This window comes from Engystomops pustulosus, chromosome 6 (genome assembly GCF_040894005.1).
Source record: "Engystomops pustulosus chromosome 6, aEngPut4.maternal, whole genome shotgun sequence".
Classification (NCBI taxonomy): Eukaryota; Metazoa; Chordata; class Amphibia; order Anura; family Leptodactylidae; genus Engystomops; species Engystomops pustulosus.
In genome coordinates this window covers 89,915,039-90,059,217 of record NC_092416.1, presented here as the reverse complement: position 1 = coordinate 90,059,217, position 144,179 = coordinate 89,915,039, and the positions used below count along the sequence as shown (strand labels likewise).

The 144,179-nt window shown below is 42.5% G+C and overlaps 3 protein-coding genes and 1 long non-coding RNA gene across 5 annotated transcripts in view; 2 read left to right on the top strand and 2 right to left on the bottom strand.

Moving 5' to 3' along the window:
- Nucleotides 1–42,315: 42,315 nt before the first annotated feature.
- On the bottom strand, nucleotides 42,316–67,695 carry LOC140065806 (insulin-like growth factor 3.L). Its single transcript, XM_072113370.1, has 4 exons — nucleotides 67,497–67,695; nucleotides 56,868–57,042; nucleotides 43,781–43,909; nucleotides 42,316–42,799 (listed from the first exon to the last, which is right to left on the bottom strand). Exons 1-4 carry the CDS (start codon nucleotides 67,584–67,586, stop codon nucleotides 42,786–42,788), a joined length of 408 nt encoding a protein of 135 aa, XP_071969471.1. The 5' UTR covers nucleotides 67,587–67,695; the 3' UTR covers nucleotides 42,316–42,785.
- Nucleotides 67,696–78,555: 10,860 nt separating this feature from the next.
- On the bottom strand, nucleotides 78,556–82,200 carry LOC140063985 (uncharacterized). Its single transcript, XR_011847676.1, has 3 exons — nucleotides 81,963–82,200; nucleotides 81,519–81,714; nucleotides 78,556–78,774 (listed from the first exon to the last, which is right to left on the bottom strand). It is a non-coding gene; the product is annotated as an uncharacterized lncRNA (long non-coding RNA).
- Nucleotides 82,201–105,615: 23,415 nt separating this feature from the next.
- On the top strand, nucleotides 105,616–134,306 carry BCL2L12 (BCL2 like 12). The gene is made up of 7 exons (XM_072110337.1): nucleotides 105,616–105,802; nucleotides 123,105–123,288; nucleotides 124,368–124,975; nucleotides 127,132–127,260; nucleotides 129,294–129,403; nucleotides 129,952–130,221; nucleotides 133,657–134,306. Exons 2-7 carry the CDS (start codon nucleotides 123,119–123,121, stop codon nucleotides 133,702–133,704), a joined length of 1,335 nt encoding a protein of 444 aa, XP_071966438.1. The 5' UTR covers nucleotides 105,616–105,802; nucleotides 123,105–123,118; the 3' UTR covers nucleotides 133,705–134,306.
- Nucleotides 134,307–138,807: 4,501 nt separating this feature from the next.
- PRMT1 (protein arginine methyltransferase 1) overlaps nucleotides 138,808–144,179 on the top strand; it is an 8,089-nt gene continuing 2,717 nt past the window's right edge. The window contains exons 1-8 of one of the 2 annotated variants that reach the window (XM_072110336.1): nucleotides 138,820–138,964; nucleotides 140,345–140,398; nucleotides 141,167–141,268; nucleotides 141,357–141,512; nucleotides 143,016–143,079; nucleotides 143,167–143,309; nucleotides 143,665–143,752; nucleotides 144,160–144,179. The exon at nucleotides 144,160–144,179 is cut by the window's right edge and continues 96 nt beyond it. In XM_072110336.1, coding sequence (XP_071966437.1) covers nucleotides 138,935–138,964; nucleotides 140,345–140,398; nucleotides 141,167–141,268; nucleotides 141,357–141,512; nucleotides 143,016–143,079; nucleotides 143,167–143,309; nucleotides 143,665–143,752; nucleotides 144,160–144,179 — 657 coding nt within the window. In that variant the 5' untranslated portion in view covers nucleotides 138,820–138,934. Of the gene's footprint in view, nucleotides 138,965–140,344; nucleotides 140,399–141,166; nucleotides 141,269–141,356; nucleotides 141,513–143,015; nucleotides 143,080–143,166; nucleotides 143,310–143,664; nucleotides 143,753–144,159 lie in introns of both variants that reach the window. The other variant, XM_072110335.1, reaches the window with a different exon arrangement.

Genomic DNA, 144,179 nt, shown 5'->3' with positions numbered 1-144,179 from the left:
CTGCAGACTCAGCAACACAAAAATTTTAACTTCCTCGATTTCAGATTTATTAACAAATGAACACTGTTCCCTAGAGATCACTATTACGCCCACAGATTAGCCAATATATTAAAACCACTTGCACAATATAGTCACTGTAACCCCACTGCAGCCAATAACGTGCAAATGCTCCCACTGTATTCAACATAGTAACAGTAGCATCACAATAGCTGATACAATAAAGGTACCCACCACAGTAGAAAATATATTAACAGTATCTTCACAGTAGCCCATTGAGCAACTATGCCCCACAGTATCCAATATAGTCATAGGGCCCCACTGTAGTCAATATTTTCATAGGGCTCCCACAGCAAGCATAAAGTCACACTGTCCTCACAATGGCCTGTAGAGTAACTGGGACCCCACTATAGCCACTACAGTAACAGGGCTGTCACTAGAAAATATACTCATAGGGCTCCAATATACTCACAGGGCATCTACAACAGCCAATATAGCAACAGGGCCCCTTGCAGCCATAGTCACAGGGTTCCCACCCTTGCAAAAACATTAACTTTCCCCTCTAGTACCCAATATAGTAATGGTGCCTCAGGAAAAAAAAGACAATACCTACATTATTGTTCTTTTTGTTTCAGAATTATATTTATTTTTCATTTGCCATACAGAACACTTCCCTAATGTTTGTTACTAGACTCCTGCTGAAGTGTCCGTGCAGCATCCAACCACGCTAAAACATCGCTTCATTGTTATTACGTATTTGCACAGTTAATCCTCTGGTGACTCTAGGTCCCATTTTCATTATATCCCATTATATCTACTTTATGGCAGCCATTATAATAGGCAGGTAAGGAAGAAAAGATGTACCTACACACATTGAAGTTTCAGTCCAAAGGAAAATCCCATAGCACTGCTGCCAAATACATACAGTACATCACCGCCATCTAGTGGCCAGATTCTGAATAGCAGATAACCTTTTATAGAAGATGTAGAAATGTTAATGATTAATTCCAAAGTTCCAGGCAGACCCTGGCCAAGATGCAGACCAAAGACAGACTTTTTGGTTCCCTAGGATGGCCAAAGAATTCCCCCACCTTCTTTCCCCAGCAAATAAATCTGTTCTTAATGATACCATCATAGGTAGTAAAAAAGTTAAAGGGAATCTTTTTCAAAGGGATCCAAGCACGGGCATTATGAAATACAATTAGGCTCCTTACGATAACTATCTATATCTCTGAGATATCACTCTGTTCCGCCAGACATCATCTCAGGTTCTCAAGGCAATAAATAATAATACAGACCCCAGAGCAGACCATTAATATAGTGCTCAGAGCAAAAACGGAAAAATGGAGATCCCTGAGCTAGGTGCCCGTAATAGGACCCAGAGCACAGCTCCAACCAGAGCAGAGTAGCAGAAGATTACTTGTAACATGTATTTCTTGCTCCCCAGGGTCCTGCACCACTAAGCCCTGTCTTCAGCGATGGAATGGCTCATTGGCTTGCTATTCCTCCAATGAGCTACCTAGATGGGATAGCAGTCATAGCAACTACTATGGGGCCCACAGTGTCGTAGGGCAAACTGACCTGGCACACTAAAGAATGGACCATGTGCACCATTATACACATAATGCTGCACATTGTACAAAACAATGGGGCACATTTACTAATAAACTACATGCATTTGCTGTGTAGTCATCTCAGACTGGTTTCTTGAACATGACAATGAGTTCACTGTACTCAAATGGCCTCCACAGTCACCAGATCTCAATCCAATAGAGGATCTTTGGGATGTGGTGGAACAATAGATTCGCATCATGGATGAGCAGTCGACAAATCTGCGGCCACTGTGTAATGCCATCATGTCAATATGGACCAAAATCTCTGAGGAATGCTTCCAGCACCTTGTTGAATCTATGCCACGAAGAATTGAGGCAGTTCTGAAGGCAAAAGAACTAGCATGGTGTACCTAATAAAGTGGCCGGTGAGTGTACATGTGCTTGGTTTACAAAACCTGATCCTAGTGGTATCCAAAATTTGTAGACAGAAGAGCAGCACTCCCTGGTATTCAAAATTTATTCACAAGTGGAAAATACAGTGCAACGTTTCGGCTGGCTCAATGCAGCCATCTTCAAGCAATGTGAACAAGGTTACATGCCGGGTTTAAATAGCCCCGCAGGATGTGACATCATCAATGGTCATGTGATACAAACATTCAATGTAAACAACAGAAGTGCATAATGCAAATCTAAATAACACCATAATATTGTGTAAAATACATCAGATTCAAGTGTACAGTGTACATGTGTACAATGGTGTACAAGTATGTGGAGGAGACATTCCCCATGTTGCGCTCAAAATAACTACTAAGCTCATGTTCAGTGGTTGCCGGGCAACCCGTCACAACGGGTATAGTAACGATCAGCTCGGCATGGCTGCGTCTAATATCCTCCACTAATCCGGGCCATACCTGTCTGCAGTGGTGACTCTTGATGGAAAAGGCACCGTAGGTCGATCATGACCAGAACGCAGCTCGAGGGTCAAGCCGCGGGACACCTTGTCCGTAGTGTCGGCGCAAACTCCGTAGTGTCACTGCAAGTATCGCGAGACCAACTCTCATGTCAGGGGGGCCATCTTTGTGTGGGGAAAGCGCAGTATGTGCCAGTAAGCTAGGGGGACACTGTTCGGGGGGTATCCAAAGTTGTGTCTGGGTACAGTGAGTGTACAGGTCAATTATGGGTAGGCTTGTGTCTCCCAGGACAGTAAGTCCGGTGCAGGTAGGACCCGGGCATTGTGCGCTTGGACTACCAAGGGCGTTACCATGGCTACCGCATGGAGGCACATCTGGCTACCCGGACCAAATACATTGTACCGTATGCACAGGATCCCTCCAAGTTTAGAACATGGGCAAAAGACAAAAGAAAAATAGTAACATACGCATAGTCCAATATATATACAACGGGCGTTTTTCTGGTGAGTGTCTCTCCGTATGGTGCAGGGAGTGATCTAGGTAAGAAAAAAGAAAAGAAGTATTAGTCAATTGACAATATAAGAAAAGGTTATACAGCCTTACTCTAGGAGGACAGTAATGCATATATTGGGCAGAAAACAATAGGGCAAACTTAGTTCAGGGTGTTCAGTTTAAAATCGACATTTAACCCTACTGTTTGTAGTGAGCTGAGTTTTTGAATCCATTCGGTCTCACGTCGTTTCAACAACTTCTGTTGGTCACCTCCTCTCCTCGGAGGTGGGACAAAATCAATAATACAAAACCGTAATTGGTGTAACTTGTGGCCAAATTCAGAGAAGTGGCGAGGAACCGGTAAGTCTAATTTAGATGTATTGATCGAAGATCGATGGTTATTCAATCTTATTCTACACTCGGTAGTCGTCTCACCTACATAGATCCTAGGGCATGGACATGTTAATACATATATTACATAGTCAGATCTACATGTGAGATGATGTTTGATTCGATATGTCACATTGAACATTGGATTGGTGAACGAATCCCCCTTTAGTATATAACTGCAGTTTTCACAATTCATACATGGATAGCATCCCTGTTTCAGCATGGTTGGAAGATGAGGTTTCTTAAGCAATGGACCAATGTCACTCTTAACCAATTGGTCTCAAGTTTTTTGGACGATTGTAAGAGAACAATGGGGTAGATTTAAATTCCTTGACGGTACCATGATAGCGTGATAGAATAGACCAGTGTTTTCGTATCACCGTGGCAATAGATCCACTGTGGCCACCAAATGTGGACACAAAGGGTATTCTATTGGATTCCTGCTGAACCTTTACCCTTGGTGTAAGTAATGTGTGTTTGTCCACAGTTTTGACTCTATCCCTAGTCCTAGAGACTAACTTTTTGGGGTAAAATCTAGATATAAATTTATTTGACATCTCCATGAGTCTTTCGTCTACCTTTATTGGGTCATCAACGATCCTGTGGACCCGGATCATTTGGCTATAGGGAAGAGAGTCAACTATTCTTTTGGAATGTGCGCTGTCATACCGCAAAAGATTGTTGCAGTCTGTTTTTTTCACATATAGATCTGTCTTCAATCTATTGCCTTCCACGTACACCGTGGTGTCTAAAAATTGGATATCCATCAGGGAAAAAGGTTTTGTGAATTTGATGTCGGGATCCATCAGGTTAAGAGTATCAACAAAGGTATTAAAGTTGTCCACACTGCCAGTCCAGATCAGGAATACGTCGTCTATATAGCGCCACCACCTTAACACATTTAAGAAGGATGGTAACACATATATCGACGACTCCTTCAGATCTGCCATAAAAGTATTGGCATATGTGGGGGCCATATTGTCCCCCATAGCTGTCCCGCGTAGCTGGAAGTAGTAGTCGTCACCAAATAGAAAATAGTTGCATGTCAATATAATTTCTAGTAAATTAAGAATAAATTCCTGGCAATCCATAGAAAAATCAGTGGACTCCAAGACCTTTTTGATACATGAAATGCCTCGCTCGTGATTAATGCTGGTGTATAGACTTGTCACATCTAGGGAGGCCAGAACAGCATTGGAGGGGACCTCAATGTTATGTATTTTGTTCAGGAAATCAGACGTTTCTCGAATGTAGGACTTAGCAGTAGTAACGAAATTGCACAGTATTTTGTCTACAAACGTTGCAGCAGGTGACAGTAAGGAGTTTCGGCCGGACACGATTGGTCTGCCTGGGGGCTCTGTTAGATTTTTGTGAATTTTTTGGCAAACAATAAAGTCCCGGGGTAACCGGTTTTTCGAGAAGTAAAAACTTATGGGTGGCTTTATCTATGGTGTCCATAGCAAAGGCATTATCCACTAAAATCCTTAATCTTTTTGAGATCCAAGGGAGGGGGTTCTCTGACAACTTACAATATACCGCCCTATCCGAGAGTTGGCTTGAAATTTCACCCAGGTATTTATCACGGTCCATAATCACAATGGCGCCGCCTTGGTCGGCGGGTTTTACTATCAACCTATTATCATTAATCAGTTCAGTCAGTGCAAGTCTAGCTTTTCGAGAAAGATTATTACGGACCCCTACGTCATGGATCATTTTTAATGTTGTATCATCTTGCTTAACTAGCGATATAAATGTTTCTACTGCACAAGAATTAATAAAAGGCATGAACTCACTTTTGTTGGAAAGGCCTAGATTTTTAAGACATAATTCAGGTAAAGTGGCATTAGTACTCAAAGAGCTTGGGGGAACCTGCTGTTGGGAAAACCAAACCTTTAATTTAATCAATCAAAAAAAATGGGCTAATTCAGCCTCACATTTCAACCAATCTACCTTATCAGTAGGACAAAACGATAGTCCCTTACTTAGCAGTTCCATTTGTGAAGTAGATAGTAAAACAGAGGATATATTTACCGCTAAGTCCTTGCTGAGAGGATTTATTTCTTCTGTGCGGTCGTCTTCTGTATTCTGCCGCTCCTGGTCATGGGGCTGTTCGATAGTGAGGTGTTTCCTGTGGCGCCTGCCGCCTCGCTGGATCTTTCTCCTCCTCCCTTCAGGTGGGATTCGGCTGTCTCTAAAAAAGAAGGGGAACTCCTTGTTGTGCCAATTTTCCCAGTAGGGTGCTGCGGTTGTTGTCTTGAACCCCTCTTAGGTCCTCTCTGGTTAGACTGTCTCTTGTCATTCTTGTCATCAGCTTGCCAATTATATACCTTGCCCAATTTATAATCTTCACAGTCCCTACACCATTTGTGTCTTTTGGTTTCCTCCTGCTCTTGCTTAAATCTGGAAAAAGACTTGGCATGCTTTTTCTTTAAATGTAGTGAACTCAGTACTGTCCATGATTTGTTGGAGTTGAGTTTCATATGCTGATATTTTCTGAGTAGTCCCGGTGATTTCCTTCTGAAGAAAGTCGATGTTCAGCAAAATGATGTAAAACGCATACTTATTCGTCAGGCCCTCAAAGGTTTGACAGAACTCTGCGTTATTATAGGAGAGGAGGTGACCGACAGAAGTTGTTGAAACGACGTGAGACCGAATGGATTCATAAACTCAGCTCACTACAACCAGTAGGGTTAAATGTCGATTTTAATCTGAACACCCTGAACTAAGTTTGCCCTATTGTTTTCTGCCCAATATATGCATTACTGTCCTCCTAGAGTAAGGCTGTATAACCTTTTCTTATATTGTCAATTGACTAATACTTCTTTTCTTTTTTCTTACCTAGATCACTCCCTGCACCATACGGAGAGACACTCACCAGAAAAACCCCGTTGTATATATGTTGGACTATGCGTATGTTACTATTTTTCTTTTGTCTTTTGGCCATGTTCTAAAGGTTGACCATTTTTTGGGGTGTACGCTAAACTTGGAGGGATCCTGAGAGTTGGTCTCGCGATACTTGCAGTGACACTACGAAGTTAGCGCCGACACTACGGACAAGGTGTCCCGCGGCTTGACCCTCGAGCTGCGTTCTGGTCATGATCGACCTACGGTGCCTTCTCCATCAAGAGTCATCACTGCAGACAGGTATGGCCCGGATTAGTGGAGGATATTAGACGCAGCCGTACCGAGCTGATCGTTATTATACCCGTTGTGACGGGTTGCCCGGCAACCACTGAACATGAGCTTAGTAGTTATTTTGAGTGCAACATGGTGAATGTCTCCTCCAAATACTTGTACACTATTGTACACTTGAATCTGATGTATTTTACACAATGTTATGGTGTTATTTAGATTTGCATTATGCACTTCTGTTGTTTACATTGAATGTTTGTATCACATGACCATTGATGATGTCACATCCTGCGGGGCTATTTAAACCCGGCATGTAACCTTGTTCACATTGCTTGAAGATGGCTGCATTGAGCCAGCCGAAACGTTGCACTGTATTTTCCACTTGTGAATAAATTTTGAATACCAAGGAGTGCTGCTCTTCTGTCTACAAATTTTGGATATCCGCTGGGGTTTTTGAGTCGAATCCCTGGAGCCTGCACCCACACGAGATTACAATCCTTTTGTCTTACTGTGCCGCCTGTATCTGTATGCTGATCCTGGTGGTAGATGTTCTTAAAACGCCTTAAAACGCTGTAAGTACGAAAACTAGCACAAGGTGCCACATTAACACCAATAACTTGCAAGTATCTAAAAGTGTCCTCTAATTATGATCATTTACATTTTTATTCTATGCTTTAGAATATATACAATTTATGAAATAAGCTTACAATACTGCTATTTTACTTATGTTAGGATATAGTTATAGGACTATGGATGATGTGTATATACTGTATGTGTGATAATGTAATGCATACTATTTGCTTATTTAATGTGTATATACTGTATGTGTGTATAAGATGTGTTTTATACTCTATGAATAATGTATAAATTCATATATGAGTGCATAAAAGTGTGCGCATGAGTGTATAAAAGTATGTATGTGTGTAAGAGTGTATGTGAGTTTATGAGTGTAGAACTTTAAGTGTATATATCAAGATAGATATAAAGTGTGTCATTGTATAAGCATGTGTGAGTATAGCCCTATTCAGAGGTCTGCCATCGGACCAAGCTTTTCCTGGTTTAGAGATTTTTATCTGGGGCTCAAACCCCCCCTATTGCAAGGTGACTTTCGTATTAAACCTTTCATGGCTCCCCGGTATCGGGATAAGAGCAGGAACTAAGACTCACCAGACTCTTAGAAAATGCAGAATCTGCAATCTTTATTAACAGGAAGCCACATATATAAAACACGGAAGAGCAGTTTCATAGGGGCGGGAAAAGGTGATAAAATACTGCAATGCTATAGGCCATATTGAATATCTCCCCATAAATTTACTTTCCCAAAACATGTAGATAAACTTTACATATTATTTGTCACACCAAGCACTCACTCCAGGGAGACAGAATGCTTTTACACTACTAAAAGTCCTTGTGTTAGCTATGTATAAGTCACAACATGGCTTTCACACAGAGAAGCTCCAGAGAGGAGCGAGGACACAGTAATTTCCAAACAGTTCTGACAAAATGAAGTTTGTCAGCCGTGTCATGATTCAGTGGTCAACTTGATTCAAGATGGCGCCTGTAGAGGAATACAGGCAGTCCCCGAGTTACGTACAAGATAGGGTCCAGAGGTTTGTTCTTAAGTTGAATTTGTATGTAAGTCGAAACTGTATATTTTATAATTGTAGATCCATACAAAAAAATTTTTGGCCTCAGTAACAATTGGAGTTTAAACATTTTTTGCTGTAATGGGACCAAGGATTATCAATACAGCTGCATTACAGACACCTTACAGCTTATTATTGCAGCCTGGGACTATAGTAAAGCATTCAGAGAGCTTCACCAGAGGTCAGAGGGGTCTGTCTGTAACTATGGGTTGTCTGTAAGTTGGGTGTCCTTAAGTAGGGGACCGTCTGTATATCTCTTTAACTGGTTACACCCCTGTGCACAGATTCCAAATAAGAAGACTGTCACTTCTAACTTTTGTTCCAGACACCCAGGGAAACTAAGCTGCGATGCTAAGTAGAATGGATCAGGACCAGGGGCAGAGAGGAGCTCTCGTTAGCGCTGTTTCATAGTGACAGAGTGCTGGTACAATTTTTTAGGCTCCCCACATTCCTTTTCTGTGAATGTACCCTGCAGCAGCTGAACTGTGGCTAGAGCGGGCTGCTTCAGACATGTACCCATCAAAGTATGTTGATGGTGGTTTGGGTGACCACAGGGCCGGTGTTATGGGTAGGCAAAGTGGGCATTCACACCCCCTCCCAGTGAAAGAATCTCTTCTTCCAAATGTATCTAAAATTATGTTTCTAGGTGCAATGGATCCAGAGATATTCTGGTTTAAAGTGAGAATTTCAGGTGCGCCGGAATTTTAACAGTTAATATCTCCATTTTTCTGACACTCAGAAGCACACTTTTAGATTCATATATAGAAGAGAAGACTCTCTTCTCGCATAGGAAAAAAGAAGAGCGATTCTATGTATGACAGAGCCAGAGATATAGCCCTCTGTATTGTACCCAGACCCCCCCCCCAGATTCTTAGCTGGCAGCTACAGGGAGAATTTGCTGCGCACAGGAGCTGCTGCACCTCGCAGATAATGGAAATATTCACTGTGTATGTTACTGCACTTTGATAAGGAATAATATCAACTAATATTCATGTTTTTAACCCTTTCCTGTCCAGAACTATCTAAGAACACTCTTGCTCTCTTATTTCCTTTTATTTTGTGATAGATTTTTTAAAGCTATATGTAACACCAAAAACACACACGTGTTCTAGAATAAAGTTTTTATTGCACACCATTCTCCATTATTTACACCTATGTTATGATGTTCTCACTCAAATTCTTATGAATCGTGGAGGGTTCTGTTATTGTGCGGCTAAGATGAGATTGTTATCTCATTAGATTGGTTTATGGCTATAAAGTATAGTTATTTGGGTAACATTGTATGAGGGAGCATGCAATGTTAGATCTGTGTGATTTGTGCGATAACCTCTACTTCGATGTGAGTTTTATGTAAAAATGTACGTTAACAAGGCTTTTTCAATGCACTTTTTGTTTAGTAATTTGTGTTTGTCACAATGTTACAAGAAGGGGGTCAAATGTTAATTGCCAAATGCATCGCCTGGTTGTCTGCTTTCAAATATATATATAGGTTTTACTGGTGCCTTTTACTTTTTAATCTGTTTTATTGATATATTTTGAAGGTTGTGACTGTCTTAAAATTTCTAGCTGAAAAGCAGTTATTTCAGTTTTAGTGATATTGTGATGATTTTTTCATGTGAACATATCAATACGAGGCATTTGTGAACTCTACACATGTCCATCTATTACATTAAGGAGATGTGAAGGTAAATATTTTCTGTTTGGAGCACATTTTTTGCCATCAAATTAAAATTTTAAGTATTTTTTATAAAATGTTTCAGTTTGAGTCAAAATTGCATGAAGGCGCCTATGTCTTTACACTCTTTAATGCAATTTTGAAAATGGGGCAAGTGTCTGCTTTCAGAAAATATGTGGTTTGCTGTGGTTTACTTTAATTATTTTTGCTGTAATTTCGATTTTATTTGTAAACCTCTGGTCAATAACGCGACAAAATATACAGAAATGTCTTGCAGTGAAAGGGTTAATACCCTTTGGTTGAATTCCCGGGCGAAGATGCTATCATCTATCTCCTATCTATATATCTATCTGTCTAGTTATTTATCTCCTATAATCTGACCATTTACATATCTCGCTTTTTCTCGCTTAATCAATCAATCTTCTATTTCTCTACTACTGTATTTATCTCTTATATCTATCTACTGTATATATCAAAAGGAAAGTCCAGGCAGCACATGGTAATCAAGCAGCTGTGGGTGCAAGCTATGTAGAGCTGGGTCAAAGCTCCTCCATAGGTAAAAAATTAGAAAATAATCAGCACTCCATGGAGTACTGCTTTATTTTTTTACTGTATATATCATCTACTTTATAGTTCTGCATCTAGAAATCTCTATCATCTTTTCTATTTATCTTCTGTCATAATAATTATAATTAATAGTTCCTTTATTTATTTAGAGCACACGGATTACACATCACTGCACTTGGCTTGCCAGATCAGTCCCTATCCCCATGGGCTCACAATCCATTCAATCTACCAGTAAGTTTTGGAGTGTGCGAGGAAACCGGAGGACCCGGAGGAGACCCACACAAACACATAGAGAACATACAAAGTCTTTGCAGATGTTGACCAGCGCTGCAAGGCTGTAGTGCTAGCCACATATAAATGTAGTGCTATCTCCAATAAAATTCTCCCATATTACAGATTGTTTTACCATACTAAATGGAGCCTCTTGCTGACTGTGACTGGTCATAAAATGGTTTTATTTTCTGGCCCCACTTTTAGTTTTGCCCAGGGCCCCACTTTGTCTAGAACCAGCCTTGGGTGACCATAGGCTACCCTGCAGCCTGGGGCCCTGGGCTGCTGCCCATGCCACCTCTTTTATAATCCACCATTGGTCTGCATTGGTCTCCACCATTTGAAAAATCCATCTAAATCTGTAAAATCTGCAGAGGGTATAACAGAACAAGAAGACAGTGGTAATGTTGGAAGTAGTATTTAGCTTCTTCTAGTCAGAGAACTGGGAACAATGTCAGTTCAATGCACAATATTTGCTGTGGCTATTTTTATCTAAAACAAAGTGTGCTATGTGAGCGGTTTCACGATTAAAAGGAATCTTTGTACCATGCTGAGCAAATAGAACAGAGCAGGTATAAAAGTTTTCTCTGAATACCATATATCAGGCTTCAGAGTCACGGTCAACAGGTTTAAACCCACTGGGGGACATTTATCATGGGCTCTACATCAGAAAACTAGCTTAGAAGCCAATCGTAATGCCTTGGGTACCATTGTTATTGTTATCCCCTCTACGCCAGCTGCATGCCAAGGTGGTGTGAAGTGTGGTTTCCGGCCTACCCGCCATATACATCCAGATGCCTTAGTCTCCTGATATATCTGGAAGGGTGGGTATTTCATAATATTCTGGCATATATTTTCCCCTTGATTCTGAATTTCAAATCATGTAATATGATAAGCTAGACCTAAAGGGGACCATTTTACCATCATTTTCAGCACCAAACAGCATCATCAGGTACAGTAATATATTTTTAACATTTTCTGCCTTGCGGGCGACCTGGGTTCCATTCCAGATTAATACAGCTGTGCACTTATTCACACAGCTGTGAAAAAAGGACCTGTGCCATCGGTTTTTTTTTTTTACTTGAAGGTATATGGTTGCACTAAATGCAATATTTGTTAAAATATCAATCCCCTAGTACAATCCCCTAGATCATTTTTAACCCCTTACTTTACACTTTTACTCAGTTTTATTGTTGTTTTATCGCGTATCGATTTGGCAAGCTCTGTGCAGTGCTCCATAATCTGTAGGCGCTATATAAATAAAGAATTATTTAATTTTTTATCACTCCCTAGGCTTGTCCATGTAAAATTCCAGAGTGTGGGTGGGAACTCTCTAAGCAGAAGCTTCATGATCCCTCTAGTGCTGCGAGATTCTGTATGCTGACAATATGCTTAGGTTATTAGGGTCCAGGTTTATATGCACTTTCATTTAGCTTCTGAACATTTACTAGTATCTGACACATAGAAAGAGAGATGAGACAGATCAGAGATGAATATTTATACACATGACATTTTCAGCACTGCTACATCAGACCCTTAACAAACACTGTCAGCTCTGCTATCTCAGCTATTACATACAGGGGCTCATTTACTAAGGGTTACGGTGCACACTTTAGTCGGAGTGTGCACCTTTTTAGGGGCTAAAATGGCTTGCACAGGTTTAAGAATTGTGTGTGCTGGAATTGTGGAATATGCGACCCTTTTTGTGGCGCAGCTTTGCTGGCTCTCATGCGACACAAATTAGGGGGCGTGCCGTCAGACAGTTCAACTGATTCGGACTGAGAGCTGTATTTGAATTTCTGATTGTGTCGCAAGCCTATGTTTAAAATGCTCCACAAAAAAGATGGTGACTCTCTAAGTAAATGTGCCCCACACTGTCAGCCCTGCTGTGCCTCCCTCCCTTGATTAAAGGCCTCTGATTTAGGGGCAAACGAAATTGTAACCAGGGCTGATAAAGACAGGTTGGAATTATATCTATGAATATTGTTGTTAACAATAACAGTGAATTAGAGAATCTTGTCTTTGTAGGAAAATGCCTATAATGAATGGACTGTTTCCTTTAAAAGTAGAGCATGTCCTAACCTGAGCCTGGACCGCGGGACTTGTGAATAAACGGATTGCTAGGATATACTCTAACACTCTTCTTCTGACAAGGAAGTTAAATGCAGAGCTTCATGGAAAAACAAAATAAATATTGTATTGTTGCACAGGGAAAAGAAGCAATCTGCTCCATTACATTGATGTGAGAGGACAGAAGCCATGAGCTTTTCCTTGAGGAGTGATCAAAAGGTTTTAAGTCCTGTGTCTTGATTGGTAAGGATAAAGGTCACATGAACATGACTTTTCGTTTCAATAATTTTTATTGGGTTTTTTCAAATAAACATTTAACCAAACATACAAACAATATGATGAATAGTTGTAAATTACATTATTCACCAAAGTACTGTTACAGATACAGGGCCAGCTTCGGGTTCTAGTAGGCCACCCTCCAGTAGCCGCAGGGGGTACTCCACATAGCCACATTGCCCCCCTACCCCGCGTAGCCACAATGCCTCCCCTACCCCTGTCTACACTGCACCCCCAACACCTGTGGACACACTGCACCCCTCCCCCTGTGGACACAAATTCCCCCCTCCCCCTGTACACTCATTGCCCCCCCTACCCCTGTACACACACTGCCCCTTCCTCCTGTGGACACACTGCGGCTACCCCCCCCCCCCTGCGGAAAAACTGCTCCCCTCCCCCTGTGGACACACTGCCCCCCCCCTCCAGCTACACTGCCCCCCTCCAGCTACACTGTCCCCCTCCAGCTACACTAGAAAAAACTCCCCTTTCCTCGTTCCCCCGGAGCAGCACCTGTATCCACCTTCTTTCTTTGGTATGTGCATGCTGTACACGCCGGCTCTGAAGCCGTGACATGAAATCATTATGTGCGCCGGCTTCAGAGCCGTCGCATTCAGTGCTGAGCGCCGCTTTGATGGAACGAGGAAAGGTGAGTTTTGGATTTTGCTTCTATGCTGTGCTGTAGCGACCTACAGCACCCTGGGGCCCCCGGCACTTGCCCGGGTTAGCCAGGTGCTGGCGCCAGGCCTGTACAGGATTACATACCACCTTTTACACCAAGATTATTCCATACATTCCATAATGTTTATAATGGAGATAGTGGTTATCCATAACTAGTCTATGCTGTAACTGGAAGAAGGCTTGGTAAATTATGCACCTTGGCACTGTTTACTCAGTATATACATCAATGCTTGACCATTTTAGCATTATGAACAATAATATTCTCAATGACTCTCACTGGTGATCTGCAGCAACATATAAGTTAGTCTTAGGGGATGTTCTTTTATGTAGAGACATACATGAACACTGTTGTAGGTAAATCTTTATCCATTAATGTGTTACTATTAGTTCACTGGAAGGATGTGACTACCATGGGACCCATATGCATGGGATTGGTTGGTTTCTGAGGAGGCGATAGGCCAAGCACATTTCATAATTGTACATAGTATTGGGTTATCCATTACCTAGACGATTTGGCAGAATACTATTAAATGTTCTATGTCACTTTGCAGATTATTTTGCGTTCCTTTGTCAGCCGAGAAGACTGAAGGCCCTGCTCAACGCATGTCTTTCCTGGGTATTTTGATTGACTCAACGAGCATGACCCTCAGCCTTCCAGCGGATAAATTGTCTTGCCTCTCTAGTGATATTGATTTTTGCCTGTTGTCAGAGAAAGTGACTTTACAGCATTTATAGTCGGTTTAGGGCCAACTGGCTTTCGCAGGCACAATATTCCCCATGGGCAGGGTGTTTTCTAGAAGACTATCCCTTGGTACAGCTGGAACATCCAAGCCATATCACCATATTCGTCTGACAGCTGTTTTGAAGGATGATTTGAAGGTCTGTAGGTCCTTCTTGATGCAATATAGTGGGGTCTCGGCTTTCCTGGAGCCGGAAATTGACAATTCTGACTTGCAATTGTATACGGACGCGACAGGATCAGTGGGCTATGGTGCCATATACGGCATGAGGTGGTCAGCAGAACACTGGCTGTCACGCTGGTCCCTAGATCGGCTGACAAAAAATTTGACGTTACTGGAGTTATTCCCTATAGTTTTTGCTGTTGAGCAGTGGGGCCGTGATATGCAGAATAAGAGGATCCGTTTTTGGTCAGATAATGAAAGCACGGTTCAGGCTCTAAACAGAATCACGTCCAGTTCATTACAGGTTTTGGCGCTGCTGAGGCATCTGGTCCAGCGTTGCCTGCAACTCAACATCGTTTTCAGGGCCAAGCATGTGGCGGGTGAACTTAACTCTGTAGCTGATGTGTTGTCTTGCTTTCAGCTCCAGCATTTCAGCTCCAGCGCTCAGCCCGTGAGCCCTCTCCATGCACCTGCACCCGGCATGTGACCTAATATTACGTCACATGTCGGTAAGGGTTTAAGGAGGTCTCTGCTGTCATTTCATTAAGGTGGCCTCTACGGACATTTCATTAAATGGACGACTGCAGACATTTCATTAAGGGGGTCTCTGCTGACATTTCATTAAGGGGGCGTTTGCAGACATTTTATTAAGGTGCTCTTAGGGACATTTCAATAAAGGTTATTCCCATCAGGGCATTTACATTTAATTAAATTCATTTGCCATATGTAAACATTTCTTCAATTGGATGTTAATAAAAAGAATGTTCCTGTGTGAAGATAATTTCCTATAAATGTAGTCATATGGTCCTTTAGAAACGAGATAGCTTCCTCGGATACGACCACATCACACTCTGGCAGCGGTGGCCAGACATGAGCTATTGAGCCCTACCGGACCACCAGGATTCAGCGTTCATTACCACAGGACGGCTGAGGGACATGCAGTAACTCCCGGACATTTTATTTACAAAAACTTTTTGTTTCTTTGTGCAATCTCTCCAGCAGAGGTGGCCGTATCCAAGGAAGCTATCTCGTTTCTAAGGGACAACATGACTACATTTATGAGAAATTATCTTCACACGGGAACATTTTTTTTTATAACATCCAATTGAAGAAATGTTTATATATGGCAGATTAATGAAACTGAATGTGAGTGCCCAGACGAGAATACCCCTTTTTTTTTTCATTATGAGTCTGCTGACATTTCATTAAGGGGCTCTCTGTTTACATTTATTAACCCCTTAACGCCAAAGCCACATTTCACCTTCCTGACATGGCCCATTTTTTCAAATCTGCACTGGTAGTATGTTTTGCATTTATTTATGAGAAAATCCGATATTTGGTGAAAATTTGAAAAAAATTCTTGATTTTCGAACTTCAAAATGTTCTACTTTTTCCATACATAGTCATAACCGCAAAAATACTTAATAACTAACATTCACCAAATGTCTTCTTTATGTGGACATGGTTTTTTATACATACTCTTATTTTTGTAGGATGTTATGGGCCTTTCAACGTTAGGTGCGATTTTTCACATTTTCATTAAAAAAAACTAAATCCTGCTATTGAGGGAGCTGCTCAGGTTTCAAATCACTTTGAGTGACCTAAATAAAAGTAAAACCCCATAAACTACCCCGTTATAGAAACTACACCCCTCAACGTACGTAAAACAAATTTTATGAAGTTTGTTAACCCTTTAATTGTTTTACAGGGGTTAAATTGATTGCAATTTTGAATTTTTTTTGGCTAAATGAATGTGTTTTTTTGAAAAAATGTACAAATTCTCAGTGGATAAAATACCAAAATGCTCCACTAAATTTCCCTCCCGCATATAACAATACCCTATATGTGGTGGTAACCTGCTGTATGTGTGAAAAGAAAATTGTCAATTTTGATTTACTTTCTTTTCGTATTTTTTGGTGGTCGTACACTAAAAATACTATATTATCTTCATTCTATAGGTCACTACGATTACGGTAATACCTCATTTATATAGTTTCATTTATTTTTACAATTTTACGTGTTGAGTTGTTCTTTTCAGTGGTACCATTTTGGCGCACATAACTTTTTTGATCACTTTTTAGAACATTTTTGTGTAGAGATTTTATGAAAAATTTTTGGCGAGTTTTTCGGGTTTTGTTTTTACGGCGTTCACTGAGTGGGTCCAATAATGTTTCTGAGTTATTGTACGGATTGTAACGTGGCGATGCTAAATATGTGGGGGGGGGGTTTCGGCGATGTTGTGGTTTTTTCACTTTATTGCATGTGTATAGGCAGGGCCGGCTCCAGGTTTTAGTGGGCCCCTGGGCGACAGAGCCCTAGTGGGCCCCCCTTCAGTAGTAACACTGCCTCCCCCTCCCCCTGCATGGACACATTCCCCCCTCCTGTATACACACTGCTACCCTCTCCCCCTGTATACACACTGCCCCCCCCTCCTGTATACACACTGCCACCCTCTCCCCCTGTATACACACTGCCCCCTCCCCCTGTCTACACACTGCCCTCCATCCTCCTGTATACACACTGCCCCCCTCTCCCCCTGTATACACACTGCCACCCTCTCCCCCTGTATACACACTGCCCCCTCCCCCTGTATACACACTGCCCTCCCTCCTCCTGTATACACACTGCCCTCCCTCCTCCTGTATACACACTGCCCCCCTCTCCCCCTGCATACACACTGCCCCCCTCTCCCCCTGTATACACACTGCCCCCTCCTCCTGTATACACACTGCCCCCCCTCCTCCTGTATATACACTGCTACCCTCTCCCCCTGTATACACACTGCCCCCCTCCTGTATACATACAGCCCCCCCTCCTGTATACACACTGCCCCCCCTCCTCCTGTATACACACTGCCCCCCTCTCCCCCTGTATACACACTGCCCCCCTCTCCCCCTGTATACACACTGCCCCCTCCTCCTGTATACACACTGCCCCCCCTCCTCCTGTATATACACTGCTACCCTCTCCCCCTGTATACACACTGCCCCCCTCCTGTATACACACAGCCCCCCCTCCTCCTCCTCCTGTATACACACAGCCCCCCATGTCTCCCCCCTCACCTCACTGATGCAGGTCTCTCTCTGTTGTCACTGCTTTCCTCGGCAGGTCATGTGACCATGACGTCATCGCAGGTCCTTCAGTCTCCGATGCAGCAGCTCCTGCCGGGGAAAGCAGTGAGTGCCTGCAAATGCTCTCATAGGGATCTGTGTCCAGAAGACACAGATCGCTATGAGAGCCGCCCGACACTGCTACAATTGATCTAGGGGCCCGAGTGGGCCCCTCCAGTACCCCGGGGCCCCGGCACTTGCCCGGGTTAGCCGGGTGCTGGCGCCGGGCCTGTGTATAGGGAATATTTGTGTTTAGGGGACTTTAACTTTATTTAATTAATTATTTTTATTATTATCATTTCTTTAAGGGGCTTATGCGGTGCCAGAAGCATGACGTAATAGTACTGCATTTTGCAGGAACGCACCTCCCGCAATGCAGTACTATTACGCAGACATTTCATTAAGGGGCTTATGCGGACATTTCATTAAGGGGGAGTCTGCTGACGTTTCATTAAGGGGTCTCTACAGACATTTTATTAAATTTCTTTAAGGGGGGCTCTGTGGAGATTTCACTACGGGGGTCTCTGCTGACATTTCATTACTGATAGGAAACATGGAGATCTTGTACCTCACTATTCTGTGCAGGAGACATCTGTATTCACTGTTCTGTACACTTCCAGCTCTGCTACATTCACTGACACATGACCTCTTCCCCTGTGAGCAGGGAGCAGAAGCTCCTCCCCTCTCATGACACTGTCTGAGAAACATAATGTAAGCAACATACGGTCTCATAGGGCTTATCACTACATGGTGAGGAAGCAGCTTTTACAACGATGAGGTAATCTGAGGGCTATATGAAAGAAACTACTGAATATAGGTAACAAAGAAAGTTGTCAAAGTTGTTTTACATCCCAAGAGCTATTGATTTGTGAAAAAAAAACTTTACAGTTACTCTTTAAGGGGGCTGCTGTGAGCATTTCTTTATTAAGAGCTGCTGGAGTAAGGGAGGCTGCTGGACACAACATATAAGGTTTATAAGGAGTGTGGTTCTATAAGTAGATTTTTGTGTACTGTGCGGGACGGGGTGGCAGTGGGAGTTTAGGTATATGGGGGACCAGATCCAAAGTTTGCACCAGGACCCAGTGGAGTCTTGTTATGCCACTTTTTCAGTATTTTTCAGTTTTCGGTATACTCAGGTCGGCTTATACGCAAGTATCTACAGTAAGTAATTCTTGAGTATATCATACTGTTTCTGATGGTGGTATAAAATGGCCTTGGAGGGGGATAAAATGGCCTAGCCAACTTAAACCCCGGATATAATCTGGGCTGAGGGTATATGTCTGTTATACTGGGACACGCTCAGTTGCTGAGCTGACGGCCACTGTACATGTAAATCCAGCATTATTCATAGGTTAAAGCATGAAAGGAACTTCACAGCAAATTTGTTTTTCTTTTCAAAATGAATAATGCAGTTGCGAATAGTATTGCTTAACTCCTTATAGTCACTGTATGATCTTATCTCCTTATTTATAACAAATTTTAGGTGAGAGGTGCAGGGTCTTTTCTAGGAGAGGTCATACCTTCGGGAGCATCCTGTTTGTCCTAAAGGATAACAAAACCACGTAGTTGGTTACATAATCAGGGATTTTTTAGGTGTGGTTCAAGACAGTGCCGGACTTGCACCTTTATCACACCTACTAAATCCTTCCCAAACACCTTGGTTGACAGAGTTTTCAACATCTTACCTGCAATAATGATAACGTTGTTTATGTGGTTCAATGGAATGTAAAAGTATTTACATCCACAAGAGGAGGGGACATTAGGGAGTTACTTTCAGACCAGGAGGCCTCTTGGATTATGATTTGTATACTATGTCACTCTCAGGCATGAATGTTAGGAATTCATTAATGTTACACTATCATTGACTCATCTATAGTTGTCATTGAATTTTGTAAGTATTCTGCCATCTGATGTCTCCATATGTTTACAGTTCTTATGGTTCTCACAGTAGTAGGCACATTTTTATGATTTCTGTATGTTGTTTTTAAATTATTTTATATCTGTTTATTTCATGCTTATATCTTTTGCTTCATGTTGGTTGACACATTGCATGAGGTCTGGTTACAATACAACAGAAAGTTTTCTTTCACTTACCTCATAGCGATTTCAGTGATCATGCAGCATTTTTTCTGTTGTTTCGGGGTTTCCTCACATGATTTGGTCACCATGGAGACGTTGTAACCAGATGACAGGCCTAGATACACACCCTATTTGGGGGTGGGATATGGCCGTTGAGCGATGTTCACAGCTGTTGGCGTCTGAAACGCGTTGGATTATCTGATGTATGTGTCCATGATTTTAATATGAAGACAACAAAGACAACGTTTTTTTATTAAAACACCTGTACTTGGTGGATTCGAGCTGGAACGTTTGACTACATGCTATTTACATTTACAGAATCATACATTAATACCTTAACCTATTAATGCTGTGTCCCATACATGTATGACACAGAGCTGCTAACAGTGTATGAAGAGTTGAAGCTTGCTGCATATTGCAGCAAACACCCACAGCTAATACACGTGATCACATATTAGGCGATGGGAAGGTCAAAGCTCCTCTGCAATACAAATAGAAGGTAGAGAAGTAGTAGGGTAAGAACGCTGTTTAACTGTGCACAGACGGCACACACTTTATGCAGTAGCTCCTGCGTGTCTGCATAATTGTCTAGGAAGCTTTGCATTACCAAGGTGAGAACATATGAAAAGCATGATTTGGACTTCAAGGGGCTGATAATGAACTTTGTTCAAAACTGCCACAGAGTATATGGTAATGTAATGATGTCACTCATGATGTAATTTCCTGTGGACATAAATATCCACCTTGTAACACATGTTTGTATGCTGGCTATGGATATAATGGCTCTATGGATGAGCTGAAACGTTGCACCTTATTTTGCCATGGGTGAATAAAGATCACCTTTATACTTACCGGAGTGCTGCCTCATTGCATTTTTTTGGATATGCAAAGCATGAGATGTTTTTCAACCTGGCATGCAAGTCAAGATTCTTAACTATACTCAGGACAACAAAATAACACATTCCCTAATTCACTTTTATTTAAAAAAAAAATACAGTATTTCACAGATATAATTCCAACCTATCTGTCCTGGTGTACACAATTTTGGTTTCCCTGGGATCTGTTAATTTTCTAACTTTAGGGTTGGGAAGACATATTGTCCTCCTGTATGATGCTGCCCTTAGCTTCTCTCTGTAGCAGCCTCCACCTTTGCATTCCAAGACGTGCTTACACAGAGAGACTTCCTGACGGCAAGCAGCGAGAGGAGATTAAAGCTACAAGCTACAGACAGATAAGGTATTTATCCAGGGGAGGGGCCGGGAGGCACAGCAGATCTGACATTGTATGTTGTGGCTGAGATGTAGCAGTGCTGAGAATGTAATTGTGTGTTATATGCATTTCATGGATCTCATCATCTCTCATCTCTGATCTGTCTCATCTCTCTTTCTATATGTCAGAAACTAGTAAATGTTCAGAAACTAAATGGAAATGTCTAGAAACCTGAACTCTGATAAACTTACCACATTGTCAGCACACAATATCTCACACAGCACTAAAGAGATCATAATGGGGGTCATTTACTAATGGCCCGATTCGCGTTTTCCCGACGTGTTACCCGAATATTTCCGATTTGCGCCGATTGTACCTGAATTGCCCCGGGATTTTGGCGCACGCGATCGGATTGTGGCGCATCGGCGCCGGCATGCGCGCGACGGAAATCGGGGGGACGTGGCCGAACGAAAACCCGACGTATTCGGAAAAACCGCCGCATTTAAAAACCGAAAAAGTGTCGCTCGGGAAGCGCTTACCTTCACCTGGTCCGAGTTGGTGCATTCCGGGGTGTTGAGATGATTTTCAGCGCAGCAGCGCCATCTGGTGGACGGCGGAGGAACTATCTTCATAAATCCCGGCCGGACCCGAATCCTGTGCAGAGAATGCGCCGCTGGATCGCGAATGGGCCGGGTAAGTAAATGTGCCCCATTGTGTCTCCTTAGAGAGATCCTTGCCCACACTCTGCAATTTTACACTGACCATCAGAGTAACAGAGCTAAAACAGCAATAAAACTGAGTAAAATTGTAAAGTAAGGGGTTAAAAATTATCTTTATTGTGTAAACATCACAAGGGTATCGAAATTTGAGATTTTCCTTTCATGGGCAAACCCCTTTACGTTTCAGTGGGATGGGAACAGTTTCGGCTTTTGTAAAAGGTTTGTTTTTTTTGCAAAGTTTCAGTTTTTCCATAAGACTTCTGTTTTTTATTAAAAGTTTATTTTATGAATAGTTTAGGTTGATCCAGGAAGTTCCTCTAGGGATCAGGAAGGAATCTTTCCCTACTTTGGGTAGTGGAGGTGAAATTTAGAATGGTCAAATTTTGTCATTACACTTTTATTTAGCCCTAAAATTTACACATTTCCAAAAGATAAAAGGAGAAAACCCATCAGAGATGCCCTACATGTAGCCATTACTTGTTTTATGGAGGCACAGCAAGGCGCAGAAGGGAAGAAGCGCCCTGCAGCTGCCAGGATTTTTGTTTCCTCATTATTGGGGCCATGTGCATTTTTTGGGGGGCGGGATGAGATGCTTTTTCCAGTGTTAGCATTTTGGGGATGAAATCCCCTATAGTTGAAAATTTATTAACTTTTTTTGGAGGTAAGGAGTAGAAAAGCATCAATTCTGTACTGGATGTTTTACTTTTTTTTGGTGTTCCCCGTATAGCCTAATAATCATGTTATCTTTATTCCTTTATTTTATGGGTCGATATGATTACTTATATATTTTATATATATTATATATTATTTTTTCTTATGTTTTACTAAATTTGCCAAATAAAACCCTAATGTGGGGAAAAATCTATCTTTTTTGCATCGCCGTCTTCCAAGTGGCATAACATTGTTACTTTTTTTGCTACAGAGCTGGTTGATAGCTTGTTTTTTGCAGGACATATGGTACTTTGTAACAGTATCATTCTAGAGTACATATCGTTTTTGATCACTTTTTATTGCATTTTTTGTGGGATTACATTTTTTAACAGTTTTTTTTTACAGCATTTATCGTTCAGGTTCAATAATTTACTTTCATTCTACGGGTTGTTACGGATGCGGGTATACTATATATTTGGTTTTTGTGCAGGAGCGATCGGCGCCCCCCGAAGATGGCACGGGGTAGGGGGCATATTTTGGTGGAATTGACACTTCTTGAGCTTGGCATATAGGCGATTGACCCTTAGGTGCCTGAGAACTTGTCGTACATGAACTTGATGGGACTCAATGTCAGCATATATATAGTCCAGTTAGACCAGGTAGACCACGACACAGCTATTTAGCAGGTCTCTGAAAATGTAATTACTGAACTCCTGGAATATGGCTGGTCAGGTACTCGAAATGTCTGTCACAAGTTTTGAAGGCAGTCTTCCAGTCATTGCTTTTGCGGATGAGATTATAGGCACCACATATTGGCGGTCGAAGAGTTCGGTGATCAGAGGCAGTGGGTACACCTGACCTTGTGGAGGGTTCTATAGTTCTACTGGACAGTCGTAGGGTTAGTGTGCTGGTAGAGAAGACATCAGCAAAGTCCATATATGAAGCGGGGGGATCCACCAGCGGTTTGGAGGACATGGGAGGAGTCGTGGTGGAGACAGGATGAAGTGTCACTAGACAGCGTGACTGGTATTCATGTCCCCAACAAAGGACTTCCCAAGTTTGCCAGTTGAGCACAGGAGCATGAGGCTGTAACCACGGAAGACCCAGGAGAACAGAAGACGTAGACCGGAGTAACACATAGAACGACAGTCTCTTTGTGCCACTTGCAAACATAGAGGCTCGCAGAGAATCTGCCCACTGACGGACGAGATGACCAGCAGCTTATCAAGACGGACCATAGGAAGATGATGCTGGGAGACCAGAGAAGCATCCAAGAAGTTTCCTGCAGAGCCAGAATCCAGGAAAGCAGAAACTTTAAACTTGCTACCTGTCCCAGAACGGAGTAAGACAGGTATGTTCAAACATGGAGAAGCTTTGCTCTGACCTAGGGACACTTCTACCAGAAACCCTAGCTGCATGCATTTCCAGGACGCTGTGGATGGAGTGTACAAGTTCCGAGAAAGTGCACCAGACTGGCACAATAGAGACACAGATTCTCCTGTCGTTGTCTGTAGCACTCTTGGGTGACTAAGCTGGTTAAGCTGCTGGATCTGCATGAGAACCTGCTGAGCCTACTGAGATCGGCTACTCCAAGCAGAGGTACCTTGGTGGGATCCATGGCCGGATCTTACTGTCAGGGTCAGTGGTGGTGGACCCACTGAACAACCGCGAGTGATGATGTAAGCCGATACCTGGGAGAAAAGTTTAAGTGGCACGTGGTATTCACCAAAGCAGGTTGGACTTGCTGGGGCAAGATACCACCAGGCCGCTCCACAGGCGGGACTTTGCTCTCGGTAGTGGCCAAGGTGAGGTACAAAAACGGTAGGCGGAATCAGAGTCAAAGTCAGGCCAGAGGTCAGAACAGGCAGCACAGGGTTGTTGTTGGGGAAGTAGCAAAAGGTCAAGACAGGCGGCAGATATTCGAGGTCAAGAACGGAAGCAGAGGTCACAAAAGATAATCTTAAGAGTCTCAGAACAAGCTTTCGCTCAGGCATCAAGGTACAAAGATCCAGCAGGTAAAAGGAAGGGGCAGAGCTATATAGCAAGGCAGCGGCCGGCCAGCCCAATTAGGGGGCAAGGACATGCGCACCGAATCACAGAAGATGTTGCTGGAGCGAGGACGGTGGAAGTCTAGCTGCAGACCGCGCCTCTGCACCCCCACACAGAGGCACACAGGTCCCAGGAGCACCAATGACAACATGCCGCCTCCTCCGCTCGAGGACCTCCTCTCTGACAGTGGAGAGGATGACAATGGACAGATACCAGGACTAATATCTTGGCAAAAGTGGGGGCTAGAGAGAAAATTCAAACTACTACATGTGTGAGGTGGCAAAAGGTCCTCTTTTAAGCGAATTTGTAGCCCAAAACTATAGAATAGGCGATGAGATGTTTTATATTAGAGGTAAAGCCAGAAGAGCACTGCACTTTCTGAGTGCTGCGCCTGCAGTGAGCAAGAACAGTTGCTGCAATATGGATGATCAACTATCTTGTGGAAAGGTCACTTACAGTTTTGGGTCATACCTGAGTAAAAAACATATATTTCATACTTTTACAGCAGCCAGTGCAAAAAGTACAGCAAACCAGAACACCTATACAACGTTTTTAAAACCATCAATGCTTGCACAATGGACTTCTGGGTTACATAACAAGAAAATCCTTTGGCTAGAAGAGACGATACAGTTGCACATTGTGGGGTCATACAGGGTCTCGTATCCAGAGAAATGTTAGTTATAAGACTTGCCAAAACAATTTTGCAATCTGTTGTGTGACAGCAGTTTTTTTTTTTTTAATTATAGTTCTCTCAAAAACATAACTGGCAGAAGTTTCTGAAATAAACTGGGTCTTTAATGTTTGTAATTATGCTTTTGGAGATTGTACACTCTCCACAAAATGTCAGAAATGCAGAACTGTAGATCAAGTTTTTGGATAGAAAATTACAAACTCCTCAAAAACTCCCCCTATTTAGTAGTGCAGCAAGAAATAAATGTTCCCACAGAGGATTTTGAGGAGAGAATTTGCTTTTAAAATCTCCAAAATTTGTTTCAAAATATACTTACCAAATCATGTGATGATTTTTCCTCTTTTGTGAACATATTTTGCTTCCCTTTAATGGATTCTGTAAATGAACAGTTTTTTGTTCATGCTTGAATCCTGGTTTATCACACCAGAACAGCATTTTCATAGCCATCTAGGGGTTGCCCGCGACCCATGAAAAACAGATATGTGACTGGAGGGGCTACCTAATAAAATAAACTTGTACTTACCTTATTCGGTGTCCCGCGCTGCTGCCTCTCTGGGCCGTGCCCTGTTTGTTTAGAGGGACACGGAAGCTGTGCTCAGATCAAGCTTCCGACCAGCCGGCCACACCAACCCAACACCATTCCCAGCGCTATATGAAACCCTGAGATATTGGGTCGAGGGGGCGTAGCATGCCACCACAGCCGGCCGGAAGCTGGACTGAGCACACCCTCCACCACCTTGCCACATATCTGTTTTTTTATAGGTCTCGGACAACCTCTTTACCTGACTACCTCATGCAGGGTGTAACAACAGCCATGGCGTGGACGCAGGGAAGCCCAAAATGGACTGGTAAAGCATAATTCCAGTCGAGGAGGTGTTCAGAACTCCCCACTTTGACTGTTAAGTGTTAAGAAGCAGTCGGGCCTGGGGCGTACAGCCGAATTGTAGTTTGTTAATTAGGCAGCCAGGAGAGGCAGTGGGACGGGTCGGGGGCACATAATTAACAAATTATAATTTGGCTGTAAATCCCAGCCTGTCCCACTTCCTATCCTGACTGCAGCTGAAAGCCCGGCATGCCCACCTCATATGGGGCCTGTGCAACACCTCTGCCAATGTTTAGGCAGGGTGGTAGTTGCAAATAGTGCCCTCTCCAGGTCATGAGTTGTTAGGGAGACTGATCACCTGTCAGGCGGTGGGGGGAAAGACAACCAGACAGTGAGCCCTGAGGCTGAACCCCCCCCACTGTCCCTACCTACTTGCCTCAAGACAGCTCTAGCAACTGCGGACAACCTCGGTGGCGGTCCCTATACTATGTAAGTGACACACGTAACAGGACAAGACAGACAACACAATAAGGGGTAGTCGACAAGCCAGAATCAAAACCAGAAGAATCGCAGTACAAAGTCAGTAGGCAAAAAACGGTAGTCAAAGTCAGGCAGAGGTTCGGCAACGATAACAGAAGGTACAAAGAGGTCACAGGGAAATATGGGGAGCTGGGATATCCAGGTAAGAACTAGACAATAGCCAGCACGCAATTGAGCCACTAGCTGCCTTATAAGTGAAGCTGGAGAGACAGACAAGAAGCTGATAGGACTAGTGCTGATTGGAGCTGAAATCACCTGCATCAGTCCAGCAAAGACCAGGTAACTCATTAACTGCTGGACCATAGTCATCGGGTGTGTCCAGATTCCAGAGGCACAATTCACATTGCACATTACTGTCAGAACTTGCTGCACCACCGCAATCGGGCGTGTCAAAACCCCTGCGACACAATTCACACTGAACGGTTCTGACAGTACCCCCCCTCTTATGAGGGGCCTCAGGACCCTTAAACGTTGGACCAGGCTTAGAAGGATTATGTAAATGGTACCGCCGGACCAGACGGGGCGCATGCATGTCTTTAGCAGAGACCCATGTGCGCTCCTCCGGTCCGAAACCCTTCCAGTGGACCAGATACTGTAAGGAGTCCTGTACCCAGCGGGAATTCAAAATTTTCTCCACCTCATACTCCAATTCCCCCTGGACGATGAGTGGAGCCGGAGGAGGTGAAGGCAACACCGGTGGCACATATCTTTTAAGAAGAGACTTATGAAACACAGGATGGATACGAAGAGCATTGGGTAGTTTCAACCTAAAGGTTACCGGATTAATGATTTCCACAATGGTATAAGGTCCAATATATTTGGGTGCCAGTTTCCCTGACTGCACCCTAAGTTTCAGATTTTTAGCTGAAAGCCAGACCTTCTCACCTAGTACATATTGCTGGCCAGATATACGTCTTTTATTAGCATGTCTTTGATAAGACTCTTGGGCTTTTACCAAGTTCTGATGAGCTTGGGCCCAAACTGTGCACAGTTTAGAGAAAATGGCCTCGGCTGAGGGATTAATAGATTCTGCAGAATGAACAGACGAGTACCTGGGGTTAAAACCATAATTACAGAAGAATGGTGACATCTTAATAGCACGTTGTTCATGATTGTTTATAGCAAACTCTGCTAGAGAAATGAAGTCTTTCCACTTATTCTGAGTATCAGCCACAAAACATCTTAGAAATTGCTCTAACGATTGATTGGTCCTCTCTGTCTGTCCATTTGTCTGAGGATGGAATGCAGACGAGAAGGACAGAGAGATACCTAATTTGCCACAGAACTCTCTCCAAAACCTAGCCACAAACTGGACACCCCTGTCGGAAACAACATTCTCAGGCACCCCATGAAGACGTAGAATATGATTAATAAAAAGTGTGGCGAGTGTGCGAGCGTTAGGCAGTTTACGTAGTGGAATGAGATGACACATCTTAGAAAATCTATCCACCACTACCCAAATGACTGTCTTACCCTTAGATAGTGGCAAGTCGGTAATAAAATCCATAGAAAGATGCGTCCAAGGTCTCGTAGGGACCGGTAGAGGATGTAACAGACCCTCGGGTGGCCTACGAGGGACCTTGGACCTAGCACAAACCTCACAAGCTTCGACAAAAGCCTTGACATCTCGAGCCCAAGATGGCCACCAGTAATGGCGTGAGAGCAGATACTTAGTACCTGCCACACCTGGATGACCAGACAAAACTGAACTATGAATCTCTTCAAGAACTCGGAGTCGAAGGTTAGGCGGTACATACAACAAAGAGTCTGGAGTGTTATGAGGTGCTTGACCCTGAGATTCTGCAATCAGGGTCACCAAGTCAGGTTGCAAAATAGACACTACTACCCCGGGTCTTAAAACAGTATCAGATTGAGTTCTGGGGGAACTTTCTAAATCAAAGCTACGAGACAAGGCGTCAGCCTTGATATTACGGGAACCAGGTCGGTAAGTGACTTCAAAATTGAATCTGGTAAAAAACAAAGCCCATCGGGCTTGACGTGGCGAGAGACGTTTAGCATTGTCTAGGTAAACCAGATTCTTATGATCAGTGAGTACCACCACCTTATGTTTGGCACCTTCAAGGAAATGCCTCCATTCATCAAATGCCAACTTGATGGCCAATAGTTCTCTATTACCGATATCATAGTTACATTCAGCTTGAGAGAACTTCTTTGAGAAGAACGCAATAGGTCGCAGGTTAGTAAGAGTGTCCGATCCTTGGGACAACACCGCTCCTACCCCTACCTCTGATGCGTCCACCTCCACAATAAATGGACGTTCAAAATTAGGTTGAGTCAGTACTGGGGCCTCTGAAAAACACTTACGGAGCTTGTCAAATGCTCGGATAGCCTCATGAGACCAGTTGACAAGATCTGCCCCCTTCCTGGTGAGATCAGTAAGTGGTTTGGCTATAACAGAAAACCCCTTAATAAATTTCCTATAATAATTAGCGAACCCCAGAAATCTTTGTAAGGCCTTCAAATTATTGGGACGTTCCCACTTTTCGATGGCCACCACCTTAAGGGGATCCATACGGAAGGAATTAGGGGTGACGTAGTAACCCAAAAAAGAGACCTCCTGGATACCAAACTGACATTTAGACAACTTAGCAAACAGACTGTTTTGTCTAAGCAGTTCCATCACTACACGAACATGTTTTATGTGTGAAGCCCAGTCGGGAGAAAAAATCAAAATGTCATCTAAGTAGACCACAAGAAAACGACCTAGATGCTGACGAAATATATCATTCACAAAATGTTGAAAGACCGCCGGGGCATTGCATAAACCGAAAGGCATCACTAGATATTCAAAATGACCCTCTGGTGTATTGAAAGCGGTCTTCCATTCATCACCCTCTCTGATTCTAATCAAATTGTAAGCCCCTCGCAAGTCTATCTTGGAAAACCATTTGGCCCCCACAATTTGGTTAAATAAGTCAGGAATCAGGGGTAGAGGGTGTTGATTCTTAACAGTGATTCTGTTAAGTTGTCGATAATCTATACAGGGTCGTAATCCCCCATCCTTCTTTCCCACAAAAAAGAACCCTGCTCCCAATGGGGAGGAAGATGGGCGAATGTGACCCTTCTGGAGACTTTCCTTAATATACTCCCGCATAGCCTCCCTTTCTGGACAAGACAAGTTAAAAATACGACCTCGAGGAAACTTGGCACCGGGAATTAATTCAATGGCACAGTCGTATGATCTGTGTGGCGGCAATCCGTCCACAGCTTTTTCATCAAATACATCTGCATAATCGGACAAAAAACTCGGAATACCCTCTTCCATGGAAGAGCACCCAGCAAAAGAAACCACCTCACAATGGGAGTCACATTCAGTACCCCATTTTACCAGTTCCCGGTTTGCCCAATTAAAAACAGGATTGTGCTTCTCCAACCAAGGCAAACCTAAGATCACATCAGACGACAGGTTATGCAGACACAAAAACTTCATACGTTCCACATGAACTGCCCCCACCTTAACCTCAAGGCAGGGAGTGATGTAACGTATATCCCCCTGAGCAAAGGGGGCTGAGTCTGCTCCTGTGACATTAACAGGAGATTGGAGCAGAAGGGGACACACCTCTAGACCGGAAAAGAACATAGGGTTAACAAAATTAGCAGAAGACCCCGAGTCAATCTGAGCATAACCAGAGATGTTTCTCCCTCCCAAAGACAATGAAATAGGCAATAATAACTTATTCTTATTGGTGAAGGTTACCTGTTCGCCTGAGTGACCCCCTCGATAGTCACTCAGGCGTAGAAGTTTTCCGGCGGTGGTCCAGGAAGGGATGGACATTGCCGGACTCGATGTCCTGCTTTCCGACAGTAGAAACATAAGTTGTTCAACACACGATATGCACGTCTGGTCTTGGCATCAGTAGAATCCACTTGCATAGGTTCCTCTGATGGGGGTATAGCAGGAGGGGAAGGACTAGGGTTGGTAACACGAATAGGTGAAGGTCTAAAGGCGTCTGATGTACCTCTCTCCTTTAGCCTGTCTCTCAAGCGTCTGTCAACTCGGATAGCTAATGTCATGCTATCCTCAAGGGAACTAGGAGTGGGATAAGCTACCAACAGATCCTTCAACCGATCATTCAGTCCGACACGAAACTGAAATCGGAGTGCCGAGTCATTCCAAGTGGAGGGACCACTCCACTGCCTAAACTCCGAGCAATATTCCTCCACAGGACGTCTACCCTGCCTCAGACCTGTCAAGTGACGTTCAGCATTAGCTGCACTATCCGGGTCATCATACAGTAGCCCTAGGGCCTGAAAAAACCCATCCACCGTCTGCAACTCAGGAGAACTAGGAGGTAACGAGAAAGCCCATTCCTGTGGTGACCCCTGGAGTAGAGACATAACTATGCCCACCTTCTGGACCTCATCCCCAGAAGAGCGGGGGCGCAATCTAAAAAACAATTTACACCCCTCCCGAAATGCACAGAATCTCTTTCTATCCCCACTGAACTTATCTGGGAGTTGTACAGGTGGCTCAGGTGGTGCTGGGGAAGCCATGGTAAACTGACGTGGGGCCGTCTCCTGCTCATGAAGCCGAACAGCTAGTTCCTGCACCATGGTGTTGATTTGCTGCATCTGTTCCACAATATTTGTCAACGCAGTTCTGCTGTCCATGACAGCGACAGTATATTTGGCTGGCTATTCTGTCAGGCGGTGGGGGGAAAGACAACCAGACAGTGAGCCCTGAGGCTGAACCCCCCCCACTGTCCCTACCTACTTGCCTCAAGACAGCTCTAGCAACTGCGGACAACCTCGGTGGCGGTCCCTATACTATGTAAGTGACACACGTAACAGGACAAGACAGACAACACAATAAGGGGTAGTCGACAAGCCAGAATCAAAACCAGAAGAATCGCAGTACAAAGTCAGTAGGCAAAAACGGTAGTCAAAGTCAGGCAGAGGTTCGGCAACGATAACAGAAGGTACAAAGAGGTCACAGGGAAATATGGGGAGCTGGGATATCCAGGTAAGAACTAGACAATAGCCAGCACGCAATTGAGCCACTAGCTGCCTTATAAGTGAAGCTGGAGAGACAGACAAGAAGCTGATAGGACTAGTGCTGATTGGAGCTGAAATCACCTGCATCAGTCCAGCAAAGACCAGGTAACTCATTAACTGCTGGACCATAGTCATCGGGTGTGTCCAGATTCCAGAGGCACAATTCACATTGCACATTACTGTCAGAACTTGCTGCACCACCGCAATCGGGCGTGTCAAAACCCCTGCGACACAATTCACACTGAACGGTTCTGACATCACCTTTCTAGGAAGTTTCTAGAACTTGGAGCATTGTGTAATTGTAGCTGTAGCTACTGCCTGGCAAGGCAACAGTTAATTGTGATCTGTAATTATCAAATGATGTTTCTGTTATACAAGCTGGATGGTGATTGGAGAGGTGCTATCACCTGATCAGGGGGAGTATATAAACTGCTGGGTGGAAGCGCATGGTTTCATGTCTCAGTCAGTCTATAGAGTCTGCAGAGAGCACCAGACCTCAAGGTCTGTCTGCCAGCTAATGCCAGGGACTTCAAGTGCCTCAGGCCTACTGCCTAGCATACAGAGCAAGTCCGGAGACTAGAGCCCAGAATTACAGCTCCACCACTTGGACTCAGTTCCATCTGATCCAGCTCAGCCTGTATCTGCTATCAGGTCGCGTGTACCTTTCCAGTGGACCGGCTCTCCATGACTCTTCCAGCTTGAGAGTCTTCTGTTCCATCGTTTTGGCCATTGCCTGTGAAATAAAGAACTGTAGGTTGATTTGCACAACGTTGCCTCAGTCTGATCCCTGGTTATGGCTGCTTATCACCACAGAGTTTGCCATCCATCACCTAGGGAATCATCCTTCATACAACTCAGGGGTTGCCCCAGAGAGAAACCATTGCATTAGCCTCTCCCTCCATATTTCTTGCACACACCATCTGCTGGAGACCTGCCAGGCTGTAGGACAGCCAGTCCCCATACCAAGCACCCGACCACAGCATACCCAAGGCCACACTAGCCAGCCACTCTGGTATTCTGAGCCCCAGAAAATATGTGTTTGTGTTTGTATATATGCTGCTTATGTGTGTGCATATTGTATATACTGGATGTGTGTATATATGCTGTATATCTGCATAGCACCCAAGCGTTGTTGATTTGGCTGGACAGTTCTGTTTTTTGAGCGTTGTCCTGCCATCCAAGGCAATGTCTACTGCAGCCTTCTCTCTGTTTAAAGAAAAAATATTTACTACCTTTCCATCGTCCCGCAACAGTCCTGCTTCCTCCACTCTCCGGGGCTCTGAGATGTGAGGGAGCCCCGGGGAGAGGTGGAAGCAGAACTGCAGTGGAATGATGGGAAGGAAGGTAAAGTTTTTTGTTTAATAACCAGGATGGGAGACAGGCCACAGTAATTGAGGATGGAGGACAGCGGCCACAATATAAAGAGGAAGGAGACCACAATATAAAGGGGGTGGAGGACAGGGGGATACAAGAGGAGGCTGGAGGCTAGAGGACAGGAGGGCACAGGAGGAGGATGGAGGACAGGAGGAAACTGGAGAACAGGAGGCCACAGGAGGAGGCTGGAGGACAGGAGGCTACAGGAGGAGGCTGGAGGACTGGAGGCTACAGGAGGAGTTTGGAGGACAGGAGGCTACAGAAGGAGGTTGAAGGACAGGAGGCTACAGGAGGAGGATGGAGGACAGTGGGCCACAGGAGGAGGCTGGAGGACAGGGGGCCAAAGGAGGAGGCTTGAGGACAGGGGGCCACAGGAGGAGGCTGGAGGACAGGGGGCCAAAGGAGGAGGCTTGAGGACAGGGGGCCACAGGAGGAGGCTGGGGGACAGGAGGTCAAAGAAGGAGGATGGAGGCTAAAAAAATACTGGATTTGTGTGCATATATGCTGTATATTTGTTTATATGCAGTCTATACAGGATGTGTGTATATATGCTGCATATTTGTGAGTATGTTATATATTCTGGATGTTTTTATATATACTGTATATCTGTGTATATGTTGTACATACTCAATGTGTGTATTTATGCTGAATATCTGTGTGTATGTTGTATATACTGAATGTATGTATAAATGCTCTATATCTGTGTATATGCTGTATACTCTGGATGGGTGTATATATGCTGTATATCTGTGTATATGCTGCATATACTGGATGTGTGTGTGTGTATATATGCTGTATATCTGTGTATATGCTGCATATACTGAATGTGTGTGTATATATGCTGTATATCTGTGTATATGCTGCATATACTGAATGTGTGTGTATATATGCTGTATATCTGTGTATATGCTGTATACTGGATGTGCGTGTATATATAGTGTATATCTGTGTATATGCTGCATATACTGAATGTGTGTGCACTCACCGGCCACTTTATTAGGTACACCTGTCCAACTGCTCGTTAACACTTAATTTCTAATCAGCCAATCACATGGCGGCAACTCAGTGCATTTAGGCATGTAGACATGGTCAAGACAATCTCCTGCAGTTGAAACCGAGCATCAGTATGGGGAAGAAAGGTGATTTGAGTGCCTTTGAACGTGGCATGGTTGTTGGTGCCAGAAGGGCTGGTCTGAGTATTTCAGAAACTGCTGATCTACTGGGATTTTCAAGCACAACCATCTCTAGGGTTTACAGAGAATGGTCCGAAAAAGAAAAAACATCAGTGAGCGGCAGTTCAGAGGTCAGAGGAGAATGGGCAGACTGGTTCGAGCTGATAGAAAGGCAACAGTGACTCAAATCGCCACCCGTTACAACCAAGGTAGGCAGAAGAGCATCTCTGAACGCACAGTACGTCGAACTTTGAGGCAGATGGGCTACAGCAGCAGAAGACTACACCGGGTGCCACTCCTTTCAGCTAAGAACAGGAAACTGAGGCTACAATTTGCACAAGCTCATCGAAATTGGACAATAGAAGATTGGAAAAACGTTGCCTGGTCTGATGAGTCTCGATTTCTGCTGCGACATTCGAATGGTAGGGTCAGAATTTGGCATCAACAACATGAAAGCATGGATCCATCCTGCCTTGTATGAACGGTTAAGGCTGGTGGTGGTGGTGTCATGGTGTGGGGAATATTTTCTTGGCACTCTTTGGGCCCATTGGTATCAATTGAGCATCATTGCAACGCCACAGCCTACCTGAGTATTGTTGCTGACCATGTCCATCCCTTTATGACCACAATGTACCCAACATCTGATGGCTACTTTCAGCAGGATAATGCGCCATGTCATAAAGCTGGAATCATCTCAGACTGGTTTCTTGAACATGACAATGAGTTTACTGTACTCAAATGGCCTCCACAGTCACCAGATCTCAATCCAATAGAGCATCTTGGGGATGTGGTGGAACGGGAGATTCGCATCATGGATGTGCAGCCGACAAATCTGCGGCAACTGTGTGATGCCATCATGTCAATATGGACCAAAATCTCTGAGGAATGCTTCCAGCACCTTGTTGAATCTATGCCATGAAGAGTTGAGGCAGCTCTGAAGGCAAAAGGGGGTCCAACCCGTTACTAGCATGGTGTACCTAATAAAGTGGCCGGTGAGTGTATATATGCTGTGTATCTGTGTATATGCTTTATATACTGGATGTGTGTATATATGCTATATATCTGTGTATATGCTGTATATACTGGATGTGTGTATATATGCTGTATAGCTGTGTATATGCTGTATATACTGGATGTGTGTATATATGCTGTATAGCTGTGTATATGCTGTATATACTGGATGTGTGTATATATTCTGTATAGCTGTGTATATGCTGTATATACTGGATGTGTGTATATATGCTGTATAGCTGTGTATATGCTGTATATACTGGATGTGTGTATATATGCTGTATAGCTGTGTATATGCTGTATATACTGGATGTGTGTATATATGCTGTATAGCTGTGTATATGCTGTATATACTGGATGTGTGTATATATGCTGTATAGCTGTGTATATGCTGTATATACTGGATGTGTGTATATATGCTGTATAGCTGTGTATATGCTGTATATACTGGATGTGTGTATATATGCTGCATATATTTGTATTTGTTCTACATACTGGATGTGTGTGTGCCACACCTTTTACTCAGCCCTTTATTCCAACCCCCAGTATAATTTCCCCCTTAGTGCCAATAATTTCCCCCTCATATTTTTTCACCCAGCTCCCTGTCACATTGTAGCCCTGATATTGTGCCCAGAGGTCGCACTAACATTTTTCCCGAGAAGTAACAATACTCCTCCATTTTTGAGGAGTATTTTTAGGGAAGGAGGAATATGACATTTTCAGTAATACATATAAATAAATCTTAGGCATATATTTATGCATGAATATGATTTCAGACAGTGTTTTGTGGGCTTAAATAACCAATTTAGACAATTGTATTAATTTGACATCATGCATTAAATAATGGGGCATAAGCGCGGCTGACACCCCAGATCCCCCCCCCCTTTTCCAGATCATGGCTGACACCCCAGTCCCCCCTGACCATATCATGGCTGACAATCCAGACCTCCCCACCAAAATTAACATGGTTTCAGAAACTGACTGAAAGTAGGAGGCCACTATCACCTAACATGTAAGGCTGCTTTTACACATTGGGGCTTATTTACTAAGGGTCCCGCGGTTCGCATGTTTGTCGGATTTTAGAAATTTTCTGATTTGCGCCGATGGAACAGGTATTTAGAAGAGGATGGTATTTAGAATCCGGATTTTGCCGCAGCACCGCTGCTGCCTTTCATGCGACAGAAATCGGGAGGCGGGCCGTCGGACGATCTGACTAATTCGGACTGAGCTCGGGATTTAATATTCAAATTGTGCTGCAACCAATGCACTTACATACACCGGGAAGAAGATGGTGAACTCCGGCGGAGCAGAGCGAGGAAGCGACACATGCAGGAAATCGGGCGCACGATCTTTGTGAATCATTGGACACTCCGTATTTCGAGAACTCCTGTGGTAAATGTACCCCATTGTATACATGTTATATGCACCTCGATGTATAAACCTGCCTGAGAAGCAGGCTTCTGCAGATGTTACACTGATGTGATTACACACTATGGAGTTAGACCCAGGTTCCCTGGTTGTTCTGTTGTCACATTTTTCTCTAGTACAGCCCCAGCCTTTCATATCTGCAGCAACTATAACACAGAGACATCGGCATGGAGGGTGGGCGTGGCTTCCGGTAGCTCCACCCACTTTGACCTGGCTACAGAGAAACAGCATTAGGTCAGGGAGGGGCTGCAGGTGGCCTCAGGCTGACACACAGAATAGGACAGCTGTGCCTTCACATAACTCCACAGGTCCACCATCTCCTCAGCAGCAGCTGTGCGTGTGCCGAGCTGTCAGTACTGCAGGACATAGCAGAACTGCCTCTGCAGCTCCTTAGTCTCCCCAGTCACAGGGAAAAGTCAGTGCGTGTTTAGACGCATGGAGTAATACTGCATGTGGAAGCGTCTATGACGCATGTGGAGGGGTTAATGCGATCTCTGATTGTGCCCTTAGCTCCACTCATATTAAATTCCCATCTTTTGCACTCCCAGCAGGTCCTCCTCCTTTTCTTCCCACAGCAAAATAATAAACTCATATACTCACCTTTCCCAATTCTCCTGCAGAAGCTCCTCTCTCCTCTCCTTCTGCTGTGCAGGCAGATTACATCATCACATTGCACCTGCACATAGCAAAAGCAGAGGCAGAGGGATAATGCAAGGAGCTGCCAACTCTGCATTATCACTGTAAACAGCTCTGTTGCAGTCCAGAGGACTTGAAAGAGCCCAAAAACCGGGATTGTCCCACTGGATCTGTTGGGAGGTATGGTATTCTCCTCATTCACAACTGTTAACAGGGAAACCACAAAACACAAGTTGTTGAGAAGGTTCATGTCTTTTATATAAGTTTCCCCTCTACAGTATTCAAGATGTAGGACACTGTACATTTAAAATGATCAAACCAACTAAATCTTTTCTCCAAAAAAGATTTGTGGCCACAGCAGAGACTGAGAGATGTGCAAGCGCAGTGCTGGGTCAGCTTGGGTGGGAAAGGTAAATACAAAGTAGCATTAAAATGAATGTTTTATTATTTTTTTAATTAGACTTATTTTGAATAAATGCTGAAAGATGCTGCTAAATCTGCATAAAAAATGAATGACACAGAGCAAATATGTATTTACATATGTGTTTTTCCACATGCTAAATCCCAATGTGTGCAGAGAGCGTTAGCCACACAATATGATGACAGCAACGGCTGATGTCACAGCCTGTGCACCAACGTTGCATAGACCTGCTGCTGCCAGACATAAAAACATAAGGGGTTTTAGAAAGGTGAGTATTGACTTTCTTTTTTTATGTGGTGGGCATTGTAGGGCTGACTATATACTGGGGTCAGGCTTGCTGGCTTAATGCTGGGGGCATGTTGGCTGAAAAAATACTGGGGCAAGCTGGCTGTCTGTATACTGGAGCTGGCTGGATATAAACTGGGGCTGGCACTCCACTTCCTGGGGGGCAGCCTTGCTGGCTTTATACTGGTGGCAGGCTATATACTGGGGGTTATCTGGCTTTATACTGGGGGGCAGGGGGCTGGTTAGCTATATAATGGGGGCTGGATAGCTATAAACTGTTGGGCAGTGGGCTGGCTGGCTATATACTGTGGCTGGGGAGCTGGCTGGCTATATACTGGTGCTCAGGGGACTGAATAGCTTTATACTGGGGGCTTTAGGCTGTGGCCAATACGTTTTCCACCCATGGCTTAAACTCGAGTCAATAGGTTGTCCCAGTTTTTTGTGGTAAAATACGGAGCCTCGGCTTGTATTCGGGTCGGCTTATACTTGAGTATATATACGGTATCTTATATTTTAATCACCCATTTGAATATGAATCATTCTTATTCCTGGAATACCCCCTTAACTTTTGTTACTGACAACCTAGGAAGTGAATTGGCTACTTGTTCCAGACAGTGGAGGACATCATGATCTAGTCTACATTCACATCACGGGGTATTCCGGAAATATGAACGTTTGATACAAAAACTTATAATGCTATAAATAATTGAATACAACAAAAGTCAATGGGGCAGATTTACTTACCCGGTCCATTCGCGATCCAGTGGCGCGTTCTCTGCGCTGGATTCGGGTCCGGCCGGGATTCATTAAGGTAGTTCCTCCGCCGTCCACCAGGTGCGCTGAAAAGCATCGGAACGTGCTGGAGTTCACCGAGTCGGGCTGAGTGAAGGTAAGTGCAAGCTCCGCGACAGATTTTTTTTTTTTAAATGCGGCAGTTTTTCCGAATCCGTCGGGTTTTCGTTCGGCTACGCCCCCCGATTTCCGTCGCGTGCATGCCAGCGCCGATGCGCCACAATCCGATCACGTGCGCCAAAATCCTGGGGAAATCGGCGCAAAACGGAAATATTCGGGTAACACGTCGGGAAACCGCGAATCGGGCCCTTAGTAAATGACCCCCAATGTCTTTCATCACAAAATGGGGCTTAAATGGTTTACTTTTATGATTCACAAAATATTATGAGCTTTCTAAAGTAGAGGGAGATATTTCCAAGATGGACACCATCCACAACTCCCATGATCCCTCAGTTCTCAGTAACAGCTACTCCCTCTGATGCTCTGCTCCCAGTGATGACCGAACAGATTTTGTTGCTCTGTTACCAAAGTAATGATGTGTGTAAATGATGCCTCAGCACAACGCTGGCCATACTGGATAAACTGCAACCAACCGACTACAGCCAAACAGCCAGGAAGGTGATGTGGTGATGTGGACATGTGATGAGCGGCCATCTTCTGTCTTGTGTCTGCTCCATGCCGAGAAAATCAACGGACTGATTAACCTGTTGACACTCAGCGTCTGATATATCGAACGCTGAGCGCAGTAACTTTGCGCTCAGCGTCCGATATATCGGGCGCTGAGCCGATGCTGGTTCAGCTCAAGATCTGAGCCAAACCGGCATCGGGAAACACGGGGTGCCGGCTATATGTTACAGTGTAACACCCGCGGTCAGGGTGAGCTACGATCGCGGGTGTTTAACCCGTTAAATGCCGCGGTCAGCACGACCGCAACATTTAGCATACCTTTGGTGGTTCTTTCCCCCATAATCGCCCCCCCCCCCCGAGCCGTTTTCGGGGGGCGCAGATCGTTGCTTTGACATCTCTGGGGTCCGATCGGGACCCCAGAGATGCCTGCAGGCAGCCTGCAGACAGTGCCAGTATGATTGCTTGTTCATGTCTCATGGTGGAAGTATTTAAAAAAGTTGAAAAAAAATGTTTTTCAATATAAAATAAAGTAATAAATCACTAAAAATGCCCATAAGCCCCATAACATATAAAGAGACATATAACGCTTATTAAAGTCTAAATCATAACACAAACCCCACATATATAGTGTCAGGCTTACGGGATGTGGATCCACTGGACCACTGCAGACGATGACTCAAGCCACTACCTGGGACCGGAGTCTAAGTGGTACCCGGTTTTCACCAGAGCCCGCCGCAAAGCGGGTTAGGCAAGCTGCGGCGTGGTACCACCAGGTCGTTCCTCAGGCGTGACTTGTCTGCAGTGGCAGCCAAGGTTGAGGTACAGAAACAGCAGTCAAGCTCGAGGTCACAGTCCAGGCACAAGGTCAGGGCAGGCGGCAGAGATGCAACGTCAGAGTCCAATCCGGGGTCAGCAACAGGAGGTCCAAGCAGAAGGGTACGGGAACACAGCACACACGACAGCAACACGGGGTAACACAGGAACACGGAGGAAGTCAGGTACGCAGAAGACACTGGAACGCAGAAGACACTGGAACGCAGAAGACACTGGAACGCAGAAGACACTGGAACGCAGAAGACACTGGAACGCAGAAGACACTGGAACGCAGAAGACACTGGAACGCAGAAGACACTGGAACGCAGAAGACACTGGAACGCAGAAGACACTGGAACGCAGAAGACACTGGAACGCAGAAGACACTGGAACGCAGAAGACACTGGAACGCAGAAGACACTGGAACGCAGAAGACACTGGAACGCAGAAGACACTGGAACGCAGTAGACACTGGAACGCAGTAGACACTGGAACGCAGTAGACACTGGAACGCAGTAGACACTGGAACGCAGTAGACACTGGAACGCAGTAGACACTGGAACGCAGGCAAATCGCAACAGAGCTTTCTCTAAGGCTGTGAGGCACAAAGATCCGGCAGGGTTAGATGGGAGAGGCAGATATAAATAGCCTCATGGGAAATGACCAGCGCCAATCAATGACGTGCTGGCCCTTTAAATTTCCTAGAAGTGCCCCGCGCGGGTGCCCTAAGGCACGGGACCGCGCGCACACGGAGCGAGGCCGGGATGAGGTGAGACGCACTGGCGCGCGCCTGCGGGACGCGAGAGGCATGGGTGAGCCCGTGACATATAGTATCACCACCTTCGTAACAACCCGTAGAATAAAAGTAAATAATTATTGAATCCGCACAATGAACGCCATTTAAAAAAAACTGTTAAAAACCTGCCAAAAATTATTATTTTTACCTATTAAATCCCACAAAAAATGCAATAAAAAGTGATAAAAAAAAAAGCATATGTACGGTACTCCAGAATAATACTATGGCAAAGTACCGCAAAAAACAAGCCATCAACCAGCTCCAGAGTAAAACCAGAGTAAAAATGTTATGCCACTTGTAAGACGGCAATGCAAAAATGATAGATTTTTCCCACATGTCCCACATTCCCACAAATTTAGAAAAACGTAAAATAAAGATAACATGATTATTAGGCTATAAGGTGAACATGAAAAAAAAATCCACTACATAATTGATTATTTTCTACTCCTGCCCTCCAAAAAAAATTCTAAATTTTCAACAATACCAACCCCAAAATGGTAACACTGGAAAAATAATCTCATCCCGCAAAAAAAAATGCCGTCACATGGCCCCAATAACAAAAAAGCGTAAATTTTATAGCCTACAAAAAAAAGGGGCCATTGAGGAAACTAAAATCCTGGCAGCTGCAGGGCCCTCCTTCCCTCCTGCGCCTCGCTGTGCCCCCATAAAACAAGTCACGGCCACATGTGGGGGTCTCTGCACTCGGGAGAAATTGCAAAACAAATTGTATGGTGGATTTTATCTTATTATCTTTTGGAAATGTGTAAATTTTAGGGCTAAATGAATGTATAAACGGCTCAATTTGACCATTATAAATTTCACCTCCATTTTGATTTCATTACTATGAAGATCTCAAGGGGTTAACAATCTTCCTAAAAGCTGTTTCTGATAGCTTGAGGGGTGCACATTTGAAAATGGGTTGATACATAGGGAAAAAACAATCTCAGAATCGTTTTGATAAGTAACAGTGTTCAAAAGTTATACCCATATAAAGCGACGCAAGTCAGAATCCAAAAAATGGGGCTGAGCCTTGAGCCTTAAACTGGCTACGACCTTAAGTTAATGGGCCAGTAGCATGTTAATTATCCATAATAGTCTATGTCCACAGCATTTTCTGCTAAGGGAAGCAGAATTTTAAATAACAACTAATTACATATTAGCTTATATTTTAATGACCCATTTGAATTTGAATTATGCTTATTCCTGGAATAGCCATTTGATGTATGCCTTCATTTATCAACATGAAGACCAAATGTAATAGACTCCATACATAAGGAGACAGAAAGTGAGATAAGTAGCTAATCTGTGTCTGTAAGGTGTCTAGTACAGAAAAGAGAGATAGAGCTTGTTAGGTTGGTGGAAGGAAAAAGAGGAAAGCAGTATTGGAGACTATCCCTGAGCCTCCTAAATCTACAACTCCAATATGCACTACTGCCTGACATGACCCAACTCCTTTACCAAGAATATTATCTCTTTTACTGAGAATTACATTATTTCAATTGAAATCAAATACAAATACATTCAATCATTTATTTTATGGAAAATCAAAAATTTTTTATGACAGCAGTTAAACATTTATTGGGAATAGTCAGACAGAGACAGGGAGAGAAAGAGTGTTTTAAAGGAAGTTGTGGCTTTTACAACATGAAAATTGAATGAAAAACAGTATACCTTAGACATTCCACACATAAATTAGGAATAAAACCTAATGATATATGGGCTGACCTGTTAACTAGGGCACAACCCTCCCATTACATAGTCCATACCAGTGTTTATTCACAGCGATATGTAAACTGGCAGAGCCAACACATCTTCATCCAAAGGGTCACATGGGCTCAGGAGAATTCTCTTTTCGTTTATTTTGTGAGATTTTCTTCCCAGTTCCATCCCATTTATTGCACTTATCCATGGCGGCAAAAGGTCACTTTAGGCTGGATTTCCATGATCATTCTTTAATCATTTTTAAACTTAAATGAGTGACATTCTAAGATTTATGCTCTGCAAAAATGTAAAATAAAATTTCATTAGATCTAAGCCCCCAAATAATTGCCAATTGCCAACAACGGCCCACATTAATGTGTTTGCACCAGTTTTCTGTCTGATTTTGCACTGAAAATAGTGTGCAAACTGTTTGCACATGTATTTATAAATATTTATTGGCTGCGACAGTTTTGTATCTCGGGTACACTGTGTCGCGCCACAAATTTCTGCAACTAGAGGGGCGTTCCAGTGCATTGCATTTAATACAGTGACTTCATGTACATTTTCAGCGGCCAACGTGAAGTCCACCAGATTGGGGACAAAGGAAGGGTTTAGCATGCTGGATTTCGACATTTTTCAAACCTTTTTTGTTTATTTTCTTGAAAGAGAAACCCTCAAAGAGCTTGGCAGTGGCCTATTTAGTATGCCCATTGAGAAAACTTGGGTGGCTGTAGGGAAATTGACTGCTACATAAAATAGTCACCTTATCTTTTGATTTATTGGTGAAACATCATTTAATCTCTAGGGTTTGTTTTCAAATAATGCAAATATTGCACAATGCATTGTCCTTTAGACATTCTGCAATATTCATCATTTGGCAAATGGTGTATAAATATGCTGTACAAATATTTACTCTGGTTTAGCTTGGCAAGAGGCTGCAGATTTTCTCTTCAGTGCCAGGTAGCAAACATTATTATATTTAAATTATTATTCGGTCACCACGCTCCAAAGTGGGGTCTTGTGATATGCTTCTTGGAAATAGATAGCAAAGAAAAGGCACAAATAAAACATTTAAGAATTTGGTTCTATGTAACCAAGTTGTGTGAGTCAGAAATAAGAAATAGACTCAACGAAAGTGGCTCTAAAGTCACCTACACATGGGGTTCTCATTTGCTGGACCTTCTAGATTAATTTGGGCTAACAAAAAATCCTGTTAATCTGAAGGGCAATTCCATCACTAGTTACAGCTCCATCACGCCAAGAGGCTTGTAAACTAACCTTCTTTATTAGTAGCATTAGAAAGTGGTGCAGCACAGTACGATTCCAGTATAGCAACATTACACCCACAAAAGCAACATTCCTCCACTATCCCTGGCCGGGATCTGCTCCGAACTGTGCCAGGTTTACCTGAAAAATAAATAAAATAAATGAATAAAACATAACATTAACAAAACAATATAACTAGAGATGAGCGAACACTAAAATGCTCGGGTACTCGTTATTCGAGACGAACTTTTCCCGATGCTCGAGTGCTCGTCTCGAATAACGAACCCCATTGAAGTCAATGGGAGACTCGAGCATTTTTCAAGGGGACCAAGGCACTGCACAGGGAAGCTTGGCCAAACACCTGGGAACCTCAGAAAAGGATGGAAACACCACGGAAATGGACAGGAAACAGCAGGGGCAGCATGCATGGATGCCTCTGAGGCTGCTTAATCGCACCCTTATGCCGAAATTATGGGCAACAGCATGGCCATGACAGAGTGACAGAATGAAGCTAGATAGCATGTAAAACATCCAATAATTGACCCTGACACTATAGGGGACGGCATGCAGAGGCAGAGGCAGCGGCAGCAGGCTAGAGAGTGGCATGGCAACATACCCTAATTGGACTCAGGCTTCAAACCAATGGGTGTCAGAGAGGAACCAAAGGAGGTGAGCAAGAAGCGCTCAAATAATATCGGTACATGATAAAAGTTTGCCAGTATATTTTGTGGATTACACAGCAGGGTGGCGACAAAGTTAACATGGAAGCCATGAAAACAACCCAAAATTCTGCCTGACACAGCTCGTTTGATAAGGGGACCATGTATGCTTACAGTTCATGCCAGTCGCTGCACTGGCTGCCAGTCTCCTTTCGAATACAGTTTAAAATAATAATAACCCTCATCCATAAAGCTCTGTATAATGCTGCACCCCCCTACCTCTCCTCTCTTATCTCAGTCTATCGCCCAACCCGTGCTCTTAGATCCGCCAGTGATCTTAGATTAACCTCTACCCTAGTGCGGACCTCCCACTCGCGTCTCCAAGACTTCTCTAGAGCTGCACCAATTCTATGGAATGCTGTGCCCTGGACTATCAGACTAATACCTAACCTCCAAAGTTTCAAACGTGCTCTTAAAACCCATTTCTTTAGGCAAGCCTATAACACTCATTAACTGCATGAAGTTTTAACTCTTCTACTAACCCGTCCTGTGTCGTCCTCCCATCTGTTATCCAGCAACCAACAGGCACCAGACTTCTCTGCAGTCCCATTCACCCTGGACCTGGTATATAAGATGACGGCTGAGTGGTTCAAGCGACAGCAATTCCATTTATTATATTTTGTTCTATTCCCTAAGAAGAATGGCTTGACCGTTAAATATTCTTTTACCTCGTGTTACCCCATCATCTTCATAAACCGTAAGCTCTGGCGAGCAGGGACCTCACTCCTGTTGTTCCATACAAATGTTGTGCTCTGTTACAATACATTTGTATTTGTTTCCTATGATTTGTAAAGCGCTACGGAATATGATGGCGCTATATAAATAAAGATTATTATTATTATTATTATTATGGAGGCAGTGAACTAGTAGTAGATTAAAGGTGCTGCAACTATGTTAGTTGGATCTTGGGATGGAGCTGGCGCTCTGCAGCCAGGCGAGCTTTTGCCAATCCAAGCCCCTGTCTCTAGGCTACTCCCCAAACAGCACTTCTAAGAACCTTTTGTATAAGATCAAGTGTAGTAGCGTTCTTATAAGTTTAGGATATGGCGGGTGAGGGGAATGTAAACAGATGCGCAAGAAGCGCTGAAATAATATCCCTAAATGGTAAAAGTTTGCAAGTATATTTTGTGGATTACACAGCAGGGTGGCGACAAAGTTAACAACTTTGATGTGGAATGCCCTGTAATAGCTCTTGGGCGGTGTGCCTTTTATCGCCTAGGCTCAGCAGTTTCAGCACCGCCTGCTGTCGCTTAGCGACGGCACTGCTGCTGTGCCTAGAGCTACCGACTGATGGCGCCATGCCCACGGATGGTAATTCGGAGGAGGAGGAGGTGGAGGAGGGGTGGGAGGAGGTATAGTAGGCCTTTGAGACCTGGACCGAGGTAGGCCCCGCAATTCTCTGCGTCGGCAGTATATGACCAGCCCCAGGGTCAGACTCGGTCCCAGCCTGCACCAAGTTAAGTGTAGTAGCGTTCTTATAAGTTTGGGATATGGCGGGTGAGGGGAATGTAAACAGATGCGCAAGAAGCGCATGATGCGCATGGAGCTGGCGCTCCGCTGCCAGGCGAGCTTTCGCCAATTCAAGCCCCTGTCTCTAGGCTACTCCCCAAACAGCACTTCTAAGAACCTTTTGTATAAGATCAAGTGTAGTAGCGTTCTTATAAGTTTAGGATATGCCGGGTGAGGGGAATGTAAACAGATGCGCAAGAAGCGCTGAAATAATATCCCTAAATGGTAAAAGTTTGCCAGTATATTTTGTGGATAACACAGCAGGGTGGCGACAAAGTTAACAACTTTGATGTGGAATCCATGAAAACAACCCAAATTTCTGCCTGACACACCTCGTTTGATAAAGGGACGATGTATGGAGGCAGCTATATGGACGACTTTTGGAGGTAGCAATGGAGACAACGTGTGGAGGCTGCTATGGAGACAATTTAATTTGGATAGTGCCTGTATGTGGCAGTCCCAAACATTTTTCAAACCAGAGGAGCAGGTAGGTGGCCCTCCAGTAAAATGGAATAGATTGAGTGCCTGTATGTGGCAGTCCCAAAAATGTTTCAAACCAGAGGAGCAGGTAGGTGGCCCTGCAGTAAAATGGAATAGAGTGAGTGCCTGTATGTGGCAGTCCCAAAAATTTTTCAAACCAGAGGAGCAGGTAGGTGGCCCTCCAGTAAAATGGAATAGATTGAGTGCCTGTATGTGGCAGTCCCAAAAATGTTTCAAACCAGAGGAGCAGGTAGGTGGCCCTGCAGTAAAATGGAATAGATTGAGTGCCTGTATGTGGCACTCACAAAAATTGTTTCAAACAGAGGACCGGGTAGGTGGCCCTCCAGAAAAATTAAATGCATGAAGTACTATAGCAAGAGCCAGTGGGCCCTGTCAAAAAATAGCCATTTTCCTCTGCTTTACTGTACAAAGAGGAGGAGAAGGAGGAAAATGAGGAGGAGGAGGAGTGGATCAATTATTCAGGTTGAGCTTCCTTCACCTGGTGGAGATTGGAAATTCTGAGAAATCCAGCCTTTATTCATTTTAATAAGCGTCAGCCTGTCAGCGCTGTCAGTCGACAGGCGTGTACGCTTATCGGTGATGATGCCACCAGCTGCACTGAAAACCCGCTCGGACAAGACGCTAGCGGCAGGGCAGGCAAGAACCTCCAAGGCGTACAGCGCCAGTTCGTGCCACATGTCCAGCTTTGAAACCCAGTAGTTGTAGGGAGCTGTGTGATCATTTAGGACGATGGTATGGTCAGCTACGTACTCCCTCACCATCTTTCTGTAAAGATCAGCCCTACTCTGCCGAGACTGGGGACAGGTGACAGTGTCTTGCTGGGGTGACATAAAGCTGGCAAAAGCCTTGTAAAGCGTACCCTTGCCAGTGCTGGACAAGCTGCCTGCTCGCCTACTCTCCCTCGCTACTTGTCCCGCAGAACTACGCACTCTGCCGCTAGCGCTGTCAGAAGGGAAATACTGTTTCAGCTTGTGCACCAGGGCCTGCTGGTATTCATGCATTCTCACACTCCTTTCCTCTGCAGGGATGAGAGTGGAAAGATTTTGCTTGTACCGTGGGTCCAGGAGAGTGAACACCCAGTAATCGGTGCTGGAATAAATTCTTTGAACGCGAGGGTCACGGGATAGGCAGCCTAGCATGAAATCTGCCATATGCGCCAGAGTACCAACGCGTAAGAATTCACTCCCCTCACTGGCCTGACTGTCCATTTCCTCCTCCTCCAACTCCTCTTCTTCTGCCCATACACGCTGAACAGTAAAGGACTCAACAATGGTCCCCTCTTGTGTCTCACCAACATTCTCCTCCTCTTCCTCCTCATCCTCCTCCACCTCCACCTCCTCCGATATGCGCTGAGAAACAGACCTGAGGGTGCTTTGGCTATCAACAAGGGAATATTCTTCCCCTGTCTCTTGTGACGAGCGCAAAGCTTCCGACTTCATGCTGACCAGAGAGTTTTTCAACAGGCCAAGCAGCGGGATGGTGAGGCTGATGATGGCGGCATCGCCACTGACCATCTGTGTTGACTCCTCAAAGTTACTCAGCACCTGACAGATATCAGACATCCACGTCCACTCCTCATTGTAGACTTGAGGAAGCTGACTGACCTGACTACCAGTTCTGGTGGAAGTTGACATCTGGCAGTCTACAATCGCTCTGCGCTGCTGGTAAACTCTGGATAACATGGTCAGTGTTGAATTCCACCTCGTGGGCACGTCGCACAACAGTCGGTGAGCGGGCAGTTGGAGGCGGCGCTGCGCTGCCCTGAGAGTGGCAGCATCTGGGCTGGACTTCCTGAAATGCGCACAGATGCGGCGCACCTTCGTGAGCAAATCAGACAGATTGGGGTATGTCTTGAGGAAACGCTGAACTATCAGATTTAACACATGGGCCAGGCATGGCACATGTGTCAGTCTGCCGAGTTGCAGAGCCGCCACCAGGTTACGGCCGTTGTCACACACAACCATTCCCGGCTTGAGGTTCAGCGGTGCCAGCCACAGATCAGTCTGCGCCGTGATGCCCTGTAATAGCTCTTGGGCGGTGTGCCTTTTGTCGCCTAGGCTCAGCAGTTTGAGCACCGCCTGCTGTCGCTTAGCGACGGCACTGCTGCTGTGCCTAGAGCTACCGACTGATGGCGCCGTGCCCACGGATGGTAGTTCGGAGGAGGAGGTGGAGGAGGGGTGGGAGGAGGAGGAGGCATAGTAGGCCTGAAACACCTGGACCGAGGTAGGCCCCGCAATCCTCGGCGTCGGCAGTATATGAGCAGCCCCAGTGTCAGACTCGGTCCCAGCCTCCACCAAGTTAACCCAATGTGCCGTCAGCGATATATAGTGGCCCTGCCCGGCAGCACTCGTCCACGTGTCCGTGGTCAGGTGGACCTTGTCAGAAACGGCGTTGGTCAGGGCACGGATGATGTTGTCTGACACGTGCTGGTGCAGGGCTGGGACGGCACATCGGGAAAAGTAGTGGCGGCTGGGGACCGAATACCGAGGGGCGGCCGCCGCCATGAGGTTGCGAAAGGCCTCGGTCTCTACTAGCCTATAGGGCAGCATCTCCAGGCTAAGCAATCTGGAGATGTGCACATTAAGGGCTTGGGCGTGCGGGTGGGTTGCACTATATTTGCGTTTCCGCTCCAGCGTCTGGGGTATGGAGAGCTGAACGCTGGTGGATGCTGTGGAGGATCGTGGAGGCGACGATGGGGTTTTTGTGGCAGGGTCCTGGGCAGGGGGCTGACTAGCAGCTGACACAGGGGAAGGAGCAGTGGTGTGCACGGCCGGAGGTGAACGGGCTTGTTGCCACTGAGTGGGGTGTTTAGCATTCATATGCCTGCGCATACTGGTGGTAGTTAAGCTAGTAGTGGTGGAACCCCTGCTGAGCCTGGTTTGGCAAATGTTGCACACCACAGTCCGTCGGTCATCCGGTGTTTCCTTAAAGAACCTCCAGACTTCTGAAGATCTAGCCCTCGCCGCAGGAGCCCTCGCCACGGGAGCTTCACTAGTTGACACATTTGGCGCTGATGCACCAGCTCTGGCCCTGCCTCTCCGTCTGGCCCCACCACTGCCTCTTCCAACCTGTTCTGGTCGAGGACTCTCCTCCGTCTCAGAAGCACTGTGTTCACCCGGCCTCTCAACCCAGCTTGGGTCTGTCACCTCATCATCCTCCGATCCCTCAGTCTGCTCCCCCCTCGGACTTCCTGCCCTGACAACAACTTCCCCACTGTCTGACAACCGTGTCTCCTCATCGTCGGACACCTCTTTACACACTTCCACTACGTCAAGAAGGTCATCATCACCCACAGACTGTGACTGTTGGAAAACCTGGGCATCGGAAAATTGCTCAGCAGCAACCGGACAAGTGGTTTGTGACTGTGGGAAGGGTCCAGAAAACAGTTCCTCAGAGTATGCCGGTTCAAATGCCAAATTTTCCTGGGAGGGGGCAGACTGGGGGGGAGGAGGCTGAGGTGCAGGAGCTGGAGGAGTGGCGATTTCGGTGACATGGGTGGACTGCGTGGAAGACTGACTGGTGGTGGACAAATTGCTCGAAGCATTGTCAGCAATCCACGACATCACCTGTTCGCACTGTTCTGGCCTCAACAGTGCTCTACCACGAGTCCCAGTAACTTCAGACATGAACCTAGGGAGTGTAGCTCTGCGGCGTTCCCCTGCTCCCTCATCAGCAGGTGGTGTCTCACCCCGCCCAGGACCACGGCCTCTGACCCCTGCAGTAGTTGGACGCCCACGTCCCCGCCCTCGTCCTCTACCCCTAGCCCTCAGGTTAAACATTTTTAAAATGAGAGTTATAACTTTATTTTTTTTTTCACTTTTTTTTGTTTTTTTTTGTGTTTTTTTTTTTTTTTTTGTGTTTTTTGTTTTTTTTTGAGTTTTTAAAACCAAACAATGCTATCCTATTGCTATGGCTATTTTCTAGCCAAGTATCAAAGCACACTACTATGCCAGATGAGATGACACTGAGTTAGTGCCTAATTGAAATCCAACCCCTACTAAATTTTCCCACTTCGGTCTTTGCTATGGATATGTGCGTCACTAAGCGCAGAACACAGCGGTCGCAAGTCTCACTACAAATTGCTCAGAATTGGCTAGTACATGCACTGCAGAAAGTACAGCCACCAGCAGATCAACCAGAAATCAAATATATAGAACGCTACTGTATGCGTAAGTAAGCTCTTTGTATTCTCCTATGGCTATTTTCTAGCCAAGTATCAAAGCACACTACTATGCCAGATGAGATGACACTGAGTTAGTGCCTAATTGAAATCCAACCCCTACTAAATTTTCCCACTTCGGTCTTTGCTATGGATATGTGCGTCACTAAGCGCAGAACACAGCGGTCGCAAGTCTCACTACAAATTGCTCAGAATTGGCTAGTACATGCACTGCAGAAAGTACAGCCACCAGCAGATCAACCAGAAATCAAATATATAGAACGCTACTGTATGCGTAAGTAAGCTCTTTGTATTCTCCTATGGCTATTTTCTAGCCAAGTATCAAAGCACACTACTATGCCAGATGAGATGACACTGAGTTAGTGCCTAATTGAAATCCAACCCCTACTAAATTTTCCCACTTCGGTCTTTGCTATGGATATGTGCGTCACTAAGCGCAGAACACAGCGGTCGCAAGTCTCACTACAAATTGCTCAGAATTGGCTAGTACATGCACTGCAGAAAGTACAGCCACCAGCAGATCAACCAGAAATCAAATATATAGAACGCTACTGTATGCGTAAGTAAGCTCTTTCTATTCTCCTATGGCTATTTTCTAGCCAAGTATCAAAGCACACTACTATGCCAGATGAGATGACACTGAGTTAGTGCCTAATTGAAATCCAACCCCTACTAAATTTTCCCACTTCGGTCTTTGCTATGGATATGTGCGTCACTAAGCGCAGAACACAGCGGTCGCAAGTCTCACTACAAATTGCTCAGAATTGGCTAGTACATGCACTGCAGAAAGTACAGCCACCAGCAGATCAACCAGAAATCAAATATATAGAACGCTACTGTATGCGTAAGTAAGCTCTTTGTATTCTCCTATGGCTATTTTCTAGCCAAGTATCAAAGCACACTACTATGCCAGATGAGATGACACTGAGTTAGTGCCTAATTGAAATCCAACCCCTACTAAATTTTCCCACTTCGGTCTTTGCTATGGATATGTGTGCCACTAAGAGCTAAACACAACGGTAGCAAGTCCCCCTGCTAATTCCTCACAAAATGGTACTAGATGCAAATTAAAATAAAAAAAGTAGAACGTTATTGTAGCCCTAAGAAGGGCTGTTGGGTTCTTTGAGAATCACTCCTGCCTAACAGTAAGCTAATAGAACACCCTAACGCTTTCCCTGACCAGCAGCAGCTCTCTCCCTAGCGGCATCCAGACACAGAATGATCCGAGCAGCGCGGGCAGCGGCTAGTCTATCCCAGGGTCACCTGATCTGGCCAGCCAACCACTGCTATCGACGTGTAAGGGTACCACGTCATGCTGGGTGGAGTGCAGAGTCTCCTGGCTTGTGATTGGCTCTGTTTCTGGCCGCCAAAAAGCAAAACGGCGGGAGCTGCCATTTTCTCGAGCGGGCGAAGTATTCGTCCGAGCAACGAGCAGTTTCGAGTACCCTAATGCTCGACCGAGCATCAAGCTCGGACGAGCATGTTCGCTCATCTCTAAATATAACACAATATCTAATATATAAAGCTGAGTGCATGTGTGTATTTATGTGTGGGTGTATAGGTGTATGTATGTCCGATTAACGTCATAGACTAGGTTTATAGCCAAAATTTTCACCCCACGCTTTCCAAAATACACTTTTTAACCACCATATACAGGAGCCATTGTCTGCTGCTGTAGCTGTTAGAAGCTGAGCCGTGATTGGTTGCTGTTTTGCCACAGGTAATTAATATGAGCGCTGAACTTTGATTGGTTCCTATAGGAAATGAGTATAAAACAGCTTATGTGTAAGGTAATATGGATAAGGAGGGATACAGAGATAGAGGGAGATTTATCATAAATGTCTGAGGTAAAACTATTCCAGTTGCCCATGGAGACCAATCAGAGATCAGCTGTAATTTTATAAACAGCTGTGGGAAAATGAAACTTGAGACCTGATTTGTTACCATGGGCAACAAGAACAGTTCTGCTCACAGACACTTCTGATAAATCACACCATAGACAAAGTGACAGAGACAAAAACAGTCACAGACAGAGACAGTCAGGACATAAGGAGATGGTCAGAGATGGTCAGAGACAGTCACAGTCAGAGACAGACCGGAGACAGAGACAGTTGGAGACAGTCAGAAACACTCAGAGACAGAAATGGTCAGGGACAGAGACAGTCAGACATAGTTGGAGACAGTCAGAGACATATAGACACAAACAGAGACAGTCAGAGATAGAAATGGTCACAGAGGCAGTTGGAGACAGCCAGGGACAGAGACAATCAGAAAAAGACACAGTAGGTCAGACAGAGAGACAGTCACATAGAGAGAGATAGATACATATAAAATATTTTTCATAAACCCATTCTATTTTGTTATAGCTAAAAGTAGTTGTTTACAATCCCGGGAAACACCATCAGAACAACATCAGCTGCCATTTTTTTATTTAACCCCTTAAGGACGCAGCCTGTTTGCAGGTTAAGGCTCACAACTTTTTTTTTTAATTTGACCAGTGTCTCTTCCTGTGGTAATAACTTTTGAACACTGTTACTTATCAAAGCGATTCTGATATTGTTTTTTCCCCACATGTTGTACTTCATTTTAGTGGTAAATTTTGGCTGATAAGTTTTGCGTTTATTTACAAAAAAAAGAAAAAAATGATGAATTTTTAGAAAAATTTGCCATTTTCGAAATTCAAAATCACCGCGTTTTCAGGCAGATAGATTTACCACCTAAATAACTTGCAGAATAACATTTCCCATTTGTCTACTTTACATTTTCATAATTTTTGAAATGTTTGGATAATTTATTTTGACGTCACGCGGCCTACAAATCGAATAGCGATTTTCCGTATTTTCGGAATTGACTATTTTGGGGATAAGTACTGTTTGAAATCAAATTTTACATATTTAGCAACAAAACCCCCTATATAACCAACCCATTTTCAAATCTGCACCCCTCAAACTATCAGAAACAGCATTTACAAAGATTGTTAACCCCTTGAGATCTTCATAGTAATTGAATCAAAATGGCGGTGAAATTTAGAATGGTCAAATTTTGTCGGTTATACGTTCATTTAGCCCTAAAATTTACACATTTCCAAAAGATAAAAAGAGAAAACTCACCATAAAATTTGTTCTACAATGCAAAGCGACCCCTCACATGTGGCCGTTACTTGTGTTATGGGGGCACAGCGAGGCGCAGAAGGGAAGGAGCACCCTGCAGCTGCCAGGATTTTAGTTTTCTGGTTGCCTCCTTTTGAAGGCTATAAAATTTTCGCTTTTCCGTTATTGGGGTCATGTGATGGCATTTTTTTTGCGGGACGAGATGCGTTTTCCAGTGTTACCATTTTGGGGTTGGTATCACCTATTGTTGAAAATTTTGGAACTTTTTTTGAGGTCATGAGTAGAGAAGCATCAATTCTGTACTGGATTTTTTACTTTTTTTTTTTTTTTCGTGTTCACCGTATAGCCTAATAATCCTGTTATCTTTATTCTATGGGTCGATACGATTACGGGGATACCAGACATGAATATTTTTTCTTATGTTTTACAAAATTTGCCAAATGAAACCCTAATGTGGGGAAAAATCTATCATTTTTGCATCGCCGTCTTCCAAGTGGCATAACATTGTTACGTTTTTGGCTACAGAGCTGGTTGATGGCTTGTTTTTTGCGAGACATGTTGTTCTTTGCAACAATATCATTCTGGAGTACATATGTTTTGTTGATCACTTTTTATTGCATTTTTAGTGGGATATAATAGGTAAAAATCATAATTTTTGGTGGGTTTTTGCCATTTTTTTTTACGGCGTTCATCATATGGGTTCAATAGTTATTTAGTTTTATTCTATGGATTGTTACGGACGCGGTGATACTATATATGTGGGGTTTGTGTTATGATTTAGACTTTTTTGAGCGTTATATGTCTCTTTATATGTTTTGGGGCTTATGGGCATTTTTAGTGATTTATAAAGTAATTTTTTATTGAAAAACATTATTTTGTACATTTTTTACATGATCCACCATGGGATATGAACAAGCAATCATCTGATTGCTTGTTCTTGATAATACTCTGCAATACTAATGTATTGCAGGGTATTATCAGTGCCAGCCTATGCAGATGCATAGGCTGACACTTTGCCTTTAAGATGACGTCACAGACGCCATCTTAAAGGTAAACCCTCCAGGCTTCTCTGGGGTCCCGATCGGACCCCAGAGGAGCCAAAACAGCGATCGGCCCCCCGAAAACGGTGCGGGGGGCCGATCGTGGGGTAAAGACCCCCAGAAGGCATGTTAAATGCCGCGGTCGCATTGACCGCGGCATTTAACGGGTTAAACACCCGCGATCGGAGCCCACTCCGACCGCGGGTGTTAGCCGGGGATGTCAGCGGTAAATTACCGCTGAAATCCCGCGGCTAACGATGCCGGTTCGGCTGCTATACAGCGCTGAACCGGCATCGGCTCTGCGCAGTACAGCTACGGCGCAGAGCGCTAAGGGGTTAAAGGGCATCTTCCACCAGGATGAAGGACTGTATGAAACTGAGTCTGAGGGGCTCAAGGCTCCATAGGTGTTAATGAAGCCTGGAGCCCTTCAGGCTCATTTGCATACAGTCTTTCATCCTGGTGGTAGATGTCCTTTAAATAAATTCTGTATAGAACATAAGAGCAGGCATAACCGGAAAAACACAATAAAAATAAAGACATATTCATTTTTTGTTATATATATGAATAATCTGCTCTCAAAGTGACGTGGATCTAAGATTGTTTACTCTTATTTTACATCTAGAATTTTGCTGGGTCATACCGTACTTTTCAGGGCACAAAAAGACTGCATTGTTTAATTAGATAACATGGAAACAAAAATTAGGAAAGTAAAAATTTTAAATCTATACAGATGTTCATATATGGTACTTTGGTTGTGGCTAGAGTGTACAAAATTGTTTCTAAAAATGGTGATATGACAAAGCAGTTTAGAAGTCATACTATGGGCAAGTGGGATTTACACATACCTTATATTGTGCGGTCAAAGAAGTGCTGGGCTAAAACCAGTTTGTCACTATTATGTACCTTTTTTTCTGAGCAGCACAGTGAATCTCAATCGTATAGGGTGAGTCTAAGCCATAAACCAGGGATAAAGGAAAGGAAAAGGCAACATTCCAATCTTATTGGTGGTGGTGAAGCTTCAATCCATGTGTGACATTTATACCAAAACAAACAGCCAGGAAGTAAGAGTTCTCCTTATGACGAGTTTTCCAATTAAGGCTGTATTACAGGCGTGTGGAGACTTTTAGCCATTGGTGCTCCACTAGGGGATTCTGGGAAATACGCAAATAGGTTTTCCCAAATGTGACAAGGAAAAGCATGCTTCTTTTGCTTCTTCGTAAGGCAGCCCCCTGACCATCAAGCATGGCTTTCAGGAAGCCTAATGACATGATGAAGCATCAATGGCTATAAGTCTCCACACACCTGCAAGCCAGTCTTTATTGTACTGTCTACAGTTTCTAGAATAGATGTGCTGGTTTGGCTTTAAGCCCACTTCAAGTCATTAAGCTTTCTGAAAGTCATGCTTGATAGTAAGGGCCCCTTTCAAAAGAGATGCTGTTTTTTTGAAGGGCACAATATTTTGTGCACATCCTTTTTTTTTTTTCTGAGAGGATGGTGGAAAAAAACGGGTTAGTTTTTTTGTGTTTTAACCCCTGAGCAGAGAGCACTCAAGGTAGGGTGTAACAGGGCTATGGATTTGAATAGGCTAAACATTACAATACACTGCAAAATATCAGTACTGCATTTTACTGAACAAGCGATCAGATAATTCCTTGATCAATAGTCAAGCAACAATAAAAAGTATTACGGTACATGTAAAAATCAACAAACACCAACATTTTGCTAGCCATTAAAACAGGTAGCACTTGTCCAAAAACAGCACTCATTCCTTTTTGCAGAACCTATGACATGAACCCACTTTGTAAACTACTCTCTACAGAAGTTGATCAAGGTGTATAATGAGCATTTTGAACACCTAAGTGTTGTAGAAATGTTTCCAATAATGAATGGTTAAAATACCCACCACTAACATCCACATTCAGTGCTGGCAGTGCTGAATTGTCATATCACGAGTTCATTGACACACTAGCTATGATAGAAAAGCTTAAGGTTGCAAAATCAAATATAAATCATTGTAGATCATGAGAAAGAAATACATACTGACATGGAAGCCTCTGGTACCACAGATGAATTGCAGCATGTCCACTAGTTCTGAGCCACAGAGCATCTCCCTAGAGCGAAGCCTTGAGCAACGAGCACTGGTGACTCCCACGTAGAACGTAAACACCAGAGACAGACAAAGTATTATCTGACTGATAGTGAGTGGTGCTGCTTTCTAGGAAAGGTGAGAAAAGTCAATGTTATAGGTAAACATATTGAAGCAAGGTTATGCAATAATTACGTCCAATATGTCACTTTGTCTTCATCATTCCATTGACTCTACTCTTTCTACTAATTTACTGTAGTTTGAATGGTAGAGTGCATTAAATTCAATACAATTTGCTGCTGAGGAATGTTTTGCCTTTATAAAAGCCTATGAAGCTCTTTTAAAACCTTTTAGACATACTTTTACTATGATTGCAACAAAATTGTATGCAATTGTCAATTATTACAGCCCTCTGTATATGAGTCACTGATCTAGAAAAATATATACAGTATCCCAGATTCTTCTGATGGGCAAATGGTCACGGGTACTAGCCATCTTGCATAAATTAAAGCTACACTCTGGTTGTTGTTTTTTTTTTTTAAACAACAATTTATGTGTATCACATAAACAATGAGTAAGGCTCAAGTACAGTATCCACATCATATACAGCGTTCATCTGTCTAAGTATCACAGGTATAATGCATCCTATTCATAGAGACCCCTTTTTATGTTGTACTCAATGTTGATTGGAACTTACTGTCAACCACAATATAAACAGAAACTTTTACTCCCCTTTACTGTAAGGCCCCCAGTCTACCTCTCAGTTGTTTATTATCAACAAGTACCATGTCATATACCGAAATGCCTTCATAAGTCTGCTCTCTTGTAAGTCTATCGTTATGCACAACAAATCTATCTCTTAAACAGTATTGATAAACATTCTTTTTCTAATTGTATTAATTGCTATGTATAATGAACTTAAAATAATATATAATTAATGTAATAAATATGTTTATTCACTACTACAATGGAAAAAAGTGTACATAACTAGCAACAAAATTGTATACAATTGCCAATATTTACAGTTGTGATCTAGAAGATCACAGATCTAAAAATCAGAAAATAATATTCCAAATTCTTCTTTTATGGAACTTACATGTTGTCTATCACATAGTTAATTCCTGAGTGAAAACAAAGTACTGAAAAATATGGCATTGTTGGCAACGACTGTAATGCACATGTGATATCCACAGCCAATCGAGAATCTGCATCTCTGTCTCTAGACAAACATTGAAATGTTTGTTTGGCTGTATGAGGAGTGGGGGTTATGGGTGCACAGCTGTTCATAGGTAGAGAAGACAAGATAGTAGATCTTCAAGCAGGAGAGAAAATACCTTTGTCACAGTCCAAACACAAACATTGGCATATCCATTACTCTGGAACAACAAGGCATCTAATCATTAGGCTAATAACTGCAATAGCAATGGGGTCTTATCCAAAATAAAACCATAAATTAAATAGTGAGTTCATTTGCTATGCAAAATTATTGGTGGTCCTTATTATAAGTTTTTATTAATAAACAAACCGATTGGAGGGATCTTTTTACTGTCCCTTGGTATTGCACACATATATATATATATATATATATATATATATATATATATATATATAGTTTTAAAAATTTTTAAAACACCTATCCAAAACTATATCTATAAGTGCTCACACTTCCTCCTCTCCAGTGCGCTGCCATATACTACAACAGGGCGACTGGTCACTTACTTTTTTATGAAGACTAAATAAAGAATTTGATTTTATAGAAACATTGCAGTGAGTGCCAACTTTTTCCTTTCTCCTCTAATTGGAATATTACACTATCCCTACTTTTTCTTGAAATAATGAATTTGAAATAAAAATTTGGAGCATCTTCGTCAAAGGTTTTGAGCAAAAAAAAGAAAAACTTTGACATTACAATAGGCAAACTGCTCTCCATGGCGATGGATTACAAACATACTCCGAAATTTGGTACCCATTTAAGTCGTAGAGAAAAAAAAGTATGTTAAGGTATAATCAGTCCAAAAAAAAGGGGGAGTACACTCACATTTCCCTTGGCAGGTCTGGATGTCAGGGTTCTCCAAAGAAGGTGCTGCAACGGCGTCTGGCAAATAGAGTAATCCGAGGAAAAAACTGTGGTAGCCGGAGCACATGTTATAAATTCAAAACATCGCTTTATTAAATATCCATTAAAAAGCACACATTGGGTGCATGGACGGTGCAGGTTACAGAGGCAAAAAAACCTACGCGTTTCAGCTCACTGCGGAGCCTTAATCATGGTATGCACTGCAACATTAAAAACAAACCTTTAAACCCTAAGGTACACCTGAACAATTAGTGGCTGCCGACATCACATCCGGCAACATAGGCGTCGACACAACAATTGGCTTGTGTAAAGTTTGTGTAAAGTTTACAAAAAGTTAACTTGTATAAAGTTTACATGAAAAATGTGGACATGAATGTGTAGAAGATATATCTAAGATACATACACTTGTCCTCATAAGAGTTATTAGTAAATATATGACAGGTCATTCTTAAAGTTCATGCCATGAGGATACCTGGAATTTAGTGCGAGGATCCAAAAAGCCTCCCTCCTGAGGAGGAGTTTTCTCCAATTGCCTCCCCTTAAGGGTCGATTAACATGTTCAATGCCAAAAAAGGAAAAACCACAAAGGTTCTTATTGTGTGTCTCTATGAAGTGTTTAGCAGCTCCTGAGGCATTAACATCTCCATTCTTTATGCTAGTTAAATGTTGAGCTATCCTTGTTTTTAACTTCTGTATTGTGCATCCAACATAAATGATAGAACAACATGTGCAACGAATAATGTACACCACGTATTGTGTGTTGCAGTTGATGAAGGTTTTTATCTTTCTACTGGCACCCGTGTCAGTTGTAAATTCTACTGTTTTGTTGGCTGCAAAAACACAAACATTACATCTATTACCTCCACATTTAAAAAAACCTGTCATCGACAGCCAACTATGGGGTTTAACATTCATATTGGGGACACTAGGCGACAAAATGTTGCCAAGCGTTTTACCACGCTTGGCGACACTTCTGTGGCCATTCCTCATGATCTCACACAAAACATTATCTTGATTCAATACCGGAACATATTTCCGAATAATATTTTTGATGCTGTTGAATTGTGCACTGTACGGGGTACTGAAGGTAGGTATAAATGTAGCAACCGACTCAGAAATAGGATTATTCTTTCTCTCCAGTAAATTTTTCCTATTTATTTTTCCAGCTTTTTCCCTAGCATTCTCTAACAAGGATGGGGAGTACCCTCTCTTTCTAAGTTTGTTGGTGATGTTGAATGATTGTGCACGAAATTCCGCATCGGTGGAGCAAATGCGCCGTGCTCGTAAAAATTCACCGTACGGAATCGCGTGCACAGTATGTGGTGGGTGACTGCTAGATGCCGACAAAATGGAGTTGCCTGCTAATGGTTTCGAAAACATAGTAGTAACAACAGTTCCCTTGTTTGGTACGCCCCTTAAATTTATATCCAAAAAGTGTATAGCTGTAGAGGGATTTTCAGATGTAAATTTTAGATTGAAGTCATTCTCATTGATATACATGACAAAATCCGAAAAAGATGTTGCATCACCCTGCCATACCATCAGTATGTCATCCACATACCTGGCTTGGTGGGAAGAGAGAACCATTTTTTCCACTTATAACCCTTTTTTACGAAACATTATTTTTTATGGAAGGTATGTGGATGACATACTGATGGTATGGCAGGGTGATGCAACATCTTTTTCGGATTTTGTCATGTATATCAATGAGAATGACTTCAATCTAAAATTTACATCTGAAAATCCCTCTACAGCTATACACTTTTTGGATATAAATTTAAGGGGCATACCAAACAAGGGAACTGTTGTTACTACTATGTTTTCGAAACCATTAGCAGGCAACTCCATTTTGTCGGCATCTAGCAGTCACCCACCACATACTGTGCACGCGATTCCGTACGGTGAATTTTTACGAGCACGGCGCATTTGCTCCACCGATGCGGAATTTCGTGCACAATCATTCAACATCACCAACAAACTTAGAAAGAGAGGGTACTCCCCATCCTTGTTAGAGAATGCTAGGGAAAAAGCTGGAAAAATAAATAGGAAAAATTTACTGGAGAGAAAGAATAATCCTATTTCTGAGTCGGTTGCTACATTTATACCTACCTTCAGTACCCCGTACAGTGCACAATTCAACAGCATCAAAAATATTATTCGGAAATATGTTCCGGTATTGAATCAAGATAATGTTTTGTGTGAGATCATGAGGAATGGCCACAGAAGTGTCGCCAAGCGTGGTAAAACGCTTGGCAACATTTTGTCGCCTAGTGTCCCCAATATGAATGTTAAACCCCATAGTTGGCTGTCGATGACAGGTTTTTTTAAATGTGGAGGTAATAGATGTAATGTTTGTGTTTTTGCAGCCAACAAAACAGTAGAATTTACAACTGACACGGGTGCCAGTAGAAAGATAAAAACCTTCATCAACTGCAACACACAATACGTGGTGTACATTATTCGTTGCACATGTTGTTCTATCATTTATGTTGGATGCACAATACAGAAGTTAAAAACAAGGATAGCTCAACATTTAACTAGCATAAAGAATGGAGATGTTAATGCCTCAGGAGCTGCTAAACACTTCATAGAGACACACAATAAGAACCTTTGTGGTTTTTCCTTTTTTGGCATTGAACATGTTAATCGACCCTTAAGGGGAGGCAATTGGAGAAAACTCCTCCTCAGGAGGGAGGCTTTTTGGATCCTCGCACTAAATTCCAGGTATCCTCATGGCATGAACTTTAAGAATGACCTGTCATATATTTACTAATAACTCTTATGAGGACAAGTGTATGTATCTTAGATATATCTTCTACACATTCATGTCCACATTTTTCATGTAAACTTTATACAAGTTAACTTTTTGTAAACTTTACACAAACTTTACACAAGCCAATTGTTGTGTCGACGCCTATATTGCCGGATGTGATGTCGGCAGCCACTAATTGTTCAGGTGTACCTTAGGGTTTAAAGGTTTGTTTTTAATGTTGCAGTGCATACCATGATTAAGGCTCCGCAGTGAGCTGAAACGCGTAGGTTTTTTTGCCTCTGTAACCTGCACCGTCCATGCACCCAATGTGTGCTTTTTAATGGATATTTAATAAAGCGATGTTTTGAATTTATAACATGTGCTCCGGCTACCACAGTTTTTTCCTATGTTAAGGTATATATTGTGGGAAAACTTAAAAACAATACCGGCATTGGTACTGGCTACCAATATACTGGGGGGGGGCAGTGTTTTGGCTACCTATATACTGGGGGGAGGGCAGTGTTTGGCTACCTATATACTGGGTTGGATGCAGTATGTTTTATACCTATACACCGGGACAGGGAGCTGCAGTGTAATGTGTTCCTATATACTAGGGGGGTTGAAGTTTGCTGGATACCTATATAATGGGGGCTGCAGTGTGTTGTCTACCTACATACATGGGGCAGTATGCCGAGTAGCTATATACTGGAGGCAGTGGACAGGATACCTGTATACTGGGGGCAGTTTGTTGGCTACCTAAATACAGGGGAGCAGTGCCCTAGATACCTGTATACTGCGGGGGGGGGGGGGGGATTTTTATCATGTTTTAAGCTGCCGTTATGAACATTCATTATTTGGATTCTTTAGTTTTCTCCCTGTGGTTACCAGCACTCCAGTCCTGTAGGGGAGTGCACTTTATATATATATGTGCGCTATATAAATAAAGGAAATAATAAATTATATGTATCTAATAAAGGGAGGATGGAATTTAATAGAGGTGGCACAGTATATAGTAGCTAATACAGGGAGCACATGATCTACCTATATTTATTACAGGGTGCACAGCATGAACTAATATGGGGGCTGCATGTATTAATCCATTATGGGGGTACTGTATACATGTAAATTAGAGGGTCTTTACATATGTAAAATCATTTGGGATACTATATATATGTATATAGGGACCAGGAATTGATCCTGTTTCTGTGTTTCTGTATGAATACCGGTTCTAGTACTATACTTATGTATTGAACTCCTTATTGGTGCTGTATTTATGTACTAAGCTTTGTTCTGGTGAAGTATATATGTGAATTGCTATTATAATAATTCATGACAGGCATAATATTATAATTTGAAATACATTCTACATAAATGCATATCTCTAATATGTTTCTTGGGGGGCTGTTTATGCTAAAAATCTGAGCGCATTGCATATATTTTAATAATCTTTGGGGGGGAGGGGGGAGTTTTTGAGATTCGCCTTGTGCAATAATTTACCTAGAAACTGCCCTGCATAACAGTACGACATATAGCCATAATAAAGAAAAATGTATGAAACTATTGAGTAAGGGCAAACATGTTTAAGCAAATGGTAAAAACAAAGGGTTGCTATAGAAGATATCACATAGTAAATATAATAATGAATAAGTCCAATTATGTGCCTTAAATTGCCAATTAACCCCTTAAGGACATGGCATTTTAAATTCCAAATCAAATAATTTCTTTATTTTTTATCTGACATGGGCATATGAGGACTTGTATTTTGTGGTAAGATTTGTATTTTCCAATGGGTTAATTTTGTTTGTAGAGGCAACATGGGAAACATTTAGCAACTCTAATACAAGAGCATATTATCTGAGGTTACAGAGAGGCAAGTCTACGTACCAGAAGCTATAATAGGTAAAACATAAATCCAAGGATAAAGACCAGAGAGAAAATTCACACATAAAATATACAGAAAAACACACAGGAAATATATATTAACACCTTGCCGACCGAGGACGAACTATATCGTCCTCATACGGCAATGGGTGTATGGAAAGAGCTCACGAGCTGAGCTCTCTCCATACACAGTGGGTAACAGCTGTATAATACAGCCAACAACCGCCTGTCACTACCGCGGTCGGAGCTGGCACCAATCGTGGCAGTTAACCTGTTAAGTGCCGCGGTCGAACCCGACCGCGGCACCGAACTTACAGTTAAATGCCAGCCGCCATCTTGGATTCCCGATTGCCGCCCCCTGGAACGTCATCGGAGGGCGGCGATTGGTTGCTATGGCAGCCTAGAGTCTCATTGAGACTCATAGGCTTGCCAGGTGCAATGATTTCTAATAGCCACCAGAGGGCAGGCTATTGAAAATCATTGTAAAATAGCTATATACTGCAATACAGTAGTATTGCAGTATATAGTATCAGCAATCGGACCCTGCAGGGTTAAATTACCCTGGAGGATCTAAAATAATGGTAAAAAAAAAAAAAAAAAATTTTTTTTAAATATGAAAAAATAGTAAAAAAAGTAAAAGTTTAAATCACCCCCCTTTCTCTAGAACTGATTTAAATATAAATAAACAGTAAAAATCATAAACACATTAGGTATCAGCGCATCACAAAATGTCCGATCTATCAAAATATATTAGCGATTTTTCCCAGCGTTTAACGCCCAAAGTCTTAAAAATGGTGATCAAAAGCCCATACAGTCTTAAAAATGAAAGCATTAAAAACGTCATCAAAAGTCGCAAAAAATTACACCACCCACAGCTCTGTACACTGAAGTATGAAAAAGTTATTAGTGCCAGAACATGGAAAAATGAAGAATTTTTTGTACATAAGGTTTTAATTTTTTTAAATGTATGAAAACATTATAAAACCTGTACAAATTTGGGATCCTCGTGATCGTACTGAACAAAAGAATAAAATAGATATGTGATTTGGGGTGCTGAGTGAAAGCTGTAAAATCCAAGCCCACAAGAAAACTGCGCAAATGCGTTTTTTCATTATTTTCACTGCATTCTGAATTTTTTTTCCCGCTTCCCAGTATACGGCATGGAATAATAAATACCATCACTATGAAGTTCAATTTGTTACGCAGAAAACAAGCCCAAACAGAGCTCTTTACATGGAAAAATAAAAAAGTTACAGATTTTTGAAGGTGGGGAGTGAAAAATGAAAATGCAAAAACGAAAAAGGGCCACGTCCCTAAGGGGTTAATGGTTAATGGTTATAACTAGTTCTATATGGAGGTAATCTCAATATTATCATATTTTGCTTTTAAAAGAGACGTACAATGAAAACACTTGACTATATATCTCACACTATGCTATGTTCATATATATTACACAAGATTTTCGATGCAATCTCTTCTCCAATCTAATTCTCACTGTAAATCCCATAAATACGATCAACTGCTGACCCTGAAATACCTTCTAAAAATTACCCCTAGTTCTGTTACAAGTTCTGTTACGAATCAGTGGCAAATCTGTAGTTACTTGCTGACTGCCACCATAATCATTATGGTTGGTACTAACACAATTGTTAATTCTACAAATGCCATCAGTACATCTAAAGCAGTATCCATCTAACCCCTGGTATAACTGCTGCTATCACTTTTAGGGTATGATTACATGGTGTGGCTGGGATGCGGTTATGACATGGCCAAAAGTTAACAAATTATTCTACTTCATTACGAACTCAACACGCCCAAACTTCACCATAGCTATGACCTCTGGCTTCAGTGTCATTCAAAACTTTATGTATGGTTTTCCCACCAAGTGAGCTGCTCTATTTTGCACTTTCTTTCAATTGCTATTTGTTCTGCTGAAAAATGGTAAAGGACAGTAGTAGGGCCACATCAGAGCAGCCATTGATTGATTAGAGATTTTATGGACCAGCCATTAATACTTCTGGTGAGACAACATATTCAGACATTAGACTTTTACAAGCAAATTACTGACTCCAACCAACAATGTACCAACAAAAGAAATATGACCTAAAATGGTTTATTGAGGGTGAATGCACATAGCCTGTATCCACAGCAAGTTTTCCCACAGAACAGATGCGAAAATTACCTGAATGAAAATTGACATGAGATAGCCTTTGAAATCAACAACATGACAAATTTTTACTCTCTCTATGGGAGAAAAGTCTGTGGAATCCGCACTTGGATCCATTTGAAAATCTGCAGAGGCAATATATTAGAATATATTTTTTATTTAACTTCAAAACATTGGCACCCCAGATGCATGGCAGCTGCCTGTCTCCCCTTTATGTAATTATCATCCATGTTTATAGGAAAATAAACAGTATTGAAAGTTCTGTGTCCTTTACCAGTTTTATATTACAGGAGTTTTTATAATTTTTACAATTTAGGTGTGTAAGTTTGAGTGGGTGCACATTACAATATTACTGCTGCCCTTGCTTGTCTAGTTTACATGTATACTCATGCTTTTGAATAAAATGATGTGCAGATTTTAACTGTGCTTTGCCTTTAACTGGTCTGATTTAGAAAATTGCACGTTGCACTGTTTGCATACTGATACAAGACAATTGGTAAATATTAACTCCACATTATAGTCAAATGTCGGCATTCCATGATATTTATTTCAGGAAAGTGGGAACAACTGCATGTAAGGCAATGCCCTGCTTGTTACATGAAATGTAATCTCTACAGACATAGTCATTGCAATTACATTTATTTAGCAACATACTGCATAATAGCACAATATACTGCATGTATGTTTCAGTTATGTAACAAACTTGGCTTTGTCTTTGTCCAGTTTGTAGCCATCCTCTGTGCAAAATATATTCAGATGCGATGTGTAATTAGGTTCAGTAAAAATAAAGCATCATCAAGGGTTTCAGACAGATTTTGGACACATTGGCAACACGTACAACCAAAGAGTATGGCTGTGATAAAAGGATATGATTTAATTTGTAAGACTCCATAATTTTATAGAACGCCTATAGTCAATAGAAATCATGGTAATCATTTGGTCCTCCATTATTTTGTTGCTCTGCTCCTTTAAAGGAACAGACAAAAATAACAGGACCACATATAATCCTAGCCTTAAATTTTACAACATTTTGCAAGAAGATACCAAGATAAATTCACACATTGAAGTGGTAAGAAAAGCTTTAATGCCTGCTGAATTGTACACGCCCAAAGTACAATAAATACTGCAATTTTGGATTATAACAAGATATGTAATACATTTTTTAAAAATCATTTTTATGTGAATTATATTTCTCTCTAAACTACAAAACATACTTGAATTAATCAGATAAAATCCAAATCCCACCCCAAAATAAACCAAATCACGTCAAAAACTGGTGCAGTTGTATGAAATTTTATGGAGATTAAAAATATAAATCCTTAAATAAATAAAAAATATTATGGAATTCAGGCAATGAAACGGAATAGAAAACTAAAAGAATCCAATATTAAATAGTTTTACATAGAGCATTAACCCACAACAATGCAGGACAAAAATTACAGATCAGTTTTTAGATTGGTATTTACAGTTTATTACGAAGTGTAGGTCATGGGCACATAGCATTTTGGTTAACCCACCCAAAAGTGGCAAAAGTGATGCTTAGGTTAAAAAAAGACAAGCCCAGTGTTTCAGCTCTAGAAAGTTTTTAACCTTATATAAAAATGAGAGTCTTGACTTTTCTCTGCAAAAAAAAAATCAATGGCATGACTTGGCAAACAGGGTTAAGGTTCAGCATAGAGGAGGACTGGGTAGTAAAATAAAGTTACCTTTCTTTTCAGTCCTGGCCCTTTTTGGTTTATGCAGTCTTGGAGATACATGACTGTTAGTGGCCTGTATAATCGACTGTATGAAGGCATGCAAATGTTTTAACCGCTCACACTGCTGCTAACAGGACTTTGAACTGTGGGATCTTTCAGGCCATGTAACAATCAGTTGTGATGTCCAGGAGATGTTTGTCTGGTAGAGAGCAGCCCATGAGACAAGGGTAACTCGGTAATATATGGATTTAAAAGGTGGAGGAGGTTCCTTAGTAGCTGTCCAGCTTGAAGACACAGAGGGGGAGGGTATTTCTTAACCTAAAGTTCAGTGCATAATCCAAATATTGTCTTTCCCCTTCTCCAAAGACTCAATGTAAGACGTTAGAAAATCAGAAATGATAAATATTATATGGATGTATATTTGTGTGTATTAAAATATATCTAACCTCACTATCTTTTTTATAACATCAAAGGTCAAGGAGCACTTTCATATTTCTTAGACCTCCATCATGTGGAAAGTCATCATCTCAAACATATTTCTTGTAAGGAAACATTACAGTTGATACAGTGTCTTTCTTTTCTATTAATAAAGCAGGAACTGGCTATAGCTAATGTGTGTCCCTTCTTCTCATCCGACCCACTCTGCGCCCCTGCACTCCTATACTCATAGTAGTGCACTTTGCAATTCAAGTTGTAATAATAACAAAATGCTTATCTTTTTTCAGTCAATACTAGCATTTCCACATCTTGTCTCCGCATAGAATGTAGACTTAAAGAAGCAGATATGCCAAATTTATCAGATAGTTCAATTATTTGTTGTATCTTTAAATCCAGTTTCCAGCACAGCTGACTATGATAATAAATTCTCCCCAAGATGTTTATTGCCAATCACTGCATTGTCCACCTCTGTGAATTCATACTTACAGCTGTCTAGACTGAAAGAATGCATTCTCGCTTGTAATCCTGCTCTCCAGTTACTGACCTGGAACTGATGGAAGTGACCAGGTGCAATGCTGGGTATTAAGGAACATCAGACAAAACAGCATATTCTAATTGTCCCACTATAGAAGATGAAAATCACTTTTATTATAAATTCTCCACTTACCAGGCATTAGGGATAGTTATAATTGCGTGGCTCAATAATAATAATTCTTTATTTATATAGCACCTACATATTACACAGCGCTGTACAAAGCATGACAAATCGGGGCTCACAATCTAAACAACCTACCAGTATGTTTTGGAGTGTGGGAGAAAACCACCGGACCTGGAGGAAACCCATGCAAACACAGAGTGAACATACAAACTCTTTGCACCCCAGCGCTGCAAGGCAGAAGGGCTACTCACTCAGCCACCATGCCGCAAGTCTTTGGTAATTGTTAGTACAACAATCTGACAACAGATCTGAACGGCCACTAGGGGTATTTTATCCCAATTTGATTTACACTTATAATTTATAAATTTACTGTATGTTGAAAGCAACATTGTAGATGTGCATTGTCATCACATCCAAATTGCTTCCTTTATATGTCATGCTAAGAACACACTCACTATGCAGTACTGGAAGCCAAAAGTACATCTGTCCCAAAGTCATAGCCATGGTGCCCAATACCACAATTTGGAGGGGAGGCAGTACACATTATACCTCCAGCAAAGGCTTCAATAACACACACTGTATCGTCAGAGTATATGAATAATATACACCCTTGATGGCCAACCTTTAGAGCTTGGTGTCTCAAAATGTGTAAAAATAAAGCATGCATAACTCAGGTGGTGTCACTTCCCAAAAATCCATAATTTTGTGACGTTTGTAGTGACAACAAAATTATCTTCCCCAGTATTGCTGAATGGTAACTGTGGTAGGTTCACTGGCAGTAGAAGATTTTGGTATCTTCTTTAAGGTAATGGCCAGTGTGTACAGAGAATAAATGTCCATGGTCACACTTCTATTCTCCCTGTAGTCACTAGAATGGAACTTGGTCCAGTCGTCTGGGACTGACAGGGCAACTATGGGACACAGTTCTAGTGTTTACAGCTGTATGGTTACAAGTCTGCAATAAATTTAGTGAGGGTGGGAGCTCTAGCTTCACCGCCTAACTGTCTTCATTAACAAAGGTAAGATAGCACAGGAGCGCCGGCGAATGATAAATCTCCCCCTATGTGTGTATGTAAAATCTGCTACAAAATACAGCACCAATTATGTACACAGATTTGATGTCAATGTGATTTAAAGAAAATCTCATGTACATAAAAACTGAAATGTGGTGCAAACAATTTCTTTTTGTATGCTACCTCCTATTGATTTGAATTGGATAGAGATTCTGCAAAAATCCAGTACAATATATATTGTATAATCCATTAAATCTCCTAAAAAAATTCAAATCACTCCATTTCCTTAGAACACACACAAAATAAACAAATAACATAAGTACATTATGTACACCCCAAACTGTATTAAAATATGAAAATCTGATATGGAGAATGTCATATGAGATGTTCAGCAGATTATAAAACATTTTTTAATCTTTGAAGATCATGCAATAACAAAAACTAAATTTAACCCTAGCTAGAATTTTTTTCCAGCTACCAAGTACATTGTACAGAATATCAAATGGTGCCACTTGGAAGTACCATTGTTTCCACAGAAACAACCCCACATATAAGCAACTAGGCACAATAAATAATTTCAATTTCTAAAATGTATGTTGGCTTTCTTTGACCCATTTAGTTTTCTGTAAAATATGGATGCTTTGGTTTCAGTAATTGAGTTTATTATTTTTGACAGTTGTGTTTAGATGAGCTAGATTTCTGTGACAAACTCAAATGTGTAACAAGTAATGGTCATGCACAGATGTTGATATTTTGATTATTGCACCATGATGCTGCACATGCCAAAATTCCCTAAGGATCATCATGATTACTATTGTGATAATAGGTCTATCAATAGTCCAGATGCACCACTATAGTTTCTTTTCTGGTTCCTTTGGTTGATTGTTTTGGAGTGTGTGCTGTTCTGTAGTTGTAGCTCTCTAGAATGCAGATTTTAGAATGTTTGTTTTTTATTGTGTTCTGTTTGGAATTAGGTTTGTGATGAAATTAATGAAAAGTGTTTTACCCGTCCCCAAAAATCAAACTGCCCATATGGCAACTCAAAAATAAAATGTGCTTTTTATTGATCAAATTGTTTAAAAAAAACATGTTCAAGCTCCCACCACCCTAAGAAATATTTCACGAAACTGGGGGCACATGATGTGCCCATTGCAGAACCCTTGTCTGCAAACAAAATAAAAGTTAAAGTTTAAAATAAAATATAAAAATGAAATAAAAGACCCATGTTGCAATATATCATCAATATTAGTGCACAATGATTTGACATAAAGACCTGCTGAAAGGGTGTCAGTGTCAAAAGAAATGAAGAGAATGCTGCACTGGAAACATGCTGCTTTTTGTATGGACTCAAAACCTTGTACTTATAATTCTTAAAGGGAACCTGTCACCACATTTTCACAAATACAACTGGGGACAGGTTCCCATATAGCCATATTAACTAATTGACACCCTTCTTTTAGCTAAAAATTGTTTCCCTTACAACCTCATAAATCAACTTTATGTTTTATTACCTAGCATCACAGGGGGCGTGTCCTGCTTGTCTGGACCCTCCCATCTACTTGTCCCCATGTCCCATGTCTCTTCTCAGCATGTCATGTGACCAGGATGACGTCGTATAAGACTCCCAATAAAACCTATATCGATTTCCAACTTTTTACCATCCCTGTCCGTACACCTTATATGAGTGCATCAATCAATCAGACCATTCTTAAGATTTTTCTACCCCAACAATCCTGTTCACTGCGGCTACTGTCAAACAGAGGATATACCCTGGTCCGAAGGCAGTTGAGTAGTGCCTATGTATTAGCACAACCAAATATGGTGAACAGTCAACTACACTTTAACCTTAAAGAGGACCTGTCACCCATAAATCGGGCTGTCAGGACTCGCAAAATTGTACTGATCATATCAGGTTTCAGGCTTCTTGCTGGAAAACCACACACAGAGCTGCCTGTGATTGACAGCTGCATTTCTGATCCTGGGAAAGCTGGGTGTGCCTCTGAACTCGTTTTGCCTACAGCTGCGGTTTGAGTGATGGACGGCTGAGCCAGTCAGAACTGGAGGCAGTGTCCATTACTGCCTTATATTCTGCTCAGCCCCTTCATTTGGTGCTGGTTATTGCAGTCTATCTGTGTATCTAGTGCTCTTGTGTTTCTGGCTATTCTGTGTACTGACTTCTGCTTTGCCTACTGACCATTCTATTTGCTATACGAATCTGTACCTTTGCCGCCATCTTGGTTTTGACCCGGTTTGTTTGACTCCGCTTGTCTGTCTGTATCTGTTGTTTGTCCCTCAGTATCGTTTATCTCCTTGTGTGACCCCACCTTCCTGTCTGTCTAGTGTCGGTTTCTGTTACCAGTGTGAACACTGACCTATATCAGTATCCCGGTTACCTGTCCGCTCCACCATCCAGCAGCTGCCAGACGAAGTAGGTTTTCCCTGTCATCTTGTAGGGTCACTCAGGGACCATCAGTTAGGTTCCTGATAGTTACCAGGGCGGTTCATCTGCTTTAGGCAGGGCCTTAGTCCGCAGGGACGTCGCAGGGTGAGTTCGCCACCACCTACCTAGCCTGACAGCTAGCGCCAAGCCTGGTTGTGGTTGCGCGGTTGCTGGACAGGTGCTTGACACGGGCACTAGAAGCTGCTTTCTAAAGTAAGCAGCTCCTAGTGCTTGAACAAACTCTGCAGTGTTAGAAGGATAGCGTTACCGGAAACCTCGGGCAATGCTATCTAATACTGCGGCGGAGTACAATGTGCTGCCTCTTCCCCGGACCGCCCCGCTAACCTCCATAGGCTGGCGGTGACTGCCGCGCGTCATGCGGCAGTCACCGCCCCAACCCCGCTCCCTTATGAATACATCATGCCAAGCCAAGCAGTCCGACGTTTACATTGTACTGCGGTGTTTGTTTAAGCACTTTAGTAAGAAGCTCCTAGTGCCCGATTTATGGGTGACAGGTCCTCTTTAACATTAACATTAGCGCTTCCTTTTTCCCTTGTCCTCTCTACCGCCTATTCTGTACCCTAAGTACTGAATGCACGGTATGGTCTCATGCACACAAACGTGTATTTTGGGGGCCTCAAGCAGGGGATCTTGATTCCCTGCTTGTGGTGAGTTAGAAGCTGCTTGTGCAGCCTCATTTTGTTGAGGCTTATGGGTATTTATAGTGTTTATATTTACTCAGTGAGGCAGATTTATCAAGCTGTTTGAACGTCAGAATATTTCTAGTTGCCCATGGTAACCAGCAGCTCCCCTTTAAAATATTCATGAGCACTGGCAAAATGAAAGCTGAGCTGTAATTGGTTGTCATGGGCAAGTAGGAATATTCTGAATCTTATATCTGTATCTCTGAATATTCTGAATATCTGTATCTTAGTACTAAAACCAAAGTCATTCTTGTGTTTGCCCCCCCCCCCCCAATATACTTGTGTGGGAAGCCTAATGAATTCCTCTGCTTTGGAAATCTGGTATTTGACAAAGCTTCCAACACAAATGGATATCTCAAGTAGATAGGTATTTTTTCATAGTCCCAGTAGGAATACAGCCATTTACAGTGTAAGATGCTACAGTCAGCTGGTATCATATTTTTTTTTATTATTACAGTAAAAAAAAACATACAAAATGTGAGAAATTCATATCTATGTAATCTTATCTGTATTAAGTTGAATGAACTGAGATGTAGTACCAAAGAGTTTGTGAATGACAGTAATTCTGTTTCTAACATCCCATCAATACCATTGTAATGCATTTGATATACCACCAGACTCAAAAACCAGAAGACCTCTCTGTCACTGTAGCATTTCCTTCTGCTAGTGCTGCTGTATGGTCTGTAGATTGCTAATGTCAGTGCCCAAGGCTTAAAGCTCCTGTTGTACCTTCTCTTTTGCATACATTAGCTAAAATTCCTGCAGCCAACAAGGAAAAAGTTTCCAGGAACTTAGATTCCATATTGGAGGTTGTTTTTTCACCTAGAATCTAAAAGACCTTGGTGTACGGATATACTGCACTTGTTTGTTTGTGCTGAGGTCTGAGTATTGACAATATGAGCCCTGGAATGAGGTTGTATTTCCTTTCCCTTTCTATTGACTTTATGGCTCAGGGCTAGCAGCTCACAAAATAAATTCGTCAAACAAGTTCCATGGCGCTATACCCCTTCATAAACAAGCACTCATTTTGTAAGAGGGTATGTCAGTGATGGCATCTGACTGCCAGAGAAGTGAGGGGGTTATAGAGAAGATGACATGGCTTACAAAGCAAAAACATATATTTCGATATAACCCGTTTCAATCGCAGTGCAGTTTTAGTATGGTTCAGTCTAGTCAGAATGAGTGGCATATGTCAGTGCTGCCACAGCCAGTGTCCTAACATCAGCAATCACAGGTGCCTCAGACCATTGTCTAGCACCCAGGGCAAGTCAGGAGACTTAAGCCAAGAGCCAAGATCCAGCACCCGGTCTCTGCTTCATCTGTATCAGCCCAGCCTGAAGCTACTACCAGGCTGCATGTAACCTTCCTGTGGACCAGCTCTCTTCCAGCTTGCCAAATCTGCTGCTAAATCTGCTGTTATTGTTTGGCCGTTGCCTGCTGTTGAATAAAAAACTGTAAGTTGATTTTCACAACGTTTCCACTGTCAAATCCCTGGATCCAGGCTGCTTACGAACACGGGCTTCCCCATCCATCACCCAGGGATTCATTCTACAGACACTTCAGGGGTTGCCTCAGGGAGAAACCACTGCATCAGCCTCTCCCTCCATATTTCTTGCACCCACCACCTGCTGGAGACCTGCCAAGTTGTAGGTCAGCGCTCCGGTCCCCATACCAAGCACCGTGTCCACAGCGATCCCAGGGCCGCACTAACCAGCCACTCCAGTATTCTGGACCTCGCTACCTCCAGGCCACCAAGAAAAGGCTATGCTCTGGTGGGGGATGTTGCAACCACATACACTGAACTTCCGAGCTTGATGACAGAACACTCATGGCGAGAGAAAGGCAGACTGATAGCCAATAAATTCAAAATATGAGAGAAAAGGGGCAAGGGACACACATTGTAGCAGGAGCAGGATGTTGCAAGCCCCTTCTTGTTCTTGTTCTCCTTGTAGTGAGCTCTCCCTATGCATGGAGAGAAAAGGGCAGAAGTGGTAAACCCTGCCCAATCCTTCACACAGCTTGTATTGAGAGCTGCCTAATGGAGCTTATAGTGCAATCAGAGAAAGGAGAGGATGGCTGGCCTGGAGCATTGGGTCCTGGGCCACTGTCCCATCTCGCATGGAGACTGCCTCCTAGGTGGAAGTCACACAGCAGGGAGCTACAGGCTCCCATACAATGGAGACTACTGAGGGAAGAGAGCCGGCTCTCTGCAGTGCTTTTCCCCAGCTTACTGAGCTGGGTGCAAACAACTGACTCATGCAAGCTGGAAGGAAGTTGGTTGGATCCAGCCAGGTGCTAGGGATGGAACTCTTTACATGATAGCGATCCAGAGGTCATGTTAACACCTGTACAAGCATCTGTGACGCAGTTTCACTCTTCAAAAATATTCTCATGCAGATAAATCCGCACAATTTTAATCCCCTAGTGATGTTTACACAATAATGATAATTTTTAACTCCTTACTTTACAATTGTACTCAGTTTTATTGCTGTTTTAGCGCCTATTATTCCCTAGGCTGGTCAGTGTAAGATTCCAGTGTGTGGGCGGGGACTCTCTGAGCAGACACATTAGGGGTCATTTACTAAGGGCCCGATTCGCGTTTTCCCGACATGTTACCCGAATATTTCCGATTTGCGCAGATTTCCCCGGGATTTTGGCGCACGCGATCGGATTGTGGCACATCGACGCTGGCATGCACGCGACGGAAATTGGGGGTCGTGGCCAAACGAAAACCCGACGGATTCGGAAAAACCGCCGCATTTTTTAGAAAAAAAACTGTTGCGGAGCTTGCACTTACCTTCACTCAGCTCGGCTTGGTGAACTCCAGCGCGTTCCGATGCTTTTCAGCGCAGCAGCGCCACCTGGTGGACGGCGGAGGAACTACCTTAATAAATCCCGTCCGGACCCGAATCCAGCGCAGAGAACGCGCCGCTGGATCGCGAATGGACCGGGTAAGTAAATCTGCCCCATTATGATCCCTCTAGTGTTGTGAGATGCTATCTGCTGACAATGTGGTTTCATTATCAGAGCCCAGTTTATATACACTTTCATGTAGCTTCTGAACATTCACTAGTATCTGACACAGAAAGAGAGATGAGACAAATCAGAGATGAAAGATGATGAGATCAATGAGATGCATTTTAGTGACCAGAGCCAGGCGGCTGCTGCTAAAGCAAATAAAATTATGGGATGTATCAAGAGAGGAATAGATTCTCATGATAAAGACATAGTTTTGCCCTTATACAAATCCCTGGTCAGACTACACATGGAATATTGTGTACAGTTTTGGGCACCAGTGTATAAAAAGGATATAGTAGAGCTTGAACGGGCGCAGAGGAGAGCAACCAGGATTATTAGGGGAATGGGGGAAGTAGAATACACTGACAGATTAAAAAATTTGGGATTATTCAGTTTTGAAAAAAGACGACTGAGGGGAGACCTCATTACAATGTACAAATACCTGAACGGACAGTACAAGGATCTCTCCAAAGATCTTTTTATACCTCGGCCTGTGACCAGGACAAGGGGGCATCCTCTGGGCCTAGAGGAGAGGCGATTTTACCATCACCATAGACAAAGGTTCTTTACTGTAAGAGCAGTGAGACTATGGAACTCTCTGCCGCAGGAGGTTGTTATGGCGGACTCTATGTACATGTTCAAGAGAGGCCTGGATGACTTTCTGGAGAGAAAAAATATCACGCGTTATGGGGATAAAACATTTAATTCTTAAAGGTTGGACTTGATGGACTTGCGTCTCCTTCCAGCCTTATATACTATGATACTATGATATGAGCTTGTCTTGGAATGCAAGGGTGGGGGCTGAAGTGCAAAGAGGAGCTCAGTGCAACCTCAGACAGGAGAACACTGGGGCTCATTTACTAAGGGTCCGAATTGCGGTATTCCGTCGGGTAACCCGACGATTTCCGATTTGTGCTGAATTCCGCCGCGCCAATCGCGCCGGGTTGCATGCGACGGAAATCGGGGGCATGGCCGTCAGAAAACCCGATGGATTCCCGCCGTATTTTTTTTAAAAAAGTGTCACTTGACACGCACTTACCTGCACCAAGAAATAGAAGGTGAACTCTAGCGGACCTCGGTGCAGAAGCGACACCTAGTGGATATCGGAGCATGGACCTAAGTGAATCCCGACCGGACCCGAATTAGCGTCGGAGAACCCGCCGCTGGATCGCGACTGGACCGGGTAAGTAAATCTGCCCCAATATGTCTTCTAGACCCTAAAGTCAGAAACTTTACAGTCAAATCCAGAGGAAATTGAAATTGTGTAGACTGATAGAGACGGGTTGGAAGTATACCTGTGAAATGTTGTATTTTTGTCAATAACAATGAATTATAGAGTGTCTTATTTGGTTATCCTGGGTATATTTAAGAATCTTGTCTTTGTGGGAATACCCATTTAAGGACTGAGCCACTTTAGGGCTTTCGGACCAAGCCCAATGTTTTTTAAATCTCCCGTGTGTCACTATAAGTAATTTTTTTTCTAGGGTAAACCCCCATAAATTAGCCCATTATAGAAACTACACTCCTCAATGTATGAGAAACCAACTTTAAGAAGTTTTTTAACCCTTTAAGTATTTTAGAGGGGTTAAAACAAAATGGAGGTGGAATTTACAATTTGTAATTTTTTTTGGGCAATACATTCTAAATTCACAATTAAAATTAAATGACCAAATGACCAAAAGCTCCACACAGCTTAATACCCAATTGCTCCCGATTATGCCCATACCCCATATGTGTTGGTAAACTGCTGTATGGCCAGCCAGCCGGGCATAGAATTGAAAAAAGGTCATTCACAGTGGATTTGGATTGTCTTATTGTACAAAAATGGTATAAAATGTAATGTAATGTGGATATATGGGTCTTATTTTTTCGGGTATAAGAGCAACTGTTCAAGTGTATCTTTAAAGGGGTGTAAATAGCTAATTGATTTTATTAACTTTCTTGGTGGGGATAAGGAAATGATACCATAAAAATAAAATGTTATCTTTATCTGTGGGTCACAGCAATCACAGCGATACCACATTTATAAATCTGTTTTGTTTTGCAGACTATAGAACTCATTCATTGCCATGTTCTAAGAGGCATAACATTTCGATTTTTTTGCATACACAGCTGTTTTAGGGCTTGTTTGACGGACAAGCAATACTTTTTAGCTGTACTTTTTTATCATCTTGGGATAAATGTCACTTTTTGATAACTATTTATCCATTAGGGAGGTTAGATGTCATTTTTTTTACCTTTTACGGCAGTCACCGTAGGGGACCAGTAACAATTTTATTTTATTGTACGGGTTGTTAAGGACATGGTGATACCCAATATGTAGTGTTTTGTGGTGATTTTCACTTTTTATTGTGAAATTTGATTTTATATGTGATTCATTTAGTTTTTTTGTTTTTTAATTTGGACTTTTTTTTAAAACCTTACCATACCTCCCAATATAATACATGGTGATGAGTCCTGAGATGTGTCCATAGGGGATCCCCCTTAAAAATTCTATGGGGGACATTTATGAGGGCTTGTAATAATTGCCAGTAATTGCAACTATTCCCCCCTTCAGGCCAGCTCCACAACAAGTGGGCATGGAGGGGTTAGAAGAGTGTGCAAAGTTGACAATGGAGTGAGTTGGCAGAGGTTCCTGTCTTCCGAGGCTGCGGTGCAATTCTATGATGTATCTGTATAATGTCAGGGACATATAACACTTTGTTTTTCAGGAAGCTACTCATTTCTACATAAAATCATGAAGCAGACATGCAAGGTCTAAACACAGGTGGGCATATAAATCCATCACAATCAGCCATTTCTGTAACTTGCTGCTTCTTTATTTGCCCTTTTATCTGTATCTTGTATTCCACTTCCATTCAGACACTATATATTTTGTACTTTTAGCAAAATGATCAGGTCTTGCAGTAGGCCTGTAGGTCGTAGAAGGTACATGGCTGATGACAACACTTTTCCACAATTCCAATCTTCCTTCTGTTTTGTTCTGCAAAACGATGAAGAGAACTGGCAGCTGGACCTGAGGAGATGGATTTGCACTCTTTATATAATAGTACAGATAAATTATCTTGCGCTATGGTTAATCTCAACCAATTTGTTAATCCATGATATGTTACATTGTATCTTCAGGAGCCTCATGTTAGATATACAGTAATAGTCTAATCAGAGGCCACTCAGTTTATTTAAATATTCAAATGAAGGATCCAATTCCACTTAGTATTAAACCAAATGTTCCTTGATGTTACTCAAGAACAACACATTCAAATAATACACTTTTTTTGTGATCAAATTTTTGTGATCAGCCTGTGAGCCATCTCTATATACAGAATTGGGATCTGTACACCCCTTGTCACACACTGACAAATTAAACTTTAGGGCCACCACTAAATTCAGCATCTAAAAGTTAGGAAAGAAAAAAAACAGATTCCCACTGTCTTTTCCACAATTCTACAATGGATATAAAATTGCCCATTGTGTATCAATTTGCATTCAAATGAGTTAATCTAAACTATCCATCTAATGTGGAGCACATAAATATTCCAATTTTTTTAAAGTGATTGCACATGTTGGTAGGGTTGGTGGGATCCATCCTCGCAAAAATCACTGATGATGAAAGAGAAGGGACTATAGCCTTGGCTTTATATTTGAGCCTCTTAATCTTTTTTCCTTTCAAAGTACTAGCTTGCCCTCCACTATGTGGACAGGGAGGGCAGCTATGCAAGAGATATGGTGCTATATTAGCGGTACAGCCCCTGAGATTTTCAATTAACATAAAACTTTACACTTGGCATCTCCTATCAAAACATAAGAAACTCTACCTTCAAACATTCTGGAGATTGTTACACCAAAACTATGAATGTAGCTTCGGCACATACTATAGACTGTAAATCAGTACAGTGTGTGATGCGACACAGTCTTTATATAAACGGTCAGCACCGATGTAAAAAAAATACTTTGATATTACAGTATTCCTGTTGGCCCTCCCTCTGACTGCCTCTGTGCCCTTTATACAATGCCTTTGGGTAAGTGTGGCCTGCTTTTTTGACTTTTTTACTAGTACCGGACGGTACCTCCGGTGACTGTATTGTCTTATAGCATATGGGTCCACTGTCTCCCAATATTAGTCTCATTTTCGGACATAATACATTATTGACACGCCTTTTTTGGCACATTTTTTGAGGCATAAATAGGGTAGGGGGGCCATAGGTTCTCTGTGTCTGTCCCATATCCATCTGGGACACTGTCTGTTCCCCTTATACTTTCGACTTTCAGGAATCCCTTTTGAAAGTGGTTTATATGTATTATATGTGTTATTTTGAATAAAATAGATATTTTTATGTTTACAAAGCTCTCTTATTTTTGGTCTTTGTTGGTTTATATTTTGGAGGGTGGTTTAGATTGCACATGGGGCCTTTTTTGGTTTTTGATATTACAGTATATGCCTAATATGCCCAATGCGTACTTCAGTACTTTTCCGGAAAGAACAGTCAACAACAAAATTATTAAAAATATTAGTGCAAAGCACAAGTTCCATTTACATTGAGTCAGTAGTTGCAACTGTATGGCATACAGTCAACTTATGTGTAGATTTAACCTATACATTTGACTTTCCCATGTTGTGACCAGAGACTAGTTTAAGCAAGTTATTTGCAATTACCTCAGACTACTTCAACTCTATACCCTAACCCCCCTCCAGTCACACCTAGGTTAAAATATACATATCAAAGAAATTTTATTCTTTTGAGTGTTTAAACAATTTGAGGAACAAATTGTGATCCAGACATTAAGCACGCAACAAACTCAATTAACAAACAATAAGAAGCAAGGAGATCCAGCGCCTGAAATAACATCAAAGTGAGAGGCTATTGGAAAAATCACTACTAATACTAGCCATAGTAAAAATAATTTTAGTTAACATGGGGGACCTACCGTATCAAAGATATATATTGCCTCCTTAATTAAGTTAACAAATATGATGCTAAATGGCCAGATTTATCAATAAACAGTGTAGAAGTGACAAAATTACATGGCAAATGCCCTCTACTCTAAAAGCAACCGGGATGCAAAATGAATACCGCTTGTTTCATTAACATGTCAGGTATCCTGGATTCTAAAAACGTGTTGTCTATTGAAATGTATAGATATTCCATATATTCCATATATTTCATATTCCAGTTACAATTGTTGCCTTAGTTGTTTCATTTGCTAGCCATAAAAAGTTCCCAAAATAAAATAAGTTAGTTCATGCTGCAGAAAAATGAATCCTTAAGTGACATCATATACCAAAGTATAAAAGTTCCAGATGATAATCTGAAGACATTTTTTATATGGTTATATGTTATATGGACTGCATAATGATTGAGGTAACAATAAGGCCTATAAGAAAATGGGATATTAAATGGAGCCAGTAGGAAGTAGAATTAGTCCCACAGAAAACAAGCCCTCATATAGCTTTACAAACGGTAAAATAAAGGTATGCTTTTTGGAAAGTGGCAAGGGTTAATTTGGCGCAAATTGATCATACCCCAAAAGGGTTCGACCTGCTCACCAGAGTATGAAAAGATCCTTACATAGAACAATTGAAATAGGCTTCCAAGAACCCCCATACCGCTGTTGTTTACAGTTATATGACTACAAGATGGGCTTTTAGTCATTTATCTTCTGGTGGGATCTAAAAATCTGTGTCAATTCTTTGCTATGCCTTGAAAAATTGTTATAATAAGGAAATTCTATGATCACATAGAAGGGCAGGCTTATAGTTACCTTTGTAGTTTCTGTAATAGAGACCTTTGCCTTCACACACAAACAGAAGAGTCTCCACAAGTTGAATGCCGCAGAGGTGATGAATACTAGAAGCTTGAGTATTCGTGAAATAAAGCATCAGTACTAAACATATTGCGGCTTGTATCCACTGTCCTCGTCCCATACTCCTTTAGAGTATACAGTGGAAGTGCTGAACCTGCAATATATAGTAGATAGTATTTTACTGTCATTTTTTAATGCAATTTCAAGATTTTTTTTTTTTATAGAGGCAATTATTTATGGCTAGAGTAATAATCTTTAACATGAACCCCTTACAAGATACCAGTGTTATTTGCCAGAACATAAAATCTTATTCTTAAACTTTCATACTAGATTAGTCACAATTCTGTAACCATTGGTTGTTTGAGTTACATTTCTGGAGAGTTACATAAATTGCACACTTACCTTTCCTTTATGAAGGGATGCACAGGATATAGATTGTGGTTTTTCAAAGTTTAATGGAAGTACGACCTTCTGGAAATGATACATGAAGATCTTGGGAATTGCCTCTTATAAGTAGTCCAACCCCCTACTTCTACGAATATAAATGACTCCCTGGACAGGTGAGCAGTAAAAGAAGATAGACATAGACACAGTTTATCTCCGCACTGTTGGAGATAAAGAAACACATAGGTGATAATGAAACAGAGGTGATCAAAGTGATAAAACTACAGTACAAAAGACATCTTCATTTCCTATGTTACTTTAGCATTTTAACGACCAGGCCCTTTTTTGTTTTTGAGTTTTAATTTTTCACTCCGAACCTTTAAAAATCTATACCTTTTTTATTTTTCAATGTAAACAGCTGTGTGAGGGCTTGTTTTCTGTGTAACAAATTGCACTTCATAGTGATGGTATTTAATATTCCATGCCGTGTACTGGGAAGCAGGAGAAAAAAATCGCAGTGAATGCCTTAAAAGGGCTATCCTCACATCCTATAGATCTACCTACCACCCAATCTACCTTTATAGGTAGATTTGTGGTGGTAGGTTCCCTTTAACATAGGGCGTGCTCAGGCTGAGCACTGGAACACCCCCTAATTTGTGTTGTATGATGCCTATTGCAGCTGCACCACAATTGTGCAGACAATTCTTAACCCCTTAAGGACGCAGGGTATTTTCGCTCATTTCTCGCTCTCTATCTTTAAAAATCCATAACTTTTTTTAATTTTATTCTGTGTACAGAGCTGTGTGAGGGCTTATTTTGTGCGTAACAAATTTTACTTTCCCGTGATGTTATTTATTATTCCCTGCCATGTAGTGGGAAGCCGGAAAAAAATTCCAAATGTGGAAAAATTTTAAAAAAACCCATGTGTGTCACGTTCTTGTGGGCTCAGTTTTTACGACTTTCACTCTGCTCTCCAAATAACACCTCTACTTTATTTTTTGGTTCAGTGCGATCGCGGTGATACCAAATTTATATAGGTTTTATTGCGTTTTAATGTATTTTCAAAAATTAAACAAACGTGTCCAAAAAAGAAAAAACATTTTTTGCCATCTTCTGACGCTAATAACTTTTTCATATTTTGGTGTACAGAGCTGTGTGATATGTCATTTTTTTTTGCAAAATGGACTATGCGACATTTTGATCATTTTTTATGTCATGTAAATAGGTGTAAAAGTCGTGTTTTGAAAATTTAGGCTCCATTTCACGTCTCGGAGGTCACCGTCGTCAATAACCGTTTTAATATTTTGATAGATTGGGCATTTTGGGACGTGTCTGTGTCTGTGATTTTTACTGTTTATTATGTTTTATATCAGTTCTAGGGAAAGGGGGGTGATTTGAACTTTTAATATTTTATTATTTTTTTACATATTTTAAACTTTTTTTTTCACTATTTCTTAGACCATCTAGGGTACATTAACCCTAGATGGTCAGATCGTTCCTACCATATACTGCAATACAACTGTATCGCAGTATATGGCATTTCTGCACACTACATTACAATGAGCCACTGGCTCATTGTAATGAATAGACAGAAGCCATTCAGCCTCTGGTCAAATGAAGACCCGAGGCTACCATGGCAACCGATCGCAGCCCCCGATGACGTTAGGGGAAACGACGATCAGTGGGAACATGGCAGCGCCATGCTTTCAGTGCCGCCGGCGACTTTGCAAGCACCGACCGCGGGTGTTAGCGATGGATCTTTGCTGCGATATACAGCAAAGCCCATCTCTGTATGAAGAGGGCTTAGCCCGTGAAGGAGCGTGAAGGGGTTAAATACCTGTGCAAGCAGTTTGCATCTAAAAAACATGCAAAGCCTGCCATAAAACGGGCGCACGGCCCTTAGTAAATTTGCCCTTTTTTTTCTTCTTTCACTACTTCGAAGCCTGCAAAGATCAACACACATTTGTGTACTCTTCCTTTTTTGGCCATAAGGTGACCTCAACCTCCCTGGTTTCAGCACAGGAAGCACCTCTTAGTCTGCCAAATGTTTCTTCAAACCCGTAGTTTTCAACCTTTTCAATTTTGAGAGAATTATTCGATCATTTGTGATGCAAAAGCAGTCCAAAAATAGAATTGTACTTCTACAATTGTCCTTTGCTGTATCCAAATCACTTGGTTACTCTTTTGGCTTCTCCCCCTCCTTGATGATTTCCTAAAGGGGTTCACTCTCCCTTTTTGTGTGATGTGGTTGTTGCTTCTTTAGGCATGCTGTATTCTGAATCTGTGGTTACTGTTGTCCAGTAATTCTTCCAGTTGCCTTCTTTATAAACACCTTCCTCCTATGTTTCTTTTCTCGTCTGCAAAGATTCTGTCACTTTTAAAATCTGTTTTATCTTTCATAGGAACTTTTTTTTCTATGTTTTTCCTGAAACTTAAAATGTTAAATAGCTTAACCTCTCTCCTGGAGTAAGGAGTAAATAAAAGATAATCTGTGCAATCTAAGTACCTAATAACTGGACCTATAAACCATTAAAAACAAACTTGTTCTGCATCTTTATATATGCCAATCACAAAAATTCTGAAAGTTGCCTGGACCCAAAAGGTTAATTACCTTATATACCCGAGTATACCCAAGTACAAGCCGACACGATTATAAGCCTAATTTTACCACGAACTGGGAAAACCTCTTGAATCGAGTATAAGCCTGGGGTGGGAAATGCATTGGTGCCAGTCCATGCCCCTCAGTATATAGCTACAACCTCCTGACCCTCCAGTATATATATATATATATATATAGCCAGCCTTCTGCCCCCAATATATAACTAGCTAGCCTCCTGCCCACCAGTATATAGCCATCTAGCCTATGCCCCCCGGCCAGCTAATGCCCCCTAGTATATAGCCAACCAGTTCCCCAGTATAGCCAGCCAGACCATTCCCCCATTATATAGCCATCCAGCCCCCTAGTATATAGCCAGTCAGCCCATGCCTGCTAGTATATAGCCAGTTCATATCCCTAGTATATAACCAGCCAGACCCCTAATATATAACCATCCATCCTACAGTATATAGCTAGCCAGACCATGCCCCTAGTATATAGCCAGCAAACCCCTGCCCTAGTATATAGGCAGCCAGTCCCCTGTCCCCCAGGATATAGCCAACCCCTTACCCCCCAGTATATAGCCAGCAAGCCCCTAGTATATAGCCAGTCCATGCCCCCAGCCAGCCCATAATATATAGCCAGCCTCCCTTATATAGCCAGCATCTGTCCCCATATATATAGCCAGCCCCCGAATAAAGCCAGCCACCCCCCTGTATGTAGCCAGCACCTACCCCTATAAGTAGTAAGCACCCAGTAAGCCTTCCACTTAAAAACATAAAGAAAAACTCACCTTTCTAATGCCCCGCACAGGTGCTCTTCTTACTTTTGGTAATGGTAATGCGCACCGGCCGTGCACACACTATGATATCAGCCGCCGCTGAAAGGTGAGTTTTGGCTTTATTTTTTTTTTACTCAAGTATAAGTCGAGCTTGAGTTTTTCAGCACATTTTTTGTACTGAAAAACTCAGCTTTTACAGGGGCATATACAGTAAATATTTCCTTCCCATTCAGGACTCTACCAATTGCTTTGATAGAATCAAATGGCCTAGTCCCTTGAGAACAAAGAGAGCTAATCCTCAACTCATTATTTCAGGTATAGCAACAGGATCATTGTTTTTTCTAATCTCATAGTCTCTTGTACATTAGGTGTGAGGCTTTTGTAAAAATCTAAATTTGATTTACACTTAAGTAGAGATGATCTTAACTCAAGACACACACTTAACTGAAGAAAACATGTTTAATGCAATAGGCCAACATAAGAGACCAGCTGGATGTAAGGGATAGCTACCCACAATTTCCTTCTTGAGATCCTACTTTTACCTAGTTTGACAAAATACGGGAAAAAGGGAAAACAAACATTAACTTTGTGGAGAATATTAAATGTTATGACTGGACCACATTGTTTTAGTGTATTTTTCCCCTTTATAAAGGTAAATGGATTCTGAACCTTAATTGTATTGAATTGTATGCAGTGGAATAGGAACCCTACAAAATCTTGGCAGACCATACAGTATATATGGATGGTATTAATTGTATTATAACACCATCCTCACTGGACAAGTGAGGGATGAAAGAAAATCAAATGAATGGTAATTGGGGCAAACATGAGACTTTCCAGAGATAATTAAAGTCTGCAAAGAAATTGTGACCTTGGGATTTAAAGGTTAATGGGAGGCGTTCTCATCTAATCTTATTTGTCTTCTACTGTTTTGTTTCTAACTAGTTAAATATTGAAGGTGTCACTGCAGACTATTAGTATACTGACAAGTAAGAAAATATGCAGACATGCCAGCTATGTTTTTTCACATAAAGACCCTGGAAATAAAAAATACACATAGGCTTGTATGTATTTAAACATTAGGACATGAGTATGGGCAACAGCCAAACCCAGAGCTGTTGGGTGGGCCCACTTGTGGCCGCATCTTAGTCCCTAACAGCCTGGCAGCACCTAGGAAGTTATAACCAGGGCCGATTCTAGACAAAGTGGGGCCCTGGGCAGAACTAAAAGTGGGGCCCCAAAATAAAACTATTTTATGACCAGTCACAGTCAGTAAGAGGCTCCCTTTAGTATGGTAAAACAAACTGTAATATGGGAAAATAATAGGATAGATAATAGGGAGATAGATGGGCAGCACGGTGGCTCAATCGTTAGCACTACAGCCTTGCAGCGCTGGTCAACATCTGCAAGGAGTTTGTAAGTTCTCTCCGTGTTGCGTGGGTTTCCTCCGGGTCCTCCAGTTTCCTCCCACACTCCAAAAACTTACTGGTAGGTTGAATAGATTGTGAGCCCCATGGGGACAGGGACTGATGTGGCAAGCTCTGTGCAGCGCTGCATAATCTGTGTGCGCTATATAAAAAAACGGAATTATTCATTATAATTATTGTGATAGAAGATAAATATGAAAGATGACAGGGATTTCTAGATGCAGAACTATAAAGCAGATGATATATACAGTAGATAGATATGAGCGATAAATACAGTAGAAAAGAGATAGAAGATTGATTGAAAAATAGATAGAGAAAAAGCAAGGTATATAAATGGTCAGGTTATATGAGATCGATAACTAGACAGATAGACATATAGACAGGAGAAACATGATGAGCACCATCACCCGGGAATTCAAGGGGTATTAACCCTTTCTGGATATTTTTTTGCATTATTGGCAAGAGCAATTTTTACAATTTTGCCTTTAACAAATAAAATCAAAATTGCAGCAAAAAGAATTAAAGTAAACTGCAGCAAACCACATATCTTCTGAAAGCAGACACTTGCCCCATTTTCAAAATTGCATTTAAAAGTTTATAGACATAAGCACCTCCATGCAATTTTGATTCAAACTAAAAAAAATTATAAAAAATGCTTAAAATTTGACTTTGATGGCAAAAAAGTGCTATAAACAGAAAATATTTAGCTTCACATCTTCTAAATGTAATAGATGGACATGTGTAGAGTTCACAAATGCCTTATATTGATATCTTCACATGAATAAATCATCATAATATCACTAAAACTGAAATCACTAAATATCTGCTTTTAGAAATTTTAGGACAGTCACAACCTGCAAAATATATCACTAAAACAGATTAAAAAGTAAAGGCACCACTAAAACCTATATATTTTTAAAAGCAGACAACCAGGCGATGCATTTGGCAATTAACATTTGACCAACGCTAAAGATAAGGACACTTTGTAAACTACTAAGATATCTACAGTGGTCAGTCATATTTTTCAAATATATACCTCTGGATAACGAAAGAAATCCAGCACTAACCACATATACATAAACTTCTAAGAGAACATTGCCGAATTTCTATATTTATTTACTTTGAATCAATCCTTAAATCTGCACCATAATGTCCTTTGAGGAGATTTAAAAACTGACCGAAAACAAAGTGGAGACCTTTACCTTCACAGAAGCCGAAAACCTAATCATGCAATCAGCTGAAACAGCTGGACTAATGTTGGAAAAAGCAAAATCGAATACCAAAGCAGATTTCCCAAAGAAATTGGAACAGCTTAAGAAAAAAGAAACAAGTCTTCTTCTACACGCTTCTACTCTGACAGAGTATATGAAGGTCCAAAGGATTCCATGAGGTATGAGAACTACTTTACGTCCAATTTTTTAAAAAGATGATGCTATATATCTACAGAAATGGTTTGCAATTAGTAATCGATATTCTACGGTTTTAATGTTACTAACATTAAAGGGGTATTCCAGGAATCAGCATAATTCATATACAAATGGGCACTCAAAATATAAGATAATGTGTAATTAGTTGTTATTTAAAATGTTGCTCCCCTTAGCAGAAAATGCTGTTGACATACACTGTAATGAAGAATTATAATGCTACTGGCCCTTTAATCAGTCCGCTAATTTCCTCCGCGCGGTCCGTTGCAGAACAGAAGATGGCCGCCGGTCACATGTTCACATCACATGTCCATCACCTGCCTGGGAAGGTCATGTGATCACCACTATGTTTGGCTGTAGTCGGTTGGTTGCAGTGCAACCAGTATGGCCAGTGTTGTGGTGATGGCAGTTACACATCATTACTATGGTAACAGAGCAAGAAAACCTGTTACATCATCACTGGGGGCAGAGCATAAGTGGTAGGAGGAGTTACTGAGAACCAAAGGATCATGGAACTTGTAGTTACCAGTGGCGGCCATCTTAGTGATAACTCCACCTACTTTAGAGAGGCCATAAACTTTGTAAATCATAAAATCAAATTATTTAAGCTCCGTTTTGTTAATAATGACATTGTTAATAATGACATTGAGTATATATCATCATGGGTTTTTGTGTCAGACGTTCATATTCCCGGAACTATCGACAGCTATCCAACTATCCAACATTAGCTATCGACAAAATCCAACAAGACATTAAATTAATAGAAGAACAATTTAAAATGAATACCCCAGAGTCACGGGCTGAACCCTTTCCATAGCCGGTAAGTCTTTGCTGCATATTGCCAGCATGGGCGCCGCCATCTTCCCGAGGATCGTCGCTCCCTGTTACATCATCGGGGAGCGGCGATCTGTCGCCATGACAACCTCGGGTCTTCCGAAGACCGGAGGCTGCTCTGTGTTAACCCTTTCATGAGGAGGAAAATCCCCATATACTGCCATACTGTAGTATTTTGTATATGTTAACTTTATAAATAATAAATATTTTGTAACTGTATATTGTGACATAAACAATGTAAATTTATCACTGTCTCTACAATTCACCTGTTTGATGCATACTTCCGGATGCTTGTGTATGGATTGAGTTTCCTTTCCCAGAATAACCTGTGAACGGGCTCCATAAGCCACTGAACAGTTAAGTCTCCATCGGGAACTACTAATAGGTATATCCTCCAAAGAAGTTTCTAAAAAGAATTTTATCTTTTGTATATTCTACTTCATGCTTAATGCCAGTCGTATTTTGGTCAGTCGTATTTGGTCAGTCGTATTTTTCAAATAGACCCTCATGTAACTGTCACAGTCTCAGAGAAATAGACAGTGGACTCCCTGGACCACCGCGGGAGATAACAACCTTAGCCGCAACCCGGGAGCGGAGTCTAAGTGAACTCCTGGTCTCCGCCAGAGCCCGCTGCAAAACGGGATGGTCTTGCTGCGGTGAGGAGTCACCAGGTCGCTCCGCGGGTGCGACTAGGCCTACGGTGGCAGCCAAGGTAGGGACACGAGGACCACGAGAAGGCAGGACCACCGGAAGCCAGGCAGTACCACAGGAAGGCAGGCAGCCAGGACCACGGGAAGGCAGGCAGGACCACGGGAAGGCAGGCAGGACCACGGAAAAGCAGGCAGGACCACGAGAAGGCAGGCAGGCAGGACCTCGGATGGCTGGCAGGACCTCGGAGCGCCACAGGATACCAAGACCGCCACAGGACACCAGGACCGCCACAGGACACCAGGACCGCCACAGGACAACACGGAACAAGGAAACACCACGAAACACAGGAAAATGGAACACGGGAACACCACTGAACACAGAGGCGTCTGGAAACGCTCAGGAAGGCTTTCTGCTCAGAAGAATGAGCTGAAGATCGGCCAGGGGATGCCGGGAGTCGCCAGGCTATATAGCCGAGCCAGGAATGCCAGAGCCAATAAGGAGGATGCTGGCCCTTTAAGGCTGGGAGAAGTCCGCGCGAGCCCCCTCTAGTGGCAGAAGAACGCGACTGCAGGGAAGAAGCATGCGGCCTACACACTGGGAGCAAGAGTGCAGGCCGGAGCCAGGAGAGGTAAGTGAGGGCTGGGTACACAGGCACGGGCACGGGTACACACTCAATCCGTACCGAGGATCGCGGGTATAACCGTGACAGTACCCCCCCCCCTTAGGGCCCCTCTTCTCTTCTTCTTCAGCCCGCTGTTCTTCTTTCTTCGCCTCCTCCAATTCTTCTTGGTGATGAGACACCTTAGGAGGATAGAAGGCACCAGGAAGACTTGGGAAGCCGCAGGCTGGGTCGGCTCTAGGCACACCAGAGCAGCCTCAGGGGAGGCCGGTGGAGACTCTGGAGCAGCCTCAGGGGAGGCCGGTGGAGACTCTGTAGCGGCCTCAGGGGAGGCTGGTGGAGACTCTGGAGCGGCCTCAGGGGAGGCCGGCGGAGGCTCTGGAGCGGCCTCAGGGGAGGCCGGCGGAGGCTCTGGAGCGGCCTCAGGGGAGGCCGGCGGAGGCTCTGGAGCGGCCTCAGGGGAGGCCGGTGGAGACTCTGGAGCGGCCTCAGGGGAGGACGGTGCTGCCGTGGGAAGCTGTGGAGTCTGGGGCGCCATTGGAGCAGCCGTGGGAAGCTATGGAGTCTGGGGCATTACTGGAGCAGCACTGGCAAGCTGCGGAGTCTGGAGCACCACTGGAACAGCCGTGGGAAGCTGCGGAGTCTGGGGCGCCACTGGAGCAGCCGTGGGAAGCTGCTGAGTCTGGGGCGCCACTGGAGCAGCACTGGCAAGCTGCGGAGTCTGGGGCTGCTGGGACAGCTCTGGGAAGCTGCGGAATGTGGGGTGCCACTGGAGCAGCCGTGGCAAGCTGCGGAGTCACTGGAGCAGCCGTGGCACGCTGCGGAGTCTGGGGCACCACTGGAGCAGCTGTGGCAAGCAGCGGAGTCTGGGGCGTCACTGGAGCAGCCGTGGCAAGCTGCGGAGTCTCTGGAGCAGCACTGGAAAGCTGCGGAGTCCCTGGAGCAGCACTGGAAAGCTGCGGAGTCTCTGGAGCAGCACTGGAAAGCTGCGGAGCCTCTGGAGCAGCACTGGCAAGCTGCGGAGCGTCTGGAGCAGCACTGGCAAGCTGCGGAGCCCCTGGCTCAGCACTGGCAAGCTGTGGAGCCACTGGAGCGGCTGCAGGAAGCTGCAGAGCCACTGGAGCGGCTGCGGGAAGCTGCGGAGCCACTGGAGCGGCTGCGGGAAGCTGCGGAGCCACTGGAGCGGCTGCTGGAAGCTGCGGAGCCACTGGAGCGGCTGCGGGAAGCTGCAGAGCCACTGGAGTGGCTGCAGGAAGCTGCAGAGCCACTGGAGCAGCTGCGGGAAGCTGCAGAGCCATGGGAGGAGGCTCGGGCGCTGCTGGGACAGCTCTGGGAAGCTGCAGAGGCTTGGGCGCCACTGGAACAGCTCTGGGAAGCTGCGGAGGCTGAGGCGCCGCTGGAGCAGCTCTGGGAAGCTGCGTAGGCTGAGGTGTCGCTGGAGCAGCTCTGGGAAGCTGCGGAGGCTGAGGAGCCCCTGGAGCAGCTCTGAGAAGCTGCGGAGGCTTGTGCGACACTGGAGCAACTCTGGGAAGCGGCGGAGTCACAGAAGCAGCTCTGGGAAGCTGCGGAGTCATGGGAGCAGCTCTGGGAAGCTGCAGTCACAGGAGCAGATCTGGGAAGCTGCGGAGTCACTGGGGACACTGGGACTAGGCAGGAGGGGCGAAGTAGCCGAACTTGAGGTGGTCCAAACCTGGACTGGATTTTTCTCAGGAACTTGGTATAGGAGACCATGTCCGGGTCACCACTATCCAATAGAGGGGTAGCCCAGGCCAGGGCCTCTCCAGAGAGCAAAGAGATGAACGCCACCTTAGAACGTTCGGTGGAGTACTTGGAGGATAACTGTTCAAGGTGCTGTGAGAACTGGGAAATAAATCTCCTGCACAATTTGGGGTCGCCATCAAATTTGTCCGGCAAAAAATTTTCGGGTCCAGTCTCTACTGCCAAAAAACCATTGTGGGGTGACTGAAGCAACGGGAGGATTCACAGGAGCCTGCTGCTGGGAGGCAATAATCCGCAGGGTGGCAGCGAGTTTGTCCAAGAGTTATTTTTGCGCAGCAATCTCTTGGGACTGCTGGGCAATAGTGCTGGGAAGGTCACCCAGTCCATGGCCGGATCTTACTGTCACAGTCTCAGTCTCAGGGGAATAGACAGTGGACTCCCTGGACCACCGCGGGAGATAACAACCTTAGCCGCAACCCGGGAGTGGAGTCTAAGTGAACTCCTGGTCTTCGCCAGAGCCCGCCGCAAAGCGGGATGGTCTTGCTGCAGCGGGGAGTCACCAGGTCGCTCCGCGGATGCGACTAGGCCCGCGGTGGTAGCCAAGGTAGGGACACGGGGACCACGGGAAGGCAGGACCACGGGAAGGCAGGCAGGACCACGGGAAGGCAGGCAGGAAGGACCACGGAAAGGCAGGCAGGACCACGGAAAGGCAGGCAGGACAACGGGAAGGCAGGCAGGACCACGGGAAGGCAGGCAGGACCACGGGAAGGCAGGCAGGACCACGAGAAGGCAGGCAGGCAGGACCTCGGATGGCTGGCAGGACCTCGGAGCACCACAGGATACCAAGACCGCCACAGGACACCAGGGAACACCACGAAAACAGGAAAACGGAACACAGGAACACCACAGAACACGGGAACTCAGAGGCGTCTGGAAACGTTTAGGAAGGCTTTCTCCTCAGAAGAATGAGCTGAATATCTGGCAGGGGATGCTGGGAGTCGCCAGGCTATATAGCCGAGCCAGGAATGCTAGAGCCAATAAGGTGGATGCTGGCCCTTTAAGGCTGGGAGAAGTCCGAGCGCGCCCTCTCTAGTGGCAGGAGCACGCGACTGCAGGGAAGAAGCATGCGGCCTACACGCTGGGAGCAAGAGTGCAGGCCGGAGCCAGGAGAGGTAAGTGAGGGCTGGGGGAGCGGGGACCGCCGCAGCAGGCACGGGTACACCCTCAATCCGTACCGAGGATCGCGGGTGTAACCGTGACAGTAACTTTGTGACAATCACAAATTATTAGACAAAAAGTGCATTGAAAATGCCTTGATAACGTACATTTTTCATAACTCACATCAAAGTGGAGGTTTACGACCAAATAGGGATTTAAAAATAATACGGTAACAATAAGTGAGAAGATTTATATATACCACAATACACAACATCAATTTACACTCCCAAAAATGCTAAGACAAAAACCGTGACATATTTAGTTGCTATTCACAAATGTGTTTAAAAATATATCACACACAAAATAAAAAGCTCCTATTCTGTCAAAATCTAATTTTTCCAGAAATCACCATGTAAACAAGAATAACTTTTAAATGAAAATTCTACATTTTCTAAAGATGTGAAGAGATCATACATACCCCACATGTATATATTCACCAAAATATGCAGCAAAGGGAATGTTAAATCCACAGGGGGCACCAAACAATTTTTTCTGAAAATTGCACAGAACGTCACACAGATCTATCACTGTATGCTCCTTACACAATGGTAACCCAAATAAATAACTATATATCCATAGAATGAGATGGCAAAAGTCACTTTTAGATGTGTACCATTGTATAATCCAAATAATAACAGAACCCTTCATGCTTCATAAAAACTTGAGTGAGAACGTTATAGCATAGGTGTAAATAATGGAGGTGTGAAATAAAAACTTTATTCAGGAATGTGTGTGTTTTTGGTGTTACATATAGCTTTATGGAAATGTTCTGGGTCGCGGTGTTAATATGTAGCTACATTAGGCGAAGAGGATCCAATGATCATCGTATCAGTCAATTTTCGCAAAAAAACTATCACAAAATAAAAGGTAATAAGAGAGAAAGTGTATTCTTAGATCTGGATAGGAGAGGGTTAAATACATGAATATTAGTTGATATTATTCCTTATCAAAATGTAGTAACATATAAAGTGAATATTTCCATTTTCTGTGAGGTGCAGCAGCTCCTGTGCGCAGCAAATTCTCCCTGCAGCCTGATGGCTAAGAATCTGGAGAGGGATACACTTTGGAGGGCTATATCTCTGTCTCTGTGACACTTAGGCCGGTGCCACACGCACCGCTTTGTCTGCCTTTGAAAACGCAAACGCAGACAAAGCCGCGCCTACGGAAACGCCTGCGATTGGGCCGCGGCCTGCCCCGGTAGGCGCGGCTTTGTCTGCGTTTTCAAACGCAGACAAAGCGGTGCGTGTGGCACCAGCCTTAGACTCTAAATATTAACTGTTAAAATGCCATCAGGAGTGATTTTTATATAAAAAAATCGCACCTGAAATTCTCACTTTAAACCTAAATATCTCTGGATCTATGGCACCTAGAAACACAATTTTAGATTCATTTGAAAGAAGAGATTTCAAATGAATGCCCACTTTGCCTACTCATAGCGCCGGTCTTGATAGAACTTTACAATGTTTAACAATGTGATTTTCAAATAGTGTTTTCATTAGATGTTGTAATTCACATTAGTGGTATATTTTGGATGAAATGTTTTGCACTTATTTCCAAGAATATGTACATTTGTTCAACATTTTGAGAAATTTGTGATTTCCTCATTTCTCTATATTATGCTCAACATATAGTTAGCATAAATTAGTTACTAAATAACATATGTCTGCTTTAGGTTGGCAGAGTTTTTTCTACTGCTTTTTTAAAGTACATTAGAAGGTTTTCAATCGGAAGCAATTTTCTGAAGTTTTAAGGAAATTTAAGATTCAATTATTTTAGAGGCCATTTCATGTTGAATGGGGTTTTTAAAGTTTTAGTTATTATTTCTATTTATTAGAACCTCCCCTATTTTTAAAACTGCATGTTTCAAACTATTCGAAACCGGCCTTTGTTAAGTTTATTAACCTTTAAAGGGTAACCATCATTTCAAATGTTGTAGGGCAGGTAATTTTTAGCCCTTTTGCAATGGATTAGTTACCCGATTCTTGTTCCTTCCTTTTGTATTCTGCAGCCTTCCCCCTGTTGTCAGTGACTCTTTATATGGCTGTTGCTAGGCACATTCGGTCTTCACTGAGGAGCTGACTGCAGAGGGAGACATAACCCCCCTCTCCTCTCTCTCTGCTCCCAGCTGTTTACCTCATAGCTCAGTGCACCAGCACTCAGTCACCTTATCTCTCCCTCAGCTTTCCCTGCACTTGTATCTAAACAAATAATACACACAGCCATAAGCTGCAGGTTCACCACAATCTACTCTCCCCCTCACACTCGGCAGCAGAGACTCTACAAGTCTTCAATCTGTCCCCTCATGTGCTGTGCTAAAGTTTTACATAGATAGATAGATAGATAGATAGATAGATAGATAGATAGGATATACATAGATATGACTAGATAGATAGGAAATACACAGGAAGATAGATAGATAGATAGATAGATAGATAGATAGATAGATAGATAGATAGATAGGATATACATAGATAGATATGACTAGATAATAGATAGATAGGATAAATATAGATAGATGTTAGATAGAAAGATAGGAAATACAAAGATAGATAGATAAATAGATAGATAGGATATACATAGATATATAGATGTGACTAAATAACAGATATGACTAGATAGATAGATAGATAGATATGGCGTCATTGGTCAGCAGCGCGCCCTTGTGATGAGGTGACAGGAGGCAGGTCCCGCCCCTCCATCTTGCTGATTGTAGTTTTTTTGAGAGCTGCAAACCGAGAGGGAAAATACTTTGAAGAATGATTCCCAGGGACGCCTAGAGAAGAATTATGTTTTTTAGGTCTTTTTTTTAGCTCAGAATGACGGTTACACTTTAAGCAAGTCACATGAATTAAAACAAAAATGCTGTATATGGAATTTTCAAATTTTGATAGTAAAATGTTTATTTAGCCCTAAAATGTACAAGTTCCACTCAAGGAATTTTGCCAAACTTTTTTTTCCAAAAACATTGCTCTGGCACCTTTTTTAGAAAAAAGAAAATACACCCCACAGTTTGTTACCCAGTTTCTGTAGAATTCAATAATGTCCAAAACTGCTGTAGGGGTGCACTGCGGAATTCATAAGAGCAGGAGCTTCAATCAGCTTTTGGAGGGCAAATTTTGCAGATGCAAGTTTTAGGTGCTATGTGAGACTCTAAGGCCTCATCTGGACAGTCGCCTCTGGGGATGTATATGCGGCTGCATAGAGCCGCTAGCCCGGTGGGCATACCGCTGTGTGAATGAACCCTAAGATAGTAAAACAGTAAAAATCCCCAAAGAGTGAACCTATATTGGAAACTTAACCCTATGAATACAGTAACACTATTTTGAGGTCACAAATTTACCCCATTGATTACAATTTTTTTTTTTTTGTGGGAGTAATTTATTTTTAACTTTTTTTTTTGTTTTATACAATATACTATAGCATAGATAACATGTTACTTATGTCCTAAGGGTCAGTATGACTACAGCTGTATCTCATTTATATACTTTTTTATGTTTGAGTTGTTTTGCAGAATAAAAACTCATTTTTGGAGAAAAAACACTTGTTTTTGCATCAACGTCAAAAAAAGGTATAACATTTTAATTTTTTTACTTGTAAAAGTTGTACTTTTTATTGGTAACATGATGGTGTAAATGTGACTTTGATCACTTTTTAGTGGTTTAATAATAATTCCTTTATTTATATAGCACACAAAGATTACATAGAGCTACATAGAGGTTGACAAATCAGTCCCTGTCCCCATGGGGGCTCACAATCTAATCAACCTACCAGTATGTTTTTGGAGGGTGGGAGGAAACCGGAGAAAACCCACGCAAACACGGAGAGAACATGCAAACTGTTTGCAGATGTTGACCCTGGAACTTGAACTCAGGTCTCCGACGCTGCAAGGCTGTAATTCTAACCGCTAACCACTAAGCCACTGTGCTGCAAGTTTATATAATTTTTTTTCATGCCATTCACTGTATTATAATTATATGTGGGATTTGTGTAGTGATTTTCATTTTTTATGTTTGGGAGTTTTATAATATATTAGGCATTTAGGCAAGATTTATTTTGTCTTTTATTTGTAAACATTTAATTTTTTTGACTTTTTTCAGAGTTTGTTCTTTTACAGTCTCTGGGACCTGAACAATTAGTATCAGATGATACTAATACACTGCCACACTGATATATGGCAGTGCATAAGAACAATCTACCTATATATGAGCAACAGCCTATGAATAAGCACATAAGCAGGCACTTATAGCTGGCAGCCCTGGGGTCCTTTATCAGACCTCAGGGAAGCCTCAGAAGTGATCAGCAAAGCACCCCCACTATGGGAGTGCCATTACAAGGGGAAAGCTGTGACAGAGCCTATAGACAGGTCAAGGTTTGACCGCAACATCTATAGGGTTGAAAAGCTGAAAATACCAGCTGTTAGAGCAGAGCTGTCATATACAGCTGTCATATACAGGCTATGCTTCTAAACCTGTATAAGTATGCCCAAGATTATAAATCATGGGGTACAAATACAAAACAAAATAAGGCGTTACAGAGTAATAATAATCATCTGAAAAAGTGTTTCCAGATGGAAAAGGTATTTTCAAGATGCTAAAACATAAGTAAATAAAAAATATATAACCAATGCTCAACTCTCCTTTCAATATCACAGTTAAATTCCAAAAAAGTAAAAGGTAAGGAAGGAGAACAGTACTTTCAAGTTAGAGGTCACGTACACCACTCCACCCAGTTTCCAAAATGGAAGACTCTCAGTGCTTCAGAGCTTGGCCATTACTCCCAGTCGTGATCTATGCTGTCGACATTAATCCCTTTGCAAGATCTCATTTTTGAATGGGAAAAGACACTCATAGATCCTATAGATGATAGGATTGTGCAGCCAATTGTGCAGATCACCAGGATTAAGAGAGATAGGTATTTATTATCAGGGTACTCACAAACATCATTTTAAAATAGCGCTTATAAGTTTAAAAGTTTCCACACCTCGCCCGAGACAGGAGAACTAATTATGTTGTCTACCATGGGACAGTTGAGAAGGCAGAATTCATTAAATTGGCCCTTTTCTTGTTCCCTCCCCCATGACACCCAAGTTATTTCTCAGGGGTTCACACTTTCAGTTTATTGATATATTTGAAAAATATTTGGGTTTATTTTTACTATTATTTGCAAAATATCTTTAACCCCTTAACGCTCTGCGCCGTAGAGGTATAAGGGATGTATGAAGAGGGCTAACGGGCTGAGTCCTCTACATACAGAGGTGGGGGTTTTTGCATTTTGCACAAAACCCCCACCGCTAATAACCGCGGTCGGTGCTTGCACCGATCGCGGCTATTAACCCTCTCAACGCCGCCGGCAAAGTCGCCGGCGGCGTTTAAAAGACGGCGGCGCTCGGGCGCCGCCATCTTTTTTCTGATCGCCACGCCCCCGAACGTCATCGGGGGGCGGCGATCGGTTACCATGGTAGCCTTGGGTCTTCTTTTGACACGAGGCTACATGGCTTATGCAGGTTCGTTACAATGAACCAGTGGCTCATTGTAATGTATGACCTGCAAAAATGCCATATATTACAATACTGTAGTAAAAAATAGTGAAAAAAAAAGAAAAAAAAAGTTTAAAAAATAAAAAAAATTTATAAAATATTAAAAGTTCAAATCACCCCCCTTTCCCTAGAACGGATATAAAACATAATAAACAGTAAAAATCACAAACATATTAGGTATCGACGCGTCCCAAAATGCCCGATCTATCAAAATATAAAAACGGTTACGGCCGGCAGTGACCTCCGAGGCGGGAAATGGCGCCAAAATGTCAGAAATGCGACTTTTACACCTTTTTACATAACATAAAAAATTAAATAAAAAATGATCAAAATGTCGCACAGACCTCAAAATGGTAGCAATGAAAACGTCGCCTCATTTTGCAAAAAATGACCCCTCACACATCTCCGTGCGCCAAAGTATGAAAAAGTTATTAGCGTCAGAAGATGGCAAAAAATTTTTTTTCTTTTTTGTACACATTCGTTTAATTTTTGAAAATGTACTAAAACACAATAAAACCTATATAAATTTGGTATCACCGCGATCGCACCGAACCAAAGAATAAAGTAGGAATGTTATTTGGAGTGAAGAGTGAAAGTCGTAAAAACTGTGCCCACAAGAACGTGACGCACGTGACGTTTTTTTAAAATTTTTCCACATTTGGAATTTTTTTTCAGCTTCGCAGTACACGGCATGTTAAAATAAATAAAATCACGGGAAAGTAAAATTTGTTATGCACAAAATAAGCCCTCACACAGGTCTGTACACGTAAAAATGAAAAAGTTATGGATTTTTGAAGTTGGAGAGCGAGAAATCAGCCGAAAAACCCTGCGTCCTTAAGGGGTTAAGTCTCAATTTTTTCTGCATTTGTTTTTCCAAAATATTTTTTCTCTATAATCATGTAACATGTCACTACCTTTCTGCATTAAAAACCCTCAAAGGACCAAATCAATTTTAACAATAAAATTATGATGAATGTGTTTTATGTTTTCAATAGCAATGGATTAATGAAAAACATATCTGCAAAAGTCCTTTCAGATTTTTGACATGTGGGACTTTTTTTTCCCCTTGATTAATGTAATGAAACTGACAATTTTTGCTAGCTGCGTGCCAAGGAAGAAAAAATTGTGGTACATATTACGACCGGTATATGCTTTTGGTATCTGTAAGCAAATCTTTTTTTTTTTTTTTATTAGAAAGCTATTTAACACAAAAATCACAAATCAGTTTTTTTTTCTGTGTATGGAATAGAATAAAATTTTAATCCCGTTGGGAAATTGTTTTGTGCATCATTACTCCAGGCAAGGCATGAAAAGTGTTTCACATAATAAATAACACTACAATAAATAACATTACAATTGGGGGGTGGGGGAGCGTTTTTTTTGGGGGGAGGGGGGGCTGAGGGTGTGACTTAGTCCTTTGCTTTCACCACCGTGTGGTTAAATAGTTCTATTTGCGGGATTAAGAAATGTGTATGGCATCTGGTTTGCCAGACTTCCTCTAGCGGGTGCAGCGTCTCCTCAATCGTGCTCTGGGCTCTTTGGATCTTTTCTCTACTGTTTAAGCCTCCTCCCCAACAGACAACTGCGTAGAACAATATGCTCGCCATCATTGTTTCGTAAAATATTTTTAATATTACGGTGAAGATTTGAAATGACCTCAGCTTCCTCAACAAGTGCAACCTGGTTATCGCCTTGCCGCATACCCAGTCGATATTGGTCCTCCATTCGAGCATGTCATGAATGTACACCCCCAGGTACTCGTAGGTATTGACCTGATCTATTTCTCCCCCGTTGATCCTAATTGGTACTGCAGACGTTCCTCCTTAGGTCGATGACCATCTCCCTTTTTTTAAACATTAATCTCTGGATTTTTGCTTGCACTCCACTTAACAAAGTTGATGATATTTCTATACTCCTCATGGTTGCCCTCATTGATGCAACCGACAATAACCGAGTCGTCCGAAAATTTTTGCAGGTTGCAGGAGATAGAGTTATATCTGTAGTCTGAAGTGTAGAGGGTGAAGAGAAAGGGGGACAATACAGTTCTTTGTGGTGCTCCACTGTTGCTGATGACTGTATTGGAGTGGATGTTTCCCATTTGGACATACTGCAGTCGGTTCCTCAGGTAGTCATAGGTCCAGTTGGTTAGGGTGGTGTCCATTTGCAGTGCCCTCATTTTTTCTCTCAGGCCACCTGGTTCTATTGTACTGACGGCACAGTATACAATTCTTTGTAATTTATCTGTGGATACCAGATTGTCAACTATGTTTTCATTAATATATCTAGCTGTCACATATCCAGTTTGTAATTCAGGGGCGGAAAACTCTAGCATAATGGTGTAAGACTACAGGCGTTTCTGAAAAAATGATAGTAAATTAGTTTTGACAAGATTGCCACCTAGTGAACATAAATGATATTGCAGCTTGTGTTCTTTTTCTTTTTTGGGTTCCGCATTTATGACTTTAGAGTGTTTGAGAACGGTGTCACTTGTTGCTACATCAATTCCCCATTTGTTAACAATTTCCTCAATTTGCCTGGATTCTCCCAACAGTGAGAGTATTTGTGAACTCTCAGCAATATCACACAGAAACATGTCATTTAACAAAAAGGGGAAGACAAATCATCAGCTCTTGCGTTTTTGGACTTTTAGCAATTTCCAAACTTTACAAAGTTTGTTAAGTTATATATTCCTAGCAAATTCTCCATATGCTGCAATACTGTGGGATTACAGTATATGGTAGGAAACACCCAAGGGTACTTTAACCAAAACCAACCAAAAAGTAGTGAAAGAAAGTAACAAAAAGTTATTAAAAATTTTTTAATTCCTAGAAACATAAAAACAGTTATTCCGGCACTATTTTGCAACACACAAAACATTTTATAAAAAGCGATCAAAAGATGGTACAGTCCCCAAAGCAGTAGCATTGAAAACATGTTCGAGAGCAGCACTGTGGCTCAGTGGATAGCATTACAGCCTTGTAACGCTGGGGTCCTGGGTTCAAGTCTCATGCAGGTTCTCTCTGTGTTTGCGTGGGTTTGATCAGTCCTCCCACACTGCAAAACATATTGGTAGGTAGATTAGATTGTGAACCCCATGGGAACAGGGACTGATCTGGCAAGCTCCTTGTGCGCTGTATAAATAAAGGAATTAGTATTACTATTACATGATCATGTCCTGCAAAAAAGACACCATTTACAGTTTTGTACGCTAAAGTATGAAAAAGTTATTGGCGTCAGAATAAGGCAACATGAAGAGAGGTTTTTTTGTACAAAATGTTTTTTTTTTCTAAATTCAATAAAAAATAATAAAACCTACATAAATTTGGTATGCTTGTGATCGTAAACCAAGTAATAATGTGGAGTTGTCATTTGGACAGAACAGTGTAAGCCTTAAAGGGAACCTGTCACCAAGAATGTTATTTTTAGATAATTCTAATAGCCTATGCTATGCTGATTTTAAAAATGCCTTTGTCAGTATTCTGAATCATCTCAGTAGTGTATATAAGTTACATTCACATTACCTGGCTCCCTGCCAGAAGCATTTCATGAGTCCTGAGGGAATATTTAATATTGAAATGGGCCATTAAAATATAAGATAATGTAGCCCTTTAGTCAGTCCTGTGACTTTGCCCCTGTGGAGAAGACACAGGACAGAAGATGGCCGCTGGTCACATGTCCACATCACATGTCCTGCACCTACCTGGGCAGGTCATGTGATTATCACTATGTTTGGCTGTAGCTGGTTGCTTGCAGTGGGTTTGATGTCACTGAGGGGGCATGGCCTATCACAATAAGGGGGCGGAGCCATAATCGAGAAGCATATAAGACTATCTCACTTCATAGGTTCATAGGTAAATTAATGGTGTGGTAGACATGACCGTATTGGATATGTAGGGGGCATGGGGAACTGTGAAATCATTTATTGGGGCTGAAGGGACAAGCGGGATGTATTTACATGGGGCTGCATGTTAATAGGTGGAGGGATGTAGGTACAAATGACTGCATGTGATGAGGCTGGAGATAAAGGAGGGAAACATTTGCATGGAACTGCGTGTTAGGAGGCTGGCAGTACAGGAGTGATGCATTTACATGGAACTGCATGTTAGGAGGCAGGCGGTACAGGAGTGATGCATTTGCATGGAACTGCGTGTTAGGAGGCTGGCAGTACAGGAGTGATGCATTTACATGGAACTGCATGTTAGGAGGCTGGCGGTACAGGAGTGATGTATTTGCATGGAACTGCATGTTAGGAGGCTGGCAGTACAGGAGTGATGCATTTGCATGGAACTGCGTGTTAAGAGGCTGGCAGTACAGGAGTGATGCATTTACATGGAACTGCATGTTGGAGGCTGGCAGTACAGGAGGGATGCATTTACATGGGGCTGCATGTTAGGAGGCTGGCGGTACAGGAGGGATGCATTTACATGGAACTGCATGTTAGGAGGCTGGCGGTACAGGAGGGATGCATTTACATGGAACTGCATGTAAGAAGCTGGAGGGATATAGTTAGATGGCACTGAAGTTAGAAATCTGAAGGGACTGAAGGGATATATTTACATGGGACTTCATGTTAGAAGGCTGGGGGAAGGAGGGATCCATTTACACGAGACTTTGTTAGGAGATGTAGGGATCTAGTTACATGGCACTGCAGTTAGAGAGCTGAAGGGACAGGAGGGATGCATTTACATGGGACTGCATGTTAGGAGGCTGCGGGTGGCAGGAGGGATGCATTTACATAGGACTCCTTGTTAGGAGGCTGCGGGTGGCAGGAGAGATGTATTTACATGGGACAGTGTTGGAAGGTTTCCAGGAGTGCATTATATGTAGAACTGTATGTTGGACAGGTACATTTTTTAAAATTTTCTTGTCGGTGAATTTAAAGGGTTAGTCTCGGATTTAACATGTCTAGTCCCTTCCATAAATGGGTAATATATAGTATTGCAGCGCAGCTAAATTACGTGTGCCACTGTTTGTGGAACAAAGCAGCCATGCCCAATGCCAGACAGAACCTTTAATGGAAGGAGTGTGTTTCACATGGGACTGTATTTTTGAAGAGAGTGATGTTTTTTTTCATGGGGGGTGGCAGTTCATACTGATATAGGGAAGATGTAGTTGTGGTGGGACGCCATTTCAGTTAGGTTTATGTGATCATGTGCAGGGATGGCAGTTAAACACACTGAAGGAGATTTTTGATAGTGGCCATGCCCCCCCTCGTCCCGTCAGATATATGAAGAGGCTAAGGCCTCTTGATATATTTGGCGGGCAGTGCGATCGGTCCTGAGGTAGTTCTGCTTAAAAACCAGGAAACGAACATTCGCTGGTTTTGCAAAAGAACACAGGCAACTGGCACAGGCACTCATATTCACAATTTTAATCGCAAATACTTGCACTGCGCAATAATTTGCAATTATTCCACTGCTCCTACACCTAGAATACTGGCCTAGAAGCTGTGATGAACTGAGGGATCATGAGAGTTGTAGTATCCTGTGTTGGCCATCTTAGAGATAACTCCACCTAATTTAGTAAATCATAACTGCACACTATTTAAGCTTCATTTTGTGATTCCCATAATACTATAAATAACTGAATACAAGAAAACATAGAGTTTTGTTGTATTTAGTTACTGGTATTTATAGCATTATGGGTTTTTGTATCAGATGTTCAAATTTCCAGGATACCCCCTTAATGAGAAAATGTTGCCTCACTCTTGACAATGATAGCCAATAAATAATTAGCAAAGGGTTGGTCCTTGTCTTTGTAGGAAAACTGTCAAAATTACCATGTAACAGATTAGCAAGACCTGTTCCAGCTGCAAGACCCCTTTCCTCTAAAGGAAAGAGTATGGTGTTGCCAATCAGAGATAGTGGGGCACATTTACTTACCCGGTCCAGTCGCGATCCAGCGGCAGGTTCTCCGACGCTGATTCGGGTTCTGCTGGGATTCACTAAGGTCCGTGCGCCGATATTCACCAGCTGTCGCTGCTGCGCCGAGGTCCGCTGGAGATCACCTGCTTTTTTCTGGTGTATGTGAGTGCTTGATCTTGCGACACAAATGGCTTTTTAAATTCTGCGGTTTTTCCGAATCCTTCGGGTTGTCCGGTGACCACGCCCCCCGATTTCTGTCGCGCGAAAGTCGGCACGATTGCGCCAAAAATCGATCGCGTGCGCCATAATTCCGTGAAATACAGCGCAAAGAGGAAATATTCGGGAAAAACCCGACGGATTCGCGGCTGCGGACCCTTAGTAAATGTGCCCCAGTTTGTTCTAGACTGTGTATGTGAGGGGTCATATAAATTACAGCATTTTGTAGGAAGCTTTGAGATATGTACTCCCAAGTACGTGAGGGAAGGTATTGGCCAAGTAAAACTTATGCCTCCTTCCATCTAAAATCAACTTTTAAATTTATGCTAGTGAGGTAATTAGCATACACTGTGGTGTTACCAGATCCCCTCCATGCTGCAGACTCAGTACAATCATTTGCATACCAAATTTATGTAGGTTTTAATAGATATTAAAACTTTTAATACAAAAAAAGTCTTTGTTTTACCACATTGTGCGACCAATAAGTTTTTCATGCTTCAGTATATAGGGCTGTGTAATGAATTTTTGCAGGATAAAAACCGGTGATCAGCACATTTTGGATTTATGGGGCTCACCGCCGGGAGTAGGGTCCCCATCGGGGGTACTTTCACAGTTTGGGTCAGGGTCTGGCACTACTGGTTCTATCTCTAGTTCTGCTCCAGTCTGAGGCTCAGTGGAGTCATGTGAGGAGTGCCCTCAGGGGTCCTACAGCGAGCGGCCATACACATCCAGTGACAAAGGTCACAGGCAGCAGAGTGAAAGAACGGAACTGTCCCGCAGCCGCTGACTGCTAAGTCCTCCCTGTGATGTCAGTGCCCGGCCCGGGGGACAGATCGCGCATGCGCATCGCTCTACCGGGAGTTCCTGTCTACTCCCAGAAAAGTTTTGGTGCTCATTGATGGTTTCGGTCCTGGAGGTAACAAGTCCGGTGTCCGCATTCTTGGTCCCTCGGTGACTACTGTGTGCGCAGCAGGTAGGTACAGGCTGAGATAACAGAGCGATGTTGTCTACAATACACACTGTTGCGGTTAATTGTTATGCGGCTCTTTGTTTCTGAAAAGAGGGGCTCCTAATGTAGTAACACAATTTGTATGTATATCAGTGAGAGAAGAGCAGTTAGGCTAGTAGATAAAACCGCTGCTATATTACAGTATATCAGTATGTGATCCTATAGATCATGTATATTGTGTGATCTAAAGTCTTCTAGGTCTAGGTCCAGATCTGTAGCGTTCCATCACAGTACCCTGGGAAGGATCTCTTATTGAGGGAAAACAGTGGATCCAGACAGATCCATATGACTATAATTGGATCCGTCGGGTTTTTGTGAAGAAAAAAAAAGAGACTGTTAGACCTTTTTTTCTAGGATTTTTCATGGAATCTCTGCCAGAAGGTCAAGAAAGAACTACCAACGCAGATATAGAAATATTGTAGCCAAAAGTTTCAGCCTGCAATGTCTGTGTTAACCATAGATTTGTTTGTTATTTTTCTGTTCATAGTACAGAGGACTGCCATGGCTGAATGTTCCAAGGATAGTGACTTTGCCTAAAACCTTTTGCCCACAAGCAAGTTCGGTCCAGACAGAACCGCAAATCACTAAAAGGACATCTACCATCACGTTTACTGATGGTAGATGTACAAACTTACATGCTTGTCTTTTACTCTAGGGCAGTGATGGCAAACCTTTTAGAGGCCGAGTGCCCAAACTACAACAAAGACCCGCTTATTTATCGCAAAGTGCCAACACAAAAATTTAATTTGTGATTTATACTCCCTTCTCTATCACAGTTTTCATTGATACCAGCACCTGAGGCACCAATAAAGCAGAAAATAGTCCCAGGTAGAGCTGTCACTTTAAAATAGCTCTGTGCACAGCAAGTCCTGGGCTGTCTGGGACTGCAGGAAGATACATGGAGTCATTTCTGGTGATGGCCTGGGTGCCCACAGAAAGGGCTCTGAGTGCCACCTCTGGCACTAGTGCCATAGGTTAGCCATCACTGCTCTAGGGGATGGCAACATCTTTATTATCTTCATGGTCCTCCAGAATAGTTTATAAAAATATGCATATTAACCACAGGCGCTCTGGCTAGGTCACTGGAGCGCCTCTCGGCTCCACCATCTGATTATGTATGCACATCCCCTCATTCTGTACTTCACTACCCGGTCATGTCTGTCACTCTTGTAAACAGTGCGACGTCACGATCAACAGAGCAAGGGCGCGTGCAAACATAATCATATAGCAGAGCCGAGAGCGCCTGTGGTTAGTATGCATATTTTTATAAACTATTCCGGAGGACCATGAAGATAATAAAGACGTTGACATCCCCTAGTTACGGGGAACCTATGGCACTGGTGCCAAACTTGAACTCCCAGACAGCCCAGGACTTGTCACGCTATTGTCATGCTATTTTAAAGCAACGGTGCTGCCTGGGACTACAGGAGGAGAGGGAAGGTGTGGACAGATCAGAATTATCATTGTAGCTCCTTCTCCATGCACAAAAATGATTCCTATTCAGGGAACCTTGAATTTGTCCTCCTTCTATCTACTGTATTGGACAATGATATGATTGAAAGATACAAGAGAGGGAGCAATAAGTTATTGACTAAATTGCCATGTCGGTACTTTGTGATAAATAAGTGGGTTTGGGTTGTAGGTTGGGCACTTGGAGGAGCATTTATTATTTTTGGAGCAGGGTGGTGCTGGAACCATGCTATATTTTTTAGTGGGATGTAAGTTCGTAGCGCAAGGGATTAATGAATTGGCGCATGTAATAAAAGGTTTAGAACAACCTTTTGCGGCAAAAAACCTGTCCGAAAATTAGAAGTGCCAGAAAACTAGTGGTTTCCCTAGCGGCGCCAAACTTTTGCGCCCAAGAATAGAACAAGTTAAGAGTGTCGGAAAACTCTAATATTGTGGTGACGTCACTTCATATATTCAGGCTGCAGCTGTAGCATGTACACACTCCACAACACTGTGAGGCAGATTTACTTACCCGGTCCTGTCACGATCCCGTGGTGCGTTGTCCGACGAGGATTCTGGTCTGCCGCGATTCACTAAGATCGTGTGCCCGAGTTCCTGTATCCATCGATTCTGCGCCAAGGTCTGCCGGAGTTCACCTGCTTCTTCCCGGTGCTTGTAAGTGCGTGTCTTGTGACACAATTCTAAATGTTAAATCTTGCGCGTTGTCTGAATCCGTCGGGTTGTCCGACGGCCACGTCCCCGATTTCTGTTGCATTCCAACTGGGGCCGATGCGCCAAAATCCGATCACGTGTGCCAAAATCCCAGGGCAATTCGGCACAAAACAGAATTCGTCGGGAAACCCAAAGAAAATGCGCTCCGCGGTCCCTTAGTAAATGAGCCCATGTATGTAAGTGGTCACCAGCTGTGCTGCCCTGGATCCATATTAAAAAAAATAGTAATATCCTGGAAAACCCCTTTATTAGCCTATATAAATCTGTCACACTTTTGCTTGTCATTCTGATTAAGTTGTGTTCATGTACATGTCACCTTCTACAAGTAATGCTGCATTGTAGAGTATGTGATCTCGAGCACCTATTTACATGTATCCTATTATGTAAGTAGTAAAGTCCCTGCAGGAACATTGCTTTATTGCCCATAAAAATGTTCTGGCCTTTTGATTGCACTGAGTAAGCGTGGTATCAGATTGAGAAAGCAATGGGAGGCTGTGTGATGTGGTTTATAGCTTATATTGTATCCTGTTATAAATTATTACAGTATCATACAGGGGGCTGGCATTTATTTGCTCATCACGGTTGGTATTGGCTTAAAAATGCTGCCCTTGGGTAACTGGTGAGCGCTTCCTGGAATGACTTGTATTGAAGAATTTTTATAGTGATTTCATGTTTTGTGCCATCCTATGAATGCACCATCCTACTTGTGTATTACCTCGGGATCTGATGGAGTAAGTGCACACTGCAAAAGCAGCTTGTGTATACCCTATAAAGATATATTATCCAGAAGCTTTCAGTACCCACAAACTCTGGCTCTGTGCCTGCTATTTCCTATCAATGGATGCAAGATAGGGTTCAGGGAATACCCATTTTAGGCACAGATGTAGGTCAATGGAGTGGGAACCACATCTATCACACATTTACTGAATATTTTGCAGGATATTTCATGTGGAAGATGGGACTTACCCTTCAAGCCATGTTTTGGGGTTTTCTGTGTTGTTACAATTATAGTAAGCTGTGTCAGATGGGTTGGATTGGTAAATCTACATTACCTCTGGGGTGCCTGGGAAAGCTGAGTATTAGACCTTCAATAAGGATAGGAATAGGAATAAATTATGCTAAGGTCACCCCTGGATTAGGCAGGTTCTATTCTCTTTTAGCTTAAAATAGGTTATAAATAGCATAAAAAATAGCATCTTTTTTGGCTGTTGATAACAGAATTGTAGTGGAAGGTAACCTTCTGTAAATTGAAGTTTTTGGGGAAAGGAAGTTGCAATATCTTCTGCCCCCATTCTGATTTTATTTACCGTAAGTCTGTTAAAACTGAGAGTGTAATGGAAAGCCCTGACACTAGTCTGAACTGCGCCTAAGTCATGGCAAGAATAGACATTAACAGAAAGAGCATCTCAGTGACTGTGGTTCTTTATGCTAAGTGGCCACATTTGATTTTATGCATTATGAACCAAACAGACCTTGAGAATTGTAGCTACACTGATGCAGAAACATATCTTGTTTAATCCCTCTACTAATTGGTTTTGCTGAAAAACAATTATTGAATTCAGGACCTTGGTAAAGCTGGATCCACACATTACACACAGCCAAGACAGGACTAATAAACCTGAGCTGGATCACTCATACTCAGCAGCTGGGGGATGGTGCAGCGATTGATTATTCTGCCTGACAGGGAGAACAGTGATTGCATCATCCTCTGAGCAGTGCATAACTAATGTGAAAGGAAAAGCATCAGAGCCCAAGCACAAAAGCAACAGAGCTTCATTATCATAATTTATCATTGTTTTTTCAGCAAAACCACTCAGCACAGAGATTAACCAAGATATGATCCTGCATCAGTGTAGGAATGTTTGCTTCATAATGCATCAAATCGAATGGTAGATTTCCTTTTATAAAGTACTTTATGCCATTAATTTCTGAGAGATATACTTCTCTACGGGAACCTGCCACGTTACATGCAGTCTATTTATCAGTCACTATGATATAGAGCACAATGTGCTGAGCAGATGGATAGTTTTGTGGAAGAGGTTTTAGGAGAACTATCGTTGTGCACACGTAGTAGCCCATGCAGTAGACACTACACAGCTCCTAATACTACAGGCTTGCTTCACGCTCTGTGCATTTGTTGTTTGACAAGGGTGTGAACCTGTAGTAAAATATCAGGTTACACAGTGGAGATGAAATTGAGAATTTAGTGACATAATAGGAAGGACATAAGCGAACGCCTATATTCCTCATTTATCAGTTTGTTTTAGTTCTAGATTCCAACCCAGACTTGTGAGCGATGGGAGATAACTTCTAATTTTCACAGTCAACAGATCTAGTATTTCCTGTGCTGTGAAACAGTGGGTTTCAAAACAGCAGACTATGAAGAACCTGTTTACCAGTCGGCTCTATAGTTCCATGATTTTTCCTGTAAAGTGGTGCAAATTAAATACCTTCGCCTTCTTGCCCACTGCCCGTGCCTGGTATACTAAGGTGATGGAGGTAAAAGACAAACCTTTATTTCTTCTAGAATGGGATTATGTATGTGTCCCTGGGCCCAGGGAGATCTTAAGGGGTTGTCTTTTTTTCTTTAAGAGAGGGGGGTGTGAAAACAAGAGAGAAGCTATATGTAAGGGGACATGGTCGTGATGTCACAGCTGAGTCTCTGTATACATTCAGTCTGGTGGTGATGTGTGGTGACATTGGTCACCACCGGCTTATACAGTGGCTTAGCATTGACAACACGCTTATCCTTGCTACAGCATGCTGTATTGGGTGCATGGCTGTCGAAGTGACTACAAGGCCTCCATATATATGACATGACAACCCCTTTTAAGCCATTGACTATATTCCCAGGACTGACCCAGTTTTTCACTGATTCTCATTCTCTAAACTATAGCTTATAAGTCATTTGTGAAAAATTGGGTCCAGTGCGTTAAAAAAAAAAAATGCGACAGTAAAAACATCTACATATGGCTGCATTAAAATTGAGACAAGTCTATATATATTTTTACATGTCTGCTTAAAAACAGAGGATAAGCGCAGTTATATGAACATCAATTCCCATAAAGACTTGACCAAGTCTAAGACCAGGAGAGCTCTGTGCCTTCCATGGCCAAGTCAAAAAAAGATTTTAATTCAGATATTCAGAATTCTTTTGTTTGGTGTATGTACAAATAATACTAGTTCTGCAGACGTTAAGAATAGTTTGCCATTTTTAGACCTTTTCTTGGAATGCGTTGTGTGCACAGGATCCAGACCTGTTACATTCCTCTGATGTCAGCATATTTGTTTTGCTGAAAACACGTTCTTATTGAAAAATCACAACTGCCATGATTTTTCTTCACAAAGGGTTAATCAATGAAAGGCATTTATGGTATATACTGCCCTTGGACCCTCAAGTCTCTCTAAAATTAAACTCCTTATCCAGATTGTCAGCATAAAATAGAGAGGATCTCACAATTCTCAAGCACTTCTATAGGAGTTATGGAGCTCGACCCAATTCTAGGTTCTGTAACACCCGGCCATTGCTGATAGTCTGGAAACTCCTTTAAAGGTTTAATGCTAATTCACAGTTTAAGGAATGAGTCGCCTCTGTATATAGAGCTGTAGCAGACATGCTGGATCACTGCGTCATTCACTTCTATGAGTAGAGCAATGGCCTGACATTTGTACACAGCTATACAGACATAGTTATACGGTCCAGAGGTAGCAGTTTTTGAGACTGTCTAGTCATACTTTGTACATCATATCAAACTGGGGTATCAATCAGTCTACACCAGAATACTGGAGTAATTTGAACCTGAAATGCAACATTTATTGAAGGTTTTAGACCATTTTAGGGAGTTTTCTGATTTGCCCAAAAAGATGTGTGGCCTTGGTTAATTGGGACATGGCTGCATGAGAAAATAACCTGTGCGCCAGAAAATTCAATATTGTGGCGCAGCAAACTAGTAACTAATAGCAGGCGAAAGATACGACTGTCCAGTCTTGTACTGTACTAGATTAATCATCCTGCATCATACACAGTGATTAATAAGAACTGTACAGTTCTATTCTGCACCAACACATTAATACATCTCCCACAGTGTGTCAAACATTCTGAGGCATTGGTGTAATTTTTGACACACGTACCAGTTGTAAAAAAGCGTTACATCAGATTTGTGTCCTAAGAGAGATAAGTATGCCCCATAGTTTCTCATGACTGCTGGAAGTCCTAGACACACAATGATTTACCATTATAAATATTCATAATAGCACGTTAAGAAGTAAAATCAGATTTTACAGAAAACAGGTTGTGCCATCTTTAAAAAAAAAAAAAAAAAATTTTTGTAATATTACAGACTTCAAGGTATATTGGGTTAGCATTTATACCTTTGTTTTACCATTAATGGGCACTTGAATGGGGTGATCCCCATTTTGGCCAATACAAATAATTGGGCCAAATTTCCAGCTTACTTGTAGTAGTGACCCATATTAGACCACTCGGTAGACCTTATGAAAACAAAGACACAGATGTTTGGGTAGGAGCTGTAGACTTTACTTATTTTTAGATGTGATGGTTGCTGTTCTAACCGCGCCAGTGCCAGCACGCAACCGGCTCCCTGCGGCATTTGGACTTCATGGTTGGGACAACAGCCAGAGAGTCATCTCTGCCACTAACCAGGCAGAACCCCCCCCCCCCCCTCCTTGCAGTCTCTGACCTGATGAAGATGCCAATACGGTGTTGAAACGCGCTGTCAAAATATTAATATGAATTACTGTACATAGAGACAGAAAATCGCAAAGCACAAGGTAGAATTATCATGTAACTGGTAGAAATCTCCTATGAAGTTTTCTATAGATGGGAGTAAGCATATTAAAGGAAATCTACCATCAAAATAAAGCATGCCACTTGCTCATAGATCCAGGCACCGTGACTGTGGTAATCTTCTTATATTTGTCATTCATGGCCTCCGTCTCTCTAAAATCAACTTTTAAAATTATGCTAATTAGCCAGAAGGGCTCTGTTACCAGAGCTTCTTTATGCTATGGTTTCACAGGCAGTTACATTGTCTCACCCGCATCTCCCGTGGTCCATAGGCAGTCCCTCTTCCCTGCTGTAATTTTCCAGAGCCCTTCCGACTAATTAGCATAATTTTTCAAGTTGATTTTACAACAAAAAAGGCCATGGATAACAAATACAAGAAGATTACCACAGTGTCCCTGGTTTATCAGGATGGATTTTGATTCAGTTGATTTCTTTTAAGCTATTCAAAAGTAACCTTGGCAACTGTTTATTAAAGGCAGAAGACACCTAAATACACAGGGTGTGTTGCTGTGGATTGATCTTAAGAATAGTTTGCACCCTGAATATTTACTATGGTCAATTGCTCCCTACAACTAGGTTTAGGTATGTGGCCTTCTATGAAATTATAGAGGGCAAAGTATCAGAAGGAAGTGAACTATGCAAAATTATTCTGCTGCTGTCTTCAAGTTACACCCTAGATTATAAATGCTGTCATCCCTTGGCACTAGACAGGATCTGTGTGCAGTAAGTATGTAGTAATGACATCTGCACCTGGTCACTGGGAAACTCCAAAGTTACAATTGCTGTCACAGTTATTCTTAGTGACAGAGGCTGTATATATACACACACTTACTACAGTGTTTGATACTGTAGATTTTGATATTTTGAAATCCCATTGCTACGGTATTTTAGTGTTAGTACTGCTAAAGGAAATACTTGTATTTCCCATAAGATAATTTTCTGGAACTCTATAGGGTGCAGTTACTCTTGTGGCCCAAGGATGACGTGTGCAGGTAGGCTCAACATTTCCATTTTAAAGGAAGCCTGTCTCTTCTAGAGTTGTGCCTATACCAGAATTTGGAATTTAATACCAATGCTACTATTACTACTAATATTTATTTTTATAGTGCCGTTATTATATTCAGTATCGCTTTACAAATCATGTGGGACATTAATAAAATAAGACAAAACAAGTAAAACATAATCATACGGCATAATAGGAGTTAGGGCCCTGCTCACCAGAGCTTACAGTCTATGAGGGTGAAGGTATAAGGCTGCATTCACATACATGGGGGACGTATATACGGCCGACCCTGTACAGGAAGGGTACGGTGCAGCACATGTGCGGCACAGTACCGCTCCATAGCCTGTAGAAAGATAGGACATAGAGCTGCAGAGAAGCCTGCAGCTTGGTATTTGGTGTCTCTCGAATAACAGACGGGAGGAGGACACAGGATGGGTTAGTAAAGAGGGTTGAGGTTTCATGCAGTTAGGGAATGTTATAGGATTACCTGAAGAGATGGGTTTTAAGAGCATGTTTGAAGCTTTGGAGGATGGGTATTTGCCTTTAGTCCTTATAGTATAAGGACATTCCAGAAACTTGGTGCAGCTTGGGAGAAGTCCTGGAGATGGGAGTAGGAGGTTCGAATTAAGGAAGAGAATAATCTAAGATCCCTGTCAGATTGAAGAGCATGGGTTTGCCGATAAACTCATATGTTAGATGAGAGGTAGGGAAATACAGCATTGTGTAGAGCTTTATGGATGAAGGTAATTATTTTAAACTGTATTCGGAAGGAGATGGGCAACCAGTGCGGTGACTGGAACAGACTGGAGGCATCCGTGTAGCGTTTGGTCTGAAAGATGAGCCTGGATGCTTCATTCAAAATAGATTGTTGACATGGGTGTCCACGCGACCCACGTCCCTATTCGTGTCTCGCTCAGGTACCCAGCTACCGTCCTTGCTTACTTACCTCTCCATGCTCCTGCTCTGGATCCAGTTGCCCGGCTTGCGTCCCCGCCACTTGAAGATTTAAAGGGCAAGCGCACTGCTAATATGTGCTGGCTAATGCCAGGAAATTTGATAAAAGCCGGCCTCTTCCTGCATCCCTTACCAGATCTTTGTGCTATATACCTCAGAGAAAGCTTGTTTCGTTGCCTAGTGCCTGTCTGCTGATTTCCCGTTGTGACCCCGGTTCAGTTTCTGACTTTTACTCCCTGCTGCATGCCCTCACCTTCTGCTTTGTTCCTGACCATGATCCTGCCACACAAATTTATACCACCCTTGGCCACCACCATGGGCAAAGTCACGCCTGTGGTGAAACCTGGTGGTACCCTGCTGCAACAAGTCCATTGTTTGGCGGCGGGCTCTGGTGAAAACCAGGCACCACTTGGCTCTCGGGTGTCAGCTTACGCCATCGCTCTCGGTGATACAGAGGATCCACTAACTCAGATCCTGACAATTGTAGATGAGAGAGTTTAGTCTGAAAGCCTCAGGTTTATAGTGACCCCACAAACGTAGATAGAGAGTTCAGGGTTGGGTAGGTTAATAGATAGTGGAAAGACAATAAGTTCAGATTAAGAATGAAGAAGAGAGAGGAAATGATTTTAGAGACGGCGGAGACCATCACTAGTGTTTTGAAGTAAGGCAGGAGTGATATTACGTACAGAAGTATATAGCTGGGTATCAACAGCTATAGTAAAAGTACTGGAAACCAAATCTGCTGAGGATTTGTCCGATGGGGGCAGTGTAGAGGGAAAAGAGAAGAGAACCTAGAACTGAACCCTTAGGAATCCCAACAGTCGGAGGAAGAGAAGAGAGAGATCCACAGAAGTAGACACTGAAAGTTTGGCCAGGGAGATAGGAAGATAACCAAGAGAGTGCAGTGTCCCTCAGGCCAAAGGAGTGAAGCATTCTGGGGAGGAGCTGGTGGTCCACAGTATCAAATGCTGCCGAGAGATTAAGAAGAATGAAGAGGGAATAGTCATCTTTGGATTTAGCGGTGAGGAGATCATTGGAGACTTTAGAAGTTTCAGTGGAATGCATAGTACGAAAACCAGATTGTAGGTGGTCAAGGGGGAAGTTAGCTGACTGATAACAGGTCAAACGAGAAGAGACCAGGCTTTCCAGGAGTTTGGAGATGAAAGGGGGATTAGAGACTGGTCGATAGTTAACAGCACTGGGGACAACACCAGAAGAGAGAGAGAAGTTGAAGATTTTAGTAAGGTGAGAAGTGACTGCTGGGGAGAGAGACTTTATGAGATGTGAGGGGATGGGGTCACTGATGCAGGTAGTGGGGTGCGCAGAGGAAAGGAGCCTGGACACTTCTTCCTTTGTGACTGGCTCAAGGCTTTAGTGCAAACGGTATGGTTTTGAAAGGATGGGGATTTAATGAAGTTAGCGAATTGGGAAACTTCCTTTCGGATATAGTCTATTTTATCTTCAAAGTAGGTGGCCAGATCTGCAGCCCCAAGGCCTGTGACATTTGGCTGCACTATTGGTTTTAGTAAAAGTGAAGGATATTGAAAAGCCTTGTAGGATTGTTGGAGAGAGAGAGGATATTAGATCGGTGAAACATACCTATTTGGCGAGGTGAAGTGCAGAGTTATAGGTTCTTTGCATAAATTTTAAGTGAAGAGATTCTGCTGATGAGTGTGATTTTTTTCCACAGACGTACGCATTCCTAGAGCACTGCCAAAGGATGGTTGGAGTGAGAGTGGTGCCACCTCATCTATTGCACTTCTGAGAACATGATTATAATAGATAGTATCCAGATTAGGATAGAGAGGAAATGGGGGACAGTGATGAATGCAAAGTTTCTGTGAGATGGTGAATACTAATGGCACATGGGTTTCAGTATGTGTGATAAATGGATAAATTGTGTAAAGGAGAAAAACTATTGATGTTAAAAGAGAAATGATTGTGGTCTGAAAGCAGAAAGGTAGTGTGATTGATGTTGGAGACTGCTAAAAGCTATGAGGTTGAAGGGGAGATGGGGGTGTTAATAGAGATGTTGAAGTCTCCCATGATGAGTGTTGGAATATCATAGGTTAAAAAGTGTGGAAGCCAAGTAGCAAAGTTGTTGAGTAACTGGTAGGGGGAGCAAGGAGGATGATATACTACAACTACTGTATTTTTCAGACTATGAGGCGTACTAAAAATCCTAAGATTTTCTCAGAAATCAATGGTGCGCCTTATAGTCCAGTGCGCCTCATATATGAACTGTACTTACAGACAACAGCTGCCTTGAACTGTGCACAGGTCTGCCACCTGCTGGTAATTCATCCTTATATATGAACCTGGACATTTTAGCAGGTTTTAGCATGGTGCCACTTATGATCCTTTGCGCCTTATAGTCCGAAAAATACTGTAGATAAAGATACAAAGATAAAATGGGTGGAAAAGCCTGAAGGTGTGTACCTCCAAAGAAGGGAAAGTGTTAAAGGGCACGTAAGAATGACCTGGAAAGGACCGCGTGAAGAGAGGAGTATGCCTAGCCCTCCACCTTGCCTATTCTGAGGTCTGGAGAATTAAAAGTATTGCAGACCATCATAGGACAGAACCGCGGGTGAGGCAGTATCATCCTGGTGTATCCATGTTTCAGTGATGGTCAGTAGGTCAAACCACTTAGAAAGAAACAGGTTGAGAATGGACCCAAGTGATCACTGATCAGGAATTCCAAGGGGCACATTTGAAAGGAGCAATAGGTGGAGGAGAGGGAAAAGAAGGAACACACTGAATATTGATGAGGTTGGCAGGGTTTCTGTAGATGGTGGAAAGTTTGGAGCTGAAAGACGGAGGACCAGGGTTAAGAGAGATATCATCTCCCCCTAGGAGGAGGAGAATAGACAGAGAAAAGAGATGGTTAAGTGATTTATTATCAGATATGCTCTTCTTCACACCAAAACAGGATGGAATGGGGTGGTAGATAAAGTATTGAGTGTATGAAAGGCGAAGGAAGAATGGATGAGCTGATGTGGACGGTGGATACTGATAGGATAGATGGACAGAATGCGAGGAGAAAGACAGTTAAAAGGGGTATTCCAGGAATCAGAACTAAAGGATCATAGAACTTGTAGTTTCCTGTGGTGGCCAACTTGGTGATTATGAGAAAAGGGGGGTCCGATGGCATACGATGTACCCCTGTCGGACCCCTCGTCGCTCCCCGAGAATAGTGGGCAGACGGCCCCGCATGTCCATGCTGCTCCATTCATATCTATTGCTGAGCACCTCGCTGGACCCCATCGAACCCCCTGTTCTCATGATTTGTGGGGGCCTCATCACTGATGGATAGGGCCTACCCTGTTTGGTGGGAAAACCCCTTTAAACTTACCTGTCTATTGCTCTTTCTAATTGCCATTTCTATATTTGGCATGTTATGATATAACACTCTGTACAGAGTAGCTCAATGGCTGTTGGATTTCCCTCCTGCAGTACAGTATTTTTCAGACTATAAGGCGCACCGGAGTATAGGGCGCACCATCAATAAATACCTGCTAAAATGTCTAGGTTCATATGTAAGGCGCACTGGATTATAAGGCGCACCTGATTATAAGGATGAATGACCAGCAGGTGGCAGATCTGTGCACAGTTCAAGGCAGCTGTTGTCTGTAAGTACAGTTCATATATAAGGCGCACTGGACTATAAGGCACACCTTTGATTTCTGAGAAAATCAAAGGATTTTTATTGCGCCTTATAGTCCGAAAAATATGGTAATCCTGCAGCCAGCTGGTTTCTGGTGCTTTTGCCCTGCTGTGGGAGGGGGGTCTTCCTGTGTTAATTTTCACAGTGGCACCGCAGGAATAAGGAACATGTCAATTGTTTGCTAAGGATTAAAAATCAACAGTGATAAGGTAATTCTGCTGCTGATTTTTTTCTGCAATGTTTATATGGGATTGTCATAGATCTCACATACTACACTGTTACTTCATTGTGCTGTGTCAGAATCCTTCTGACGTGTCCTTACAACATATGCAAATATCGAGGTGTGAAGCCGGCCCAAATCCACTTTCATTATTCAGGGCTGGCGCTAGCACTGGGCATGCCTGGGCATGTGTCGGGGTCCAGAGATTCTGGGGGGGGGTCACAAAAGGCTGTACATAATTAATTTATAGGGCTTAGGGGTGTTGTATATAAAATAACCATGAGGGGGCTGTTTGGTATGATAAAATAGGGAATATTTTAGGGAACAGGAGACTATCTTAGCTTCTGAATTTTTAATGCCTCCGTGACTTCACTGCATAGAGGCTTACTGAGGCTCTGTTGCCCTGGGGCCTAGTGAATCTTGGAGCCAACCCTGTCCTTATTTATAATGACTTAATGTGGTTTTTTAGTTCTCAAAAAACCCTTGATTGCAGGGGGAAAATGAAAAACAAACAAAAATTACTTTCCTTGCTGCAAGTGCTTGTTCAGATAGCCATGCAGTAAAAGCAGAAAGCAAAGAAAAGTGTAAGAACTTTTTACTCTTTACTTCATTTCCGACTTTCCCCGGTAGTTTTCTGGTAGCCCTGGAGAAATCCTTTTATATTAAAAGGAATTCTCCTTAAAGCCCTCACTTTTGTTACACTTCACACTTCTAAATGTGTTTCTAATGCGTTTTTTTTTTTTTTTCAGAATAATTTTCTTTGTTCTTTTTTTCCGGTTCCATAATGTAAAATAAAAATCTTTATGGGGACAGATAAATAAAATTAAGGACCTCATTAACATCAAAGGTTTGCCATTAGGTTTTTGTCAAAGGGAAACATATATTTGGGGCCCCTAAAAACAAGCATGCCTTCATTTAGCTGAGGTTTAGGGTACAGTATAGCCTACCAGCCCCTGTGCCTCAGTATATAGGCTGCCAGCCCCTGTGCCTCAGTATATAGGCTGCCAGCCCCTGTGCCCCAGTATATAGCCTGCCAGCCCCTGTGCCCCAGTATATAGCCTGCCAGCCCCTGTGCCCCAGTATATAGCCTGCCAGCCCCTGTGCCCCAGTATATAGCCTGCCAGCCCCTGTGCCCTAGTATATAGCCTGCCAGGCCCTGTGCCCCAGTATATAGCCTGTCGGACAGTGCCCCAGTATATAGCCTGTCGGACAGTGCCCCAGTATATAGCCTGCCGGACAGTGCCCCAGTATATAGCCTGCCAGCCCCTGCCCCAGTATATAGCCTGCCAGCCCCTGCCCCAGTATATAGCCTGCCAGTCCCTGCCCCAGTATATAGCCTGCCAGTCCCTGCCCCAGTATACAGCCTGCCAGCCCCTGTCCCCCCAGTATACAGCCTTCCAGCCCCTGTCCCCCCAGTATACAGCCTGCCAGCCCCTGTCCCCCCAGTATACAGCCTTCCAGCCCCTGTCCCCCCAGTATACAGCCTGCCAGCCCCTGTCCCCCCAGTATACAGCCTTCCAGCCCCTGTCCCCCCAGTATACAGCCTGCCAGCCCCTGTCCCCCCAGTATACAGCCTGCCAGCCCCTGCCCCCCCAGTATACAGCCTGCCAGCCCCTGCCCCCCAGTATACAGCCTGCCAGCCCCTGCCCCCCAGTATACAGCCTGCCAGCCCCTGTCCCCCCAGTATACAGCCTGCCAGCCCCTGTCCCCCCAGTATACAGCCTGCCGGCCCCTGTGCCCCAGTATATAGCCTGCCGGCCCCTGTGCCCCAGTATATAGCCTGCCGGCCCCTGTGCCCCAGTATATAGCCTGCCGGCCCCTGTGCCCCAGTATATAGCCTGCCGGCCCCTGTGCCCCAGTATATAGCCTGCCGGCCCCTGTGCCCCAGTATATAGCCTGCCGGCCCCTGTGCCCCAGTATATAGCCTGACGGCCCCTGTGCCCCAGTATATAGCCTGACGGCCCCTGTGCCCCAGTATATAGCCTGACGGCCCCTGTGCCCCAGTATATAGCCTGACGGCCCCTGTGCCCCAGTATATAGCCTGACGGCCCCTGTGCCCCAGTATATAGCCTGACGGCCCCTGTGCCCCAGTATATAGCCTGACGGCCCCTGTGCCCCAGTATATAGCCTGCCGGCCCCTGTGCCCCAGTATATAGCCTGCCGGCCCCTGTGCCCCAGTATATAGCCTGCCGGCCCCTGTGCCCCAGTATATAGCCTGCCGGCCCCTGTGCCCCAGTATATAGCCTGCCGGCCCCTGTGCCCCAGTATATAGCCTGCCGGCCCCTGTGCCCCAGTATATAGCCTGCCGGCCCCTGTGCCCCAGTATATAGCCGCCCCCCGTCCCGTTATGCACCCTGCACCCCCCCCTCCTCCCCCTCTGTTATACAGACAGTTGATTAAAAAAAAAAAACACATCAAGACTCACCTTTCCGGCGCCCCTGTATGTCTTCTATGCGATCCGTCAGTCAGCAGCAGGTCCGTGTGGCGCACAGCTCTGACGTCAGCAACCGTGGCTGACATCAGACTGTGTGGTGGCTGCCGGTACACACAAAACTATTGTAGCGGCGGCGGCGGCCTACGTCATAGCCTGTGGCGTCGCACGGACCTGCCACTGACTGACGGATCGCATAGAAGAAATGCAGGGGCGCCGCAAAGGTGAGTTTTTTTTTGTTTTTTTTTAATTGACTCGAGTATGAGCTGAGTATATATACGGTATCTAATCTTTGTACTTTACAGCTGTTGCTATGTTCACATTTTTACATAGAAGAAAAGCAGTGGGGGTCTGATGACTTGAGTCCATTTTTCCACTCTACATAGTGAATCCAAGGTCCAGGATACACCTCACAGCACTGCGCATGTTCTGAACGTCGGGCACATAAGCAATGAAGACAGGCGTTGTGACCCAGATTTGTGGGGTCATGTAATTGGACTCCTATCGCCTGTTCCTTCTGGAATCCGCTATAAAGTAAAAGGGTTTTGGCACCCCAGCTGCATCAGAGTATGCTGGCAGTTTAGGGGCCCCAAACCTAATTGGACATTCCCTTTAAGGGTAATATGTCGTTAGGCTTTACCCCACTAAACTACTAGTCCCCTCAGGTGGGGTATGCAATGGTTGCAGGTGGAGAGTCACATCAAAAGCCCCTATCTTTGATTCTATAGTACCTGGGAACATTCTTGTGTTATATTACAGATTTAAAAACTTGTCGTTCACATACTGTCAAGCTTACAGTACTGTGAGCTACAGAACTGGACATACAAGCAGTTAAAAAATAGGCATGAACTAAATCCTTCTCTGCAGCTGAATTCTGGTATCTTGATGAGATCTTTATCATCCTTAAGCATGTTTCTAGGTATTATAGAACAGAAGATAGAGGCTTCTGACACTACCCCTTTTGCCTCTAAATTTGACTAATGCCATCTGAAATTGAGGTGAGAAGAGTCATATTTACTTGTCTCGCTCACCCAAATGCCTTAGCTACACATAATTTACATTATAAAGAAGTACTGCACATCTTTGATGATGATTTCAAAGTGATTCTCAGTTTAGGGTGAAGGATGAAGTGTAAAAGAACCTGATAATTTTCTGATATGATATATTGGTATTGATTGTTACTAACTACTTATACTTTGAAGATTCTTTTATGCAATGTTTAAAAGAGATACCGTATAAGCCGACCCGAGTATAAGCCAAGACCCCTAACTTTACCAAAAAAACTGGGAAAACCTATTGACTCGAGTATAAGCCGAGGGTGGGAAATGGATTGGTCACCCCCCCCCCCCCAGTATATAGCCAGCCAGCCCCCTATAGTATACAGCCTGCCCCCAGTAGTATACAACCACCCCAGCCTGCCCCCAGTAGTATACAGCACTGCCCAGCCTGCCCCCAGTAGTATACAGCACTGCCCAGCATTAAAATAATAAACTTATATACTCACCCTCCAGTGGCCCCGATGCAGCGCTGCTCCCCCGATGTCCGTGCGGCTCGTCTTCTGCGCCCGTCTTCTGTACATCGCCCGGAGAGAGCAATGGCGGCGCCCAGCGCGATGTACAGGAGACAGAAGACGGGCGGGGAAGCCAGAAGAGGACCCGTGCGGACATCGGGGGAGCAGCGCTGCACATCAGGGCCACTGGAGGGTGAGTATATGAGTTTATTATTTTTAAAGTATTTTTTACTTATTTTGTGACTCGTGTATAAGCCAAGGGGACGTTTCTCAGCACATTTTATGTGCTGAAAAACTCGGCTTATACACGAGTATATACGGTGTGTGTATATATATATATATATATATATATATATATATATATGATGAATTTGCTAAATATTTTTATATTCTTTTTGTGTGAACAATAATAATAACATATAGAAAGTGACCTATTGGTTATATATAGTATATATGAAAATAGTTTTATTATCACCCGTTTGTTCTTGTGTTTTAGAGCAGTGATGTGGAATGGCTACAATTGAAAAGCCCAGAAATGATGACCGCAGCCTAATAAAGGTGAAAAATGAAACAAAGCGAGTTTTGGAGGCCTTTTTGCAACGATCCTTAAGTCAAGACGATGGAAAACATCTTGGACATGTGGGGCGCTCATACCATGACCCTAAGAAGTATAGTCACGGGTACAACCTCTAATGATCTCTAGTAATGTGTATATACATTTTTATGTAGTAAAGCTCGTAAAAAGACCCTACTTTACTAGCAGACAGTGATCTAACGGAGTTGGGATTGGAGTCAAAATCTTCTTTCTGTAATAAAGGAAGTCACTGAGGAGCACTTGGATAAAAAATGAAAACTAAAACTTAAAAACTGCTGGTGTCCTGATTGTGGGTGCCAGCAAAGTATTATTAGCCTACTACTGCTACTTTGCCGGTGCCCACCATCAGGACGTTTTTTAACTAGGCCTCAGCATTCTCCTGATGAGCTCCATAAAGCAAGGCAATATGCGTATCATTCAGATAATCATGAGACTTGAGACGCTGAAGTTTAGTTAGCACTGATGAGCAAATAGCCCTAGAGCTAGGTAGAGTTATACCCACTCAGCTAGTCTCATCTGAAGGCTGGTATACCGGCAATAACAATAATCTGTACTTCAGTTCCCCCTGATGAGTATTTGGGGATACTTCATTTAATGTTAGTTTATTATACATATACAGGCAGTCCCCGGGTTACATACAAGATAGGGTCTGTAGGTTTGTTCTTAAGTTGAATTTGTATGCAAGTCAGAACTGTATATTTATCATTGTAATCCCAGCCAGAACTTTTTTGGTCTCTGAGACAATTGGATTTTAAAAATGTTGGGTTGTCATAAGAACCAGGATTATCACTAAAGCTTCATTACAGACACCTGTGATATCTGTTATAGCTGTTTATTGTAGCCTAGGACTAAAGTACAATAAATTACCAATATCCAGTGGTCTGTTTGTAACTAGGGGTCGTATGTAAGTCGAGTGTTCTTAAGTAGGGGACCGCCTGTACTACATTGTAGTATGTTTATTGCGAAATTGTAACAATTTCTAGTTGTTGTTGCATCAATACATCTCACCTATGTGGTTTTCTTTTTAAAATAACTCTATTAAAAGTTTAAAAGTTGTATTTTAATTTTACTTTACCCACGTACTATTCACATCTGTCTCCCAACATTTAGATGTGTATTGATCTCATGCAATTACAATGTTTATTCTTTTGTTTTATGGGTAAGCCATGAAGAAGATCGAGAATTGTCTCTAAAGAGAACCAAAAAGTCAGATCGAAAAAAAAGTAAAGAATCTGAAAAAGATGGAAGGAGTCGAAGCCCCACATATGATGAGCTGCCAACTCAGGGACAAAATGGTACCTGGAATTCCCTTCATGATGAGATAAATCGGGTGGAAGAAACGAAACATGGCTTTAAAACAAACATTAAAAAGCTACTGAGGACACATAGCTTGACCAAGGAGAAGGGAGGTACACCAAAGGAAAGGAATAGGAGTATCCAAAGTAAATCCAGAGATTCTATTGATGCTGTACTTGAAGACTACGGCAAAGGGGCAATTAAAGGGGATTCATTGAAACGTCCAAAATCTCCTAACCCTTTGCTTGCCTGCACTGTAATGTCCTCTAAAATCTCTTTGACAGAAGAAGAGCAAAAACAATATCAAACTGACTCTCAAGAGAAACCAAACGGAATGCCCAAAAAGCCAAGTCGTGCTTTCTCTATTAAAAAACTCTTTAAGAAGAAAAAGGAGACAGACCCCAAGCCTTCCCGACCTAACTTTCTACCAGTGAGTTCCTGTTATGATGAAAACCCTATTCCTGATCAGGAAACTGGTATGAAAACATTTACTGCCTTTATATTTAAGTTTTTCTCTCTTTTAATGCAGACCACATAAATATTTGCTATACATTTTATGTTTGCAATTTTGACTTTTCAAAAGGACTAGGTATAATCTTTAAAGGGCACCTACCACCACAAATCTACCTATAAAGGTAGATTGGGTGGTAGGTGGGTCAATTGGACATGAGGATAGCCCTTTAAGGGCTAATCCTCACGTCCCTGCACTTTTTCAATAACTTTAATGTGGTATTTATTCAAATTTACTTATGCGGCTACCGGGGCGTGGAGTAGCCGCATATGAGATTACATGAGGCGGCTACTCCACGCCCCGGTAGCCATTTTACCCCTCCTACTCACCCATCTTCGGCGCGCAGCTCCGCGTAGCTGCGCGCCCTCGTCCGGCGATCCTGCCGTCTGCGCATGCGCAGAAGAGCAGGCCCGCGCCTGCGCGGTCACAACTCCGAAACAGGCGCGGGCCTGCTCTTCTGCGCATGCGCAGACGGCAGGATCGCCGGACGAGGGCGCGCAGCTACGCGGAGCTGCGCGCCGAAGATGGGTGAGTAGGAGGGGTAAAATGGCTACCGGGGCGTGGAGTAGCCGCCTCGTGTAATCTCATATGCGGCTACTCCACGCCCCGGTAGCCGCATAAGTAAATTTGAATAAATACCAAATTAAAGTTATTAAAAAAGTGCAGGGACGTGAGGATTAGCCCTTAAAAGGGCTATCCTCACGTCCCAATGATCCACCTACCACCCAATCTACCTTTATAGGTAGATTTGTGGTGGTAGGTTCCCTTTAACTCAGTTTTCACTTGAAAACTGTGATAGGTTTAAGATTCCAAGTGGCAGGAAAACCTCAGACAATTGGATGTTTTAGGTGGTCTCGTTAGACATGGAGAGCAAGAATACCAATACTATATTTCAGCATATTTTCCTGGAAGGTAAAAGCGTTAACAGTGTTTATCATCAAGTTGTAAGTTTTAAAATGTGAAATGAAATATAGAAAACTAGTTATGGGTAGTGGTCACTGTGATAGGGTTTGGGTTTGAGGATGAGAGCTAGAACAGGCCCTCTCTCGGATAAATTATAAACATCAATAAATAATAAAAACTATTTAAATTTTAGGTGATACATTTAAGGTTATAAAAACTATTTTATATCTATATATCCATATTGATAAATTGCTTTCATTCATTTTATTTTTATTGACAAATGAAATTATAGTTGGCAAGCTATAAAGAGGATAAATAGGATTGACTGACAAATGTTATTGTTGATAAATTGAGAAGAATTATTAAAACACAACTATTATTTAAAAAAAACTATATATGGAAATTCCTGTTGGAAGAAATATAACTGATCAGAGTGGTCTTCCAATTCCTTTCAATACTGCCCAGTCCCCTATCTCTTCTTCCTGGGCCAGTGGTGATGTGTCAGTATTGGCTGCAGTAGTCACATGTCCGTATCGCTAGTCTCAGTGATGCCCTGTGCCAAAATATTATCCCTAGGGCAGGAAGTAGAAACTAACAGGGAAACGGACAGAAGTGAAATGGAAGTATCAGGAGATTTGTGAGATGAATGTGACTATTCTCATTCTTCTTGATCTTTCTGCAGCATTGGATACTGTGGAACACCAGCTTCTCCTCGGGATGCTTCAGCCTGAAGGACACTGTATTCTCTTGGTTTTCCTCCTATCTCTCTGACTGCACTCTCTGTCTCCTTTTCTGGATCTCTTCTCCTCTTCCTCTCACTGTCAGGGTTCCTCAGGGCTCAGTTCTAGGTCACCTTCTCCTTTCCCACTATACTGCCCTGATTTGGTTTCAAGTATCATCTTTATGCTGATGATACCCTGGCAGTAGCATTTTTATTTATTAAATTATTTTATTCTGTTCCCTTATAAAGAATGGCTGGACCATTATACAATGGCTGTTTGTACTCTGTAATATCATATTTTAATTGTATATGTCCCCCATGATTTGTAAAGTGCTACGGAATATGATGGCCCTATATAAATAAAGATTATTATTATTATTATTATTTATTTTTGCACACTGTAGTAAAATACCATGATATGTTAGTCTTTGCACTAGTTAACAAACCTATTTATAGATGAGTATTGCATTAACAGTTTACTATTCATGTATTTTTAGGGAAACTTGAAGACTCTGAGATTTATTCATTGGCCGCAAAGAAGCTGGAGACTTTAGTCAAACACAGAAGGCTGAGGAGTCCTCAGGAGCCTCAGAAGATTCCTTCTCCTCCACTATTAAGTTTAGGAGGTATAACAATTTTTTATATCTTTGAAGACTCTACCTACTTTATATCTGTTCCAGTTGTTGTTTCTGGTTGAATATTTTTTAGAAATTAAAAAAAATATGTAACCATTTATTAGTGTCTTGTACCTCGGGTCCTGCCGTAGATTTAGGATAGATAGGAATACCTGCTTTAAAACAGCACACTGGGTAAAATGTATAGTCTCAGACATTTCAAAAAAAATTACAAGAGGATTTGAAGTTAAGTTTTATTGATGACCTATTCATCAATAGCAGATCTCTTTCTCCACAACCTCCCCCACAGAACTTTTCCAATAGAAAGGTCATTAACACTTCCCCGCAGATGCCTGTTTGTTTTTTTGCATTTCCATTTATTGTTCCCTTCTTTTTAAAATGCATTTATTTTTCCATGTATGGTTCTGTATTTCTTGCATACTAATTGTACATGCTAGTGACAGAATTTAATAATGCCTTTCACTCCAAATGCCACATCCCCTTTATTCTTTGGGTTTTGTTATATTTTAATAGATTAAAAAAATTAAAACTTTTTCCACAAAACAAGTTTAAATGTTTTCATATTTTGACGCCAATAACTTTTTCATACAACCCCACACTATGTAAAGTCTCATTTTTTGCTGGATGAGAGGATGTTTTCATTGCTACCATTTTTGGGACCTATTGATGACGTTTTATTTATTTTTTTATATGTTGAAAAATGGTGGAAAAGTGGCAAATCAGACGTTTGCGTGCTATTTTCCATTACAGGGTTCACAACGGGTAAACTTTTAGGACACGGTTATAGCTAACATGATTTTATTATCTCAGGTGTTGATTTTACTGTTTTTCAGGCACTCTAAGGTACTGTATCACTCCGGGGCGGGGTTGGGGGTTCGATCGCTCCTGCCATCTGCTGCAATGGCAGTTTTGCACATAATCAGTCATAGACAGAATGTTTATAAATATATGCAAATGAGCTGTGCCAATCTAAAGGAGACTCCTTATAGAGATTTATATAACCCTTATATATGATATAACCCTTTCACGGCTGCCCGGTACCCGGATGAGAGAACAACCCAAGACACAGACACGGTCTTCAGCTGCACTCAAATCACACTGTTTATTTCAAAACTGCAGTCGTATATATGAAAACAGTAAAAGCTTGCAGAGGGCGTGAAAAAGGAGATGCTTAGATGCTATAGGCTTAATTTAAATGCACTACAACTTCCCCTGTACAACATTCTAACAAAAGGTTAATAAATTGTCCTCGGTTCTCAGGGACCTTGTTCACAGATAAACGGTATTGTTTATATTATCCCATCTACAAAATGTGCAGAGTATGGCTCCAAACGCTTCTTGTTAACCAAAAAATGATAAAAGAAAGCTTACAGGCGTAGGACAGCAAAATGTCAAGGAGAGGCTGAAAGGCAAGCATTTAACCATATAGCTTCTGAGTGGGCAACATAACCCCCCCCCCCCAGGCCAGACCTAAAATGTCCACTTAGTCTCCAAAATGGCCGCTGTTTGGTTCTCTTGGTCCAAGATGGCCGCTGTAGAGGAATATATCAGTAACACTCTGGACTGACAGGTCCTTGTGCACTGGCAGCACACCACTTGCTGACATCACAGTGTGTGCACCGCCATCACTTACAATTCAGTTGCTGCCAGCGTACACACTATGATTACAGCAAGCAGCTCACGTCATTGTGTGTGTGTGCGGCCAGCACGAAAGGGAATGTTGCTGGCCGCCCACAGGAAACAAGGAGGGGACCTGAGGTTATTTTTTTTAATATGCTGGTTATACTGGGCGGGAGGGGGCTGACTAAATATTGGAGAGCATGAACTAGCTGTATACCGGAGGGCTTGGACTGTATAAGCTGAGTATGGTTTTTTTCAGCATAATTTTTGTGCTGAAAAATTCAGCTTATACTCGAGCATACATGGTTTGTGTGTGTGTGTATGTATGTGTATATATATACATATGAACGGGGACTTTTGCTGTGTTTATACTTAATTGCGCTTTATTTTTCTTCAATGTACAGACAACAATAATGTAACGTCTGATGACAGACCGACTGTTGAGGACAAAGATGAGGTCTTACGAAAGCTGGTGGCCCTGCTTCAGGAACAGGCTGTAGTTATCAATGAAAAGGTAAAGCCTTCATGCCTGAATAATCTAGGAACTTTCATAGAAATGATCTGGGGAAGAGTTATCCATGTGTAGCCACATGTAGTAGTCCGTATTAGATAAACATGGATAATACTGAGTTTGCTTGTGTTTGCAGTAGGTTTGTTTTTAGGCAATTCAACTGTTTGTTGAAATGGAAATGGTGGAAGCATTCCCAATAGTGTGAAGTATTTCCAGAATTTACATGTCTAATGTACAAACTGTAATGCTAAGTGGCTTTGCTGGGCGATTGAATGAAACTCTGGATGAGTATGTAAGTAAACCAGGTGTCTGTTGTTAGAGAAATTTCCTCTTGAATGAAGCCGGTGCCTGGAGGAGAGGAAAACCCTTTGTATAGTAAACAGTCCCATGAAAAGAAGTCACAATCGCCATTGTACAGGGTGCAAAGATAAATGCAAAGAAAATGAAAACAAGTTTTTACGTGTTACCTATTACATCAAGGTTTTAATTGTATTTTTATGCAAGTTCTGCTATTTTGCTGATTTTGAATTTCTTTGATTTGTACCCTCTAGATCAGTAAGGATCCCTTCCTCAGGAATACCCTTAGCCGGATGTCCTATGGCAGCTTCTTCCGTCTTGCTGAGGTTTTCACACGTGAGGCAGAGGTGGAAAGGAGTGAAGTGGGTACAAGTGTGAGCCCAGAACTGACAAAAATAGCCCTCACTATGGAGTTGACCAGGAAAGTGGCCGGGATTAATAGCCATGCCGTTCACACACTAATGGGCTACAGTCTTCAATACATGGATATGTTTGTTCCCTGGCTGCAGAAGCAAGGAGGCTGGGTAATTTGACTTGTTTCTTAAATACTTCTTTAAGGAAATGTCTGGTTTAAAAAGTGAATCTTTAAATGACCTATTGAGGAATTCTGGGTAAAGAGACCCATTACCTAGAAGACTAGCTGAGCATATTAGAAAGCTGTTGACTGAATGATGAGACTAGCAATGTAGCTCATATATTCAAATGGGAAGAGTGTAGATAGGGAGATGGAACACTTCCTCCGTCAATGCCGAAATAACATTCAAAGAAACAATTCATTTAGCGGGAACGTTTCCAAAGTCAGATGTTTTATATTTGTAACCATTTTGCTGAAAGCTACATTTCACTAGTATATTTACTAGTACAGCGCCAACTACCATAAATTTGACCCCTGTGGAAGAAATGTGTATAGTAAAATAGGCACAATGGCCCAGATTTATTAAAAGTAGTGCCTCACTAATGTGCCGAATGTGCAGAATGTGCCCGATTATTGAATTTTTAATCTAACGCACCCCGCACTACTTGGGAAGTCTGCACCATCTTTTTTCTTTATGCACCTTTAACATAAAGCATGGAACACAATTTCTACGTCTGCACATCAGAAAAGGTACCCTTAATGGCCACCGTAAAAAAACCTGATATTGCGGTTAAGGGGTTAAAAAGGAACTAAAAGAACCTATGGAATATTGTGTACAGTTTTGGCCACCAGTGTATAAAAAGGACATAGTAAAACTGGAAAAGGTGCAAAGGAGAGCAACCAAGATTATTAGAGTAATGGGGGGACTAGAATACACTGACAGATTACAAAATTTGGGATTATTCAGTTTAGAAAAAAGACGACTGAGGGGAGACCTCATTACAATGTACAAATACCTGAACGGACAGTACAAGGATCTCTCCAAAGATCTTTTTATACCGAGGCCTGTGACCAGGACAAGGGGGCATCCTCTGCGCCTACAGGAGAGGCGATTCTACCATCACCATAGACAAAGGTTCTTTACTGCAAGAGCAGTGAGACTATGGAACTCTCTGCCGCAGGAGGTTGTTATGGCGGACTCTATGTACATGTTCAAGAGGGGCCTTATGGGGGAATATCACTGGACTTGCGTCTATACTATGATACCATAAAATTAAAATCACCCCCTTTCCCTAGAACTGATATAAATAATAAACAGTGAAAAGGTATTGCTAGGTATTCCCAGCGTTTAACCCCCGAACAGAACAAAATAGCGCTCAAAGTCGGTAGCGGTCATACAGTCCTCAAAATGGTAGCATTGAAAACGTCACCAAAAGTTAAAAAAAATTACACCACACACAACTCCGTACATTGAAGTATGAAAAAGTTATTAGTGCCAGAAGATGGCAAAATTGAGAACTTTTTTTGTACAGGTTTTCATTTTTGTAAATGTATGAAAACATTATAAAACCTGTATAAATTTGGTATCCCTGTGATCGCAAAAAAACAAAAAAAGAGTTCCACGAACACAAGACAAGTAATTATGCATAAGTACCCTTTATTTTAATTACTTTAGGTATTAAATTTAAACATAATACAGCAGAGAAGGACAGACAACAATGGATTAAAATTGTGTGTGTACCGAATAACGGTAGTAACCAGCCAATACAGCAATAGCACACTCAATACAAGTTGGTGCAGTAAAATCAGGGATAAACAAGGAAGTAATACAGTATCCAAGATAAATTAATAAAGGATATACATCAAAACCTGTAAGACAAAGGCTGTAGTACTATACCAAAAGGAAGACCACACAGACAATGCCCCGACACGTGTTTCGCATATGGTGCTTTTTCAAGGGGAGTGTGATGGCAAAGAATAAAGTAGACATGTCATTTGGGGCGCACAGTAAAAGCCGTAAAAACCAGGCCCACAAGAAAACTGCGCAAATGCATTTTTTCACCAATTTCACTACATTTGGAATTTTTTTTCCCAGTACACGGCATGGAATATTAAATACCGTCACTATGAAGTGCAATTTGTTACACAGAAAACAAGCCCTCACACAGCTCTTTACATGGAAAAATAAAAAAGGAATGGATTTTTGGGGGAGTAAAAAATGAAAACGCAAAAACTAAAAATGGCCTGGTCGTTGAGGGGATAAATAAGTATTCCCATCGTTCCTATCCCAGACATTTGAATATACTGTACATACAAATTTCTTATAGAATGATAGGAATAGACGGAGGGGCATCCATGCATGTGTAGAGATAGGTACAGGTAGGGCCGGCTCTAGGTTCCAGTAGGCCCTTGGGCAACAGAGTCTCAGTGGGCCCCTTTTCAGCAAACTGGATTCATTATATACAGTCTCCTCACCCTCATAAACTCATTTATAAACTCAATTATATGCAGCCCCCATGGATTAATAATATGCAGCCACCTTCCCCCCCATGGATTAATTATATAAAGCCCAGGGCCCCCCCCCCCTCACCAACCATAATTTAATTATATGCAGCCCCCTCCCCCACATGGATTATATGAAGCCTCCTCCTCGCCCAATACATTATATGTAGCCCCCTCCACCCCCCCCCCAAACATTATATGCAGCCCCCACCTCACCCCCCATTCATTATATACAGCCCCCTCATCATCCATTCATTATATACAGCTCCCTCCTCACCCCCCATTTATTATATACAGCTCCCTCCTCACCCCCATTCATTATATACAGCCCCCTCCTCATCCCCCCATTCATTATATACAGCCCCCTCCTCACCCCCCATACATTATATACAGCCCCTCCTCATCCCCCATTCATTATATACACTCCCTCCTCATTCCCATGGACTTCAAAATAAAAGAATAGTACTCACCTCAGTCTTTTGCTCAGGTCATGTGACCATGTGTGGCCCCACCCAGCAGCTGTGGGCCCCGGCACTTGCCCGGGTTTGCCGAATGTTGGCATTGGCCCTGGGTACAGGCCCAGACATATATGACTTATTCTATAAATAGCCCTTTAAAATACCATGATCATACCCCAATAAAGAATATCTATCCTCACTTTCTTCATGTTTATGCATTCATTTGTCTCAGTCTTATTGTCTTCACTTTCTATGTTGAGTAACATGTCAGCAGAAATTGACCTAATAAACTACTACCAGTATGTTGTCAAACGGGTTACAGCCTTCCAAGAATGTTTCTTTCATGGTGCAGTGTGGTTACATGGTTACATCTTACTTCAAATTGACTAATTGATGGCCCTGCATCCAGAGGATATTCTGAGGAGGGAGAGCTTGACTTCCATTGAAAACCATGTAATATATGTTACCTTGTTTCTGGATGATGTCTTCAAACTGGGCCATGAAAGAAACATAATCTGGGATATGCTAATCTGCTTCACTGAATACCAATAGTTTCTTATTGGGTCAATTTCAAAAATATAAACTTTAAACTTTGAAAACTTTATGTATAGACATTTAATTTTTTTTTTCTTTTCATCCCACAGGAAAAAATCGTTTCCAATGGGGATATTTCTGACCTGCAAATTGACTAATGTGGCTCAGACAATGAACTACCTCAAATATCACAACTCCATTATGTTATAAAGCTTCCTGTATCCTTGGAAAATGGATAATTAGAAAACGATCTTGGATGACCTGGTGCAATATTGTACAGATATCTTCAATACCTCAGGGAGTGCAATCCTGAAATCTTTCAGATACCACCTGTTTGTCTTCGTGATTTTTATAGCATATTTTTTAACTACTCCGTATATATGTGATTTTGGGACATTGATGCGCTATTGCACTACATTACCTTATTGCCATCATCAATATTACTGTAATCCAGTTGGAAGCTGTTGTATGGCCAATTTGTCAACATTGTGTGTGGGGTAGTGAATTTTGTCACAAGTGTAATACTAGATTGGTCATATATTGAACTGTTCAGCTGCCCAGGTACAACCATACTGGAAGGCTTCTTATTTTGTAGAGATTCCATGTTTGGAGCAGTTACCTCATGCTTGAAACGTGAAGAGAAACACTGTATAAATGCACTTTTAAAAATGTTTTTTTTTTTTTTTAGAAAAACCTTTTTACTTGTTATTTTAATATTGTATATTTTAAAATATAATTTTTTTTCATCTGCAAATGTTAACCCATTTTGTTTGCTATCCATCATAACAAATGACCACCTTTCTGCATTACTTTGTACTGCTACCTGGCAGCCTGCCAGAATGAGCAGAGTTAGAGGGGCATATCCTTTTCGGTCAACTCCAATTCCCATGTTCGTAATCCCTCACAGCTACTTCTCCTCTCCTCCAACATCATCCTCCTTACCTGCTGTCATGCGCAGTCAGCAGCGGAGCGGGTTTGCATCTTCTTAAAGAATGATTTGTTTGGAAAAAAAAAAAGTGGCCTGTCATTACCTAGAACAGTGAAAATGTTGACAGGTTCCCTTTAAGTTTCTGTTAAATTTTATAAAAATTGCCCTATGAGTTGCCTATCCTACCTACTTAACCAATACTGTAAGTTACTATATATCCACCATTCACATTTTTTCTGTACCGCTGCTCCACACAGAGCTGTGTCAGAATTCTGTATAGAACAGAACAATACTAAGACCCATTTAACATGACCTTATGTGGGCCAGTGATCCAATAAATAGAGAAATCATGTGCAGCAGAAGACTGTATAGTCATACTCTACACTGGTATAATGTACCACACATTGATAAATCATCCCCACTGTCACCAGACATTAATCCACTAATCAGGTAGGGTATAAAATATCCTTAAAATTAAATAACCTTTAAAACTCTTTTTGTTTAAACTCGCTTGTCTACCTGTAAAAAGTGGAGCATCTTTTTAGATGCCTATATCCAGGGCTCTGTAGCACCATGCTTTTGGTATAATATTAAAGAAAAGAATTTCATCTTTCAAGTTTTATCAGGATTGTGCTTATAAAGGAGCTATAGGTTTAAAAAAAGTCAAGACTTGGATTTTTTTTCTGCAGTTCACATTATGAGGGAGATATATTAATTTCTCTATGCCAGAAAACTGGAGTTAATTTGTACCTGAAAGGCCATGCCTTATTAAAAGTTTTAGTACATTTTAGTCCGTTTTCCAACTCATCCCAAAAAGGGGTGTGTCATCGGTAAAAGGGTGGTATGGCCTACCAGCAAATAGTCCATTCCCCAAAAAATTCTATATTGTGGTGCCACAAGCTAGACCAAATAGCACCCAAAGTCGAAAATGCCATATGAAAACATATAAAAAATGTAATGAAAAGTGATGAAAAGGCTGTGTATTCCTCAAAATGGTAGCATTGAAAACGCCATCTCATCTTGCAAAAAATTACACCAACACACAGCTCTGTACACTGAAGTATGAAATAGTTATTAGCGCCAGAAGATGACAAAATGAAGAATTTTTTTTGTAGAAGAGATTTTAATTTTTGTAAATGTATGAAAACATATTAAAACCTAAATAGATTTAGTATCCCTGTGATCCTACCAACCCAAAGAATATAGGAAACATGTTAATTGGGGTAGTGCACAGTAAAAGCCGTAAAAACCAAGCCCACCAGAAAATGGCGCAAATTTGTTTTTTCATCAATTTGACTGCATTTGGAATGTTTTCCTGCTTCAAATTACAGGGCATGGAATATTAAATACTGTCACTATGAAGTGCAATTTGTTACCCAGAATACAAGCCATCACACAGCTCTTTACTTTAAAAAATAAAAAAGTTATAGATTTTTGAAGGTGGGGAGTGAAAAATGGAAATGCAAAAACAAAAAAGGGCCTGGTCGTTAAGGGGTTAATACCAAAAGCATGGTGGTATGGAAGCAAAGATAGAGACATCTGAAAGTGGCTTCCTTCTGACAAGCTATGCCAGTTTTTGGCTCATTTGCATGTCACTTTGGAGGTGATTTTTTTTTATAGGTAAACAGTTGAGATTTTACATAAATGAAGGAATTCTACAAGGACATTTCATGCCGTACCTGAGAGTTTTGTGGTGTAAATGCTGGGGCCAGGTTTCCTTTTAATAATCAATTGGTGTGGCATGAAGGCTCCATGGATCACAAATCTTTCACCCTAACATATTGGGGAGAGATTTATAATGACTAGGAGCATTGTACACCAGCTATTATATCCCCCCACCTGCACATTTGATGCCAGGTATATTTAGAGGCATGGTCCACCCTGTCCTGAATCAGACATACATCATACATTGAAGTATAATTTTGGAGAAAATGTGGGTGTTAATGAATAGGTAATTGGTGCACCCTGGGTAGTGGAACTGGAACAAAGGTTGTGTACATCACAGTATGCATTCCTGAGGGTCTGTGCGCTCCCTGTTAAAAATGAAAACGAGGACCAAAAACATGGGTTAATGAGACCTCACAGAAGTAGCCATTGCTTGGCTGTAGGAGCTACATGCCCCGGTCCCTGGCATGTTACACTGGGAGTAGGAGGAAGTGTCCCATGGGGTACTATGCAGTTTCTGTATGGTAGCAGTAGGGTTAAAGATAGGATCGGGAAGAGTGTATCATTGCAATTACATGAGTTTTCTGTATTCAAAATTATTCATAATTGTCTGCCCCCCCCCCCCCCCCCCCCTTTGTGCCAAAACCTGACTCTCACCAACACACTTTACTTTTCTCTCAAGGTCACTTCAAGATTTATAATGTGGTGATACAAATTTATGAAGTGTGACTTTTCAAAAAGTCACAGATTCACTCCCTCTACATCAGTGAGGGCAAACCTTTTAGATACAGATTGCCCAATCTACAACCAAAACCTTCTTTTATGTCGCAAAGTGCCAACAGAACAATTTAAGCAGTAACCTATTGATCCCAGCTGTATCACAAATTTCAATTGTATTTGCGCCCTGAGGACACCAATACAATAGAAAGAAGATGGAGAAATTTGGATTATAGCTTCCTTCCAGGGTCCCCTGAAGAGGAAGATTCACCTTCTCGCTTCTTGTGTAGCCCTGGCAAAGGAGGTGTCGCTTTAAAATAGCACTGAGCATAGCGTGTCCATATCTTGAACAGCAGGAGGAAGCCTTGACTCACGTCTAGCTAATTTTGTGCTGAGGTGAAGGCATGGGTGCCCACAAAAAGGGCTCTGAGTGCCACCTCTGGCACCCATGCCATAGGTTCACCACCACTGCTCTACATAGTGTAGGAAAAATTAAAGGGAACCTTTCATCAGATGCCCTTTTTATGGCTGCCCCATAGAAAATAGTGTACACATCGCCAGAGATTTTATAGTAAAACTGGATTTTTCCAAAAAAGTTTACCTTTCAGAGCTGTGTCCCTAGTCTTATGGGAGTAGCCAGTGAGGAGTGGGGTAGGCATGTATGACATCCTTAGAGGGAAGCGATGGGAGGGGGAGATATGGGGGACATTGTAGTCTTTTTTTTTACTTGAAATCAATACATGACGGGGCGGTTTCCCAAGGGGAGGGGAAGCACTCATCATTGGCCACTCCTATGGGACTAGGGACACAGCTCTGCATATAGAAAGGTAAACTTACATCTAACTTTTCTTTTTTTTTTTGGAAAAGCCAGTTTTATTATTAAAACACTTTAGCAATGTGTACACTATGGGGACATGGGGGAGCCAGAAAACTGGCTCCCGATGACAGGTTCCCTTTTAGCACTAGTTGCGCCAAATTTGTGACAAAAAAGTCACATATCCACTGCAGCCATTAACACCCTGTGCCACATTTATGAAGTGTTCTTTTTGTTTTGCACAGATTTATTAAAAACTAAAAAGTCTTTGTATGCTCTTAGGCTACATGCACAAGAGCGTATGCCTGTCTGGCGCGATGGAGAGGAGGAGTGACCCCACCCCATAGAGACGCACGGCGTACGGGCCATAACACTGGGAAAGATTGGACATGTCCTATCTTTTTCCTGTGTATGGTCCACATGTGCCATTGCCGTCTATGGGGGGCGTATTGGTCGTACATATGCCCCACTATGCAGCCTTATACTGACATTATTTCTCACTTAGCCCTGCCCTGGCCCAATGTTGAGACCATGCCCCCTTTCACCTTAATAGTGCAGGTTCATAGTGGAGTGAGGATGGGAGGGTGGCTGATGAAAACCTTTCCTATGGGAATGAATGGGGTGTAATAATCCATCTCGCTATAGAGTCAGGCTGCCCATCACTACTGTGTGAGGTGACATATTGGTGGGACCACAATGCTTCTCCATTGGAACCCCTATGAGAACTGTACAACCTTGTGACCACTTTTGTCCCTGATATAAATAACACAAGCTCCATTGCACGTTGGCTGATTTATCCAAGTTCTGTCTCTGATAAGTATAAGGAAAGGGCTTGAGCGGTCACGGCTGATATCCGCTGTGGTTCCTGGCTACATGGGCTTATGTGAGATCCAGGCTCCTGGAGTATCTCGGTAATGGATGAGCTCGGTGATGTACCCGCCACATCCGCGGACATGTTTGGCCTCCCTCGCAGTACATCACGTTGGCGCCTCCATTATAGAATTTGCTTGCGGAGAAAGGCAAGATCTGGCGATGGGCGGGGATTACACTCCGCTACACCCACTTTTCATGCTTCAACCAATCCAGCGGGAAAGGCGTAAATCACTAAGGGCGCCAGAAGATTGCAACTGTGGGCGGAGCCTGCACATCCTTTATATACAGACGGGCCTCGCCGCATGTCGCAGTGTTCTGTTGGAGGCCGTTAATTCATCTGTACCGGGCAACTGTGTGGCGTGTAGGAAGCAAGGGAGACGGTGCGGACATCATGGCGGAGGCAAGCACCTGCAGTATGGAGGTAAGGACCGTGTGCCGGCACGGATAGCGCCGTTTCTCATTCATTTTGAGGGAGGGGGAGGACCGAACAGGCAAATACGGTGATTCCGCAGGCCCAACCTCGCCGTAGAGTAGGTATGGAGCCTCTTCTAGCCTCCGCTATTGGCGGTATTACGTATAAGTGCGGTCTAGGTAGTTGCCCCATCGTGTCCTGGCTCTGCCATGGATGCCTGCCCCCGCCCACATGCCGGCAACAAAGGGCGGCCTTGTGCTGCGCTCCACGTGTGTCCCCGGCCTGCTCTATTACACTGCCCGGGTGTATGAATGGCTTCCTATGTCTGATAACACGCTGCTCCGAGGCCCGGCCTAGAGATGATAGTGCAGCTTTTGGCCAGGGCCATCACTTTGCCTCGTGGGTACAATACTCGCTGTTATCAGCCAAGGAAGCAATTTCCGGGCTCCGTCGGGCCCCGGTACCACCTCGCGTGGTCTCAAAGGAATCAGTGATCCGGTATTTGTTGCCTGGATCTTTTGTAAAATCTCCAACCGATAAGAAGCGGATTTACACTTGCAAGTTAAAACCCATTTAACACATGGCAGCTCTGATTTTCTGAGTTGGGTCTATAGAAAACCTTTTTGAGCGGTTGTAAGACTATTGACTTGTGTTGTACTTGTATCAGAGTGCAGTATACCGGGAGAGATGGACTCATCCATGTGGGATAAGATCTGATTAGCCGCAGGTGTGATGTACATGGGTGCTATAGTGTTGCCACCCACACACTTGTTTCTCCTGATAAATGACCCTTTTATTTTATCCACAGAAGGTGGGGTAGGTAGTATCTAGACACCTATTGATCATGTCTACCTACAGCTCAATCTGATCGTATGTGTGTAGCACTGCTATACAGTTATTTTGGAACTGTTTAAACTGGTGGGAAGGCTCATGGACAATAAAAGGGATTTTCCATGTGTATGAGGAGGCCTCCTTGACCTGTTCTGAGGGCATATAACTTGTCAATGAATGGCTTGTTTGGACATGGGATGTTACTTCTGTATGAGTGAGCCCTCATATTTGTGGGATAACATGATCTGCAGTCAAATATTCTTGTCAATTTCAGCCAACTCCTTGCACTCGTTGTGGCTTTTGGGTATATATACATATAATTTTTTTTTTTTTTTTTTTTTTGAGGGACTCTGCCTGATGACTTGTCAAGATGGGTTTTACACCCTCATTTGATGAGCAAGTCTTTATTTCTTGCCTTTTTTAGGTGTATGGGTGTCTTAAACTTATTCTTGTGTCATACATGATTACCTCATGAGTCTTGGTTATAAACTTTTTTTTTCTGCCATTGAAGTGTAGAATCTGCAGTTTATTCACTCTTTCCTTGTTACTTTCTCCTAGAACTTTGTAGCCAAGTTGGCCAATGGAATGAACTTGTCGCCTGCAGTAGAAGATGTAAATATCCTTTGCACATCTCTGGTTAAACCTTGGCCAACAGGGCTATGGAAGTTTTTGTGGAGCTCTTTCCTACTCTGTTGTAACTGGTGCACTCTGTAGCTCCTTACTTTGACAAAGCTTAAAGGGGTTATCTGGTTATAAAAGTTACTCATGGCCTAGCTGCGGTGGGTTATTTAAAAGTAATAAACGTGTACCTACCTCTGGTGCTGCCAATGTCCCATGCTGTGGTCCATTTGATCCGTGCCCCTGTTTGTTTACAGGGGCACAGAATCCACACACAGGGAGCTGCCAGCTGGCTCCTTCAATCTGTCCCTATCTCTGTAAGCCTTGGGAGAGGGTGTCAGATGGGAGCTTGCGGCCGGCAGAAAGCTCCCTATGCACCCTTGTAAACCAGCACATAGATGAGATGGACCGTGGCACGGGACATCAGCAGCGCCAGATGAGGTAAGTACGTTTATTTTTAAATTGCCCGCCCTGAAGTAAATTTTGTATACTCAGATAACCTCTAAGTTTCTCTAGAGCAGGCCATGGGGGGGGGGGGGTAGCATCTCCTTAGTAGTGTCCCTTGTCCTTCACTTGATGTCTGGTGAACATGAGTTTGAATAAATAATACTTTAAAGGATCCCAGTTTTTCTATATGATCCTAAGCTTTGATGCAGATATAATGTGCTCTTGGCCTCCTAGCTTGGTTAATCATAAGAATTGGGTTGGATATTGACTTTCTAATTTTGAAGATCAATGCTCATGTTCCATCTTTTCAACTAGGTTTCCTGTACACAAGCCGAGAGCAGCGTAAAGCCAACTGCAGAAGAAATGACCTCTAAAGATTACTACTTTGACTCTTATGCACATTTTGGTATCCATGAGGTAAGTTGGTCTACTTTGGCTTTTTCTCTCCTCTCCCCTCCTTCCTTCTCTCCAGTTTCCTAATTAATATTGGTTTGTTATTTTGCAGGAGATGTTAAAGGATGAAGTTAGGACCTTGACCTACCGTAACTCGATGTTTCACAACAGACACTTGTTTAAAGATAAGGTTGTCCTGGATGTTGGGAGTGGAACAGGGATCCTCTGCATGTTTGCTGCTAAGGCTGGAGCAAAGAAGGTTATTGGGGTAAGAAAATTCTTCCAGTAGCCTTTCGGTCCTTTCTGCTTGGTAAATGCTTTAATGCTGGTTGAAGAAACTGCAGACTGCACAATTTCATCCTGCCTTGTGCTTCATGTAGCAATATATGCTCAGTGGAGGCCATAGTAACCTGCGATGGATGCAACTGTATTGCATCCATCCCCTGACCTCTACAAAGTTTACTCTGGAGTTTCCCAGTGATGCAACTGTCCATGTAAGAATGGTTGCATCCCCTCAGCAGATGCCCTGATGCAGATGTAAAACTGTGGCTCTTTATAGGGATCAATGGTAGATGAATAGAAATTTAGGACCAGCACTATTCAAAGTAAATGTAAAATGCTACAACATGCCACATAGTAACATACAATAATAAACAAACATGTCATTTGTAGTATTGGTACTGGATAAAGAATATCCAGACTGCAGCAAGATGCCAAATCAACTGAAAAGGTGGTAAACTTGTCAACATGGCATCTCTAGGCAAAGCACAACATGTGGTGGTGTGTGCAGAACTAGCTGTCCAGCACAACCAAAGAAACAGTAGATTTTGTCACAGCGTGAAGGCCCTGAACAGTACTAGTGGTCCAACAAAGTGGAGTTTCCCAGTGATGTAACTTTCCAAAAAAGTTCCTTCTCTCAGCAGATGCCCTGAACATTGTTGATATTCATTGGTGAATATATCCCACTGTGAGCATATAGTGAGATCCTAATCCTCCTGATATAGCCTTACAACAGAGGGAGGTTAATGTGAAGCTAGCTTTAAAACTTTAGCTGGTCCAGGGTGTTTAAAGTCTACTGGTCAAGGGATAATCTAAAATTCTTGACTTAAAAGTGTACTCAATGGCTCCTAACATTAAATCTCATCATGGCTCCTATTGTAATAGTTGAGGAATAACTCATCCCTAGCAGATTTTAATGCATGATGAGTCTTTGAGACTGCCATGCAACTACTTGTCATGCGCTGGTCCTCAACTATTACAAGAACTTCAGGGAAACGCAAGGAGATTCAATGTTAACACGCAGTGAGTATACTATTCCAATATATGAACTTTGTATTCCATGAGCAATATACTTGGAATCTTCAAAGGTTTCTTAGGGTGCTCCAAATATCTTAACTATTTGTTGCTGTATAATATGAATAAAACTACTTGAGTAATCTATTGCCATCAATAACTTGATAGACCTATTCCACTGTTAAACAGTGAAGGTCAATAGCATGCATTGCATTAGGTTTAATAGGTATATAGAGCTTTGTATTTGAAGTGTTAAACTTCATTACCAGAGAAAGAGGAGTAACTCTAGATTTGATGCCTTTTACTTGTACTTGTGTGAACAACGCTTCCACGATGCCACTGCAGTTATTTAGTTGACACATGTTAATCAGTTCTTCTGTTGGCAGCTGTTTTAATAACACTTGGTTTTGTCTGCACACGTGCCTGCCTACCACAAATTAATTTTCTCTGAAGTAACCATTCAATTTTTTTTTTCCAGATTGAATGCTCTAGTATTTCTGACTATGCTATAAAGATTGTTAAAGCAAACAAACTGGATCATGGTATGTTCTGTCTTGTAACTGCTATAAATGTAGGCTGTAATGGATTTGTCCATGAACTTTGCTAAACTTTACTGGTTTTACTTACAGTTGTAACCATCATAAAGGGGAAAGTGGAAGAAGTTGAACTGCCTGTAGAAAAAGTTGATATAATAATCAGTGAATGGATGGGATATTGTCTCTTTTATGAGTCTATGCTGAACACCGTAATCTATGCACGTGACAAATGGCTGGTAAGTCCTACCTGAAGCCAAACTTCATATTTCCTATGATTTTTGCCTTGCAATATTGTGTGCCTTGCTACTGTTAGTGTGAACACCTTCATAAACATATGGATAAGGGTGATGCCACACATGGCGTTTTGAAACTGTTTTTAGTCAGTTTTTAAGCAATCCATTAGAAAAAAGCATCCGTTTTTGACAGGTTTCCTGAATTTGCCCAATAAAAACCGGACAAACGCATGTGTTTAACGCATGCATTTTTAAGACAGCTTAAAAACTGACAAACTTTTTCAAAACGTCATGTGTGGCATCACCCTTATCTTTAACTTTTGGACATGTGCTAATTTTTTTTTTCTTTTTACGTTAGACACCTGATGGACTTATATTCCCTGATCGTGCAACTCTTTATGTGACTGCCATTGAAGACAGACAGTACAAAGACTACAAAATCCACTGTAAGTTCTCACATCCTCTTGTGAAGATTCACATTGTTTAACTTCTGAATTTAATACCTGGGCTTTAAGATAATGTGCTTTAATTTAACTTGCTGCAAATCTAATGGCTAGCAGCCTTTCCTTTGTGATCCACAGTATCCAGATGTGAATCTGCTAGCAATCTAGAGTTTGGTTTTTATCTTGCTGCAGATTCAGAAATCCACTAGTGTTCATTTTCTAAACAGAAAAATGTCATATGGTGACTTGTCTTAAGTAGGTTACTGTAATATGACCATTTTACGCACATAAAGGTCTATGGTTAAGTCTGATTTCCTGGAATTTAAAAATGATTGTACTAATAGTCAGATTTGGTGGGGAACCTATTATGGAATTGACCCTGTAAGCCCTTAACACAAGTTTTCTTTCAGGGTGGGAGAATGTCTATGGA

Coding starts and splice junctions, on each gene's coding strand:
- BCL2L12 (XM_072110337.1), top strand. CDS start 123,119: ATGGCTACAATTGAAAAGCCCAGAAATGATGACCGCAGCCTAATAAAG. Junction 124,976..127,131: donor TATTCCTGATCAGGAAACTG/GTATGAAAACAT, acceptor ATGTATTTTTAG/GGAAACTTGAAGACTCTGAG. Junction 130,222..133,656: donor TGCAGAAGCAAGGAGGCTGG/GTAATTTGACTT, acceptor TTCATCCCACAG/GAAAAAATCGTTTCCAATGG.
- LOC140065806 (XM_072113370.1), bottom strand. CDS start 67,586: ATGCCTTCATACAGTCGATTATACAGGCCACTAACAGTCATGTATCTC. Junction 57,043..67,496: donor GGCCAGGACTGAAAAGAAAG/GTAACTTTATTT, acceptor CACCTTTCCTAG/AAAGCAGCACCACTCACTAT. Junction 43,910..56,867: donor TACCAGAGGCTTCCATGTCA/GTATGTATTTCT, acceptor TTTATTTTTCAG/GTAAACCTGGCACAGTTCGG.